This window comes from Chaetodon auriga, chromosome 12 (assembly GCF_051107435.1).
Source record: "Chaetodon auriga isolate fChaAug3 chromosome 12, fChaAug3.hap1, whole genome shotgun sequence".
Taxonomy (NCBI): Eukaryota; Metazoa; Chordata; class Actinopteri; order Chaetodontiformes; family Chaetodontidae; genus Chaetodon; species Chaetodon auriga.
Window position 1 is genome coordinate 16,243,649 of NC_135085.1, and position 121,896 is coordinate 16,365,544.

General features: G+C 41.8%; 7 protein-coding genes across 8 annotated transcripts; 3 read left to right on the forward strand and 4 right to left on the reverse strand.

Annotated features, from left to right (window-relative positions):
* The first annotated feature begins 28,809 nt into the window (after window positions 1–28,809).
* efcab14 (EF-hand calcium binding domain 14) lies at window positions 28,810–36,043 on the forward strand. Its single transcript, XM_076744523.1, has 9 exons — window positions 28,810–29,549; window positions 30,378–30,526; window positions 30,680–30,825; window positions 31,420–31,518; window positions 31,629–31,736; window positions 33,111–33,263; window positions 33,607–33,712; window positions 33,800–33,931; window positions 34,498–36,043. Exons 1-9 carry the CDS (start codon window positions 29,374–29,376, stop codon window positions 34,674–34,676), a joined length of 1,248 nt encoding a protein of 415 aa, XP_076600638.1. The 5' UTR covers window positions 28,810–29,373; the 3' UTR covers window positions 34,677–36,043.
* Window positions 35,629–37,440, reverse strand: znf830 (zinc finger protein 830). Its single transcript, XM_076744524.1, has one exon. The coding sequence runs from the start codon at window positions 37,342–37,344 to the stop codon at window positions 36,310–36,312; it is 1,035 nt and encodes a 344-aa protein (XP_076600639.1). The 5' UTR covers window positions 37,345–37,440; the 3' UTR covers window positions 35,629–36,309.
* Window positions 37,441–37,468: 28 nt separating this feature from the next.
* Window positions 37,469–47,635, forward strand: LOC143328962 (ankyrin repeat domain-containing protein 13C-like). The gene is made up of 13 exons (XM_076744522.1): window positions 37,469–38,368; window positions 38,473–38,514; window positions 39,102–39,206; window positions 42,052–42,137; window positions 42,409–42,454; window positions 42,599–42,665; window positions 42,845–42,989; window positions 43,091–43,222; window positions 43,584–43,745; window positions 43,853–43,932; window positions 44,094–44,192; window positions 45,942–46,042; window positions 46,144–47,635. Exons 1-13 carry the CDS (start codon window positions 37,993–37,995, stop codon window positions 46,272–46,274), a joined length of 1,572 nt encoding a protein of 523 aa, XP_076600637.1. The 5' UTR covers window positions 37,469–37,992; the 3' UTR covers window positions 46,275–47,635.
* Window positions 47,636–48,173: 538 nt separating this feature from the next.
* On the reverse strand, window positions 48,174–55,171 carry LOC143329068 (serine/arginine-rich splicing factor 11-like). Of its 2 annotated transcripts, none has more exons than XM_076744744.1 (12): window positions 54,867–55,171; window positions 53,908–54,041; window positions 51,177–51,292; window positions 50,558–50,638; window positions 50,431–50,468; window positions 50,169–50,302; window positions 49,955–50,033; window positions 49,743–49,862; window positions 49,565–49,654; window positions 49,353–49,424; window positions 48,931–49,096; window positions 48,174–48,705 (listed from the first exon to the last, which is right to left on the reverse strand). In XM_076744744.1, exons 1-12 carry the CDS (start codon window positions 54,986–54,988, stop codon window positions 48,613–48,615), a joined length of 1,245 nt encoding a protein of 414 aa, XP_076600859.1. In that variant the 5' UTR covers window positions 54,989–55,171; the 3' UTR covers window positions 48,174–48,612. The 2 variants fall into 2 exon arrangements, with proteins under 2 accessions (XP_076600859.1, XP_076600858.1); XM_076744743.1 differs by having other exon boundaries at window positions 48,174–48,801.
* Window positions 55,172–56,954: 1,783 nt separating this feature from the next.
* Window positions 56,955–60,938, forward strand: rpe65a (retinoid isomerohydrolase RPE65 a). The gene is made up of 14 exons (XM_076745177.1): window positions 56,955–57,085; window positions 57,427–57,509; window positions 57,674–57,824; window positions 58,288–58,395; window positions 58,514–58,655; window positions 58,752–58,899; window positions 59,024–59,105; window positions 59,195–59,327; window positions 59,412–59,551; window positions 59,640–59,769; window positions 59,869–59,983; window positions 60,084–60,178; window positions 60,276–60,387; window positions 60,473–60,938. Exons 1-14 carry the CDS (start codon window positions 57,075–57,077, stop codon window positions 60,616–60,618), a joined length of 1,596 nt encoding a protein of 531 aa, XP_076601292.1. The 5' UTR covers window positions 56,955–57,074; the 3' UTR covers window positions 60,619–60,938.
* A 930-nt stretch (window positions 60,939–61,868) lies between these two features.
* LOC143329653 (RING finger protein 11-like) lies at window positions 61,869–66,250 on the reverse strand. The gene is made up of 3 exons (XM_076745652.1): window positions 65,606–66,250; window positions 65,000–65,169; window positions 61,869–64,219 (listed from the first exon to the last, which is right to left on the reverse strand). The coding sequence occupies exons 1-3, from the start codon at window positions 65,726–65,728 to the stop codon at window positions 64,048–64,050; spliced, it is 465 nt and encodes a 154-aa protein (XP_076601767.1). The 5' UTR covers window positions 65,729–66,250; the 3' UTR covers window positions 61,869–64,047.
* A 1,474-nt stretch (window positions 66,251–67,724) lies between these two features.
* Window positions 67,725–121,581, reverse strand: LOC143329631 (voltage-dependent R-type calcium channel subunit alpha-1E-like). Its single transcript, XM_076745618.1, has 47 exons — window positions 121,459–121,581; window positions 114,573–114,837; window positions 109,920–110,024; window positions 108,970–109,109; window positions 97,694–97,797; window positions 96,726–96,884; window positions 94,918–95,108; window positions 94,723–94,826; window positions 94,520–94,635; window positions 93,209–93,262; window positions 92,054–92,134; window positions 91,722–91,931; window positions 91,474–91,586; window positions 90,880–90,992; window positions 90,601–90,732; window positions 90,221–90,290; window positions 89,687–89,804; window positions 89,237–89,304; window positions 89,014–89,081; window positions 85,448–86,218; window positions 84,984–85,261; window positions 84,609–84,732; window positions 84,358–84,487; window positions 81,365–81,424; window positions 81,112–81,218; window positions 79,850–79,946; window positions 79,578–79,738; window positions 78,750–78,887; window positions 78,410–78,611; window positions 78,146–78,310; window positions 77,281–77,391; window positions 77,091–77,171; window positions 76,702–76,821; window positions 76,548–76,613; window positions 76,111–76,202; window positions 75,349–75,523; window positions 75,130–75,257; window positions 74,640–74,736; window positions 73,938–74,043; window positions 73,753–73,860; window positions 73,566–73,666; window positions 73,110–73,216; window positions 72,930–73,029; window positions 71,153–71,257; window positions 70,550–70,685; window positions 70,261–70,424; window positions 67,725–69,562 (listed from the first exon to the last, which is right to left on the reverse strand). The coding sequence occupies exons 1-47, from the start codon at window positions 121,560–121,562 to the stop codon at window positions 69,038–69,040; spliced, it is 6,870 nt and encodes a 2,289-aa protein (XP_076601733.1). The 5' UTR covers window positions 121,563–121,581; the 3' UTR covers window positions 67,725–69,037.
* Window positions 121,582–121,896: the final 315 nt, after the last annotated feature.

Sequence of the window (121,896 nt, forward strand, 5' to 3'; positions counted from 1 at the left end):
AGAACTATCGACCTTCTGATGGGCAGACGACCACTCTACCTCCTGAGCCACAGCTGCCATCCTCCAGAGTTTATTCAGTTTTTTCTTCTTTCTTCTAATATAAAGGTGTAAAAACCTGAAAAGATGTTTTCACATGACATACAGTACAAAAGACTGCAAATGGTGAACCTCCGGTAATCGATAATGGCTTTATTCACTCTTGTCTTGTCTTGCCTGAAACTCTGTGGAACTTATTGTACACTGAAAGTGAATAGGTGACTAAAATAGACACAAAAACAAAAAAGTGTCTTTGTTGCCTATTGAAACTTCAGCAACAATGCCTTTACTTACATGAAACCAAGGTCTGTCTGAATAGGGTAAAGTTAGAATTATCCAGTAGTTTATAGTAAATGATGTACATGCAAGTGAGGCTTGCAGTATCATGTATACACAGCATACATTGATTAGTTTCTGCATGGGATACACCCGCAACTCCCCCATCTCTGCTTCTAATGTTGCTCATTGGAAATATGCTAATGAGATCCGTCACGATCACTGATTCCCTTTGAACTTTTTATTTCGTCACGGGCTGACTGAAATCACAGAGGTAGAGAGCAGGAGGTTTTCTGCCGCAAGCCCACGGCCCCTCTTCCACCATCTGCCGGACCTCATTTCATTTGAATAATAAATGATAGTCGGGTTTTTTTTTTCTCTGCTACACAGAGACGCCTCGGCTCCTCATATGTTTTAACAGTTCAAGGGAGAACGGCCACTGACCATGACGGAGGATTGTTGTCTTTCGCTGCAAAGCCCTGCCCAGGGTCTACAGACCACACCATCCCGCGAAGGCAGCACACAGAATTTACACTGTGATTCAGAGCTGAAATGTATTCTTCTAAGCCTCACAGTGAACGGATTGGATTCTTCCTCTATTTTGAGTTACTGCTCATGAATTGAAAAGCCCAGGCATCCTGTTTTTCCTTAAGAACAAAAAGACACTGCAAAATATTTTCATGCTGGGTTAATTCCCTCAGATGAAAAAAGTTCAGTCCGTAAGAATAAGACCAGAAATAGATTTTATCAGCAGGATACGCTCATGTGCTTACATTCTTGCTGTTGATGGTCACCAGATAAGACGAGGGAACTTATTCAATCATTTGGACATGACAATTTATAGACTAGTCAGTCAGTGTAGAGAATATCAAAATGCCAGCGCCCATGGCTGTAGAGCTGATCGCGGAGGTTTTAACTCTTCTTGCACAGATGAGGTTCCTTACTGTCAATTTACATAGTTCCCAGCTGGAGATGTGCTGGAGCAAATCTAATTCAAACTTTTCAGACCTCAAAGACACACAGCAGCGCTCCAAATAGCAATAAAGCCACTGGCCTCTGCCCTCTGGTGTACTTCCCATCGCCACACTTTATAACCCCAGTTCTCAGTGTTGAGATTGGAACATGTGCTCACCAATGGATTCAAATAGAGTCAATAGGCGCCTCTTTCCCCTTCAGCAGTCAGCATGTGGATCTCAAATAGCAAAGCGGTGTGATTAGCATGCACATACTTGGTTAGAATTCAATCCATTATAATTTCCACTTCATATGAAACAGAATGAGAATATAAATGTTAACAGGATGCTAATCCCCCTTTTGACAAAAACAAAACAAATGATGTCTGAACCTTACAGTGTGCATTTTCTTTGAAGAGAATATTTTACGGGATTGTAAAAGCTGTGGTATTTATTAAGAACAAACGTCCTGGCTATTCTGTCGAAGAGAATATGGAGTGAGTACGTAAATCTGGTTCCCTGCTGTGTGCCTTCACTGGCTTTTAGAATTATTGTCCTCTGCAGCTTTCCAGAAGCTTGGAGACAGGGAATGCCCTTGACACACTACTGTAGGTATGAGAGAAAAAAGAAAAATCAGCTGAAACCCGAGGGATCAGCGGGGGCAGTGAAGCAGGTTGTTCCATTTCCCCTTCGTTTAAAAACTACTGCCAAGCTGTGCGTAGGCTTGGACCCGTGTGCCTGGCCAGGAACAATGAGAGCCAGCAAGAATTAATGAAACAATTATCGGCAAACCTAGCAATTAACCAGCTCTCCAAATTCTACTCTGCATGAGTTGCTGACAGTATATCAGTTTGAATAAAATATACATAGGTGCCATAATAGAAAAACACAGAGTCTAATAGCCTCGGAGGGTCTCTTGTGCTCCTGGGACACAGAGATGGTCTTCACTTTCCCTTTCCTGTTTCCCTCTCTGATCAAGACTATTAGAAGTGATAATAGCTAAGTACACATCGCAGCTGCTACCGTTCACCAGCATTTCAATTAGCTTGGTGTTTAAAATATTTCATTATCATAGCTAAAGTGTGATCACTGGTCTATACCGACCGAGTGCTCCTGACGATAACATGGTGCTAATTACTGGGATAGCATGAGCCCTACTGTGAAAACATTCTGCATTGTCACCTTTGATCAAGTACAGGCCATATATATGAGAGGTAATGGCACTAACGCGAAACAGCAGGGGTTGCAGCACGTTGCAGCATTTGGTAGTGTTTTGAATCATTCCTGATCCTGAAATGGATTTTTCAATTTAATGTGACATTGTGGTGCAGCACCTTTGGGTACCTATTAAGTGTAATTTCATGGTGAGTGCAGCTTTTTACATATACTGGTCAATGTGCCAACTGAGCTAACAGGCTAGAAATCTATTCTGCTCTACAAAGGGAAAACACAGTACTGACGTACTTCAAAACTGAACAAAGACCTGAATTTTTCTATTTTACAATATAAAATGACATATTAGACCATAGATATGTGTAATATAGCTTTAAATATTTGCAGTGAGTACAAAATAGAACTAAAAACAGAGGGCTATATTAAGGAAAAGCTAGCTGGTGAGATAGCCTTAAATAAACAAAATTTAAACTAAATTTACTCATGAATTTTCCCAATGTGACATCTTCTTCATTCAGTTAATCACTCCTTCTAAGCAAATGAGGCAGTAGCTAAATTATTATTAAGAAAAAGTGTCCGATAATCTTGCTAAAGCTAACACAACGAGCAGCAGTGGCTAATGGAATTCCTGTGATTTGGTGTGGTTAAGCGAACATTAAATCACATTCTTGAATGGATTAAATTGTAAATGAGTTTAGAATATTGACTTCATTGTAAATATCAGCAGTGGTTGTACAAGCTTTCACACAGATAAGCTACAGACTACATAATGTTTTGTAGATAGTGTTTTCCTCCTGCACTCTCAGCAGAATTCTTTGTAATTGATTATATGTAATAAAGTAAGTGATTATACCTTAATGAAAACATATTATATCCCATATTCTGCCAATAGATCTCCTTAAATATTACGCACTGGTCAATTAAAGCTGTTTTTCTCAACTTCTGTAAGGACTGTCTTCTGTAGGGCTTTTTTTGGTCTATAAAGACATAAAGTGCTTGGCATGTCACAGAAATAAAGCTGAAACTCAGATATATCCTGAGGGAAATCTGTGTCTCAGTATATATATAAACCTGAGGATTTTTACACAATACATTCTTCAGTGATAGAGATGCGAACTGGGAATAAGCATAAGTTAAGCGCATACTTTAGGAAAACAAATGCACATAAAATGTTTTATGCACAACTGGTACTCTGTCCTCTGGACAAAGCAGCTGCAGCAGTGGTTACATTGACCAATAAACAGACATAAGGACATTATGTTTCATGCCGAGCAGTCAAACAACTGTTCAGGTGATTGGGTTTTAACTATCCTCTTGAGGCAAACCTTTAGTTTTGCTTTTCAGCTTGTTTTACTATTTCCAAAACATCTGAAGTTGTCTGCTGCGCTGCCAGGTCCACGGTTTACGTGTATGTATGCAAATGGAATAGAGAGACTTGTGGTGCATTGGCGCACATTTGTCTGACAGTCCAGAATTATGGTAGGCAGACTGGATCAGGGCCGTGAGCGAGAGGAGAGAGAGAGGGAAAGAGAGAGAGAGAGAGAGAGAGAGAGAGAGAGAGAGAGAGAGAGAGAGAGAGAGAGGGCCCCCGGCAAGCTGCCCTGGCTTTGTTTACAACAAAAAGCCATTGTTTGATGTGGTCGCACAGCCGGCTCCAAAGCTCCCGCTCCCACAGGATGTGCTCTGGGTAAAATGCCAGACGGAGGCCACTGCTGGATGACTTCGACCTCGCCATACTGGGACTCTGAGCAAAGTCCTCCTCAGGCCTCTAGAGACTGAGAGACACAAATAAAACAATACGAGTTTGACGCATTTTGTTTTGTGTCTGTTCGGTGAGTTCAGGTGTGTTGGTTTTATCAGGTATCAGCTGTTACTGCTATTTTGTAGATCTTCCACCGTTTTCTTGATTCTCTTCTAATTCAAAGACTATTTATCAGTTTCACTGTATTCCTCAAATGGCAGGATTGGTGACATTTTAAGTAGTGGCAGTCATAAAGTTATTCATTCCCACACCGCATATCTTCTATTCACAGTCCTCACTCCCCAGAAACATAATGAATTTCTAATTTTCTTCACTCACTGTAAGACTTCTCTCTCAGTCACGCTCTGCCTGTCGCTTCTTTTCTCTGCCAAATCATCAGCACAATCAAGCCACACGCTACCAGTTTACAGACTACAGCAAACCCGGAGAGCCCTCATTGTGTTTATGATATACAACTATTCAATCGAGACAAATGTAGCCTGTGTAAAGGACGTGCCGTCAAAGGAGACTGCAAGCATACCCAAAGCTTTATTAATCTTTTATCACACACGGTGTCCTTAAAGGGGTGTCCGGCCGAGCGCCTGGCTGGAAGACATACGAATAAACGGCGAGAAAAGAGTTCCAGTTACAGAACAGTCGAATGTCAAAGAGTGGCAAACAAATAAGAAGCACAGATGAGGCTAAACATTCAGTCCGCACAGGTGAAGCAGGTCCAGCTAAAGCTCTGTAAATATGGCTCCCAGCTCTCCTTTGTTGATGTATATTTGAGTTGAAAATCCTTTAAGAAGCTCTTTAAATTTCTTGATATTTCTGTTTATTTTTTTATCGGAGAAGAGAAGAAAGGGCTTCGGTTGCAGGAACATGGAAGGAAAGGTGGAGAAGGAGAGTCTCCTGACACGCCAATCAGGATCTGTCGTGGTGCACAAGCCACAAAGGTAGACTGTAACAGTAGCCGGTATATGGTGATAATCTGTGCCTAAAGCAAAGACCGGGCAAGCAAAGAAGCATGTGGTGGTGAGCCAAGCTCAAATCCCCTCTGACCTTACCCTCTTTCCTGCAGTCAGGATAAGATGAAAGGAAGTGTTGATGCCTCTACTGCCCCCCAGAGGTACTGGCTTCACAGGCAGGAAGGGAAAGCATCTTCAAGGCTAATCTTCAAATACACCACTAATAGCTTGTGTGTTGCATAAACTCCTCCTTGGTTGATGGGGCCAGAGTTTAGATTTCGAGTTATTAAATGCAGACTTTGGCTTTTCCAACATTATGATTTACTGTTCTTGGACAAACCGGGGATCTAGACAAGAGGTTCGACATACTGTAAGTCCCAACCGTTTCATGCAGGATTCATTCCTTTAATTTTTCATGCCAGTGGAAGTACAGAGCAAGCACTAAACCACTGAAAAAGGGGCTACCTGTAAAGTCCTTGAGGAGTCCTAAGAAACAGTCCTAAGTGAACTGTTAGAAAATTAAATATGCTCTCTGTCCTTCCTCTTAAGGAGTGATGTTCCGCCAGAGTTGAAATGTTGCACAAGCGGTGATGGAGGAAATGAAAATCACGGACACACTGTGAGGCTGTCCTTTTTTTTTTTTTTTTAATTTTAACACAACGCACAAGTCTCTCAAGATAGTTTACAGCCAGCTGTTTCATCTTTCAGCAGTCATGGCTGGAATTAATAGAGCCTTAAACCCAGGCAGCTGTGAGTTTTCTATACTGTGGCTTGTGGCATCAGGCATAACCGTTGTTATTTAGATATGATGAAACATCGTTCTATAGCATGGTACGGCTGCATTGTTTCATCTCACTGCGAACAAGGCAGCAGGCAAACAGCGCAGTGTGCAATGCAAACCCAATCGAATCGAAAGGGATTTATACGGAGGCGCCTTTGATGGAAGCTGGTGATCTCGCATTGGCTTTGCATAGATATTAAAGTAATGTATTGTACAAATATGAAGCCATCCTGAAATCTGAATGACAATTTGTGTGGGCGTCGTTGAAAAAAATGAGATTAATAAAAAAAATGTAAGCAATGTATGAAGTCGGTGTGCAAACAAAAGGGTGTCTGTTTCACAACCAACTGTCACATGTAAATGATTGATTTGATTTCTGTTGGTTTCTATCATACACATTGTTTTCTTGCAGTGATATGCAGCAGCACTCTTAATACTTCTTCCTGCACCATGATGAGTCAGGGTAAACCTATACACTGAATATAAATAAGACTGTGCCTGCAGAGCTCTGTAGTCTCTATCTGCACCTCCTCTCTCAGCGGCAGCAGACTCTCCTCACTGCAGGACCAAAAATCTGGGAGTATGAACTGTCAGTGACCTGAGCAGTGAGCAGCTCCTGCTGAATCTGCCTGGTATATATGTGTGTGTGTGTGTGTGTGTGTGTGTGTGTGTGTGTGTGTGTGTGCAGAGGGCTTGTAAGCCTCACCAGGAGCCTGTTTTGCTCCATGCTGTCAGGACAGCTGCTTCTGAGCATGTCATGTCATGACAACACCTACCATCACAAGCTTTTCGCTCCCTGATCAATACACTATTGGATGCTGTGCAGATATGAGCGCCACCCTGCATGAGCAAACAACACCTTGTGGACCATCACCAGCCCACCGCATCTCTGATCATTAATCTTAGTCCCAAATTAAACATTTCAATCATTACCGCAAGAGATTCAGAAATACATATATGAATCTTTTTCATACTTTCTTTCTTTTTTGGGGTTTTCAGATCTGGAAGCAGCTAGCTGTCAAGGGCTACTCAGGCATGTATAAACATTCTCTTTTCCAGTTATTCCATATTTAAACAGTAAAGAGACTTATTCACCACCATATTTTGTGTAAATTGTCCACTTTTTCCAAATCTATTTCCTTTAACTTAGCAGGCAGAATACTTTTTTCCACTGTATAAATTTCTCGAACAATCTTAAAAGGTCCCCTCCAGCCATGTTTTAAGATGTATATAAAAGACTGTACTTCGACTAATAATGTGTTTCTGATATGGTTTTTTCCACACAAAAAAAGGTCTATTATCTAGTTAAAATCCTTGAAATGAAATCTACTACTTCTCCCTTATTAAAAATCTATAGTTATGCAAATGTGTGTCATTCCAAAAGTTCAATGCCTTCACAGGAGAAAAGTCCATCCCAGTGTTTGAGCATTGGAGGCTTCGAGCTTCACACTTGTAGAAGTTGAATATTGGACCAGGATTGGTTTCCAAACGGTTTGTGATGCCACAAATCATGGTTTTAACCCCCTCTTAAAACCTGGATTTTCAATGAGCACAGAGAAACTGATGAATTTGAAAACAGCCTTCGAGCATCAAACTGTACATACATCAATCTGCACAGTGAAGGTTAGACATTCAGCTGTAGGGACAAGAAGAAAGAATGGAGGGGGACTTTAAACAGCTGCTCCTTCCCTGGAAGGTCAGCTTTGCACAACAGAATTATGCTTCTCCAAGGATGCATGTAAACATCTTTGGAAATGCACGCAGGGGAGGGATGTTATGGGTGACTGTTGATGTGCACACTGCCCACATCCTAAATATGCGTCATGCAGACCTGCATGTAAAGCAAGTTGACTGACTGACCCAACTCCCGTCAGGAGGCGGGATCGAAACAGTACAAAAACGAATGTAATGATCATACATGCCAAGTAGAAGAGAGCCATGACCCCTCGTGTGTCCGCCTGCAGCTATAAGTCCTCTGCAGCATTACTCTGTTTACAAGCACAATCTTTTACTGGCTTTACCTTGATTGCAGGTTTAATTTCAAATGGAACAAAATGTTTTACCATATTAAGAAAATTGGCAAAAGAACATGTGAATGAATTTGCAATAATTAGATCCATCGACTACCGTTATGCAATTGTTAGGAGTTGGTTCGTCAAGATAAACAGCTGGTGGTGCCAATTTTCCAGCCAAGTGCCATGAAACCACTGCAGAGGAAGACAACAACATGGCTTCAAATGATGGAAATATGGAATTAATGTTTGCTTCGTGTATTAATTTGAGGAACATTACAGTCTCCTTATTGCTGCTCACAGATCTGATGTTTTCTTCTGCTGCTTATTTTCCATCTCTTCAGCGGAGCGGAGGTTTCAGTGGGTATTTAAGTCATCACGTGCATCACGATTTATTCGCTTCCATTGCACTTTGACACATTTTGCTTTTAATGATAGAGCAACATTCTGCAGCCAAGCGTTAAAACTTTTTCGGGATATTTCCTCTCAGATTTTTTTGTGCAAACTGAAAACCTGCATAAAAACAGATGGATGGAAATTATCTACGTACTGTATATATAAAGATTTCTTGAAGTTACCTGTGAATGTTAAATAGGCTGTATTTAGCGTTATGGTTGGTTGTTTCCTCTCCACTATATGCATTTTCTATGGTTTTTTTTTTTAGTTTCTTCAAAAGTTTCTAACAATGGCAATATGCCACTTTTGGGCATTCACTGAAACCAACACAACAACAATAATAATAGACAACAAGCCATAATACATTAATAAAAAATACCAAAGTAGATAAATTAGCATAAATATTTCGCATCTACATCTTTCTTTGAGTGCTTAATTAGAGCTTGTCTGTAAAAAAAGGTAGCCACAGGTGTCAGAGAACAACAATAGAAGGGCTTTTGTTCAGCCACTGACATTTCTGACACATTGTTGTGCTTGTCCGAACAGCTCATTTCTAGCCAATATGTGTATTATCCTGCATGGGAGTATGTGACAGCTCCAGTGCTTTTAAAACTGCGATTAGGATAATTACATAGGACCGCTTTTCAGCTGAAACAGACTTTGAAGGTAGCTCTGGAATTTCAATCAGGCTCATGCACAGGATCGTACGTCTCTGTAAAACCATTGAGTCAAAAACTTCGGGGGGAAAAAAAAATCACTTTCATATGAAATTTGTCTGAAGTTAAGTATCACTTTGCAGTCAGAATAAACCAATGTCAGGCTGCTGAGAAATACAACATAAAAAGAATTGATGATACACAAATCTCAATGGATCTGCACCCATATCAAAGCCAATGATTATACGGGCAAAGCCTTGTCTGATTGCAACAGCAGCCAGTGAAAAGATGAAAGAATAGTTTACCATGTGATGTCTATCTGCATGCCTTTGAAAAAAGCAATCTACCCCCTATAGGACGAACTATAGGGGGTAGATTGTTTTCACCTTTAAGTGGTGTCACAAATGTGAAAGAGTCAAACGGACGTTGTAGCAGCATCCAGGTGGCAACACATCTTGTGTTAAAGCAAAATTCGGTAACTATTTCACCTTAAAATAACAGCTTCAGAATCATTTGGAAGCTACACTGATTTGTAACGGGGAGGATGGTGCCTCTTTAATTCCCCCTCTGTGCCACAGACGCCTTTTTTGGCACCAGCTCACTTGAGTTGAGTGAGTACAAACCCCTGCAAGAAGTGTGTAACTACATCATACACCACCAACTATCACTGATTTTGGTGAAACTGGATCATATTTTATGGAGAAAACGTTTTCTAGGCTACTCTCTGATGTCCTCCAGCTGCTCTGCATCAATTTTCTGGTAGACGGATAGATTTGCTAACTCCACTGCTACTAACTCTAGCTGCCATTACCTAGTTAACGCAGCTGACTCTGCCCGGACCGGATTGGAACAACGGGGAGAACGCGTGAACTCCACCGCCCCACCCCGGCTGAGTATCGAACCCATAACCCTCTTGCTGGCGACTGTGCTAACCACTGAACCACAGTGCTGCCCAGGTAAGCAGAGCAATAGCTGGATGGACAACAAGCAGTAAATCAAACTTTGTTTCTGCCTGTTAAATTTCCATCATACTTTTAAACTTCTCTTCACTGGGCTGTTGACATTACTCAGGCTTCAGATGTTAAGGTTAAGTCTGGTGCACTGGCTGCTTTTCTTTGATCTTTTTAGTTCTTACTTTCATTGCGTGGTTTGGTGTTAATTGCGTCTGAATTGTATTGTGTTGTGTCTGACTGTCGCTTCTATTTTTCGCTGCTGTTTTTAACCGATATGTGACTGATACTCGATGGACAGATCAATCGATACTTTTGGTACATACTTTTGGTCTGGTGCTGTCTTTCACGGTTTGGGCATTAGCGTGTTACTTCTCCCAGTTTAGTGAAGGCGCATTACTATAACAACATTCCAGTTCCCCCGTGCACAAAGCCAGGTCCATAAAAAAAAGAGATTTTCTGATTTTGGCATGGAAGAACTTGACTGGCCTGCACAGAGCCTTGACCTCAACCCCATTCAGCACATTTGGGATGAACTGACTGCACCGACTGCGTGCCTGGCCTTATTGTCCGACATCAGTGCCCGACCTCACTAATGCTCCTGCTGCAGAATGAAAGCAAATCCCTGTAGCTCGGATCCAGAATCTTGTGGAAAGACTTCCCAGAAGAGTGGGGGCTGATACAGCAACAGATCAATGCCCATGGTTTTGGAACAATATGCTCAACCATTACAATGCACGTGGGTGTAATCTCTGGTCGTCCACATACTTTTGGCCAGGTATTGTAGACAGACAAATAGATTGATAGATAACATTCAAATTTAAGAAAAAACATAATTTTTGACCCATTATGACCGGCATTGTGCATCACAAAAAACAAAGCGGTGCTTCACAGTCTAACAAAAACACCAGATGTGGTGTCAAAAACAAGAGATGTGATCTCATCCAAACAAGCAGTTCTGCACTGTTCAAGAGAACAAAATGCGTGGTGAATTGTTTAGAGCAGCACATGGATTGAATTGAGAGACTTGTGCTGAACAATCCAATATAACACAACTCATTGTTGTACCGCTAACAGACAGACAGAATAATATCAGTAGAAGAGGTAGATGGTAGTAATAAATGTGCCAGTGGTGGTGTAGAGAGGTTCTCACAGCATACAAAGGGAAAGTTGTTAGTGTTCATTGGCCCAGCAGCTCTGCAGAGGCCTGAGGATAAGCCTTAAGCCAGAGCACAGCAGATAGCCAGGGGTGGGGTGAAAGCTCAGACAATACGGTTAGGCTCTGAGGCAAACATCCTGCTGCAATGGCAGACTACACCAGATAATGTGTCACACAGCAGTATGTTGGGTGTCACAAACAACAAGGCCCTTATTCACACTGTCAGGAGAAGCTTCATGGAAAGAATGAGAAACAACGTGGGGAAGTGTTTGTGATGGAAAGAGAAGGCGGAGGGAGGAATGAAAATCTCTTCAGTTGGATCTTAAGAGCAGGTTAGCAAAGGTGTGATGCCGCTCGCATAGAGAACAGATCTAGATTTCTCTCTGTCCTTCTCCTCTGTAGCAAATGAAAGGGCCTGGCCGGATAATATAATTGGTTCCAGGAATGGTGAATGATGCGGGGAGGGACTTAAACGTACCCCAAGAAACCTGACAGTACATGTCGGAGAAAGAAAAGAAAAAAGGAAAACAAAATAAATGCAAGTTGACAGGCAAAATGGGGGACAGTTAGGCTTAGCGTTATTACCATGACAAAGAGAAAAGAGCACAGTGTCTACTCCCTGCATGGAGGGTGAAGAGGTTGAAGGACAGAGCAGCAGGAGATGAGGAAGTGGCACACTGAGCTGGGTGTGTGTGTCTCTGCGTGCTTCTATCAGCCTGCGGGTGTGTGCGTGTGAATCTGTCGCTCTCCGTCTCCCTCTGTCATGTGTATGTCTGTAATCATACCTCTTGCAAGGCGTAGCACTTTGTCTAGTCTGATATTAATACTCTGCAACCAGAACATAACTAAGGAGGCTCGCGGAGCATTTTTTTTCCACTTCTAACGACAGAAATGATCAAGTGTGTTTGTTATATGCTCACACAAGGCCTAAAGTGATGTTACAGATTGAATCAGATGCAATAGAGACAACTATCAAAGACTGATGACTCCTAAGGGGCCCTTCAGGCATGCAGGAGACTGATTACTCCTCTGCAGGGCAAGAAGTGACATCATCCTTGCCTGGAAGCTGTTATGAAGAGGACTAGCGGAGTGCACGCTTCATATACCATCTTCACATGCCTCGCACACAACTCCACACATTAACATGGAGGCTGGTTCGTGTGTCTTTACGCTGTTGGCTGTGCCGCTTTACATTAGCTGACCACATCAAACAGCAGAGGACAGAGTTAAGCTCCCCTCGTGGTAATGCCCAGAGGTTTCTACAGAGATGCAACTTTTCAGTGTGTGAGCAATCCTCGCTGCCAGATCCAATGATACGGGCAGATGATGCCCTCTTTCACATTTTCTCTGTTCAATATTGAATAGAACTTAATTCATTAATAAACAGGGAAAAAAATGGATGGATGATTTTGGGCTCAATTTGGATTCAAATTAGATTTCCACAGAGCATAAAACATTACTGTTATGAACTACTGCGCACATTACTAACAAAATGAGCGAGACAATGCAACCTTTTGGTGTATTTTTCAGGATTTCGGGGCAGTGAAAGTTTCCAGAATTTAACTAAAATGTCAATGTGCAATCGCAAGTGGGAAAGTATGTCCTGTTAAATATCATTTCATACGTGGCTTTCAGTCTTGCAAGCCCATAAAACTGACAAAATGCATTAAAAGCTAATCAGACAAGACGAACAAAACACAATGGAAGAACACGACTTGAAAGTTCACACACATCATACTTCTATCTTCATAACATTATCTGCAAGTGTCTGTCGTGTTCATCAAGGACCTAAAACGCTTCAGCCACTGTAAGGGTGCAAGCAGTGATGTTACAGCAGTGTGCAATACAGCATATGGATGATAAATCCAACATGAGGAGTAGTTTTATGACAAAAGTTAGCTTCAGCTAGCCTGATAGCTGAAAAGGCTGCTAATCGCGTGCGTTTCACCACCAGTGTTTTCAGCTAAGCTAGCTAGCAACAGTAGGCTCTTTAATTGCTCCACTAATGTCACACAAACACATAAAGCCTGGACCAATCACTGCTCTGGATGCAGATGGACAAGCCCATCTCATTAGCATGATGCATTTAAGGAAATTAGGAATATGGTGAGGAAAATGGGAAACGCTGCATGGTATTTTCCACCGTGAACAGATAAATAAAGACAGACAAATAAAAGGACGATGAAGGAGCTGAGCTAGTGAAAAATACATAGTTTATTTTATTGCTTAAGGGGAAAAAAGAATTTTTCATCGACTGAATGTGAATCAGAGCTTTATATTTCTTTTTGCACCAACTTTAATTATTCAACTGACAGTGAGCCTATGATTTATTTCTGTACTCACTCATAGCTTTGCATTATGTCAGTTTTGGGGATGCACAGAAATCTCTGGGATTTATTTTTCAAATTAAATCCAAATTCACAACCATATGCATTACTTAATAACAAGAGACAGGGGTCACCTGCACAGAACGACTCCTCCTTGGGTTACCTGTCGTGTTGAGTAATGTGGTGCATCCTGGGTGGCTCGCTTGCCCCTATCTGTTTCAGCCTTGCAGACCCTCATCAAAATATTATGACGCTTTTAAAATCAAAATTGCATGCTTATCACATGGCTGTGACACCAACAGATGGGTAATTCATTTTTGTCTGTTTCCTGGACCCAACTACCTGATTAGGCATTATGTTTTCTTGTCTGACTCTATCGAGTGTGCAGCAGAATTAGAACCCACCAACATGTGTTATTTTCTCTCGCTGGCACAGCCTGCTGTTTGGATTTTCTGGCACAGGGAATTAGCAGAAGCAGCAGGTCCTTGCACACCATATTGCCCCAGACAGGCAGGTTATGTTTTCCTAACCTCTTGTTTTTAAGCACCATACAGTGTGACAAAATTCACTCTTCAGCTCTAGGAATCCACAGTAAGTGATCCGCAGAAAGCGAGTAAGAACAGTAGCAGCGCGCCTCCACTGCTTTACAACACTGGCCTGCTTTACTTTTTGAGACTGACCTATCAATATGAATTGCATTTCATACAATAAACTGGGCACCTAGGGCTGTTTCTGCACTGATTATGCAGCAGACAGCGAGTGTTACCAAACACCTATTATAGGAATTATGTTACTGTGAAAAAGACATGTGGTGACAACATGCAGCGATATGGATTTTTACATAAGGTCTGCACTCACGGCAGTTAAATAGACCACCACAGTTGTGTTAACAAGAGACCTGACACTAATATCAGTCAATTGGACAGCGTTGTTGTGCTACACTCATGTTCCAGCTCCTTGTGGCCGAAGTGTACTCCTTCACTTGCTAAATGATGTTAAGTGGCGTTGTGCGCATCGCCGTTGAGCATCCCAACACAGTTTACAGCGCTGACAGCTGTTTTTCCGAGTGCCCAAATGTTTATCCAAACACAGCGTGATGGGAGGGACAAACTAGAGGGTGTGAACTGACAAATGCGTTGTGTCATTATCAGCATGACATGGAACACAGCGGTGGCACGGTGCGGTGTGAATTATACAGCAGCAAGACATTTAACAACGTAAGCAGGGGAGGGATTATGGCGCAGAGTCCTAGGTCGCCTGAAACACGAGTGTCAAAAGATATTTCAATCACAATTATTGTGTTTTTCTTACCGCTGTTAAGAACTCCGAGTTATCATTAACTCTCTGGGTTGTGATTACGGCAATCATGAAAAAATGATTGACACGGTCCTTCATTTTTGAGGATTTTTTTTTTTTTCCCCAAGATTTTAGCTGATAAGACAATTCAACTCATTTGAAAACAGCACAAATACAATATATTTAATGTTTGACATCCCCAACAGTGATTTTTTGTAAATATCTGCTTATTCTGGATTTAATGCAGCGACGTGTTTCAAACACGTTGGGACAGGAGCAACTGAAGACTGGGAAACTTGTGGAATGTTCCAAAAACACCTGTTTGGAACATTCCACATGTAAACAGGTTCATTGGTAACAGGTGATTGTGTCATGTTTGGGTATGAAAAGGGCATCGTGGAAAGGCTCAGTCGTTCACAAGCGAGGATGGAGCGAGGTTCACCACTTTGTGAACACATGATTGGATAAAGGATGTTACTACATGGGCTCATGAACACTTTGTAAAACTGTTGTCAGCAAACACAGTTCATTTGCAAATGATTCAATTCTGTTTTTATTTACGTTTTACAAAGCGTCCCAACATTTTTGGAATTGGGATTGTGAGACATATTTTGGATTTAGCTATTTGTATTTAATATAATATCTAGATTTAAAATAGATGTTTAGATGTGGATGATGGGGCATTTATGGACGTTACTGAATTAAGAAAAAATACATTGAGAAAATTTTATCACTTCCAGACTTTAAGACCAAGAAAAGACAATTCAATCCAATTTGTCACAAATTAATATAAATAATATTTGTCCTGTCTGTATAACGTAACACGGGTCAACAGCAGCCGACCCCAGACTACAGCCTCCAAAATGACCACAAAGCTGAATCAACACATCTCAACAAAAACTGATCATTATAGCCTTTCAGAGTAGTTAGAGCCTTAACTACTGTAGGTATAGCTACTAAACGTAGTGTATGTATACAGACTTATGTACACAAGATGAAGAGCAGAATGTCAAAGGTTAGCGAACGTCTTGGAAACTGTAAATGATACTGAAGCTTTGGATCTTTTGTATTAAAAGCACGGTTATTATGTCTTATTGTTTTCATCTTTTTAATTTAATTTCTTCGAGTGCAGATATACAGTATGCCACTGCTGTAATTAAAAAAATAAAAGATTAATTTTTATTAAATTGAAGCACAACTGCTATTAATACCACTGTGTAACGCAGCGAAAGCTGCAGCAGGCGTCGACATTCAGAGGCTTTAGACTGAAAATGTCTGTCATAAGGGCTTGAAGCTTTCAACTGTTTTACCCGCGAGAGAACAAAAGGTTATCTTTTCTATTTTTGGAGGGTTTTATTTATAATTAAATTTAAAATTAACCATCTTCTCATCTTTTTTCTTTCTTCTCTCTCATCAAGCAAAGGTTAACCTTCATCTGTGGCTAAAAGGAGGTTACAGCAGAAATATGCTCCATCACCGAAGAGACAATTAGATTTATGACGTAGCTAGAAAATTACAAAACTTCGCCAAAAAGAAAGTCTGACATCCTTTCGGCTTCCCTGTCAGTTTGCATTAGGTGAGATCTGTACTCTGAGCCAAAGTCTGAGCACAAGCCGCGAAGCAGCTCATAACCCTGAGCGACAGGGAGCAGTCTCACTGTAACCTATATGAAGTATAAAATCTCAGATCTGGCTTGTGAAAGCTTTCCTAAATTTAGGTCTAGCGGCCATCGTTCACCCTGTAATCAATTAGGAACAGTCAAGCACATCCACCCCTCTGACCAACACCTGAATGGTAAAAGCTTCTCGGCGCAGTTTGCTTCCACTGCAATTTGATACAGGCAGAGAAAAAGATTTCATTTGCTTTGCCTTTTTTTTTTTTTTTTTTTTGCCACTTTGCACCCACATGACAACAGCGTAGAAACAGTCGCAGCATCGGCACCAGCAGCGCTCGTATTTCTGAAACACACAAATTAATGCTTAACACTGCACCCACTACTTACTGAGTAATAATTTTTACACTCCTGTTAAATTGAATCAGCATGACTGTACATTTCTGACCATGCAGAGGAATTAATGATTTTTTTTTTTTTTTTTATTTCCCTCTTGAGAGGAAAAAGCGCTTTCTCTACATGCCAGGTTTTTCTGTATTGTTGGCGATGAATGGGATTTCCATGGAGTCCAAGGTTTCTTGTATTTGATTGTTGGGCATTGTGCTAACTGTAGGAGTACAGGAGAGAAAAAAAAAAAAAAAAAAAAGCACAGATATGCATACATGTCAGGACCTTTTGCTCACGTAACAAAAGATAGAAGGTGTTTTCGCCTGTAAAGCATTACTTGAGAAACACGCTGCTGCTGCTGCTGCTGCTGCTGCTGCTGCGGCAGAGATTTCATAAGGAGCTGAACTCCCGTCATTTACATACAGTATTATCCTCTTCGTCAAAGACGGCTGACACTTGTACTTACATTCACATTCCGCTAAGAATTCTCATCCATTACTGCACTTAAATTATAAGTGCGGTCATATGTATGTTTTTCATGTAGAAAATATACTAAATAATACAAAATTAATCTCCTGAGAGCTGGCAATTGATATTCGTCCTCTATGGGAGTCGTGATGCTGGGGCCTTTATTTCAAACACGTGCATTCGGTCTATTTGAGTCTTAATGTACTGTGAAAAACACATCCTGGGCTTTCGGTGATGTAACACACACGGTGGGAGTGGCTAACAGAGCACATCTTCTGTCTTTTCAAAATGGCACTAATTGCAGCGAACGTGTTTTAAAGCAGTGAGGGAGATATGCTGTTTCTGTCCTCCATGAGGTTTTGTTTTTTTTTTTTATTTCTGAGAGTCTTAACTGTACTGTATTACGATTTTACAATGGTATGTTAAGCCTTAAAAAAAATAAACATTTTAACCCAGGTCGTTTGCTTCTTCTCATTTTCAGCCCATACGTCAGGAAACAGCACTGACTGAGACAGAGTAGATTTTGATCTGTGACCACGTCAGCCAATTTGAAGCCGCACAAAGAAGTGGACTGTCCGAGCCATCCTGCCTTTCTTTGATCTGGCTGCCACAAACAGTTGCAGTCAATGCAGGTCCGACCACCAGGCCTCCTGGAGACCTGCACAGGAGAGGCTGCACCACTTTGATTTCAAGCTGCTACTGGCTGAGGAAGTGTCGTCTCGGGCACAGCGTGCCGCAGATGATCATGTTGAAGGGGAGTCCAGTCGTGAGGCTGAGGCGAGCACTTGCAGGAATGAAGAATACACTCCCAAAAAGAAGAGGAGGTCTGTTGAGCCACAGCCCAACAAGGGGGTGAAAAGGCACGGAGCGTTTCATTTGCCAAAAATAGAGGCAGCAAGAGAAGGATGCCGGAGGAAGACGCTTGTGAAGTGCACAAAGGGCAACATGTTTCTTTGGGTCTCAAAGACCAAGAGCTGTTTGATGATGTACGATCAATGACATGTAAATGTGTTCGTGTCTCTAGTGCCATGTGTTTGGACTGATCTCCAGTTTCACAGTTAAAACCACAAAGCAGCGTTTTGAAACATTACGTTGCTCAAATGACCAATATGAAAATCTATTTTAAAATTTGTTTCCAAAATTCACCAAATGAATGAAATAGAAATGCAGGGAAAATGAGAATATATCAACGCCAAACTGATGCCGTGTAGCGTGCTTCTGTAGAAAAGACTGACCTGATGTGCTCACAAAGGGCTATGCTGTGAAACTAAAAGAACAGGATGTGATCAATTGAAAACAGCACAAAAACAGTAAAAGTAATGTGTGATTTTTGTAAATATCTGCTCATTCTGAATTTGATGCAGCAGCATGTTTCAAACTGGTTGGGACGGGAGCAACTAAAGACTGGGAAAGATGTGGAACGCTCCAAAAACACCTGTTTGGAACATTCCACTGGAAACAGGTTCATTGGTAGCAGGTGACAGGATCATGACTGGACTGTCGGTAAACACAGTTCATTTGCAAATGACTGAATTCTACGCGTACATACCAAAAAAAACAACAACAAAAAAATCAGATTAAAACCTTTTTTCTTCCGGCTCTCAGGAGGACATGCTGAGCATCTCCTGGCACAGACATTGAGGTTTGGGGTGAATACAGTTCAATAAATGCAACTTTCTTTGCTTTACTGCATGATCTCTTCATCACGCGCTCACTTCAGCTCCATACAGTTAAACACAGTTTTTAATTAGGTTTAATATGCCTTTCCAGTCCTAACCCAGTGCATTTAATAAGATTTTTTACACTAATTTTCTGTATAAAAATTGAATTATTAAATTGCTTATTTACTTCCAATCACACGTGTAGCACAAAAATAGCAAAAATGATTCATATTTAATGTGTTTTTTTCATATCCAAATTTGCAATCAGAACTACATTGTCAATTAAATACTTTAGGATCTGTGAATTCATGTACATCGGAGTATCCATAAAGCAATCTTCCCGGTGCATGACTTGTTTTGGTTGTGGAGCATTGGCAGAGGACTGGCAGACTTTTTGCAATTCCGGCAACAGGATATCAGACAAAGGCAGAAGTTGAGATGCCGCTTGGCAGGAGATTCTCCATTTCTGCTGGTATTATAGACAAATTAGACACGCCGCGGGCCCACTTTTCCCCCTATGGAAATGACCCACACAGTGTAATTTGGGAAACATGCAGTGGACGGCATAAATGCTTCACCTTCTCTCGTAATCCCTCCTGCTGAAGAATTTCAGGACACGCTGAGCAAACCGACTGCACTCACACACGGCGATGAGGTCTGTACTCAGAGCCACTGTGGCTCCGCTGTTCATTGTTTAATGGAGGTTTTCCTTTAATCCACTGACGAAGACGTTTTACCAGTTCGGTTGCAATGAGGCTGGCTCTGTAAACTTTACTTCATCTCAAGTGAATTCCGAGGATAGCGGTCTTGTTAAGAGACATATTACCTCTTACGTTAACTGCAATTTCACCAGCCTGTCATAATTCTGAAAAGGGTGCTTTATGACTCAAAGACACGCAGTGAATAGAAGGAACAGATAGAGTATCAGCACTAAGCAGCACTCATTATTGTGTGGGTCTTTATTTAGCAGGAGATAAATCCAGCAGGGTGGGTGCTCAGGCTAATAACTATTTCAAGTCCCAATAAAGCCCAAACATCTGATACGACTTAGGGAGCAGATAGAGGCTTGGCGAGGGAGCTCGCACAAAATGCTGGAACCCTTTCGTCCCAGCCATCCTGCTCCAAAATCCCCACAGACATGCGTAATCAACTTCCCCCCGTTTTATTTATTTATGTCTTATTAATGTTTGCGGATGGCACCAATGCCAGATCACTCACTCTGCAAGCAGTGATTTGCCGTCTGCGCATATGGCGAGAGAGCGACTTTCGCCGCTCTGCCAACGTCGTCATCAATCAAAGCTTTTATTACCTGGATTTGATAATAGGACAAATGTGGGAATAGTTTGCCTTTTTTTGGCACTTTTCCATCACATTTGGCCACTCTGTCTGGTCCTTTTTAAGCAAATAAACATGTGTTCCGCTCACTACACTAATTACATCAATTGCAAAATTTGGAGTGAGTTAACCTTGAACATTTCTTTGCTGGAATGTATTCCAAACACTAGATTGCGAGTAAATCCTTTGCACGTGGTGAACACCCGGGCCAGTGATTTACAACGGCACAAAGTCTTCTTTGATAATAACATTTCTTAGATCATTTTTCACACTCACAGGCTATTCATTATGGTTACTGAATTCACTTTGAAATATTTTCAGGATGCTTTCGGAGCACGTCTGCTGCCAAGGTGTATTGGCCACATTTACTTGCACTTAAGACGCAGTAACAGCAGAAGGTTTTTTTTTTTTTGTTTTTTTTTTCAGTCAGCTTCGGTGACATTGGGATTCAGAATGTGCAATTTACCATTAAAAGTGCGTGCTTCAGGAAAACACGAAATGATACGTTGTCCTTGCGAGCAATGTGCCGTTAGCATCTACAAACTGTTGACCTTCAGCTCTTGACATAATTTATTGAAAGATCACATCACATCTGCCACTAACACAACCTCCCCCGACCAATCACAAGGCTCCTTGCGTGTCTATGTATCCATTGTAAACAGGCCCTTACGTGAGCCACAGGTATTCTGCAACAGGGCACACTTGTCTTAGTGGGAGGCTGCACACGCATTATCAGCCCTAATCCTCTTATTTCCTCTCTCCTTTTAAAAATTTGTCTTTCCTCTCGACCTCATCAGAGGAGGTAGTATTTCCATGCGACGTGCCACCTGGCAGCTGCTGCAAGCTCTCACTTCATTTTGCGGGGGCTCCACGAACCTCAAGGTCCAGAGAAACACAAATAACACATGCTGCTGAAAATATAGAATATCTCTCTCCACGTGCTGCTCCTCTCTACTATAGGCTGAATCACAAAACAGATCTGGCTGACGGAGAATGCTTTGAAGGTGTTAGTCATACCCGAATGTGCTGGTTTTCTTCTCATGCGCCTCGTCAAGGTTTCTCCCTCGTGCGTCTGCTTCGTAGATGCTGGGAGAGGATCTTGTACAAAGAGAATTGCAGATCAACTTCAGCCTGACAGTAGATGAATGCAGCCAAGCACAAAGAGCCTAAACAGCGTTGCCTGCACCCCAACATAAGTAAGAAGCACACTTCATTTAGCAGCCAACGTGCTGAGGAGAAACTGTGCTTGTCCTTAACTATATTCAAATTCTCCCTTTGTTTTCTCCAGAAAACAATTATGCTGCTGTTTCATAACTGGGGCATAACTGCTTGTTACTCCCAATAATCAGGAGCACTTAGGAGAATATTATTAGATGCATTACACCATTCGTGGAAGTGAATGGCTTCCACAGACAGTGGATCACAGGCACATGGCTGTGGCTTGCAGTACAAAGCGAGCAGACGAGGCTTTGCAGAATTAAGCGACACAGAGGGTGCTGCTGTGGTTGTCCTTGCCAAGCACGATGGTTCCAGTATCTCATAAACTGACACCCCTCCTGTGCTTTTCATGCACTGGACAACCCGCAACCCTCCAGTCAGCAATAGTTCTGAGGGCAAGAAAGAAGAAGAAGGAAAAAAAAAAAAGAGCTCATTAATGGCCGAGGCTGAGGGAGGCGAGCAGGAATCGAGCAAGTGAAAGGAATGACCGCAAACAAGCAAATAACAGCACAGTGTGGCATTCAGATAGAGGAACCACGCGATGGTGGAGTCGAGCTTAAAATGTCTGGGATTCTTTTTTTTCTCCCTTCCCCAAACACAGCTGTGTCAGTTTCTGCGACTAAGATGACGATCAGAAGGCAAAGGAATCTATTTTTGCCACCTCATGTTTGTTTACACGGAAGGAAACGCGAACTGGCCTGCTTTCTCTCTCATCCAAACACGCTGAGAAATGTCTGTAACTGAAGCTTCAGTGTTATACGATCACCTTATTGGAAGTACTAAAATGCAATAAAAAGCATAAAATAATTAGGTGGACATCTGATATTTATATGTTTTCTTGAATAAGTCCAGGCTAAATACAGTAAATGAAAAGCAAATACTGTAATAAGGCTGGAATTATTCCATGACCGTGTGTATGGAGGTGATTAGACCATTAGCTCCATTAGCTCGGCGTAGCTGCAACACTCCCAGTTTCTCCAATCAGGTGCAAGCTGCATTAACACTGAGCAGATGTTCCAGTTGGTTCAAACCCCACATGTGTAAAGTCTTTGTAAACGCCACAATCAAGGTAATGTGAGCGGAGTAGTTTTAATTCTCACACATTTTGAGGGAGTGAGGAGAATTATTAAATTAGATTAGGATCATTTAGAGGGGAAAATCATGCCATTAGGTGAGAGTTAGATTACAGATTTTCACACATATTTCAGTTAGACGCTCACATGGAGACACAGGTCTGCTAAAAAACAGAAGTGATCTACATGTGCACAACAAATCTATTACTCATCCTCTGACATTTCCATTAAACAGCACAGCGGTGGGAGAGTTTATTCTACTGCAGTACTACTCAGAGGGATATATTGCACAATTATTTTAAACATTTAGCTACCAGTTCTTGCAGAATTAATTAACAGAAAATATAATTAGTAAATGAATTACAGTGTATTATGACAGATGAAGCTATCCAGCCTTATTTAAAGTAGTTAAAATTAACCTCGCCTTTACAGCAGCAACATTAAAGCGACGCTGACACATGAATGCATCGACAATTGTAGCACAATTACACGATATACTTTATTCTGAAAGGGGTCACGCTGCATAATGAGAAGTATTTTTTGATGCTAATACTTGTTTCCTCAAGTAACATTTTGAATGCGGGACATTTACTTGCAACAGAGTATTTCTACACACTGTTACTGCTACTTTTAGCGAAAGATCTGAGTACTTCCTCTAACACTTAAACTGTCACATTTACTGTCAATGTTAAACTCTCTTGAACAGCTGTACTCAGGAGGACTGCAGCCACACACACACACACACACACACACACACACACACACACACAGAGAAATCCAGTTTATGCAACTGCCAATACAAGTTAAAAATTACAGTGTGCGGGATAGGATGTCACATTTCACTCCCTGTCTTTGAGGAAAAAAATGACTCCCTCTGTATTTGCCTTGGAGATGTTTTCTTTTAAACCACTCACTCAGTGTGAAACAGACAGATGTAAGCCGCTAATAGCAGATTCTGTGGAAAATTCTCGAAAGAGGAGCAGAAAAATCAGAAGCGATGCAACCATCGCACGTCGAGCAATGTAATAAAACTGAAAGAAGCGCAAATTCTGAATGTCTACCTCTGATAACAGCAGCTACAGCAAACGCATATGGCTGCATTTCACAGCACAAAACCCATCAGCCCATGCCACAGACGAGCTGCAGTAAAGGGAGCCTGGTCTGCTGCAAGCTGGATGTACTTAATAGAATAGCCGCTGTGTGAGAGAAAACTAGGCCAGAGCAGTATTTCTGTTTACCACAATTTACCCCCGCCGTGCACTCGGAGGGGTTTCTTGGAAAAACAGGTACAAGATCCGCACAATCCAGTCCCACCTTATTAAAATTGTGGAAAATTAGCATTGTTCTTGTCTCCTCTCAGCATCAGTCTGCACATAGGCTGCCATCAATAAAATCAATTACCCTTCTGTCATGCTTTAATCACTCACATAAACAGTTTTTAATCAAATCGGCCAAACTTCAATGAATCCCCCCCCTCCCCCCCTTCAGATGCTCTACGCCCCCTCTCGCCCCCATTTTCTGATTTCCTTTACATGTCAACTGCTTCTCCACTTCTTCCTGTTTGCCTTTTCGTCTTTTTCTGATGTCTTTTTTTCTTCTTATTCTTCTGCCATCTCTTGACTATGCTGCAAATCAGTAAACTTGCTTGAAACCATTTCCAAAGATGGAAGAAAAAAAAAGTGATTATGTGGATTTGAATTGTCTCTTCTTTTTTCCCCCCCGTCTCCTCTGCAAATAAAAGAAAACCCGAAGAAGAAGATACCTAGTGCACTGAAGACATTACCAGGAAAATGAAGGGCCTATTTCACAGGAAAGGATTAAACTAATCCTGGTCTAATATAGTAAAAAAGAGAACTTTGGCTGTCTGTCTGTGAAACCAATCCTTAAATCTCATTGAATTTGAAATGTCTGATATTTCCGCGTTATACTCAACTGCATTATGGGAGACCTATCAGTACAACTGCTTTATTAACGGCGCTGAGCTTCCGCGTTGATTTACATAAACATGTTTACGATTTACAAGATTTACGATAAACAATTAACTGCGACAGCTCTTGAATTTGCTGCGCATACGGTTTGAACTTTCCACACAATTTCAATCAAGGAACGCCCTCCCTGTCTGATTTTTTCCCGTCTCTCACCCCTTTCATTTGCTTAATATATTAATCTATTCCCTTTTATCCATTTCAGATGATATCAGACCTTTGCTGTATCACTGCAGTGGCGGCCTCTGCAGTTAAGTGTCGCCACAGTCTGATTTCTGGCAGAAGACAGGGAATTAATCGCTAAATCACGATGTTCCTGTCCTCTACATGCTCTTCTTACTTTTAAGGCATTTAACTGACACTCCTACACAGAGGGAGTTACAATGAAAGCTGCAAATAGTCGTCAAACTGTCATCTCCCCTCTCCTCTTCGCTTTCGCACTGAAAATATTTCCAGGCTACTCACAATGGCGAATGTTACAATCGCATCCATTATTAATGATTACATGATCTCAAATGCATTTTGCAGCCTAAACGAAGCTGAATGTGTGTGTGCGTGGCCAACGCTGACAGCGCGTGAAACATGGATGCCCTTTACGGTCGCAGGTTACTGCAGTCGATGTTACAGCACAGAAATGATCAACATGAAAAAATGTTTGCATTGCAGGCATTAGACAGAGCCGAGCCTGTGATTCTATGCTCTCCTGTCCTTGACACAAGTGTTGCCTCCATGCTGCATGTCTGGGATTGTTTGATGTGTCAACATTGCCCCCTGCTGATTCCCATTTGTACACTATCAGAGGCTGACTGACACCAGACATGTGGGACGGGGTCACTCAAATGCTACAGATCACTCTTAGCTTTGACAAGCTTTTTTTTTTTTTTTTTTGGCTCACTCTGCTCTCATGTCACAGCTCTGGTGTCAGCGGCAGACGTATCATGTTCTGGATACGCTGCTGATGTATCGCTGCCCACACCAAAGCAGCTGGAGACATCACACAGAATAAAGTTTGAGCGGTCTAAATAATTCACTCATATTTGAAATAAATATTTATCACATAACAAACACATATTAATTGAAGCAGTGCATCCTTATTCTCACTGTGGTATTGAAGCCCCTGAAAACTTGGCTTCAAATCTTAAATATTTTTCTGTACTATTAAATATTCATGACTTAATAAGTAACACTTTAAGTTAAAGTTTGGGGGAAAAAGTGCACTTGAAAACCATCTGCTCCATCATCGCTGTGTGGGTGTGGTTTGCTCAGACTTGACTGAACAGTTGCCAGGCAACCCTCAAACTGTCATCACATTTTGAATACAACGTTGCTGAATCCTGATTGGTGCTCGGAAGTATGTGACATCACCTTTTTCTAACGGTGTCCAAAACAACATGTCGATTAAAAACTTGCTTCCATAAGCTGGTTCACAACAACAAATGCGCGTCAAGCTCAACTACGCTGGTCGCCATTTTTAACCCCGCCTACAAGGCTCTGATTGGTCAACTACTTCTCCTACTAACAGAGAGCTGAGGTGACACCAAAACCTCTGGGATCTGTGCCAGAAGTAAGAAAACCTCATTCAAAATCCCACGCCAGCTAAAAATCCCGCCATGGAGGAGAGTCACGTGAAGCTCGCTTCACATGCTTAAATAAAGATGTTGACTTATTCAATATAAGTAAAAAATGACTTCAGAACAGAGCGTTTAACAATACAGATGAAACTGAGTTACGATGATGCAAAGTAAATATTTAACCTAAAATCAACTTCTTCCACCGACTGCTGATGTAAACAACAGAAAGGCTGAATGAGAGTTAGCACTGAGCTATAGAAGCTAGTGAAGTGGAGGCTAACCCAGTCATAACGCCATGACTTCAGCCCTCTGTACAAAACAGGACACAACCAAACGGTTCTAAAAAAAAATTAGGGAAACAACTGGATGTTCGCGTAGGCCCCTATTCCTCATAGTAAGAAGATGATTAATAAATATCACAAACAAACAATCAAATCCGAACTAAAGTCATGCGTTATTCTTAATTATGCGTTTGCGTCAGACGGCTGCTGTCAGAGACAGAAGTGTAGAAGTTCAAGCATGTGTCACAGTTGTAAATACTATGTGGGTCCCATCTCATCTGCCTGCCAGCATGTATTTTATGATGAAATTTTCATGTCTGCTAGTTGAGTCATCCAACATAATGGTTGAAAGATTCTAAATAAACGGGGAGGAAAAAAAAACGCCTGGTGAGAGAAATTGGTATTCTAACAGCAGCCCTGCCTCCAACTGATGATAATCTGTATTCACACAGTCTGCCATGTCAGATGAAAGCCGTCAATTAGCAGTCAATTCTATTCAGTATTTCCTATCATGCCACCACTATTTACATTCTCTCTCAGCACCCAAGGCAGCTCCCTGCCCGACAGTTGCAAGAATCACTCCTGGTGAGAATATGAGAAACCCTGCTGTGAACAAAGTGTGAAAACAAGTGTTTTGTACTAATCAGAATTGTGGGCTTCTAATGCCTGATGCTCCCTACCTGGCTGTAGATGTGAGGAGCCATAAGTTGAAGTGTCATCCTTTTAGTTTTAACCCCAGATGAAAAACAGAGACAACAGCGATGAGATGAAACACCTCTGGTGCTTTGATTTGCAGCCTCGCGCTGGCGGGGGTCTGCGCAGGCCCTCAGCGTGATGCTTGTCCCCCCACCGGGTGTTCTTCGTGAAGACGAGCCACTGATTGAATTTTGCTCTGCTACCTACATGACACTGCTGGATTCACAGTAAATGCATTCAAAACAATACAGTAGCTGCCTCCCAGTTTAATGCACTTAAATAACAGGGCAGGCACATCAGTCCGACTAAGCTATAATGGCATTAGCTTTGTATTTGTGTGGGTGGCATCATGCTATTATTGTGAACTGACAAGCATTGCCTTGAGAAATTCTTTTCTGAGGATAATAAAGCATCAGCAGTAGGCCTCATCTCTTGCGACTCAATAACAAAACTCATACTGAGATACTGAGGAGCATCTCAGTTCCTTTGTGTGTTAGTAAATTGGTCCAGTGTGGAGATTTTCATTCAGGTCATTATTATTAGCATTGTACTGTGGTAGTATGGGGGTCCAGGCACATAAAGGAACATTTTTCTCAAAGCCAGAAGCAGACCAGTGGGAGTCCGTTTTCAGTGAAAAAGAGCTAAAGGCCAGTCTGCAGCGACCCTGCCTCCTCTCAGCCCATGCGTCTTGCTGGGTCAGCCCAATAGCGCCCCAGGTCAGCTGGATTTCTAGCGGACCCCTGCTGGAAGAGGCGAATTGAAACAAAAAATTAAATCCTCACTCTTTGAAATTATTATGTAAACAGCCAAACACAGTGACACGAAGATGACAAAGGCCTGAGGGATAGGATGTCACGCACATATAACAATATACAAGTTGCAAATGTGCAAATAAGAGCCATTTAGTCAAATAATTGGTTAGACAATTAATTTAAAAAACTCAATTCAACTGAATTTTAATTACTGATTCATCCTTAGGGCCATTTATCAATGGAAAAATGGCAAACATGTGCTCTCAAAGGCTAGGATTTGCTGCTTTTCTCTGGTTTAAAACACTGTAAACTGAACATCTAATAAACATTTTTCACTATCAACTGACAAATAATCCACAGATTGGTCGACAATAAAAAAAAACAAAAAACTGTTTCAGTCCTTGTGCAAATGGATTTAATGGGGCTGACAATGTAGTAGGAATCATTAAGGACATATTCACAATAATAAAAAGGTATGCTAAATCCCATATAAAAGAATCAAAATGATGTTCGGAAATCAAATCACAATAGAAAAAAGTGAAAATATTTAACAATACAGATGACCTGCTTTTCATTTGGATTATTTCACTGGACCTTGAAATTAGACTCATTATTTAAAAAAAAAAAAAACCTTGCTGAGGTTATTCTAATGAGCAGAATAAAGGCTTAGTGTAAAATACTAAACATACTCAGATGAGGAAACGAGGGGAAAGTAGGTCTCAGTTAAACAGACTTTGAAGGGGGGAAACACAATTAAAACTCGCAAATGGACAACTGTCATGGCAACTTTAGCCTCATATTTAGCTTTTTTTTCGCTTTGTTATCATTTCTGTACTGTTGCATGCCGGCAGCCTCTCGCGTTGTCTTTGGCTACTTAAATCTAACATGTTTTTCAGTTATATCGCCATGCTAATCCTACTTACTTAGTTTACATCGTTCATTTGCGCAGCGACGTCCACTGCCTGACGGTGGCGGGTGGTGTTGTGCTCGGTGTCGCTTCCTGACAGAACAGAGGAAGTTAGCTTCTCTTTGCACCAATCAGCTGCGAGGTTACTGGGACGCCCTGCCCAAACAATACAGACAGCAGGACGTATCGCTGGAAACACAGTGCCGAATATTTTGATTTTATAATAGATAGGTTTTATTCTTTTTTGAATCGAATACCTTTTTCGGTGCTTCTAAAACGTCGGGGTAGGTATTTTCAAACCTCGCTGAAACGATGTGATAGCACACTAACGATAGCCAGCTCTTGTTAGCTACCGTTAGCAAGCTGTCAGATGCTAGCCGATTTAGCTAATGTATGCTATGTGTACAGCCGACAGCTAAGAGAAAAAAGTTGTTTAAGAGAAGCTTTTTTCGGGGAGAGTAACGTAACGTCGATCAACTCTTGAACATTTTTGTGTGTTAGGTGCAAGTCAACAAGGCGACCGGCAGTGTCCGATGTGTTAATGTCCATTAGCAACCTTGCGTGGTTGAAATTCAAGCTAGCAAGAGGACATTTAATTAGCTTAGCCGCTACATAAACGACAACATCCACCAAACTGGACAAAACTTTGGATTTAGTCGGGTTTAAATCGGGCTCGGCGGGTTCGCTGACCCCCCAGAAGAAGATGAAGAAAAGGAAGGAGTTGAATGCCTTGATCGGGCTCGGGGACAGCAAGAGAAAGAAGACCAAAAAGGGGTCCGGTCACCGACTTCTCCGGACCGAGCCGCCGGACTCAGAGTCCGACTCGAGCTCGGACGACGACGAGTTCAACAACCTGAGCAGCGGAGCTAACTTTGGGAAGTAAGTGATCTGTTCAACTGCGTGGTGTTGTGGTGGAAGATATAACATGGGTGTATGTTTACTCAATCAGTAATATCTTGCTGCATAGAAATGTTATTAAATTTCCAAAGAAAATGTAAAGCAGTAGTACCCGATACCAAGTAAAAGTGAACTAGACAGATGCGAAGGTTGAAACATTTGGCCTCACTTCACATCACCTGTGTGATTTCAGTATTTTGTAATATGTGTGCTTTATAAAAATTCAGTTCGATGTTTGATTGTTTTTCCTGCATACATTGTTTTACTACCATTATAATGCTGTAGATTATTAAGTGGCCAGCACCTTGGAACAAGAGAACACACTATTTCATTCACGTGAGCTGAAAAATTATAATGAAAAAGCTGAAATCTTGAGTTTTTCAGCAACATGTGCTCTGAGACCAAAAGAGTCCCATTTACCTCTGCCATGAGTACATCACCACCAGTATTATAATCTGTGCAGGGATTCAAAGAAAGAAAAATAAAGTACTATAGCCACATCAATCTGCTTTCTCTACATCTGAGCTCATATGCAAACATGATACATCTTGCACACCAAGAAGCTTGTGCAGGCTTTTTTCAGAAGCCTGAGAGCAGCCAAATTAGAAATAATTGATACTACATCCAGCATGACTACGATGTGATGATATATTATGCAGCAGCCCATATTTTCAAGCACCAGTATTTATCAGTACTCCTCATAATTCTCAGGACACAGCATGCAGTCGTCTGAAAATATCTCCTTTATTAATTATGAAAGAGGCCGTGCAGTTATAATGTCCAACATTCTCATGTTTCTTGTCTCTACAGAAGAAGCTACACGCAGTGCTGCAATGTGTGCTACCCCTTGTTCCTGTTCATCATACTAGCCGCCTGCGTTATGGCTTGTGCTGGACTCATATGGATGCAGATTGCTCTGAAAGAAGATCTAGATGCGCTGAAAGAAAAGCTACACAGCAGTAAGGCTTACTGTCGCACACACCCACACACAGTTACCTTGTGACGGCCATTAAAAGCTCACTGCCTTTTGTAAATATAAACCAGTTGTATCCCAGTTACGCAGTCACGCATTCTTTTGTCCGACGCTGTTAACAAACTGTTTTTCTTAACAGTGGAATCCAGCCAGAAGGTGTCATCGAGTGAAATACCAAAACTCAGTGAGGAGCTGAAAAACAAAGAGAGAAAGCTTGATGACATTGAAAACGGGGACAAGGGGTTGAGCAAGCTCTGGTCAAACCTAACAGAAATGAACAGAAAGGTCAGTTCTGAAGCCACCTTAACATTCACACTGATGACAACAGATAACTGTACATGCACTGTTGATACCTTGCACCTGAGAATCTGTGTTAAATACATAATACCATATGATTTCAACAGTAGTAGTAAACATAGACTTCTTTTCTTGACATTGACTTCACATGCTAATGTAATGCTGTGCAAGCCAAGAACCAAAAGTAAAAGTGTAAACTGTACATTTTTCACATGCATCACAGTAACAGTGTGATGTAAATGCAGTAAATCCAGTCTCCCTGCCTTCCAGCAATACTAGCTGAGCAAGCGTACACTTTTCTCTGGGTTTTTTTTCCGTGGAGCAGTTTGAGCATGTAATTTGACTCTCTGTTTAAAATGGCAACATGAGAGCTAGAGCTGGTAATACATTGATTTACTGTGTGCGACAACTAAACATGGGTTTCAATTTCACATGTAGTATTTTCATATTAGAGAAAAGTTTCATACATACTTTGTGTTGCAGCTTTAATACATTGAATTAAAATAACAGTTGAAGTGGCTAAATAGATCAATTCTGTCTAAGAGATGCAACTAAACGTCTTGTGTCATTTCACCCCTGCAGATCAGTTTGCTGGACTCCGCAGTAAACCATTTAAAGGCCAACTTGAAATCAGCCGCTGATTTAATCAGTCTTCCCACGACAGTCGAAGAGCTTCAGAAGGTGACGGCAGAACAAAATGGAACAAAAAGAGACATTTATGACTTTCTAACTTTTGCTCGAGAGCGTACTATTTTCATATCTGACCTTTCAGAGTTTTTGCTCTTTTCCAGAGTGTTGCGACAATCGGCAGCACGCTAACAAGTGTTCAGCACGATGTGAAGACTATGCAGGCTGCTCTCGAAAATCAGAAGAAAGACGATGACTTGAAGAAGACAACGGTAAATTCAAGCCAGTGAAATGTCTAATAGTTTCTTATTTGACAGCTGGTATGACAACATGTTCAGATTATATACGACATTAAGGCTTGCAGACCTGAACCTGTCCTCCAGGGCTCCAAATATGCATCTCCGTGCTTACTTTGAAACCCATGTGCAGGCTTTCGCTTGCACAGATTTCATCTTCTTTTGTTTAGATCTTTCGTTTTTATATGCGTTTTTATCTGTTGGCTTCATTTTCATCTTTTATTTTGTCAGGTCTTACAGAGTAACTGTTGCATATTTAACATTTTATGTCAAGTTTGTGTACACTTGATCATCCATTTATATTTCAGAATAAATCAGCAGTTATGACTAGCAATGATAGATGTTCTTTGAACCGATGGAAGCCGTATGTTAGGCCGCCAAATGTCCATACAGTGTTTTTGGCAGCTAACAAACAGCACAGAAGAATCTGAAGCCGTGCTCCTTCGTGCTGTAAATATAATTGGGCCGCAAGCTCTCGTATTTCACTTGAGCAAAGGCAATGGTTTTTTCATGAGTCAAAGCTGGATTTCACTTATTTTGCGTGACAGCTTGTCTTTTTTTAATGTTCATCTCTGCACTCACTGCAAGTATTGCCTAAGGCCACTTTTCTCATCCGTTATCATATATGTGTATGAATTTGTGCAGAGTGGTGTTTACATAAAACTGGCTTACAGTGCATTGTGTTTAAGTGAATTAGCTGAATACCTTAGTGTCTAATGTACTCCTTCTCAGTTCCGAGCTGCAGTGGTGCTTTTGCACATTTGCCTCAAATCTACCTCCATACGGCCAAGATGATTCTGTTGATGAAATGTCCGTCGATCTGCTTAACTGTGGCAGGAATCCAAACCAGAAGCCGCTGTGAACTTTGCCACTGCCAGATTAATTTGTTTGTTTGTTTACCCGGCATGCCTGGATGTTTTCACAGTTCTTGTCAGGCTTACGTTGAAAGAGTCGCTGGGTTAAGAAGGTCCCGTCACTGCTTGGATACATGCGTCGATGGATACATAATACATAATACATGAAACAAGTAGCAATCTATTTTGGGAGCTTAGATGCTTTAGTTTGCTGAGTAAAAGTAGGTCAAAGACAACTGCAGAATATTTTCTTCACTTTTTTTCTTTTTCTTTTTTTTGTGGGGGATGGGAAAAGAGGCTCAGCAAATAATCACACTGTTTTACATATTTTTATGCAGTTAACCTGATCACACATACGATTCTCCATTCTTTTAATTCACGACTGATTTCCCCTCAGTGCTTTCGTGTTAGAAACCAGATGACTGTGAGTCTTCATCCAACAGTAAACTGCAGATTGCTTTACATGTATTTATTTATTTATTTATTTTTGTCATAGGACATAACAGACCTGAGAAAAGCTGTGAGTGAAGCGAACCAGACAGAGGAGCTGCACCACACGCAGGCTGATCAGCAGATCCACATCCTCCTCTCCACGGTTGCAGAACTTCATCAGAGGGTGTTGTTATTAGAGAATGGGTCAAAGCAAAGTGTGAGTAATATGAAGCTTCACACTTAATTTCTGTATTGTGAAGGTTGAGCCTTTGCAGCTTTGTCATCAGCCTACTTTGAGCTAACTGTTCTGACTATTATCATTACTTTGTTTCCTGTTTCAGCTGTGTATCCAGTACTTTCAGCTCTCTATTTTAACCATTTATCAATTAATTTTAGCTAACTATTTAATCTGTGTATCCATTACTTTTGCCTTTCTATGTTAAGCATTGTCCACTACTTTTACCTGTTTTTTCACTATTTATCTGTTATTTTTAGCTAACTTTTCCCAATCTTTCCACAATGTAATGCATTTTACATTTCATCTTCCATCTACTTTGCAGTCAAAAGACAACGATGCTGCAGCTCAACTGCCAGTCACCAGTGAAAGTCCAGCAGCCGAGGCGGTGAATGAAGCTACTACAACCAAAGCAACACTTGGAGATAAAGGTGCTTTGTAGGATAAAGTAGTTCACTGCAGTGGTTTTCTTTCCCTTGTGTCCCATTTTAATATTTTTTTTCTCCTTTTTAACACAGAGATTTCCACACCACTGACAGAGCCTGAGACGAGCAGACGTCCACGTTTCTTAACTCCAAATCGCTCAAAGAGAAACGCTGAGACAAGGTGCCCAAGGACTGTGTTCCTCCCTGGTGTCCGCTCTCTGAAAGGTGCACATTAATACTCCAAAGTTTAATATCTCAGCACTGGTTAAAGGAATGGTGTGATATTTTGAGAAATGCACGTATATGCTTTCTTGTGGAGATCCATATCCATCCCGCTTCCACGTCTGTGCAGTAAAAATAAGGCTGTGGTATATTAAATCTCCACTGGCTGCCTGGCAATGTCACAGTGATGACAAGACTTCAAGAAGATAGTGATTCAAGCCAAAAAGTACTTGGCACATAACACTGTTAATAAAAAAAATGAGATGTGTTCATTAGTAAGCTTTAGAGCCGCTGGAGGAGGATTGATTTTTTTTTTTCTTTTCTTTTCACTCTGCACAGAGCCAGGCTAGCTGTTTCCCCCATTTCCAGGCTTTATGCTAAGCCAGCAGCTCAGTTGTAGCTTCATATTTTAATAAACAGACACAGGAGTGGCATCATTTTCTCAGCAAGAAAGCAAATGCGTGTATTTCCCAAAATGTTGAACAACCTGTTGGATACTTTAACTTTTGCCGTGCTCTCATAGACAAACCCGTCTTTGCATGTTTCTGATTAAAACTATGTCTTCATAGACTTAGAAGACATCTTTCAGCGGGAGGGCATTGGATGTGATTCACTCGGACTGACCCACCTCTGCCTGAGTAAAGTATTTGGATCGTCAACTCCTAGCGCCCGTACCATGGAGTGTTTTGACAGTGACGGGGACCAGAGGTACTCACTGGTGGAGCTGAGAGCTGCTGTGGGTTTGTGAGCACATCATCACTGACAGCACTGAACAGTATTGGAATACCCAGCAGGGTCTGGGGGTTCGGGGATCCCCACCCTCTTCTGTAATTGCTGCACTTTTGTGACTGAATATTTATCATACTGATTGTGGAACAGTGGCGCTGGCATGCCCCCTACTCCCCCCTCCTTGGTCCATCAACAGAACCTCTTCCACAAAACATCATCTTAAATTTGAAAGTTAATCCATTTGAGTACCTGTTTGCAGAATATTCAGCTCTTACTTTATGAAATCCCACAGTTATATGAAGAAAACCCTGGAAATAAGTTGTGAAATATTCTGAGTCCAGTTTTCCACCTTCAGTTCTTGCTGATTTCCTGTACCCTCTTTTTCCCCCCAACCATCTTGATGTAAGTTTTCTGTGTATTTAGCTTTTCTGGAGGCTGTAATTGTCAGTCCATTGCAGATGCCCCCACCCATCAACACAAACACCTGGTACAACTCACCTGAACCTTATTTATAGAACCTGAGATAGAATTCAGTGAATGTTTACAAATGACTACTAGAAACAGATTTTTTGTGTCTTTTGGTTGATTTTTTTTTAGATTCCTAACTTAATTGAAACATATAATTGAGCACCGGAGTGAGGACTTCTAAGCTAAGTTTCAGATTTCTTTCTGTTCTGTGTTCTTTTCCTTCATTTATCTCCTGTTTGTTGCTACTTTTTTTGATTGAAATCGCGTGTTTAGTCCATCTGTACATTTATCTGTGTTTTTGCAGTTTTGAGTTCTACAAGTTTCGAAGGGCTATGAACACTTTGAATCATTCAGAGAGAACTTTGAAGTGGTCACTCATGAGGCATATGTAGCAATAACAAACAAAATGATATTAGATATTGCTTGTTTAAAGTTGCAGTAGTCAGAAGGCACACCTAGCTCACAATGCGTAACAGGTAGTATAAGAAGCACTGACATCACTCTCTACTTGATTCATTTTATTCCATTTTTATGGGCCTAATAAGGGTGTATTTACATAACAGATTTGTCATACTCAAACATTGTTGTATTCTGTAAAAATGGTTTAAATGTATTCTCAGATTATCTTGTGAGGGGGGTCGAGCTGGTAAGATTTAAGTCTTAATCTTAACATTGTACATTTTTTAAATAATTCTCTTGTGCTTTGCATGTTGCTTATAATGTAACATGAACCAATTATTTATAAACTTAACATAGTCAACTACTTGTTTTTGCAGGACAATGGTTAGTTGAGCTCAAACTGTAACAGCTTTGGCCATCATGAAATAGATTTTTGGATCCATGCTGCTACTGTACATTGGGGATTTTATGAATGTGTTTTTGTGTGAGCACCAATGAATAAACACACAATTAAAGGTTTGAGTTTTGGTCCATCTGGTGTTTTAAGTCATGAACTGAGAAACTTTAGTGGCACTAAACAGTGTTTGACAAGAATGTTGCGCATTACTGAATCCCATTTAATCCAGTCTGAAACGTACAAAATACATGAAGGTCCACAAACATATTTACAATTGTTGGATACTGACAGACAAAAATAATCCCTTTCCAAGACCAGTTTTATCAGCATTCTGGACAAAACTGAGGTCTGTCACACATGGCGTCTGTCTGACAGCCTCTGGAGAAACTTAAGCCAGAGCCCCTTTAGCCCTCCAGTCCCGGGACAAGAGCCCCAGCAGCTCCTCTTCATCCTCCTCTTCCTCGTTGCTGACATCTGTCTCCATACGTTCGTCCTTTCTGGGAAGAAGCTTGCTCTTCACCACATCCCGCTTGTCTCTCAGTACTTCCACCCTCTTGTAACACTCAATTTGCTCATCAATTTCGTCAATCTGACGCTCAAGGCGGCCCTCCTCGTCGTCCTCAGCAACGATGGCCTCTGATTTTGTGTTCACCTGTCGGATCTCCTTCTGAAACTCTTCCCACTCCTTGTCCATTTGATCTTTGGGTGCGTCGACGTTGCGCACTTTGGCATCCCTTACAGGATCGTCGAAGAAGCCCTCCGGCAGTGCCTCGGCTGTGTTATCTTTCTTTTCTGTACTTTTCTCCAGCACATCTGCTTTGAGGATGGATCCTGAATGGGAGATGGCGGGTGCGGATGGGATGGAGCTGTCAAAGAAATCACTTGGTAGTCCTGCAACTTCCGCCTTTTCAGGAGGGGGGTTTGTGGATCCTGCCTGACCTGCCTCTTCGGCATCAGCTTCATCATCGTCCTCATCATAAACTCCAGCCAAAAGACTCAGGCCAGCAGACTTTTGCGCAGAAATACCATCCTTCTCGCGGGCTTTCTCAAAGAAATCTCCTGGTAGCCCTGATGCAGACTGGCCTGCGTCCGACGAAGGTTTCGCCTTTTTCCCGTTGACGTCCTCGTTCTCCGGTGCTTTCCTTTTGACTGGCTCACTCTGTTGTGGTACTGGTTGACTCTTTCCGCCCTTCAGCTCCGCAGCTTTCTCTTTGTGCTGTTTTCCGAGAACATGAGTTGGCCATAGTAGTTCGGACTTCACCTGCACGCCACACAGGACGCAACTGAGATGCCCGAGACTGTTGTATTTTGCAAAAGGAGACTCGATGCGCTTCTTGTCTGTTGTCTGCCTTTGTTTTTCTCTCATCAAACGGCGGAGTTCCTCTTGATTTACAACTTTCTTCCCCTTCTTAGAGGTTGCCATTCTTGTAAACAACGCAGCTTGTTAGCTAGATGGCTACCCGCTTGCGATGAAGTAAAAGTGCGTCCCATGAATATGACGTAACTACACAAACTCGCGTTCAAACTGGGTTGTAGGAGAGTCTCGCGGGACTTACCGCTCGCACCCAGCTAGCAGAGATGTTAGCTCAGCTGGGTTCTTGTACCTTCCCGTTCGCTTGAATTTTGCCGCAAAGCAAACTGAATCGATACCATTTTAAAGCCTATATCCAAGAAGCGGTAGAAGAGACAACGATGTAGTCGTTTCATCTTTGTTCTCATTCACAGCTGTATGTTGATTTAGTGCGCGTGTGTTTGGTTATGTTGAGCATTATTTTTTGTTTTCATCGCCGCACCCACCATATTCATTTTTTATTGTGGGCTAGCTAGCTAACGTTTGCTGGGAGCTAACGCTAATGTTTGCTTTGGGGCTGGGAAGCAGGTGTAACGTTATTTGAATAGAGAGCAGCCAGCTACAGGAGAGCGTCGCCGCTGACTTAAATTGCTGAGAAGCTCATTTGAAAGCACATCTGCGGATATTATTCGTGCTGACGGTCTCTCAGATTTATGCCACATCTTCGGCAGCCTGTAAGTAAGTTAGTTAGCCTCGTAAGACACGGTAACGGTAGTCATCATGACAGGTGAAAAGATACGCACCATGCGAAAGGACCACAACAAACCAAACAAAAATGACGAGATAATGGACACGTACGATGAGACCTCAAACGGGACTATCCCTAACGGCACCACTAACCATTTCAAATCCAACAAGGCTTTTCAGAAATCAGTCAAAACCTCGGTACTGCAGCAGCAACAGCAGCTCAATGCTAACAACATTAACGGCAATTCTTCCTCTATTGGCACCGTTGTGAACGATAACAACAAGAACCCAATAATCCTGACAAGTGAGGACTTAGAGTTCCCTGTTCACGAGTGCGTCTTCAAGGGAGACGTGCGGCGGCTCTCCTCTCTTATCAGGACCCACAGCATCTCTCAGAAAGATGTACACGGTAAGCTATCTGCTACGACCTGATCTTTAAGTCATTTGTTAAGATGCATTATAAAACTGGTCATCATGTGGAATGATTGATCATGTAACATGGCTCTCTTTCAGGAAACACACCTCTGCACCTGGCTGTGATGCTGGGCCACAAAGGTAAAGCTGACAGAGTAATAACATGTATTGGACTCCTTTTTTGTTCATCTTAACAGCCTATTGTCACACACAGGATTAACCAAAATGAGCAAAAAGCTTCTCAGAAGGTAATCTACCGACCTCAGTTTGAGCCTAGAAAATGACACAAAATCTGGCCTTGCATCTGTCATAATGTGGATTTATTAAAGAGTACTTGACATCCTCTTTAAAGGCCCCTTTAAAAGCACTTCATTCTTCCTTTTTTGGAGTAGCCTCCATGCTCCTGCTGCACTCAGCATGTCTTTTTTGACCTCTGCAGTGTTGGGATAACATAGTAGTTAGGCTGTACTGCCTCTTCCAGCACAGAAATAGTAGTTGCTGGTACTATTGTTGATACTGACTTAATGAATGATCTTAAGTGTGTCATTACTTGAAGATCAATAGTCTGTTTAAATGTTGCCATCTTCAATATACCCTCTATTAATATTAAAATATGTACCTTTTGTAGTTGGCATGGCTGCTCAAATCAACGTTTGGTGACAACACACAGAATTGACGGTAATTTAGATGTCGTCACATTGTCTCTTATAACTTTGTTTTTCATCCAGAATGTGCCCTCCTGCTGCTGGCCCATAATGCTCCTGTAAAGATAAAGAATGCACAGGGATGGAGCCCTCTAGCAGAAGCCATCAGCTACGGCGACAGACAGATGAGTAAGTTACATCAGCACTGCTCTGAATAGCTGTCTGCTCCTCAAGCGTTCATGTGTGGATGTGTTTGTGGTCACGTCCGTGGCACACCTGCAATCATACACTCACTGTTACAACATTTAGGTTGAATGCCGCCTCTGTCTGACGGGTTTGTAAATTTCTAATGGCTTCATGCCGGTGTCAGCTTTAGTCACTGTTTGTCAGTTTGTCAGTCTGACATCTGGAATGGCTTCCCACATGAATGCTAATATTGTAGCACTATAGTGGTAAATGTCAGCTTGATGGTTGTAGTGTGTTCAGCAATTATCATATTTGGTTGAACTGCTGTGCTTTTTGCAATTGCCAACTGCATGATTAATATATTTTCCTTCTGAAAAAGGAAATTAGTAGTTTATTCTCTCTCATAGTGAATAAAATACAATACAAAATCACATTGTAAATTATGTTTCTGGAGTCCGCTTTGCAGAACCATTTCCTGGCAGTGTGTACAGTTTGAAGTGTTTTTGGAGAGTCTGCTGTCATGTGTTGCCCATAGTTGAAGTCTAGTCAAGTTGCAGAGAACAAGTCAAGATGGCAGAAGAAACAATTACCACATATTCGTTTTTCATTTTTAACTGATAAACCCTGAGCAGTATTACTTCCATGTTACAGTTAATAATGTGTACTTCAAAGACAAATTGTAATTTCATCATCTTTGTTTTTTTGAAAATTGTGAGGAAAAAGGCAGCAGGGGCTAAATACTGTTGGAGGTCACGGCATATGTGTGAGTGCTCGAGTCATTTAATTGTTTGAAGGCGGCAACTGCTATCTGGTCAGTCCAGCTAAAAAGCTAAAGGTGAGGATTTTCTCTGAGCGCTCGTCATCCAGATGGGCTGGAACACAGCCTGAACGATGGCTTAGTTTTAGGAAGCCCTGAGCTTACAGCGTGGTCACTCCCCTGCTTAACGATGCCCCTGCTTTTAGATCTGACATCCAGTGAAAATGAGTCAAATGACATGTGAAAGGCACCAGCTAATGCCTTTGGGATGAATTCACCGCTCTGTCCTTTTTTCATGGTGTGGTGTTAATTTTCTATACTTAACTCAGGATAAAAGGAAGATAAAGGCCAGGCTAAGCGTCTAGTAAAGGCACTGAATGCTTAATCATGTATCTCCGTTTTTGGGACAAAGCTGAGCTGACATATTTCTCTTATTGCTATTTGGTTGTATGTACAGATAACCTATCAGGGAACTATCAGTGTCTGCTTCTTATACAGCCTGTGATGGAGGTTGTGAGGCCCAGCAGTTTGAGAAATGACCCTCAACCTTCTTAGTATGCGTCCCGACTCTCCGTGCCTGCTGTGGCAGGCTGGCTTGGGACTGGGAACCGGAGTTTCGCTTAGAGAAGGTCACAGTAATCGTTTCCTCTCAGCGCATGCTCTGCTGCAACGTCCCAGTCTGTCTTGTGTCTGTGCATTTCAGTGTTGAACTGGCTGTGAAAGCAGATATCCCTCTGGGACAATAAAATCTAAATCTTAATCTATCATTCTAAAGGGTGAAGGGGAAGCAGGGAGGGGGAGGGGGCAGGGTACACATTCACACCATCAGCAAGGGCATGCAAAGAAAGGCACAGCTTTATTTAGATTTAGATCCTAGGCTAAATAACATGCAGCATACAGCTGGCTAACACTTAGTGAGAGAGACACATGGAGGATAATTTGTGCTTAATATCAAATGTGCAGGTTACAGCTTTTCAAGAAACACTGCAGTCTCGTCATCAGTCATCATCTTTCACTTTTCCACATGTGCACATTGCGTATTGCGTCAGCAGCTCGCCTACTGGTTGTCTGCGTGTGCAGTGACGAGCTGCAGTAAGTGCCTCATCAGCACTTCTCTTCTCAGTCACGTCCAGTCTCAGCCCCCCCCCCCCCCCCCCCCCCCCCCCCTTCCCCAGCCAGGATAACTGAGGTTCGTTGATTTGTGGTGGTCCATCCTGTACTGTTAAGTGGTTGCTCAGTTTGTTTGAGAGAGAGAGCCGCACTTCACAAAACAGTAAGTTCAGCTGATGCATGTGAAAATGTACGTAGTATGAAAAGGGATACAGGCATCAGTTGTAGCAGAGTAGTTATGTTTCCTGTGATGTGTCGCAGTAGCACCATAGAAATCTGACTGTGCACTTTCCAACAGCTGCAGCATTTCATCTATTAGTCAATCAGCAATTATTCGATTCATCAAAAATGTCAAATATTCTCTGGTTCCAGCTTCTCTGTGAGATTTTACTGCTTTTCTTGGTTTTAAATCATTGTGAACTTAATATTAAAGAGTTTTTTTGGATCGTTCTCGTCAGGCAAAGCAAGATGTTTGATGATGTCACCTAGGACTTCGGAAAAATTTGATGGACGTTTCAATATTTTCTGACATTTTGTAGAAAAAGCAATTAAGCAATTAATCGCGACACTTATCAGCAGATTAACTGATAATGAAAACAAGCCCCACACTTAACTGCATCTCTCACAAACACTGTTTAGATGGGTGGTTTGGAGCTGGAAGGTCTCTGGGTCGGTGCTGTGGGATGGCAGGAGAGCACCTGGCTGGGAGCTTATGATTAACACTCATCTCTCCATCAGTGACATGCCCAGCCTGACGGACTGAGCCTTTCCTAGGCTGACACCTCAAAGAGGGCTTAAAAAATGCTAAAGATGTTATTTTAGATTCTTTGTGACATGAAATACAAGTTGTGCACCTTTTTTAGAGTGGCTATATTGAAAGGGAGTGTAAGAAATATGACTCAAAACTTTGGCTGTACCAGGCATTGTCCAGATGGACCTTTGTGTATCTTGTAACCAAGTTGTTTTCTTGTTTATCCTCAGTCACAGCAATACTGCGGAAGTTAAAGCAGCAATCCCGAGAGAGTGTGGAGGATAAGAGGCCAAAATTACTGAAAGCTCTCAGGGAGGTGAGAATCGCACTGGCTTCACTTCCGCAGATCCACACCAAACTCAAGTCTGCAGCTGCCATCATCCTGCATCACTGAACTTTGACTGCATTGTATTTTCAAAATCTCTGCAGGCTTTCATTTGCATAAATGGCGACTGCCTGTCCTTGAGGATGCATATTAATTGCTGAAATGCATAATGTGACATCTTCACTGTGCTGTACTTTGCTTCTGACCCATGAAGTCACAGTTGTATTAGTGTTTGCTGAATGCTTTTGTGTCTTCTCTGCAGCTTGGAGACTTTTATCTGGAGCTGCATTGGGACTTTCAGAGCTGGGGTGAGTTTTCATATTTCACACCAAGAAAAAAAAGAAAAAAAAAGTTGTTTATATGCCTTATTCTCTGTCAGTGCAAATCTAGAGTGTGAAATGCTTGTTCACCAGCCACATTTCAGTTTATTCACACTCTCCTTTGTATTTTAGTGCCTTTGTTGTCCCGGATGCTTCCATCTGATGCTTGTAAAATCTACAAGCAGGGAATTAATATCAGGTGAAATGTCAAATACTATTATTAAGTATAGTAGATTAAAGCTGCACCTGTGAGAGACTCCAATTCACTGTGTGTTTAAAAGCAGCAAATGGCCGATATCCAGGTCGAGGACTTGTTTTAGATCTTAAAAGTAGGACGTAACAGTCATCACACGCTCCCTCTCCTCTCTCTTGATTTAGACTTGACACCACTCTCATAGACTTCACTGACATGAAGTGTCAGCGCGGAGATCTCAGCTTCATTTTCAACGGCGATGCTGAGCCCTCCCAGTCCTTTGTGGTTCTGGACAATGAAGCAAAAGTGTACCAAAGAATACACCACGAGGTGAGCCAGTGGGGGAGCGAGCGGCGTGACCAGTCACACATTGTGGCATCAGCCGTTTGGTACGAGTAGCACCGCCTAACCATCACTGTCTTTCCCCCAAGGAGTCAGAGATGGAGACGGAGGAAGAGGTGGATATTCTGATGAGCAGTGACGTCTACTCTGCAACTCTGTCCACCAAGTCCATCACTTTCTCTCGTAGTCAGATTGGCTGGCTGTTCAGGGAGGATAAGACGGTAAGCTTTATGGTAAAACTGCTGAAGCTGAAAGACTGTCATAAAGGCATCTCATTGTTTATTACAGATTGTTTTACAGCCACACTTTCAGTATGTTAACCTCTGCAAATCTATGTCTCCCTAACTAATAATGGGAATGAGGCCTGCTGGTTTAGGTCAGTGGTTTTACCCTCTGACCCCTTAAAATGGGTCATTGTCTACTTGCAAAGTCCTGTCACATGTTGCAGATGACAGAGAGAATTTCAATGCTTTGCCTCCTGAAGACTTGTCTCACCTTCAGGCTGCGCCACATTTTAAGCAATCAGCAGTCGTGCCGGAAATCTCAAGGTGAAACGGCAACATCTGCTTGTTTTCTGTGCAGGAGAGGGTTGGAAACTTCCTGGCTGACTTCTATTCCGTGAACGGTCTGGTGCTGGAGTCACGGAAACGGCGAGAACACCTGAGTGAGGAGGATATCTTGAGGAACAAAGCCATCATGGAGAGCTTGAGTAAAGGAGGCAGCATCAGCGAGCAAAACTTTGAGGTGAGGGAGACAGAATGCAGCGTTCTGGCTTTGTCTGCCGGTGGTAAATGGTAACAGCTCCCTGAGGACTGTGAATATGCCACTGACTGATATTTTCTCGTGCCCAGCCTGCGAGAAGACAGTCCCTCACAGCTCCAGCACCCAACACCATTTCCTGGGAAGAGTACATCACTGCAGAGCACGGAAAGTAAGAAGCTCACATCTTCTTACCTTTCATCCGTCTGTGTCGGAATTAGAAATAAAAGCAAGAGGATCCCAGTTTGAAATGCATGTGAGCCATCATGGATTATTAAAAAAAAAATAATAATAAGCAACATCTTGTGTGTTTGTGTGTCTTCCCACCTTCAGGCCACCTCATCTTGGGCGAGAGCTTGTTTGTAAGGAAAGCAAGAAGAACTTCAAAGCCACTGTAGCCATGAGCCAGGATTTCCCTCTAGGCATCGAGTCGTAAGTGCATCCCTTCCTCCTTAGATCTATTTACAAAGCTTTCTGCGCAGATTGATCCTGAATGAATACACGTGGATTCACTTGGGCTTTTAGAAAAAGGGGAGCGTTGAGATGAAATGATTCAGATCAGATATTTGGGCCAGGGAGGCACAAGAGTTCCTTTGATTTTGTGGGTGAGCCACTGATGCTTCGGCTGTTTGAAGGAAAAGAAAACACTTATTTCTCTCTCATTTCCTATGCACGCTTGCTTTTCTTCATGCAGCTGCAGGCTTGCGGTGCTTGTTTTCGGTTAAACGTGTCCTTCAGGTAACATTTTCAAATACAGTACAGTACGGATGTGTACCACGCAGGATATTTTACAGATGGAAAACAAACCTGTGCTGTCTGATGGTAACACTGTGTCAAAATATGAAGAGATGATAAATCAGAAGACTTGAAGTTTACTTTAAGTCTTAGTGGCCATTCTCGAGAAGAAAGAAGAAAGAGGAAGATAGCTGAAAACAAATTGCAGGTTTTGATTTTATGCAGCCAAGAGCAGTCATGTGATCATGTAATGGAGAGGCATGTTAGCTAAGTAGACGAGGAGGTAGGATTGTTTTTGCCCGTAATGGGTTACAGGCAGTGCTGTAAAATATTACTGGGACTTAATGTAGTAAATTGCTTTATCTCCTCCACTGAATGAGCCTTAATGGAGCCAGCAATAAAACCCCGCCCTTTACAATAGCTAATGATTTTTTAATTTGATTTTGTTTTCCCCCTTTGCATTCTGCGCTTTGTAATGTTAAAATTATGTACTTGCTACTCCGAAAATGTTCACTTTAACGTCTCTAATCACCAAAAAGAGAGCGGTTATTATGGAGAAATTCTATTTTGTAGAAGATCGCATTGTCTCAGAGTCATTGGACCGATGTTTTTTAGTCTCAGACCCAGTATAGTTTTCATCCTAACCATCTTACACAACTGGGATGTAGACTGAGTGTAATTTACTTTGGTATGATGGAAAACCAGTGTTAGTCTGGACCCCGAGGAAAGCTTCTGTCAGAGCTGCTGTGTGTCAGGATACAAATGATTCATTCATTCCTGTGGTTTCCAACCCGAGGGTGGGGACCCAGCAAGGGGTCAGAAGATAAGTCTGAGAGATTAGTAACATTTCTGCTCCACATTTTTCCAGCAACGCTCGTCTGTCGCTCCACCACTGACACCCTCCAGAGCTGTTTGATGCATGGTCCCCACAGGATGTATCCCAGTGACCTGGTGATCCCTGAGTTTTCATGTAGCGCCACCATCAGCTCATTTTAATGTGTCAAATACTTCGGTTTATGACGTTGAAGCGTTGGTAGCATTCCCATCAGCCTCGGCTGCACTTTGTGGTTAGTGATATTAGCAAACGTCGGCTTGCTATCACACTAAGTTAAGAGGGTAAACATAATGCCTCTGTGACATCAGCATGTTAGCATTTTCATTGTGAGCATGTTAGCGCACTGACGTTGGGATGTAGCTCAAAGCCCCACTGTGTCTCAACACGGACCCACAGGGCTGCAGGCGTGGCTGTGGACTTGCTCTTGTTCACTGACTTCTCTCTAATCATTTCTTTTTTTATCATAAAACCCTAAAATCTATTGAAGAAGGCAGCATAATCTCCCTTTTGTTCCCGTTCAGATTCTCAGAGGTTGTCTGTACCTAACGGGGAAAGCTGGCAAAGTGAAGACTGTGAACGAAAGCTGCTGACTAATTGTCCTCTGCCTGCAGGTTACTAAACGTGTTAGAGGTCATAGCCCCGTTCAAGCACTTCAACAAACTGCGAGAGTTTGTTCAGATGAAACTTCCGCCCGGCTTTCCAGTCAAACTCGGTATGTGTGTCGACCTACCGCTGCGTTCCTGTGAGTGGGTGAGCTCGAGGGGAGCGATCACAAAAATAACATGTTTTCCTCTGTTGTTTGCTCCCTCGCAGACATCCCCGTCTTCCCCACCATCACAGCAACTGTCACATTTCAGGAATTCCGCTACGACGAGTTTGAAGAGTCTATTTTCTTCATCCCCGATGAATACAAAGAAGATCCCAGTCGCTTCCCTGACCTCTGACCTGTAAGCGCAGGCGACACCGACGGGAAACGACGGGCGAGCTGATACGTTTGGGAGGTGGGAAAGTGAAATGAGGAATCCTGTGTTGTTTTATTCGCTCATATTATCTGTTCAAAAAGGGGGGAACTGGTCTTATGGATCAGTTACCGTTCATTTTCCTGATGGATCCAAAGCAAATCAATGCAAACAGATGTTACATCTCATTTATAGATGCTTATCGGGAGTCTTTTTTTGTGTGTGTGTGTGTGTGTGTGTGTGTGTGTGTGTGTGAAATGAGTGAGAGCTTTCATTGTACTCGCTGTTCACCTCCTGAGCGGGTGAATCCGCTGCTCTGTGCTGCTCTCCTCTCCTGTGAAAGCTGTCAGAAGACACAGTCTGGACTCTTCACCATCACTATTTTAATATCTGCCCCCCCCCCTCCCCCCGAGGACTGACGACCGAATTCTCATTCCCAAAACTGCACTGACACCGGCATCTGTAAATATTTCACGTCTCATCTGCAATTCATAGCGAAAAGAATCACAAATTATAGCTATATCCTCAAACTGAGCTTAATATCCATTTATAAATGATGTACTATATATAAATATATGTACTCAAAGGAGTAACACTGTGTAGCAATACATTTCCAGTACTTAAGAATGTTTTTAACCAGCTGGGAGACGGTTTAGCATAAAAACATCTTCTTAACAGTTCGATATCCAAGCCTTTTCCCCTGTGCAGGACGCAGTCTCCTGCGTTTTCAGGTTCGCTCCATGTTACCTCTCGGCTGTCTCCATGTTTGTCGTGATCGTATGGATTCTGTGCTCCGTGTGAGTGAGTAATCGTACTGTACCAAGGGTTGTCGTGTGTACGTTTGTGTGTGGGAGAACCCAGATGGGATATCAGGTAAACTGTTCTTAGTTTAATACTGCACTGATATTAAGTATATTTAAGGCATGCTATGGCTGTGTTGGCCTACTGGATCACACGCATCTTTGAGATATACTCTCTGAACGTTCGTTTCATTACCTGCAGACTTATTGGTATTTAGATTAAGCAAAAATTGTAACACTAACACTTTGAAACACCTTTTAGTGCTTCTAAAATCTCTCCTTTATGGTAGTCTGCGCTTCTTTTTCCTCATTTTATTTTTTCTGTTTTATTTTTTTTTTTCAATCCAAGGAGAGTAAACTAAGCTGTGAAGTTGACAAAGTGTCCAGATGGGAAATATTCTGATCCACTGAGTTGTCTCTGGCTTCAGCTAACATGTACTGCAACCATACCTACTTCACATCCCTTTAAATAAAGCACCAGCATCATGTCTCAACTGACTTTGTGCAAGTATAATAAAAAGAGTGTTGTATATGAGGCTTCCAGATAAGAGTGGGTGATATTCATTTGTTCAGCCGTCATGTTTTGCTGTTCTGGGTATCTCCTTCATATTTTTGTTGCTTTTACTATCAGATTATTTGCTAGTTTAGCCAAAAGTAAACATTTGTGCCTGCTTTAAGGGCTGCAGCTAATATTACTTTCAATTAATCTGCCAATGTCTTATTTTCTCCGACTAACAGTCCAAAGACATTTTGTTGCTGTCATTGAGGATGCTATCCAGATCACCCCTCCCTCCAAATGCCTGAGGTCAGGGTTGGCTGATACCAATTTGTCATACTATACATACTTTGCTGTCCGTCCCCTCAGCATCTTGGCCTGCATCAGGCCAGCGTGGGCAGTGTTGCAAAGCAATGAGGAGGACTGCTTTACTGCAGTATTGGATTTTTGTTATTCTTAAATTAGTCTGATTCAGCTGTCAGACATTCAATTCACTGGATTATCCAAAAACACATTCCTTTCTGGTTATTTTGTTCATAGTTTCTCAATAGATTTTTCAGAAACGTGAATATATCACTATAACAAGTGTTGATTCTCCAAATAGGCTTTATTATAAAAGAAATCCTTGATAAAACACTTTGAAATAACAAGAAGCCAACGCATGAACTGTTTCCAGAAGGTGGGGAAGAGGCCTGAGCAACACACAAGACTAAACGAAAACAAGGAGAAGAGACAAAACCTGACAACACAAGCTCTAGAAAGCGAAGCCTACTTCAACTTTGAACTGATTATATCTGCAGAGGCAAAAAGGCTACGGCTACTTTAAAGCAATGTGACAGCGTCTTTGGGCAAAAATAACTCTGCATTTTACATTTGCAAAAAAAAGAGCCACCGACTCTTCTGTGCGGAAAATCAATACATTTCACACTCATTTCACATTGTAGATTTACCCCAGAGGGGGAAAAAAGTCGTAACATGTTCACAACCAAAACGGACGGATAATGTGAGACAAAGCGGGACGGGCCGCCTAATCGCTGACGTCCATGTCCTCTTCGTGGTGATCGTCAGCCCCGTTAACCTTGGCCTTCACGGGCCTCGCTGTGCCGTTGCCCTCGACGGACTGAGGAGACAAAGCAGAGTCGTCAGAATCCTTCCTGTCTTCCCGCTCCTTCTCGCTGTCGTAGCCTTGTTCTTCTTCATCATAATCCCTGGTGATCTGTGAAAGGAAACCAACGGACGTGACGCTTTGAAGCATAAGCACCCCCTTCGTCTGGTTTACATCAGCATTGCAAAGCTCACTGTGTGTGTAACAATGAAGACTGAGCGTCAAATACACTACACCAACCTTGACATCTCCCTTCTCTCCGTCTGATTTCCTCTCCCGCTCCCGCTCTCGTTCTTTGTCTTTGCTTTTCTTCTTCTTGCTGGGGGAGCGTTCGCGTTCCTCTCGATTGTGTTCCTTATCACTCTTGCGGTCCCTTTCCTTATCCCTTTTCTTGTCCTTCTTGTGTCTGTGGAGAGAGGACAAGAAAGGTCAGGTGTGTCATACAACGCCCTGGATGTAATCACATAAAGGATATTTAGTCAGCTTATGAAACTGCTGAATGGATTTAATAGTAGTTTTTAAGCAATGCTAAAAACACATTTACTGCAACAAAATCCTGCTGGTCTACTTTGCTTTCACACCACTAAAAGCAGACCAAGTGTTTCCTCTTCAGGCAGTCTTGGTCCTGTTAAACCACACCAGAGTTCAGCTTTAACACCAACCTTCGAGGAGATGGAGACCTGGAGTTTCTCCTTTTAGGAGACCGGCTGCCACTTCGACTTCTCCTGTGTCTCCTGTGAAGCACGAGAGGACAAAAAGCTGAGAACGCCATACAGCGACTTCATCCGAGAAAACCAGGTGGCTGCAGAATAAAAGTTTCTGTACATTTACAGTTGCTTTCTGCCGAGGGGGGGGAAACCTTTGCTGTACTCACCGGCTCTGGCTGTGTGACCTCCTGGCTGTGCTGTAGCTCTTCGGTGGCGTTTTCGATCGTCTTCTCCCCGAATCATCTTTCTTTCTGTCTCTGTAGATAAATTTGATGTTAAGATTTCAGTCAGGCTCCATCAGAGTTTTATCTGAATGTCATAAAGCAGTCTGAACACTTAACCCACCTGGATCTGCTTCGAGATCGCCTGCTTCGGTCTCTAGAGTAGGCGCGCTTCCTGCGTGGGCTTTTGGAGCGCCTCCGATTTCTGGAGCTTGACCGTCGCCGGGATCTGCTCCTGGTTCGCCTGCAACCACACATTTAAACCATTTCACTTTACTCTCAGAATGCAAAATCTTCTCCGCATCAGCTCCTCAGATAATGTGCAGCAGTCATCACCTGTGTCTCGAACGTGATCGGGACCTCCTCCTTCTGGACCTGCTCCGGGACCGAGTGTGCTTCTTATTGCTCTCCTTATCTGCAGGACAGAAACAACAGAAACTGCTCAGTATTGTCAAGGTACAGTACAACAAGGACCTTTTCACAAAGGCAAAAACCAGGAAAGGAGGATTTATGACTGCTGAACACCGCAATGCAGCTTTTGTGCACTCACTTCCAGGTTCAATAGCAGCAGAGATGAGCGACTGGGCCTCTCTGACTCTCTTCATGGCCTCTTCGATTTCTTTGTTTGATGCGTCAGCCTTCAGGCTTGCATTCAGGTTTAAGCCTGCAGCCAAAGGATTCAGTCTAAACAAAGGAATATTCATTAGTTTACTCATTGTTACTACAAACATGTCTATTTCTTTACCCCATAATTTAAAACTGATTCCGGCAAAATGTTCAGAAGACAAAGGAGCGTCTCTGTGCTGACTTACTTTGGATCAGTCATGAACTTTAACAGCTGATCCGCAGCCTGTGGAAAAGTGGGAAGAAGGTTTGTGTGATTTGTCAAATAAACTGCATATATTTTTTTCATCCACGTCATAAAAGAAAGCCTCTGACCTGGGGATTCATATTGGGTCCTGGGAATCCAAACGCAGCCATTGCATCCATGTTCGGAGCACCAAAAGGGTTCCCTCCCATCTGGAGTAAAAACAAAACACACACGAGCGTGTAAAGGCGCTTTGTTACGCTCCTCTATTGTTCAGATCTTGACATCTTACAAGTCTTCATGTTCTCATAGTGGTGTTAATATCATCATTTCCACATTTTGACAGATGATCTTTGTTTCAGCTCTGAATCACCATCACACAAAAGACATCACCCACAATTAACGACTGACAATATCAAAACGTGAACACTGGAAAACGATCCCTCTCTTCTGACTGGCTGTGTCGCGTTCTGGCTGTGTCGCGCATTCTCAACTGAACAATTTACCCCCATTTTTCACCCACTTCTTGAAATATTTTTTCTCATATGTAAAAAGAATAAGAAAGATCGGACAAAAGAAATTGGCCTTGAATTGAAACTGTGATGTGACTCGACATGATTTTCTCCTAAAATGCATGGCACACCACTACAACGAACTGAAGCGGTAGTAATTTTGTGACTTCATGCACTACATGCTATTCTTTCCCCACAGTCAGAGAATTTGTGCCAGACAGTGAATGTGAAGTCTTACAGGTGGATTGGGGATGGGGTTGGGCGTTGGAAGAAGTCCTCCTCCTGGCAGAATTCCTGCTACAGCGTTTGCTGGCGCCAACAGTGACAAAGCTTTCGCCTCATCTGGAATAGATCCTACAGGAAAACAAAAACAGGCATTAGGAGAGAACTTCACACACAAATCAACCACAGAGAACACATGTTGGACAAAGAAGAAAAAAAAAGTCTTCACACTGCATTTCTCCAAATTAGATTCAACAAACTGGTTACCTTACAGATCAGAGAAGAGTTCCCTTAATTCAACATAATCATTGCAGTGATATAACTATTGCTGGAATATATCACACTACTCCAATGAACACTGCCAAGAATATATCACCTGAACGTGTTTTTTAAGTCATGAACCAAACGTTAGCAAGCACAGCTGCTTCTCCAGTTGGGTGTGCCCTCAATTTTCATTTAGACGTTTACTGAAACAAGCGACTCACGTTGGCGGCTTCGCTACTAAAAGCACACAGAGAAAAATCGAGATACACACAACAGAGAGAATTTTAGGGATTTGGCAAGAACACTATACAAGCTATCAGTGTTTACTTACCAAAAACACAAATGTAAGATATACTAAATGACAATAGCAGAATTCAGGGTGGGTAGCGTGCCTGCTTTAAATCATTATTCTACAAGCCTGATTCCAAAAAAATTGGGATGCTGTGTGAAGCATAAAACATAATGTGATCATTCGCTGATCCGTTTTGACATATACTCTGTTGAAAACACTACAAAGACAAAAAATTCAATTTAGCTTCACGGTTTTGGTAAATATAAGCTTATTCTGAATTTGATGGCAGACTGGGAGAGTTGTGGAATTCTCCAAAAACACCTGTTTGGATCATTCCACAACAGATTTATTGGTAACAGGTAATAGTATCATGATTGGGTGTGAAAGGGGCATCCTGGAAAGGCTCAGTCGTTCATGAGCAAGGATGGAGTGAGGTTCACCACTTTGTGAACATGTGACATTACTACATGGGCTCAGGGACACTTTGTAAAACTGTTAAAACACAGTTCATTTGCAAATGATTGCATTGTGTTTTTATTTACGTTTTACACAGCATCCAAACCTTTTTGAAATCGGGGTTGTAGCATCCTTACCTGCCGCTGCATCAATTAACCAAACCAGGGCTGAGGTTTGATTAATCTGCGCTACCAAAGTCCAACTCAAAATCATTTTATCATCTTTGTGATATGCCACTGATTGCATTTAAAAATGGCCCAAATTAACAAATAAACACCTCATTATCATCTCACAGTAAATCCACCCCCAAAACAACTCTTTCACAAAAAGACATGACCTTAATACGGACACACAACAATGACAACATTTAAAAAAAAAGAGCACACTGAAGAGAGAAATTGCTGCAGGAGACAAAACTGTTGGATGGTATTTTCTGCAGGGCCTGGTATACAGGACTGGCTGAGCCAGGAAAAAGAACTGTAAAACACAACAACAAAAGAAGACCACTGTTAAAGAGAATATATTTCACCAACATTGCGTCATGCCGGGTGGACAACTTATGATGAGACGATGTATGACTATTATAGAAGATAACCAGTCATCGGCTTTGTCTTTCTTAAGTCCCAAAACTAACTGATCACATTTGGTTAAGTTAGTATGTGTGTGCAGGCTCAGTTTTGGCAGATTATTCGCATCCAGTATGTATGGAAAGCCTGTGCCAGTGCCTGTGTCCATCATAAAGAATGAGTTACCCGGTGCAACACTGTGGCTCAGTTATGTCCTTTAAATAGTTTTAGGACAACAATGCCCTTTCAGTCTTTTTATGGGATTTCTTGACATAAAAAAAGAGGAATACCGCCAGCCTTATCCGTTAAGGAACAATACTTAAGCCATGACATGAATGGCTAAGCAGCGTTCAAAAGTGTTGCAAAACAAGCACTGTTTCAGGGTATGTCCCCGATATGTGACCTTTACACTAAACCACCTAGAAACGATAAAAGGAAAGAGAAAGAGAAGGCAGAGAAAGAACAGAGGACACAAAAAGAGTGGGGTGGGACTTGAATGCTTGCTGGCCTTTGCAAATGTCTATAATCCCCTGTTGGCAGGCAGAGGACCACTTTCAGCCATCAACGAGGGGGCTGCTTTTGCCTTCTTCACTACAAAAATCACACGCACACACACACACATACACACACACAAATAACAGAGAGAAGTTTAACAGAGGATAGTCCAATATGGGGGAGAAAATGGTTAAGAGTTTAAACAACTTCACTTCAGTATTTTGAGGTGTCTGTGGCGCCCGCAGCTTGGGAGTGTTCAACTGCTAGTCTGTAAAGCAGATTTTGGTATACTGCACTTTCTAAATACAGAGCATGTTATTGTTTTTGGCAAAGATATAAAGCTTGGTATTTATTTTCCACAGAAATAAAAGGCAGTTTATGAAGAGAATATCATTGTTTTAGCAAACCAGATATGGGATGTGCTACGACAGTATACCAAAATTCTGACAGGTCTGCTTTAAACACTTCGTATAGACAATGGGAGGGAATGGCAGTACCAGTATCATTCAATTTATCTCAAAAAGCTCATATAAACAGATTGAGGTGAGATGACTTGTGCAATTCACATATTGGACACATGAAATCTTTCTACTGTTTTACATTTCCACTATTCAAGATTCATGCCATTCAGTCAACATGGACCACTCATACAAGGGAATAACAAAGAGACAAACCTTCAGCAAACGGGACCACGATCAATGCTCTGTCCACAAACACGGTGTTGGTCAGATGCTGAGACACCCCAACGGACTCCGGCTCCTGGAACTTCACAAAGCACACCCGCGACGTCACCGGCATCGGAGAGTCACTGTTGAGGAAGATGAAAAATATTACATTACATCCGAAATTGCAACATAATGTGGTCCAACCATACCCCCATGCTTTGAAATGCTGTGAACTTCAGACACTAGACAGGGTTGGAGTCCCATAACTACAACCTCCCTGCTCTGTAAATCAAAATTATCAAAGACTAAGTTGCAGTTATGATAGTCGATTAACACAGTTACAGTGTTACAGTACACAGTTAAACAGATTGTTCAGCAATGAAAATGATCATATTTAATGCCCCAAATAATGACAGTGAGAAAATAAAATCACATCATCATCAAACCTGTGACACTGAAAAACACAAATCAAACGTTTGTCAAACTCAGACAACGTTATAAAATTGTAGAAAATAACTGATTTTTACTGGTCTCATAGTGCTGACATTCCCATCTTTTATCCTTTTTCAGTACTTTCATACTTAACATAAGGCTGGGAAGAAGAAAGTGTGCGATCTTACTACTGCAAAAACCAAAATACTACAGCAATTAGTTTAAGAAATGATTCATTACTTGCACAATTTGATGTTTCAATTGGGCCTCCATTATAAGCTGCAATTTCAAGAAACATTTGTGTACGTGTATAAGACATGATCAACAACTCAAATGACGCTGGATGTGCACGTAGCATCAGTGAGTGTTAGCCAACATCGGTGTATTAAATTACTGTTAGCTAGCATTACAATTCAGGTTAGCATGCTAGGCCTTCGTCATTTCTACAAAGGTAGCCTGTTTGGGAAACCAGATAGCTAATCTGTGACAGCATTAGCATCAAAGTTAACTCGTAAATCACCAGCTAGTCAACTCACTCTGGTGGAAATAACTTCAGTTCTTCAATGGTTCCCAAAAACCCGAACAGTGTTCTCATCTGCTCCGATGTTGTGCTTGGCGACACATTGGTCACCTGGACCACCTTCGTGGTGTAGTTCATTTTCTCGACTAAAACAGTTTAAGCAACGACACTACTGTCAACAGCTAAACTTAAATTACAGAAACTGCTATCAGCTGGTTTTAGCCGGTTGTTTTTAGGCAATTAGTTGGCTAAGTGTAAGCAAGCAACTAACGTTACATCAACTGACTGTAGCTCTCCGCCGCCATATTGTAATTCCCGAACGAAGTGCGCATGCGTACAGTGGAGCGCTTGCTGCTGAAATAACAATAGATTGTTGAAAACATTACAGGTTATTAGGTTGATTCATTTATTTTCGCCTCCTCTAGTCGATCCATGTACTGTTAGTCTTGCACAGCGGCGAGCGCGACACCTATTTAATGTTATGTAGACATTGAACTACAATCAATAACCAACAGAGGTCTCCCTTCCCTTCCCTTTTATAGATGATATAAACAAGGATGATGAGAAAGTAAAACATCTGTATCTTTGCCATTCAAGTAAAGTAATGATAAGTTAGATGGGGTTCCTCTCCCTGGACCTGAGTTTAAATAAGCTTGATCTGTTTGAAGGTTAACATGTAAAATCTAGAGAATGGGTTTCTTTCTCAGCTTTCTGCATAAACATTAATGACCGTGAAAATAGTAGTTTAACAAAACATCCTCAACTGAATGTCCACTCGGAGATTGATTTTTAGCTTTCAGTCAGGTTATTTTCAATCTTTCGGGGTAGCAAACAATACAGCTAGATCCTAAACCTGTGAAAAGGAAATCAGTCATTGCATTTTAATTCATGCCAGAACTTGCCAGCCAGAATATTTTAGATTCACTTCATAGCTGCTCACTGTGTGCTTTATGGAGCTTTCAACCAAATCACACAGTTTTCATCAGCTGATGGTGTTTGTTGTCATGGAGATGGATCTGCATGCACGGATGGATCTTCCACATAAGTGATCAAAAACTTCTGAGTATCATCTGTCCACTGACGAGGACCGTGTGATGTGGTTGAAATGGTTGTTTCATTGTAGAAATCCTCCCTGACACACACACACACACGGCCTGTTCTCACTGGGCCGTATTCAACCGCTGACCCTTTCCTTCTCAACATCATATAAATGTTGTGTGTTGCTAATTAAAGTCAGCCCACATGTGTTGGCTAGAGCAGCCACGTCACAACCCTGCCACTGACAAAACTGCTTCTGGTGAAACTCTCTGCCCTAATGGTGTTTTTTCCCAGGAGAAACAATGCAGCGCTTGTCTTCAGGCTACGTCGAGCATAATCCCTACACCTGGATTATAGTGGCACCGAGACAAGCAAGTTAAGGCATTTTGTGTTCAGACCAAAGAACCACTGGCCCCATTTCATCCAATCAGCATTGTGTGTAATCATCATATTGTACAAGATCGCCTAATAATAGCAGTGAAGGTTCACTGTTGTTGTTGTTGTTGTTTCACAATGAATCCATTCTATTATTGTGTTATTTAATCTTAAAATTGTCCTGGAATACTAATAGGTTTGCTTTTTGACAAACTTAATCAACCAAGTCTTTTAATAAATTCACATTCAATTTTAATTTCCACAGTGAGAGCTCTATTTTATGTTAATTCTAATCTGTTTTTTATCCAGTACAGTTGATTATATGCACATTTATATATCTTTAAAATAGTGTTTTTCTTACCTACCTCAGGTCAGTTTAGCGCAAAGTATGTGTTTTATGATGTGTGAATTGCTCCATGTTGTTTTCTAGCTCTTCACATTGCATCCATACTGCACTTTGTGTGACTCAGCATATCTTAAAACATCTGAACAATTGATGCAGCTGAAATCACATGCACTGTTGCAACACATTTGCCAATTCTGTGCAATAAATATTCTCTGCAATAAATCCGGTTTCAGAGGGGTGGCCATTGAGTCACCCAGCAGAGGATATTGGCACAATGGGATTCTTGTTCACGCTGCGACATGATTGGCCAGGACAAAGGTTCACAGCGCAGATTGCAGTGACCTTGAGGGGGACTAGACGAATAAATACCCCAAATCCACTAGGAGACCAGAGACTTCCAGCTCAGAAGTGACCAGAGGTTTTCTTAAGAGTTTGCTTTGTGTGGTGCAACAACAGGGAGGAAACATGGCCAGCCGGTGAGTTTCTGATGAATTTCATCTATTCCAAATGTAGTTTTCACCTTATATTGATGAACAAAAAGCAATGAATGAAAAAGCGTGTGCAAAATTCTATAATGTTGTACGGACAGTTTCTTTAACTTCTGTGACTCCTGTGACTCACTTGCTCAGAGTGTCTGCAGCTGATTATGCTCACAAGGGATTTAAAAGCTGATGCTGAACTCCCGCATGACCAGCCAGAAATTTAGCTTTTAGTGACTTAAACTAACAGACTCACACATTTAACTTGCTGAAAAATTTGATTAAGTTTGATTGACTTGGCGGCAATGTTGGTGGATGTCTTTGCTGTTCAATCACAGATTTGAACACCCAGCTGGTGGCTACAAGAAGATTTTTGAGACATGTGAGGAGCTGGCTGAGCCTCTCCCTGCGACTGTCACAGGTTTGTTTGCATATTTCAGACAGAAATAGGCTGCAGGCAAGTAATTCTTTCATATACTGTTTGCAGAGAACACAGAACCAGCATCCAAAGTAGACTCTGAAAGCATTTTTACAAACCAATACAGTATAAAGCTGATCTGTGCTTGTTCTGTTGGTGTTTTACAGGTAGGATTCCTTCATTTCTGAAGGGGAGTCTTCTTCGTCTGGGACCGGGGCTTTTTGAGGTTGGAGATGAACCCTTCTATCACCTCTTTGATGGCCAGGCCCTCATGCACAAATTCGACTTTAAGAATGGCCAAGTCACCTACTACCGAAAGTAAGGCCTTAAGGACAATATGAGTGATTATTTACATTGAAGCCATGTAACAACATCAACCTGCAGAGACTTGAAACTGGAGCATTTGTGTGCATCAAGTAGTTATTGTTGCAAAGTAAATAGTGTGCAGACTTCTATAATCAAGCTGCTCATGCAACAACATGAAATGATATCATAATTAGCAGCATTTAAAAAGGATGTGCAACATAATAGATTACCTAAAGTTATCTTTAAGCAAGCTGATTTCCTCATGATCATGCTGGGCGAGGCGTTTAGGTTTGATTCATAGAGACAAAAAAAAAAAACTTGAATAACACCTTTATTTAATGAGCAGCCTTTCGGGGATAGAAGGAAGACTTTCAATATATTTAACAATCAATTTCAATGAAACATTTTTTGCATGTCAGATATGAATGCATAATGTTTGGGTCTGAAATTCTTTTCCACTCTGTCCTCCGTGTAGGTTTGTCAGAACAGATGCTTATGTGAGAGCCATCACAGAGAAGCGTGTGGTGATCACTGAGTTCGGCACCTTTGCGTATCCTGATCCCTGCAAAAACATTTTCTCCAGGTGGGTTGCAAACTGGATTTTGTCCCGCTCTCCCTGGCTATCATCTGGACGACAAATGTGAAAATTAAAGTGCTCTTTATATGCACATTATATTCTACAGCATCTCTTCTTTTTGCAGGTTTTTCTCTTACTTCAAGGGCGTTGAGGTCACAGACAACTGCCTGGTGAACGTTTACCCGATCGGCGAGGATTTTTATGCTGTAACAGAAACCAACTACATCACTAAAGTAAACACGGAGACCTTGGAGACACTGAAGAAGGTACATCAACACAAATAGATCACATGATCACACAACATCAGAACGGTGCATCTCTTCATGTTAAAGCACAGCAAAATGTCTTTATGATCTATCCAGGTTGACATGTGCAACTATATCAACATTAATGGAGTGACAGCCCACCCTCACATTGAGAGAGATGGGACCGTGTATAACATTGGAAACTGCATGGGAAAAGGAGCAACACTGGCCTACAACATTGTCAGGATCCCACCCACACAGAAAGGTTCGGATCAGCGCTGGCATCACTGCACACACATTTCTATTTTGTGAGAAGTAGTGAAATTTCTTGCAGTATGAAACAGCTTAACACCTGTTTCAAACTTCACAACCTTTGCCTTTTTCCTTAGACAAGTCTGATCCCATTGAGAAGTCCAAGGTGGTGGTGCAGTTCCCCAGCGCTGAGAGGTTCAAGCCCTCCTATGTGCACAGGTGTGTGTAGACTCACAGGGTTTTTGTCAGTGATCCGTCTGACACGTTGTCATGGAAAGTATTGACTTTCTCTCCTGAACAATTTCTAGCTTCGGCATGTCAGAGAACTACTTTGTCTTCGTGGAGACCCCGGTGAAAATCAACCTGCTGAAGTTCCTGAGCGCCTGGAGCATCCGAGGCTCCAACTACATGGACTGTTTCGAGTCCAATGAGAGCCAAGGAGTAAGAACTCAAGTGTAGATCGGTGATTTTTGATGTTATCATCAGCTCTGCCCCTGAAATCTCATGATATCTGCTGTTTTATAGACCTTGTTTCACATTGCCAAGAAAGACCCAGGAGAGTACATTGATCTCAAGTTCAAAGGGGCCCCCATTGGCATGTTTCATCACATCAACACCTACGAGGACCAAGGCTTCATTGTTGTTGACCTCTGCGGATGGAAAGGGTAACAAGAAGCTAAATGCTGAACTTTCACTTGAACATTCTCTTATATCTTCTGTTTGATGCAGGAATATCATTGTTCATTATCACAGGTTTGAGTTTGTTTACAACTATCTCTGGTTGGCCAACCTGAGAGCAAACTGGGAGGAGGTGAAGAAGGCCGCCATGATGGCTCCACAGCCGGAGGTCCGCAGATATGTTATTCCCCTGGATGTCCACAAGGTGAGGCACCTGTTTTACCCACTGGGAGGACACAAATTGGCACCAACAGATGTACAGTCTCATATTATTTTCTCTCATCTCACTGTGGACTCGATGTAGGAGGAGCAGGGGAAGAACCTTGTCAGCCTGCCGTACACCACAGCCACAGCGGTGATGCACGCTGACGGGACGATCTGGCTGGAGCCGGAGGTGCTGTTCTCCGGGCCTCGCCAAGGTGCAAACACATTTAATTTACTCCCTCACGTTGGACACATTGATCTTGAATATATACACTGGAAGCATCTTCATTGTGTAACCATTTTATGTTTTTGTAGCTTTTGAGTTCCCTCAGATCAACTACGAGAGGTACGCAGGAAAGAACTACACGTACGCCTACGGCCTGGGTCTCAACCATTTCATACCTGACAGGGTAAGTTAACAAAATACAGTCAACTGTTAGTGAAACAGAGAGTGTGAAACAAACAAAAAAAAAAAACATTAACTGGTTTTGTTTTTTACTTGTTCAGATCTGCAAGTTGAACGTGAAGACCAAGGAGACCTGGGTATGGCAGGAACCAGACTCCTACCCCTCAGAGCCCCTGTTCGTTCAGACCCCTGATGGGGTAGATGAGGATGACGGTATGTCAACAGCAATATAAACACAACACGTTCACACCAACTATGAGAGGAACTGCTTCATGATAACGTGCTGCTGTGCCCTCAGGAGTGCTGCTGACCATCGTGGTGGCTCCCGGCTCCCAGAGACCAGGATACCTCCTCATCCTCAACGCCAAGGATCTGTCTGAGATCGCCAGGGCGGAAGTGGAGTGCAGCATTCCCGTCACCTTTCATGGGATGTACAAACCCTAATCATGCTCGTCTCAGGGTGTCAACAGTAGTCGGCCATTACAGGGTTGTAAACTGCCATTCAGTATTAAAACCAGGATAAACAAATGCATCGTGTCAAGAAAAATAAAGCTTTGTCAGCCAAATTGTTTGTGCGTTCTCATTCCCAGCTGACGTGGATCAATAGACAAATTACAATAACACACTGTGAATTTATGTGCTTTTTTGAGTCTGGTTGCTTCATCCCAACTCTAAACTGTCATCATAGGTTTAATTAGAAAGAACTTGGATATGTTCACATGCTGAGAATATTTAATGGTGGGAAAAATAAATTTGTTGAAATCGAGCATATGGTTGTTTTGTATTCTGTTATGTGGTACATTCATTGCCTATTTATTAGGTAGCATGGCGGCCAAATGAGCAAAGGCTCTGTGGTGTTTCCTGAGCAGGCATTTCTCTATATCACAGATCACTTGACGCTACAAATAATCCTTCAGCCTAAATTCTTGAGATATTTGTGGAGATTTTAAATATGTTGAAACACAAAAACCTCATTATGTTTGAACAAAGTGACCTTTCCGTGTCCGTCCTCATTGTGTTGTTCAGTGATTTCTGAATGTGATCTGAAGGGTAGAAGCATGCAGGTCTTGCAGCACTGCAAAGCTGATTAACTGTGTCACTGCTTAATCTGAAGGAACAAAGAACATGTTGCAATCAATTATTCTAAGTGCATAAAGATGGATGTGTGGACCTTGTGTACGATGTCATGATTCCAGAAGAACATCACTGTACATAAGATTCATGTACATAAACAAGGCATCCGTTGGGTTTGAACTGATCTTGTTTGGACGGGTTCAGATGAGGATTTAACTCCTGTTTTTGTCATTACGGTTGCACTGTGATGTTTGTGCGGCACATATAAAACACCTAACAGTCAATTTGATTCACGTGTTTCCTCCCCAGCTGATGCAAGCGGAGGAAACAACGCATCAAACATTACTGATATGGATTGGACTCGCTCACTGCATCAGTCAAATGGAGAACCCTGATTATTCAGTCACGTTTTCCGCTCCACTGCCAGATTTTAGGATCGCATTAATGAAAGGCTCAAAGGAATATTTTGCAATCGTGTATTTTGTAATCTCTCATTTTGGCCCCAAATCCAGCCCACTTCATCAGACTGATGCCAACAGATTTTTTAAAAAGGAGTGATTGCCTGTTGTTAATTAAACAATAAAAATTTTAGTTTTTTTTTCTGTTTATTTTTTTTTTTTACATGATGGCTCTTCAGCCGTCCAAAAAGAAAGAAATAAAACAAGATTACAGGAAATATTACTTTTCAGAATAAACTTAAGATGAAAAACACAGCAAAGGAAAAGCTTGATGGAAAACTCGATATCTCAGTTGTAACTATCACACCCTAAAAGAAGTCTCTCACACTCTGAAAGTCATTTGGGACAGAGGTTTGCTCAGTCAGGCGTAAACCAGTGTACAGTTATATACTTACTCTCCTAAATACACAGTGGATTTCACACTAATGTGACAAATAATGAAAAGGTAGAAGATAAAACAGAAAAAAACACAGCCTCACTATCACCAAACAAACCAATGACTGTAACTACTGCTACTGTGAATGGAAATAAAGACAATTAAACAATTATAAGAAAGCCAAAAAATAAAAGGTGACTTTGTAACAGTGTGGATTTCTGAAACAGTTTCACGTTCACCACTTTTCTTTGTACCACGAGATGAGAAGACTGAAACTGCTCTCACGTCTGTACACTAAGCACTACTCGAGACAAGGGAGGAAATTAGCTTACTTAGAGCGAGGGGAAACCACTAGCATGGCTCAGAAGGTCAAAAAATGGCAACCAGCACCTTTGAAGCTCAGTAACTTGTGGTTTTACAGGGAGTTAATTGCTGTTCAACATCAGATTGTACCAGCATGCAACTCCCATTTATGTACAGGTGAAACAAATTAGATGCAACATGTTAACTAACTGAACCGCAGAGGTGCTAGCAGGCCACTTCTTTTTACCTTGGACAGAGCCATGCTAGCTGTTTTAAGCTGAGCTAAGCTAATGGCCTCCTGGCTCCAGCTCCTGACTCAACACACAGACTCAGAATGACATCAATCTTCTCACCTAACTCTTGACAAGAAAGCGGTAATCGCATTTCCCTAAATGTCAAACGTCTCCTTCAAACCGGAGCAAGCCTCTGTCCCTTCACTTACACACAAAACACACAAGAATCAAAAATCAAGCAGAGCAAAGCAGAGGCTCACACTACTGAATCACAGATTTCATGAAATACATCTTCAGGCTTACTTCAACTGGATAAGTGACTACTGACAGCTTTGAAAATATCTTTATCAGCTATATAACGTTTGCATCTCAGGAGAAAAAAGGAATGAAGTATTGATAGTGCAAGGTTATAAGGTACATATATTAATATATTGTTTAGATACTGTCCTATAAGTAAAGTGCAAATCTCTGGATCAGATGAAAAGTGTGTGCAAGCATTTGTCATTTTTGACCGACTGATCCACCTGCCCATGCACAAATGAGCCCTTTACATTGGCTGCCACCTGCTTTACACGCCGTCTAAGTGAAACATTCACGTTACACAACATATCTTCTCTTCAACTCAAAGCATTTTCTTTAAAGTCCGGCCATTTAGAGTGGCCAAATATTATCTAGGATTGATCTCCTTTAGGTGTACATTGTGTACTTATAAACTTTGGGTGATTTCTGTTAACTGTGTGCATAATGTTTCTGTAATCCTGCCTAACTGGAGAGCAATTTCTGTAAACTGAAGTTCTCGATTCCCATATCTCCAAAATGTAGGGCCATTTTAATGTGAGAGCGTGTTTAGGAGATATGTTGAGGAAGTCTCTGCTTACTGTTGCCACAGGAAACTACATTTTCTAGAAACACCTCGTTGCATTTTGGTCAATAATCTGTCAAGCTAATTATCCATTTTATGGACTAAGTGGGAATGAAGGTGAACTGGGGACAGCTGGGGAGAAAGACCACTGAGGCCGGCTCGAGTGGAAATGTAGAGTCATCTAACAGCCCAAACTGCTCTCACACGCACACACACACACACATCACCTGTGCTGTCAGCAGCAACACTGGACACAGTTGCAGCATGACAAACACACACAAACACAATCACGAGGGGGCGTCTGGAAACCGTTTTTAACTGAGTTGTGTAACTGATGTTTAAGACCAGCTTATTTAGACCTGGGGACATGGAAGGCCAACAGTAGGTGAGTTAATTTAGGTTTTTTTCTAAGTGCAAGAAAACAGAGAAGACACGTTTTAGCTTGCCTCACTCTATAAGAGGGCAGTTGTTAGATTTGTGTGTGTGTGTGTGTGTGTGTGTGTGTGTGTATGTGTATGTGTGTTTGGGGCTGTGTTGATCTAGGCTTGGGGAATGAAGGGTGAAAGATCAGTTGGTCTCGTAGGTAGAGAGCAGGGCAGCATCCACAGGCTCCATGCAGGAGGGGCAGGTGAAGGATCTCATCAGCCAGTCGTCTATACAGTCCATGTGGTAGATGTGCATACACGGCAGGAACCGGATGGGGTCCCCGTATACAAAGTCCAGCATACAGATCACGCATCTGAAAACACATGAAATAAAGAGCTCACATACACACCAGCTGATTTCGTGACACAAAACTAAAACTCGTGATTAATCGAAAAAATAACTGACAGGTGTGTTGAAAATGGAAATAATTGTTAGTTGCAGCACTGCAGTTAGGTGATTTTTTTAAAATCAGTTTTGCCAAATGAATGAAATCATCACAGCCTCCCATGTGTATACTCAATATAATTAATTTTAATGATACTGGAGCTGCAGCCAACAATTATTTCAATTATCAATGAATGAATCTTTTAATCTAGTGTATAAAATGTCTGAAAATATTACAAAAGTTACCACCAGCAATTCCCTGGGCCTGAGTTAACATTTAATTCAAAATAATATCAAACAGAAAATGGGAGCAAATCCTCACATTTAGAAGATAAAACCGGGCAATGTTTGGCATTTCTGCTTGATAACTGACTCTCAAGTCAAGTAAATTGTACTTACATAGCCTAAAACACTACAAATATGTACAAAACTGTCAATTCAGACAATTAATAGATTACCAAAATTCAGTTTGATTAATTGGCTTTTCTTCAGCACAAGTAAAATGAAACAAACCGTTAACTGGTGTCCGATGGCGCATATCATGCATCCTCCTTATGGGTTAAATCTTACTCACATTTAAAAGTATCACAACATGAATAGTGAGGTCAAGAGTACAACAAATACTCCGTCTTGGTAAACACTGCTCAGCTCTGATGGCTTGCAACCCTCCTCTATGTAAACATCACACGCAGAAATGCAAAATGCTCACTCTCTGATCTTCTTCTCTGAGCCGTCTTGGCCTCCATCATAAACACCCTTAGGGAGGTGCTGGATGAGGCCAATGCGCTGAGCTATGCGGATCTGTTCCTCCTCTGTCAGCTGGGTGGCCAGACGGGCCTGACTAGGCGTGGGATGGTACATGGGCATGTGAGCCTGCTCCTGGTAACAGAAAAGAGACTCCAACGTGAAACAAAAACAGCTTCCTGCTTTATCAGCTCACTTTGTCTGTACAGAGTGGTTTGGCTGGTCGGGCTCTGTGAGGGGATAAACTGACAAATAAAGCAGTGTGGACATCCTGACAGGCTCGTGGGATGAGTCTAAAACCTGTTTGTTTACTCAGTTATACTACTGACTACAATGGATCCAAGGCAGATTTATAGAAAGGCAACAGACATGGAAATGAATTGCCATGAATTACGAGTTATTACGTGAATTATTATCTAATACTAACAGGCATATTTTCATGAGCTCTACCTGCCGTATATTAACATTTAGGCTTTTAACTTCGATCACTCTTACACTCACTTGTCCTACGTGTGTCAGAAACACGCTATCTGAATCAGTAACGTGGAAGTTGTGTGCTAGCAGTCCTCACCTGGTACGGTGGAGGTGGCTCCAGGTCTGGATCTGTCCCGTCCCCGAAACTCGCCCTATCTGACTGGGAGTCATGAAGCAGAGAGATGTCGTCTGATGTCGGAGACTTGAGACAGTTGCCCATATCTCCGTGTCTCCAGTCCTGTCCTGCCCGACGTTAAAATCAGATCTTTGTTGCTCAAGTTGCTCTCGGTGGCTAATGTTAATTTTGTCTGATATCTCATAAACTATTAATTTGCAGCCCAACGACCCAGAACCAAAGATAGCATGAACATGATTATCAAACTTCTACATAAACGTCAAGTCTAATGTCCACATTAGTTTCTCTTCATGTTTACACGGACCTCCACCTGAAAAACAAAACAAAGAACTCCCTTTGCTAACGACAGCTAGCAGCCGAGCTAGCTACTTTTTCGCTAGCCAGCTGGGCGACTTCCTTGATAAGTATCGCTCATTCCTTTGAAAGAATCACAATTTCAAGAAAATAGTTACTTCAGCAGCAACTGTGGCTGAGACACTGAGCCGCCTGAGTGTTGGACTGTAGCGACATTTCCGCCTTTTAACTTCGCGAGTAACATTTAACAGTTTGCTCCCTTGCTAGCTTTTTTTCTTCAACCGGAGGACATGTTATCGGTCCGTTGGATATGACGTACGGGTGTAGCTCTGCATGTTGATTGGATGGTTTCTTTTACGTACCCCATGCGAGAGCCAAAGTCCCACCCCTTTCAATGATAGAAATGCAATATAAATAATTTAAAATAATAATAAAAAACAATGATAACTTATTCATATTTGATTGATTTGTTGATATATTAATTAATTTATAATATTATAACTGACAAACATTTATAATTGATAAATTATTCATTCCAATAAACAAACATTCATTCAAAATTATCAGCAAATGTTTATAAAAATGTGCCAGATGTTATCCAAACCAAATTTGAGCAAAACTTGGTTATTACCATACAAATTCTGTATATTCAAGACAGAAGACAGAAATCCTGCATAGCATATATCACAAATTTCCATTTCATACTTCTGTTTGTAATAATGAGGCAGAATCTCTTAACGTTTCTTTAGTTGTACTGATGACACACAGATTTTTAATATCACTATTAAAGACGCAAATCCCAATGCATGGCCTTTTGTGGTACAATAAAAAGTGCTTAGGGAACGGCACTGGGTGCTGTTTTTAAAAAAATCATAGTATTAATATATCAGAATATGTTGTTTATTATATCACATATTATATACTGTATCATAAATATAACTTGTTCCTTTTCCTTTCCTTCATGCTGCTGTAATCAGTGAATTAGACTCCCCTCAGAATCAGTTATATCTTATATGTGACCTTATATAATGTACATCCTACGTTTTTCTTTCACACTTTATTGATATTGACAGCTGTTGTAATGTTTGTTAAAATTAACCTCACTCATGTTTTCGTTAGTTGTAATGTCATTGCAAATGTTTTGTCAGATTTTTTTTTTTTTTTCATTTTTAACAATATTAGTGAAAATATAATCTGTCCATTCAAGAGGTTAAAGTGTCCTCACTGCGCAAGATTGATCACTCTAAACGTTATGATCTTGAAATGGTTTATTCACATTTTTTTCATTTTTAGTTAAGAATACACAGGTATGTTCACTGTTTCCCTTTTGTGCTAAACTCTTTAAACTGACATGAAGAGACTAGAGGTCTAATCAGGCACAGTAAGTGAAAACACCTGTGTGTGTTTGTGAATCATCGTTGTGAAGCACCTTCAATGAGAACGTGTCTACACAATTACATTTTATAATTGTATGGTTTTAAATGATTTCTTCCTTGCTTTTTAATTTTCAGATAACCTGTAGAAGTGTCTTTTATCTCTTTCGTTGGACACTTTTCTTAAAATAAATATGATGTGGACCCTTTCTAAGAAGGTCTGTTCCACTACTTTCTGTATCCACCAGTATGATCATATTACTGAATGAATAATACATACAGAAAGCTTTTGTTAATTCTGGTAATTTCTAATATATATATATATATTTATATTTATATCTACAAGTAAATCCATTATGAGACACTTGTTTTGACGTTTGTACAAAGATATTTAAAAAAGACATAACAGTGGCAACTTGGGGACACCTTTATTTGTATATACAGCTATTGTACACATAAAAACCCACAAAGTATTTGCATTCCAGGAACTTATGATACAAATCTCCATGTTTTTGGTTAAGTGAGTTTCACAGAATTGGCCTTCTTCAGGCAAATAAAACAAAAACACAAACCTTAAACCTTTACCTTTAAAGCTCATCAGCTGAGACTGTTTTTTTTTTCTCTAAATGTTACAAACAGCATAATTTCTCTGTACATTATTAGTAAGTAATAGAGTAATGTTAATTTGTGAAGCAAATGTGTCATGGTGTGTCTACAGTGTTTCTACAGTCATCGTCTGCAATGGTTCGTACAATATTCACGAGGAAGAAAAAGGTGGAAATAGATGAAAGATTGTTTTGTTTTCATATCAGTTCATAGTAAAATCACATGCCCAACAATTCTCACAATCAAATGTTGGATATAATTGTTGGAAAATTCTCATTTAAAAGGTGTAGACTTGAAAATAAAAATGAACATAACAGACTGTTTTGAAGGATAATTAAGAAATTTGAAAGATTTGAGGTGTGTAGGGGGCATGATTTAACAATAACGAGGAGTGAAATGACAAATAAGCATCTTTTCTATGTTATCCTATTACTGTAGTCATATCTGACAACTTATTATGTTCAATACCAAAAAGAAAAATGACGGGGAGAATCAGGCAGTTTTTTTCCCCTGCACATTCATTCATACTGTAAAAAAAATCCAGCATTATTGAGTGTTACTTATCAGTATCCACATTGTCTGGTAAAGTATCAGATCGCCTCTTCATGATGGCTTCCTGTATTGATCTGGTCTAATAGATGGCAATGGTGTGATGGTCACAACGTATTTACAAAACAATTACTTTATAAGAAAATGTAGTTACATATTCACACACCCCACAGATAAATACTGTTAAGAGCAACACTGAATCATTTAGAAACATCTTCAGAAATGAAAATATCTATTGACACAAATGACATAATTTGACCCATTCATTTATTTTCTGCATCCCGCAACTATTTGAGAAGTGTTATTACTCTCTATCATCAAGTACAAGTCAGGAAATAGACCTTATTTATTGTCAGTGTTCTGTGTGAATTGACAACTACAGTTTCAGGAAGTACTGTTCTTTCTGTTTTGTTTGTTTTGGGTTCACATTTTACCAAACATCCAGAGGGCTCATGGCCTCCAAGCACTGATGCAAAAAGAGTCACATTAACCTTGACTCTGCACAGTCGCACAGAGTCCTCTAACATCTCTCTGGGATTCCCCTTCCTCCATCATGCTGTGCCTCCTGTCCCTAGCACCTGTCGTCCTCCTCTGTGTCGCTGAGAGGATCGCAGCCCGCAGCAGAGGTTGTCTGCGCCAGGCGCTTCCGAAAATGTCCGTTGGGGACCTGCCAGCCAGTCCGCAAGCGCGGGCGGGCCGAGCTGATGGTGTTTGAGCGTCCCAGGCTGCAGGCCACGGCCGCCTCGAAGGTCAACGTTTCCATGGGACCGGAGGGGTCTGGGCTGTGGTCGCCCTCTTGGGAGGCCAGGAACGGCTCGGAGGGGTAGCGTCGAGGTGGGGATGGGTGTCTGCCTGCCTCGCTCCCCCTTTCTCCTGCGCTCCCCTCTTGGGTCTCCCAGGTGGGCTTGCCCCGCCTCACGGTCTCTGGGCTGCCTTGTTCATCCTCGTCTTCGCCGACAGAGGGGTGCGTGCGACACACGAGCGGGGAGTAGGAGATGTGAGGGCGAGAGCGGGTCGGGGTCTGGGATGAAGGTCGACGGCCACTGGGGGTGCTGGACTCTGAGGTGGAGGGCACCGGACTGTCCGAGCTGTTGCCCTGTAGACGTGTATAAAGAAAGAAATGGAACAATCAACGGTGTCATGGATCGTCTTTTGTAGGACAAATGGAAAACTGAAACATGTCATAATCTAACGTGTAAAATCAGAAGAGTGCTCCTTTAATTTGCTAAGCTAGTACTTTTAGGATCAAATTGAAGTATAAAGTCGAACTAGAACAAGTACTCTTAACAAGTGCTGTGCTGCAAAACATTATTCTTGACATACATCAGACTGAGCACCTTTTTCTCCAATTTATCCACACATCAATTCCTTATTCTTTTCTTTTTACATTTCTTAGTTTGTTGTGAGCTGCACATTTCAGTATTATTGTATATAATGATAATATGTTGCTTTTGTTGTCTTTTAATTCTGTTGTCCACATAAATGCTTCCCAGCAAATTGTAATGTAAAGCTATCAAGGAGCTACAAGGGCCTTTTGTTCATTGTGATGTATAATGCATAATGAATGTGAGATATATTGATATCAGAAAAGAACTCTTATTCATGTCTTATAATAAAACAATGCAAAGAGTCTAACTGACATGCAAAAAAAAATCTAGTTATAGGGGAAATTTGCGGATTCACTTTGACAGACTTTACAGTTTTTCTTGATCAAAGCCTTGTTAATTTGTGACCCTGCTTTGTTGCCGTGCAAGTCCTTGAATCAGTTAACTGGACAGAGTTTTTCCATCCTACCTGTTTATCTTGGGGGTGAGCTCTCTCTGCACTAGAGGATCGCGAGGGCTGCAAGCTTCTTTCCTCTGAGTTACAGCGAGATGTGTCTGGAGAGAGGAGGTGACAGCGCTCCTTAGACCGGCCACGCTCCCTGTCGCCCTGCTGCCAGTGTTCAGACCGAGAAACTAGAGAGAACACATCCAGGAGAGGAGGCAAAGTAAAATGTGATTCATATTTGCAAATGTTAACAAAAATATCAACCTTTCATGCACACAAACTGATATGATAATAAGAGGTGAGCAAGACCAACCAGCAGCCTTGTAGCTTTTGTGACGAGGTCGATAAACTCGCTCGGGACTTTTTTCCTCCTGCCAAAGACCGTTCACCCGCTGATCCGCAACGGTGGAGGCTGAACGCTTCATGGAGCCACTCGCAACCTCCGCCTGCTTTTCATGTGAAAACATGCACAAACAGAACAGACAGACGTGCAAGCGCAAGGCACACACACAGAGAAGATTAAACGTACAGTCATTACAGTCAGATTATTTCATTCAGAAACAAGCGGACCATTGCAGAGAGTTTAAAAAAAAAGTCATGCTTTAGTCAGTGCAAAAACAAACAAACAAAAAAAACGGCATCCTCATAGACTTGTTAGGTTTAGTTTCCTCTATTCTGGAGATAAAAGAGAGCAAGGTAAGAAGGCAAGACCTCAGCATTCAAACATCCCATTTTAACAATTCTTTGAGCCTTAATCAGACTCCCAGAAGAACAAAATCAAGCCAAAACTCTACTGCTTTAAACTTCTCCGCATCTCGTGCATGTAAGGAACAAGGCACTTTGGCATTACAGCCCATGCAGCCACTGACGTCCTCAAGGTCCAGCACAGAGGCCGTGTCGTGGAAGATGAGTGTACCTGTGACTCTACAGCCAGACGGGGCATGGAAGAGGCCCGCACACACAGGCCCCTCCCTAGCGGAAGCTCCAGTGGGGCTTCAATCCCCCTACTGCACTCGCCCACCTAAGTGAGTACAGAAACAAGAGAGGAGGGCAAGGAGAGACAGAGCACCAATCAGGCTCGTCCCCGCCAGGACTGCCTCTATATAGATATATACAGAGGTCCAGTTCAGGTGAGAGGAGGGCAGACAAGCCATTTCATCACTGAGGGTCATCTATCATAGCCATCACCATCGCCATCCAATCAGAAGCCATTCCAGCCAAAAACGGACAGAAGAACAACTAGCAACAGGAAAACTGACTTCAAGGAGGAGATAGAAACAGTGTGAGGTTGAATAAGAGGAGCAAAGTGTGAAGAAGAAGAGCGAGAGTAGACGAGAAACACAACAGTTCACAGGGAAAGATGGAATCCATATTTCAGCTTGGAGGTACATTCAATCATGCACGTTCAGGGCTCAGCAAACAGAGCCACACATCTGTCTGGGGCCCGAACACATTCCTCTGCAAGAACAAACACTAACATGTGGGTACTTCGGAATAATTTCAGATCATTCCCCTGGCAGGCGACGTACACCAGTAAAACCAGACAGTATAGACACAGCTAGACATCAACAGTTTGACAATCTGTCTTTGCTATTCCAACCATCTGCAGGACTAAAAGACAGGAGCACAGAGAGCAGCGGTGCCGTGCTCTGCAAGGCACTGAGAAAAATCACAGCAACGTCATCCGTTAAAGCATGTTCACGCCGTTTTTCTGTGGGGTTACACACTTCAATACGAGCTTGGAAAGTGGGAATCTGTGCTCTAAAGACAGTGGTTCCAAACCTAGGGGATCACATGGTAACTCTAAAGGGCAACACACATCAGCGGCACGTTGTTTTCACCAGCAGGCTCGACACACCCGCTGGCCACGGCTCTGTGTTGGATGATTTTCTTAAAATATTTTGGAGAAAAGGGAGGATGTTTGGTGTGTTTTATCAGAGGGTAGGATTTTAGTGATAATGTCTCTGCGTGTGTGACATTGGCTAACTAACGCCGGGTGCAAGCTGCACTTCATATCTGAAGTGGACTCATTCACCACTGAGCCCTCATCCACAGCAGCCTACTATTATCCTGCATCGGGGCTGGATACTTAACCATGATGGATCGGCTGAGATCATGTTTTTGTTGCACTGAATGTGTTTTTATACTGATGGTCTGTCTACCACAGCATTATGTAGTGTGTGTTTATGTGTGTGTGTGTCACTGAGAAAGAGACGGAGGGATATTTTTGACACTGAAACGTGGCTTCAGGCTGTCGTCTGTCGTCACAGTTTGATTTTCTAATTGCAGAGGCTGGTCCTCGACTCAGCTGGTACTTAAAAAAACAGTAATCAGTAACAATGACTTGTAAAATCTGAGTAACCAGCTCATCCCTTCTCTATACTATGGCAGCTTCTTCCATCTGTGTGATGCACCGAGAGGCTGTCAACTGACGTGAGGCCGCAGATGTGTGTTGGACTTTAGGGGTTGTGAAATGAACGTGAGATATTTTCTGAATTTGACCCCTGGAAATGATTCAAAAAACAATCTGAGAAGGAAAAAAATGCTGTTTCATTTAACTGGTCACAACACGAGCACAACCTGTGACGATTCAACAGCGCTTCATCACAAGTTATAAAAGGTTATGAACCACTGCTGTCAGGCATGGCTGTGGTATTGATGGCCGCATGCTCGTGTTGGTCCTGTTTTCTCACCGGATTCTGCTGTTCAGTAGCTTCAGCGTCGGAGCTGATGGGCTGCAGGAATAGCTCCTGGGGTGAGATGGGGCTCAAAGCCACAAAGCCTCCTCTGGTCCTGTGTTGGGACAGAAAGAAGTCAACAAACGTGAACAGAGAGCACAAATACAACAAATCTGCACATGTGCACAGACTCACAGGGCCGAGCCAGCGCTGTGGGCCATCATCGGCAGCGTCTGGGTGTTGGACAGAATGTCTTCGGGGAGCGTGGAGGCGTCCAGACGCTTGAACATTAAGTTACTCTTCTGAGATGAGAGAAATAAAAACATAAGAAGCCAAACACAGGTCGAGGGCTTCCTTTCAGTTTCATTTTCATGTCGTTCAGGCCACATTTAAGAAGTGACTTCGGTGCACTTCCACTTCCACTTCCTGCATGTGCATCATTCTATATCATGCCTATTATCTCTACCGATTTTAGAGGTTATTCTTCTTGTTTCTTCATGTAATTAATCAAACTATGCCTTAAAAGTGAAACATAACACTGTCAGATGAAGTTATACCAGATCCTGTCATGTGAGGATGGACATGGCTTTCCTGGACAGAAAGAAATCATGTGTCATTTATCATACATCTCTCTCAGCATGCAGAGCTGACCTGAGCTTCAAGTTGTTGCCGGAGCTTCTTGGCTTTGTTCTGCTTGAAATAGTCCATGATCATCATGGAGGCGTAGATCTTCCCCACTGTCATGTCTGTATCTGTGAGGGCAGACGCGCTACATTAGCTGTGACTGCTTGTCTCTCAGTATTACATTCAGTATTTCCTCCATAGTTAAGAGTCAGACCTTTGTTGATAGGTACCAGTAGGTCCAAGGTCTTCTGGGGCAGATAGGGCCAAATGATACTGATTTCTTTTTGCAGTTCACTGTCCAGACCGATGCGGTCCTCACCACCTGTGACAAACATCCACATTCAGCCACTTTGACAAACAGGATGTGCGTATCACAATCATCACAGGCTTATCAGTGACCTCTTGCTATTTTGATGTCCAGAGCTGTGCGGATGAGTGACATCAGGGTGGAGGTGAAGTGGACGGTCATGTCTTCATCCACAGGCATGTTCATCAACACCAACCTCTGAGAGACAACAAGGAGAAGACAGGAGGAGATTCATTCATCAAAATGAGTCACTGAAATGGTCTGTCAGTACTTTCACATTTAAGCTCGTACTACATCAAAAAAACATAAACATCACTCATTAAGTTCATCTGGTCCAATTATTGGGTCTCTGTGCATTTTCTTAAATGGAATAATTGATGAACAACATTTGATTGAAATGATTCTCCAGAGATTTCCACAGTTTGACTCCACACACTCACACGCACATCTGCTTTAATGTAGTTCAAGCAAACTGAGCTTTAAAATGAAATTCCCTTCTGCGATCAACATCAGCTGATCTTCACTCAAACGACTTCTGCACATTTTCTAGCATTAATTTGCTTTTGGCTTCAAACAGACCTGACAAAGTTTTGAATTCAACTAAATGGTTCAGTTTTATTAGCCATGACTTGATAAAAAGCCTGCTGGTTGCCTTGAAGCCACCATCTATCATTTGCATTGTTCTTTTCTGTAGTAAATATAATAGATTTCTATTATAGACACAGGATTTGACCTGACTTTTCGACTCATCTAAACCTTGTGTGTTTAGAAAAAAGTGAGAAAGTTTTCAGTACCTTATAGGCGATCTTAGCAGGACATTTTTTGCCCAGGCCCAGAGGTGGAGACATGTGTGTTAACATCTCATACATGGCCGTGTAGTGAATACGACCACTTCAGAGGCAAAAAAAAAAAAGGGGTGATAAATGAAAGGAGAGAAACAGAAGCAGAAGGAGGAGAGGTTAATGAAGTAAAACTCAGATCTGATGCAGATGAACACAAACAGCGAGCTCTCCTTTCAAGGTCTTCTACTTCTTATGCGAGATTTGAAATTTTTTTCTTCTTCTTGCAAGAAAAAGTTGCCTTTTGCTCGTGAACTCTAGATGATCTTTTGGATTTGAATTTCATCAACTTGTGCTGAACCAGACAGCTCACTGCAGTGTAGTAACATTTCACACTCTTTGACGGCCCCCTGCTGGATAAAGCGGGACATGAATGTTGATCAGGTCTGCTTGAAACTGCAAAAAAAAAAAAAAAAAAAAAAATGGAGCAGCAATAAGATCTCACCATGCCAGACGATCATACTCCCCCCAGATGCGAACAAACTCGTCCAGGTGATGGGGACCCAGGATGGAAGAGTCTCTTGTCAGGTACTCAAAGTTATCCATGATCACAGCCACAAACAGATTTAGCATCTAAAAGGGACATGAGAAGAAAACTGATGTGCAAGACAGCAGAAAAACAGACAAATACATGAAGAGAATGTAACTTTGTTTGAGTCCTGACCAGGAAGGAGCTGAAGAAGATGAATGAGACAAAGTAGCAGTAAGCAAAGTCCGTCCCACAGCCCCCCTCGTGGTCCGGGGACATGGTGAGGGGGGCGATGGACGGGTCTGGTTCACACTCCTGACCCGACAGACACGAAAGCATAATCTCCTGCCAGGACTCCCCTGTCGCACTCCTGATGGTTTAAACACACACAAACAGCCAGCTGATGTCAAACTAAGATCCATTTGGCAAGAAGTCCAGAGCTGAAAGAGGGCTACAGGTGACTAAGGTTTTTAACCAATAGATATCACTATGTTGATTACTTTCCTTAAGAAAAGGACCTGCACTCTGTGTAGATTTAAAGAGCAAAAACACAATGATTCTTATCTTTAGGTGATGATACACTAATGAAAACATACTCACCAATATTCTATTAATTTCTGCCATATTCTGCCAATAGAGCCACCTTAATCTTACACCCTGAACTTTTAAGACAATTTTCTTTGGTGTTAAAAATTTTATGAAATTGATTGTTTGAAAATGCAAATGATGCATTATTTATCAAATATGTACTCATTTGCATGTATGTTCAGACTGGAACTCTGAACAAAAAAAAAAAACACCCAAGTGTTTTTCTTTTAAGTTTTCTTTCCAATAAAAAACCCCAAATTTCAAAATTGACCAGTACCTGAAAAATTACTTTTCCACCTGCAGTGTTCCCCCTTAATTCAAATGAAATTGAAGGCATCAAGCTTGGAGGATATTTCTTGATAAGCTCACCTGAAGAGCAGCATCAGCGCACTGAAGAAGTTCTTAAAATTGTTGTGTTGATTGATGTGACTCTCGTCGTTCAGCTTGATGTTTCCGAACACCTGCAGAAAACAGGTAGCTTCAGTAAAATAATGACCTTTTGTTCACTTCAGTGGATCCCCACTTGCTTCTGCCATAGCAGTTGTGATCTTCATGAGGTGCACACGTTCAAAAAATGTCAAACATCAGAAACAGATGTGTTCTTTAGCCCATGTAGTAATGTCCTTTATACAGTCATGTGTTCACAAAGTGGTGAACCTCGCTCCATCCTTGCTTGTGAACGACTGAGCCTTTCCAGGATGCCCCTGTCATACCCAATCATGATACTATCACCTGTGTACATGTATGCTTTAAAAGTTGTTAAAGAGATCTGTTACGTCATTTGTCATAAACGATTGAAACGATACCTGCATTCCAATTATGGCGTAAATGAAGAAAAGCATAGCAATCAGAAGACAGACGTAAGGAAGAGCCTGTTGGAGAGGAGACAGCAAAGACAAATGATTAAAACCTGTCAAAGGAATCAAAATGATGAGAAAGATGATTTTCAAAATGTCCAACCTTAAAAGACTGCACAAAGGTCCACAGCAGAATGCGGATGGTGTAACCCTGTCTGAGCAGCTTGATCAACCTGGCCGCTCGGAAAAGCTTCAGGAAACTCATGTTGATGGTGTTCACCGACTGGGACAAACACACAAATGGTTGGCGAGAGGGTGACACAAGAGGGAGGGAGGGAGGGTGAGAGTGTCAGACAGACGGGAGAGACAGGATGTAAAACACAGATGGCGAAAATCATCACAACATGACTTAAGTTGTGTCTAGAGGCAAGGATCGTAACACACGAGGAAACTTGGAAAGAGAGAATGCTGAGTTTGAAGCTGCCTATTTGTGTCTTTCTTGTTGAGGGTCGCAACATTGTGAAAACGGATGGTGTCTTGGCAGTAACTTACCTGTAAATCCACAATTATCTCCGTGATGCTGCCAAGAACGGTGATGAAGTCAAAAATATTCCAAGTATCTCGAAAGTAGTTCTGCGGCAAAAGAAAACGTTGTAAGTCATTTGACTGAACATAGACGAACGCTTCTTGGTAGAGGTGACACGAACTGACTGATTTCTATCTCCTTGTGTTTGATACTCACCACAAAACCAAATGCCATGATCTTGAGTATACACTCCAGAGAGAAGAGGACGGTGAAGGCTGTGTTGAGGTGTTTCAGGACTGTGTCGTAGGCTGTTGGGGCTGAATAGTACTGAAGGAAAAGAGAACAGGTCATTTAAAACAACACCACTGTTACTGATCACTTTGAGTTTATTGATTATGTTTAGGTAGACTGCTTCTACACACACATATTAGAAGCAGGTGTCAGTGAATAGACTTGAAACTTGCTTGTGATTGATAATCACACTGAACATTTCATGACTTTTATTCATATTTCTGTCAACATCTAATTGTGGCCATACAGTGCAGCAATTTAAGGAGTAACAAACTCTCACGATGGTGCGTTAAGGTGCTCGTTGGACATTCCAATGGTTGTGATTTGTGAGAAAAAGCATGATATTTGGTATGAAGTCCAGTGTCAATCAAACCTCTGACAAACAATACACAAACAAGATTATTGTGAAATGAGTTGTGGGAATTTTGTGGATTCTCTGATCACAGATTTTTTTTAAGTGCCGGCTCTCGGGAAGGAAAGCTACAGCTCATCGCAACTTAAATTTGTGTAGCTTTCACCATAATTTGCATCGAGTATGATAAAATTATGTTAGCAAAAAAAACCTAAAGTTCACCCAAAATGTTGCTCATAGTTCCTCACTGAGCAGGAAAAACAATGAGTGTGAAAACTACAGTACACACAGCACAAAAAAGTTGAACCAAGGTAGACTAAAGGTTTATTGTCGTGGATTACTTATTCAATTACTCAAGCACTCGAATATGCAACCATGACAAACACAAGGCCCTTAAGTATCTACTGTTCCACCACTGTTGCATAAATCCTGGTCTACCTTCATCATGAGGACCACCGTGTTGAGAGCAATCATGACGAGCACCGTGTACTCAAAAGAGGGCGATGCCACAAAGTGCCACAGTCTGTACTGGAAGGTCTGCCTGTTCTGGGGCATGTAGCGGGTCATCGGCTTGGCGCTGATGGCGAAGTCGATGCAAGCTCTCTGATGGAGAGAAATTCGACAAAACAGACACACAGAGCTGAAGAGCTTTAAACACACGAACATGTGTGCGAACGTTATCCACATTTCAGCGCCCCGCACCTCGTTCTTCTCCAGACTGCACTCCTGAATCATCTTGTCGCCCTGCTCCTGGAAGGTGATGATGATGAGAGCCACAAAGATGTTGACGAAGAAGAACGGGAAGACCACAAAGTAGACCACGTAGAAAACGGACATCTCCATCCGGTTCCCTCGACTCGGCCCCATGTTCTCCTCCGTAACATCGGTAGAGTGCTGCAGGACCCTAGCAGGACAAACAGAGGGGAAAATGCAGAGGTCACTTATCTTTTTCAACCAATTAAGGACAAAATTACTTACATTTTTATCCCTGAAACTACATTTTTTTTTTTTTGAAGAGGGAAAACCGTGAAAAAGGACTTACTGAGGCCATCCCTCTCCAGTCGAGACGGTGAAGAGTGTGAGGAGGGCCCAGCAGACGTTGTCGTAGTGAAACTCGTGTCTCCTCCACTCTCTCCTCTTCACCTCCTTTTTGTCTCTGCTGTAGTCAATGTAGTAGCCTCTGTAGGGAACAGAGCAGCCCAGAGGTCATTGACTCACTTAATTCACTGACTGAACCAGCAGTTTTAATGAAGAGGAAGATATTACCCTAACCCATTTACTATTAACTGGTGAATCATCTGCAGCCAATTACAGGCCATCTGCTGCTACTGTATATGAAGACTGAGGAGCTGCTGCTTACACTCAGTCTCTGTGTCATGAGCGAGGATTTTTCCAAGGCTCACTTACTTACATCAGAAAGGTCAGAAACGCTGAGGTTACATTTGTTAAATCTACTTATTTGTTAGTTATACTGAGTTGAATTTCTAGACACAAAAGAGAAACGTCATTTTGTTTCCTTTTCTCCTGTGTTTTAGTTCAATTCACAAGCTAGCCAGCAGTACGTAGAGTGATTAAAATTTTACGAGCTGCAACATTAAAGTGACAAACACATTAATGCGTCATTAATTATAATCCAGTAATATAATAGAAATGATTCTGACATAGACCATTCTGCATAATGAGTACTTTAATTTTAGATCTTTAAGTATATTTTTAATGCAAACACTTTTTTTCTTTCACTCAAGAGAATTTTGGATGCAGGACTTTTACTTGCAACAGGATATTTCTACACTGTGGTTCTGCTACTTTTACTGAAGTAAAAGATTTGAGTACCTCCTCCACCACCGGTTTAGATATACTATCCACTTACTGGCATTCCTTCTCTGAATTCATGGAGCTGTCAGTGCAGTAGAAGAACTTCCCCTTGAAGAGCTGCACCGCAATGACAGCGAAGATGAACATGAAGAGCTGGTACACAATGAGGATGTTGAAGACGTTCTTCAGAGATGTGACCACACAGTCAAAAACAGCCTGCAGAGACGACAGAGGGGGCGGCAAAGTAAGCACGATCTGTCACGGATCTGTGAAATAACACCAAAAAACCAAAACACTGGAGACTGTTTGCAGATGTTTAAATCGTACCTTGAGTTTAGGAAGCCTCTTGATGGTTTTAAGAGGTCGCAGAACTCTCAAAACTCTGAGGGACTTTATTGTCTTGATGTCTCGGCCTTTGTTGTTTCTGTTGACATTGAAATACAGTACTTAGGCACGTAGCTGTGCGCTCAAACTAACGCAAAAGGACATGTGACAAAGACACATTTAAAACAGTAAAAAAGGAATAACACAGTAAAAGCAACACAAAGTCAACACAAGGGCATAACAAAAAAACACACAGAAACACAGAACGTCACCTTGACTGTGTTTGTACGGAGCCCAGCAGGTGTCACGAGCAAAAATGTTGATCATTTGTGCAATTTTCACCCTTGAATTGTGTATTTGTAAGCACAAAATGGTAATAAATTTATAATTGGTGTCCTCAAATCATGAACTTAAACCGTAACATTACTTAACTCCATCACATTAGGCTGTAATAGCATTCAGTTTTTATTGGTTAAATATTATAGAAGTTGTTTTTGAGGCAACGCTGCCCTAAACTGACCAAATTTTACATTGAATTATAGCATTCAGAAATGTTACCCCGATACCTGTCGGACTCCGACTTGGTGGACTATGGTGAGATTTCAAAGACACAATGAAAAAACATAAACACATGGAATGCAAAAAGGAAAACACACACACATGAAAATAAAAGAAATATATGAGAAGCATATGGGAGACGTTTACATTTAGTGTGACAGAAATTTTTACCCCATCACATTCCTGGTAGCCCCAACAGTGACAAAATCCACAGGAACAACAGAGAAAAATTGAGGCATAAAGAGAGATACACCGTGAGCAAAGCTCCGAGGATCACAGCTATAGTCACAACAGAGAAATCAACATACAGTACAGTCCTCTACAGTACAACAATAGGCACAAAAGGTTTGCTAAGTTAATCTGTCACACTCATGCTGCGAACGACAACAGAAAGGAATACTGTAGAGGTTTTTTAGCATCAGTCAGGACACACTCCAATCAGGGGTGTAACCCTGAATTATGCAAAAATCCGTGTTTTCCTCTTGTTGTCGGACCACGTTGACAGTGAAATCTGAGTTACACACTGCACAGGACCATGCATGCCTCCATACAGGCAGTTTTTGTGCTGCCCCTTTGTCAATGAAGCAATTTTGCAAAAAGCGACTTTGAGGGAAGGTCTTTTATAACAATACTGTATGCTCAGAAAACGATTTGCTGCAGTGAGTCAGTCATTAGTCATCGACAAGCAGCAATATATAGTGACTCACGTTAGAGCAAAGGCAATGAGAGCTCCCACCACCACGATGAAGTCCAGGATGTTCCACATGTCTCGGAAATAAGAGCCATCGTGCAGAATGAGACCCTGGTCTATCATCTGGAGGACAAACACACGCCCACACGGACACGTAAAATACACACGGGGACCAAAACACCTCTGAGTGCGTCTCGAGCAAGTTGAATTCTTTCAAAGTGTGATGCGATGCTGTCGAGGTGGAGAAAATGTATGTTTCGGTCACGTACCTTGATGATCATTTCAAAGGTGAACACCCCAGTGAAGACATAATCAAAATAACGGAGGACCTGGATAATTTACAAAACATAAAAAATACAAATACAAAATTATTTATGAAAAAAGACGGAGGGTGCATACTGTGCGTCTTCAATCCTTATTACAGTCCAACGGCAGACTAAAAAAATCATCCATATTAAGTATGCATTGTGCCTGGTTTTAGTAGAGCTGATTAACAATTAGTCGATTACTTGAAAAGCAAGAAAATTAGTTTCCAACCATTTTGATCAATTGATCAATTAATTCACTTTCCATGCAAAATTGTCAAACATTTGCTGCTTCCACCTTCTTAAATGGAAGGATTTGCTGCTTTACTTTGTCACTTATGATACTAAATGAAGAATCTTTGGGTTTTATAGACTAAACGATTCATTGTGAAAGCAATCAGCAGATTAGTTGATAATGAGAGTAAGTGTTAGTTGCATCCCTTGGTCTGAGTATATTTTCTTTTGTCATTTCCCAGCGTAAACACAGAACAGACTCAGACCTTGCCATGAAAATTAGTATGTAGTATGGATCTGGGACAGTGAGTGCATAAAATTCCTTGGTCCAAAAACACCTTGGTCCCATCCCCGTCAGAGGAAATGAATCTGCAATCCTCTGGCTGGCCTGCTTCTCAAACCTTACTGTAAGATCGTGACTGCCTTTAAATAAACCTTTGTAGGATGAATCAGTGTGTTTCCTAGCAGTGTCATTTTATTGAAATATTCAAGGATGCCACAAGAAACAGATTCCTCTGTCTAGCTGCGGATCCCTTGAATCACTTGGTGCTGTAACAAGTCCTTGGTGTCCAGAAATACCTTAAAGGAGTACTCCAGTTATTTAGCATCACATGTCACCAAGCTGCAGGACAAGGTATGTGCTTTGAAACCAGACATGTCAGTGTTTTGCCGCCCTCTATGGTAAAATTTACAGCCTGTTTCCACGTCTGACCACTCCCAGGATTACTGTTGAGTGTGGTCAGAAAGGTGCACCTGTAACCACACCCAACAGTGATGTCACCTTTAGTCCACAGTCTCCATCAGTGTAGCAGGGTGAGTCGTTAAGCCACTGGATGTCAGCAGAGACAAGATTTTCAGGGAGTGTTAAGCTACTCTTTAAGTTCCTCTGTTGTCCTTCAACAGCAGCACAGTGACCAAAAGATATTTTTGGATTTGGATCATTACTTCAAACAGGGACTGATGTTCAATCAGAGTCTGTGATGATGGTGGAAAAAAGCTATCCCAAAGACAGTAAATGACTGATAACTATTCAAAAAAGACCTGAACCGTACCAAAATAAAAATGTTGGTTCTTTCCTTCATTATCATCATCTACCGTTGTTGCTTAAAAGTATTGGCATCCAAAGTACGTGTACCGCCAAACTACACAACTGAAGCACCTCGGTACAATTATGTAATGTAAACTTGTTATGTTTTCACATGAAACTGCAGTTCACTGTTTAATGCTTCATGTTCACAAACTCAGAGTCCTGCTGCATGTTGAGCTCCGTTAGCTGTTAGAGCTTTTAGCTTTATTAGCTCCGTTAGCTTTAAGCTATTAGCTCCATCAGTTGTTAGCTCTGTTGGTCATATTAGCTGCGTTAGCCAAACACAGCACAGGACTCTGCTGCCCACTGGCCGCTAACGGCAAACTAGCTCTTTTCTTGCTGTCAACGTGGATTTGTTCATAATGTACCATTATCTGGGAAATGCGGTGCATTCGCCATTGACAGTGAATTGACGGTGTTTTTTAATCCGTCATATTTATGTAGGTCTGCGCTGAGTAGCCAGCCAGTGATGCTAACTATAGCAATAGCATGAGAGGACGCGCTCGGGTTAGTCTCGAGGCCTGGTACATACATAGTGTAAAACATTTCAAATGTGACTTCGTGGATCTCCACTCTGTCTGTCTCTCACTCTAAAGCCAAACACAGTGTTGATTTTAGTAGTTTGTGCTTATTTGGCCACTCTTGACACTTTCCATGATACTGAGTCTTGGAAAGCTGTGAAAAACAAACTGCACAGCTATTTCCCAGGCAAAGCTGCTGATTCTCACCTTGTATGTGCGTGAGACCAAATGTGTCATGACACATTGTTGCTGACAGTGTTATGTCAACTTGAGATCAAACAGTAAACCTGAAAGCTAAAATTTCACCAGGAGAATTTTACAATGGGCAAGTTCATGTTTGTCATTGTTTGAGTCTTTTGGAAATAATTGCTTCCTTGAGGATAAATGTCTGTAAAAGATCTAAACTGGCAGGCATACGAACTCATTGTTGTAACTTTAACACTGGCCTGTGGTCAGTATTAAAACCATCAGACTGCTCTGGTGTCAATGACTGATAGTAAACCTGTGGCTCACTTAGATAAATTCAAGTCTGCTGAACAAATTAGATGACATTTCAGACATCCGCTTCTTCTTTAAGGCGTCAGTCAGACATTCACACCCACTTCATGCAGCGATTAGCCCGCTGTGTGCAGAATGTCAGCAGTATTTGTGAGGATGTTGTCCTTGTCTCTCTCTCATCCTCTGTGTGTTTGTGTCTTTTCTTCTGACTGTATAAATGGTGTGCTTGAGCTTTGCCTCTTGTGTGTTTAGTCTGTGCAGTCTGTCCTCTTTCCAGGTATCATTGGTGGAGAGGGGGTCATGTGGATCAGGTCTGTTTGGCGACACATGAAATTGCTCAATGTCCTCTCGCATCCACAGTCTTCATATATGTTTACAATGTATGTCTACAACCATTTTGTTATCCTGATTGTCCACACTATACTTCCATGTTAAAGTCTTTTTGGAGGAAGGTTAGGCTATATACTGTACTATATAGCTTCCTGTGGCCTTCAGTCTAACAGTTCTTTAACTCACCTACAATGCACTCCAGTATGATCTTTTTGCAGCTGGTAAAGGGTTTCTGCTTACTGTGACATCATATAGACACTTCTAAGAGAGATGTATTTCGATCTGACCTTGTTTCTTTCAGAATTGGTGCACACTGGGTCCTCAGCAGCCAGCGCAATGCTGCTCGCCACGATCACGAGGAGGATGGTCATCTCAAAGTAGCGCAGAGTGACCACGTAGTGACAGATCCTCCTGATGCTGCGGACAAAGGAAGAGGGAGATGTTGATTGTGATGGTTGATGAAAGAGCACAGACAAATAGCCCAAAAAGCAAATACTGCACTGATAATCAGTGATTTAGTGGATTTATAGACTCTTACGGGTTGGAGGCCTTGAAGATGAACATGCTGTCTGGAGCAACACGTTTGGGGGGAGGTGGAGCTTCCTCCTCCGTGTCCTCGTCTCTTTCGTCAGAGTTGTATGCCTCCAACTCTTTATTGTTCACTAAAACCCAGACACAAGTGCAAGAGAAGAGAATAAAATGTTTAAGCTGTATATGAGCAGCTACAGCTAAGAAAGAACAATGTCGGTCACTGGCACAATGGATTCATCAGAAAAAGACTGGAAGAGTGGCACTCTTATCAAATGTCAGAAACACCCACACAAGGTGATCCAGAGTGATACTGACGCTAAATGCCACTCTATGATGCACAGTAAAAGAGTGTGACTGCAGTGAGAAGTGGTCACAGTGGTACCTGTCATAGGTGTGAGCTCCAGCAGCGGCTGTGCAGACATTTCAATCGACACGCTTCCCTCCAGGTTGGACTTGTTACGTTTGAGGGAGACGGGGCGGCTGTCAGACTCCATGGCCCTCACAGTGAACTCTGTGGCCTCTAAGGCCGGCTCCACTGGGATGTTTTGACACAGGGACTCATATTGGTCTGCGTGGCCGCCACCACCCTGCTCGGACCAGGTACAGTCCAGCAGCTGTTTACACTGAGGAGGATCGGGAATGTCGCCACCAGACATGGTTCTGAAATGGGGGTGAAAACATGGAAACTGAGCAAAATATCAAGTATATTCAACTCTTTTCTCATTGTATAATTATCTGATAAATAACGATTTCTTCTGAAAAGTTACTAGATATTTGAGAGAGGATCCTCTCCATTTTTTTAGCAGCATGGCTTTATAGATGGAAATATCATTCAGTCAGCTTTACCTTCTGCAGTCTTCTCCAACTTCTGCGTATGGGTTGATGATGCATGTTCCACAGTCATCTTGGGCTGACTCTCCTTCTCCCTCTGCTTTCTCTTTCTCCTCTCTTTCCTCCTTCTCCTCCCTCTCGTCCAGTATCTTCCTCTCCTGGCTGAGCGACCGTCTGACTTGCGGCACCTCGTGTGGTGACTGGGCACAGTCCAGACTCTTGGCTTCAGGGCGAGCTTCCCGGTGACGGTGCCGTCTGTGCCGTGCCCCTTCCTCCGGCCCCTGGCTGGGTCTGAATTTACGTGCCATCCTGTGCCTGCCCCCGCCTGTGGTCCGGTGGTTAGCTCCTCCTGTTTTCTCCTCGCTCAGGTTGACCAGAGGTTCAGCCTCCGGAGGTTCAGGGATTGGGATGGAGATGGACATGGGGGGCTCCGGGAGGGGCATCCCCACAGACATGGGAGACTCAGGCAGGTGAGCCGGGCTGGCCTCCGGGGAGAGGGTGGTGGCGTGGTGGGTGGTGGTGGGAGTTTCGATGGTGTCCTCCGTAGGGCTGCCAAACAGCTCTTCTCTGCTTGCCATCTGGCGACGTTTGCGTAGCTGGTTGGCTCTCTGCTCCCACACTGACATGTTAACCTTTCTTCTCCTCTCTCGGCGGTTGGAGAAGGCGCTGGAGCCATTGAGGGGCTGCTCATCTGCGGCCCCTGTTGCACCCTCGGCCTCCTCTGGGAAGTTTGGCCGGCCTCGGTGGATGGCTCGTTTCCTGTATAGGTAGGGTCGTCTCCTCCCACTAAGGACCACAATATATTTCATATCAATACAGGGCAGCAACAGGCTCAGATGTAAGGAATTGGTGACAAGAAACATCAAGACTATTGTCAATTTAGCAAACCAGTTATATAAAACAATATTTAAAAAAATAAATAAATAAAAGTTGCAAGAAAAGGACAGACCTTTTCTGTGAATTTACAATGTCAGTTGATTAGTAACACAAAAAGTTACCCATGATAAAAATGTGCAAATACATCCAAAAACTAAAAAAAAAAAAAAAAAATGAAACTACCTGAGAGGACAGATCAAAAGAAAAAGAGAAAAACAAAAACCACAAGAACAAAAAAGAGGTAAAGTGCAGGATTTAAGTACAAACATAGTGTAACATCTAGAAAATAATCTCAATAACTGAGTAGGAAAACTCAGGGGAGAAATTCTGTGAGACAGAGATGCATACAATTATACTTACTGGTATTCAGATTCTTTTGTTGTCCATGTTATCAATGAGTGATTATTCGAAAACAAGACATTAGTGTTTTACAACATACACAGAACATTTGTTGTGACACAGAACAAAATATGTGAAGGGGACAAAAACTGAAGACGAAGATTATCCAGTTTAGATTTATAAGGGACTGAAATCAGTATTCAAAGATTATTCAAGGAAGTTCTCAATTTCACAGCCTTTATATTAAATATCGCTTTTATTTTTAGGTTCAAGGTTCAAATTGATTCCAAAGCTGACAGATGGTCACATTTTGGTCAGTGTCACATAACAGGCATAAAAACAAGACAACGTGATGGAACTAGCAGAACACTGTAATACACATCAAAATCAGCATCTCGATAGCTGCAACACATAAAAGACTAACATTCAAATATGTAACAGACAAATGATACATTCAGCGTCAGTGTTACCGGCCATTGATCAGAGGTAGGCAGGTGATAATTTGCCTTTTCTCTCTCTTTGTGGAGTTTAATAGCAGCTATTTTATTTGCTTTTGTCCTTTTTCACTTAATATTCAGGTACACACATTCCTCATTAACTAGTAGTTTATTAGCATGCATATTAGCTCTTTATTAGTCATTATTAAGCACTTTTTAATGGATTATTCTGGGGGTTAGGGTTTTTAAGTGGTAGGGTTTTAGAGCACCATAACTTGACCAAGGATTTTGCATGTTTAAATACCAATCATGTACACATTTGTGTTATTGTCTGCGGTGATAGAAATGTTTGATTTCCTGCCTTCAAGTAGGCGCTGAGTCATTTACATATCTAACAAAAAAAATCTACTGGCAGAGACTTAACACTTAAAAGAATAAGTAATTCTTCACAGTGAACATTTGGTTGTTCATTCTAGTTATTTTGTTTGTGCAGCTGAGAGCAGAATTTGTTTTAAAACACTTTCTTGTTGGTGTTATCTGTTATTTTTTTTGGACTCCAAGATCTGATGCAGAAAAGCGAAACCGAAATATTTCACATTATCTTCTCCACAATAGCTAGAAACTGTCTTCCAGGTTAAATGTTTGCAACAACTTAGCATATAAAGGCTTGTTTTAAGCAACGTTGCACTCAAGTTCATTATGACACAGCGTTGACCAGAAAAACATGAACCAGCCAAAAAATCACTGAGATGAATTGCTTATGTCAAGTAAGATTGATTCTCATATTGTCCTTTCATGAACTACAAATAAAGGTCCACCTTGTAAGCAGGAAAACACATTCATTGATCTATAATCACATGGTGTGTTTTGGAAAATCTAGCTAGTCATGGAAATACCCAGAGATTGCACTTAATGGTGGAAAACATGCAAAATGAGAACAGTCCTAATCAAGCCAGGCCAGCGCTCTGAATGAGACATTTAATGTGTCCCAGCAGGACACTCAAGCACTCTTTAGCAACAGTTGTTTTAGGAAACGGTCATTCTGGGTCAGTAACGCCTCTGATGCGTCATGTACTGTAGTAGTTTTTTCCTTACTACAATAACTCCATTGTCACAGTGGCGACACTGATCACACAGAGTCATCCTAAGTGGGGAATCTTGGTCAGATCAATCTGACACACTCCAAAGTGTGCCTCCTCCCAGTAGAGTGACACAATGAGACTTCCCACTGTTCCCAACAATATTTGAAAAATAGTTTCTATCCTCCTCCTCTTCCTCCTGACTTACTGGATCATTAGACCTGTGGGAAAGCCACCAGGTCAGCGAAAGGAGCAGGGAATGAGTGATGAATTACTCTGCTTAACAAAAGAAGCTGCCCATTACCATCCAAGATAATTACAGGAGGAGTCTCAGAAACGCTGCAAAATCACTGTGTAAGGGGTCATGCTTCTAAGTCAGGCACATTCAGTAAACATTGTGTCATCAATGCCTTAAACATGCCTTTCTAACCTTGCATTCACCATGCAACTGAAGGATCTGCTTCTCAGAGAGTCCACAATCAATGACGCTATGGAAAAATTATCTTATTGGCTAAAGCCTATTGATTTTTATACATCATCTTTCCTTTAACAGAAGTAACATTATGATCAAATTCAGGGCCACCAGCACTTCTCCCATAGCATCCATACTTTATCCAAAGTGAGTCTTAATTTGATTCCACAACTGCCACACATCTGCTACAAAAAGACAAAACGATTTGAAGAATCGTGACAAATTTTCAACCCAATCTGATTTGTCCATTTGCTCAAGAGGATTTGTGATCTGAGAAACAGTCGTACACCAGCAGCTAAGAGCGACTGAAGAGCTGTGAATGCTCTGGGTATCTCATCCTTGAACAGTAATTTTGATAGCTGCTGAACAATAACTTACTCAGATATGAGGCCGTCTCTGCCTCTGGCATATCTCTGATTGAAGAACTCCTCTTCCTCCTCTTCATCCTGATAAAGACAAAATGAATATACACATCTAATGAATTGTAACCCCACAAGTGCATGAATCTATTGAATATACCTGTAACATACATGTCTGAGGGTGTGCACTGTATAAATAAATCTATTTATCTTTTATTCTATAAAATAGAAACAGTGCAAACCTTTGTCAGTTCCTGTGCGTTGGCCAGATTATCCACAGCGATGGCCAAGAAGACGTTCAGCAGTGTGTCTGTCATGAAGACAGTTAAGAGCAAACACACCAAACTGTGGGAACCAGTCAGAGTTTGTGCTCCCCTCTTTCCGATTCATAGATGCATACTGAAAAGGCTGAAACAGATACTGAATAACCTCAGTTCAAGCTCCATTTGCTTTCTTTTTTGGGGAACTTCATCACAGAATTTTGAGTACTTTTACTTTATCTGACAGTACATTTAGCTGATAGTGACACAATACTTTCACTAGAGTAAAAACGCAGGATTTAGTATGTAGTATTCATTACTTTTATTCAAGTAAAGGATCTGATTACTTCTTCTACAAATGAGTGTGTACAGATTTAGATGCTCCTGTATATTAAAGCTGTCTGACCACTTTTTAAGCATCAATAAGGATACAATTTCCAAACAGGGTGAGCACTATGAAGTAGATCGATGACCACATGCCATACTGTACTCCACCCTGCGAGCGAATCCCATTATACATCACCTCGTTCCAGTCCTCCCCAGTCAAAATCTGTGGGCAAATGCACAGAATATTTTGCATAAATAATTAGATTGCTCATGTTTGATTCAAGAGAAATTTTGGCCTAAAAATGAATCAAACAGGAGATGTATGCCCCGTTTGCAAAACCAGTACAAGATATGGTGCTAAACATGGCAGCAACATCAGCAATTACTATGTGCGCAGATCAAAACACTCTTTCACAGTGCGGCTGGTTTTGTAGCAGATCTGATGTGGATTTGTTCACGTTTCACTTGTCTGATATTCATGTGCGCATATGTGTGCATGGATGTGTGGGATGATAGCGGAGGCAGGGGGTGGAGAGCGAGTGAGCAGAGTTGTTTAATCTGCGCCTGGGGTGAGAAATATCCCAGGGTGCAATGTGTCATGGAGAGCAGGCAGAACGAGGGGATCTGTGGGAGCCAAACCTGAAACACTGTCATGATGGCAGCTGGAAATGTGTCAAAGTTGGTGGGAGTGTAATCTTCAAAGATGAACCTAGAGGGAAGGCAGATAGAAAGCAGGGTCAGATACGACCAAAGAAGAATAGGCGGAGGAAGAAGAAGAGGAGGAGGAGGATGCAGAGCTATTTTCATCCGGACATGTCATTTCCTCTCCTCTTCATCATAGACGCCATTGAAAGAATCCGCTGTTCAGTTTGCAGGGCGTCGCTACCTTTTCAAAACTGCGGCATGATTACATATATAGGTCAAAATGGTCTATGAAAATCACAACCACCAATCAAGAACGGAGAGGAAAGCTGTTCTCGATGACTGAGAGGATGTCAGCTCTGACAGGCTGTACTCACCTCCCTCCAAAAAGCTGCATCCCCAGCAGAGCAAACACCACAATGAAGAGAAAGAGAAGAAAAAGCAGGCTGATAATGGACTTCATGGAGCTCATGAGGGACACAACCAGGTTCCTGAGAGAGGCCCAGTATCTGACAGAGAGAAATCACAGACTGTTTGTCTTTGGCCACAGAGCTCTGTGAAAATATACACGTCAATATCCTACAGGCCCAAAATGGCTGAAATGTATTACTTTTCATGTAAATGTGACTTGTTGTTGGACATGCTGTCCCACTTACTTGGTGATCTTGAAAATTCTCAGAAGTCTCAGCGCCCTCAGCACACTGATCCCAAATGACATGCCAGGCCTGAAGAAGCCCCAAACCACCTCAAAGATGCTGCCAACAATGACCTACAAAACACGTCAAACCCATACAACAAAAAATCAGGTCCTGCAGGCTCCATGTAGCATCAACAAAACCTTTTTTTTTGTTTGTTTTTCACCTGGGCTAAATGAAAGTAGATGTAGTTATTTTGGAGTGTGCGTAATACCCTCTCAAATCTATGCTGCACTGTTATTGATCCAAACCGTTTGTCGGAGCTGATGCCGTGGCCCTCTCTAAACTGCTCGTTTGATGGCTAACAGCTAACAGCTAAAGCTCAACGATTCAAGGTTCAATCTGAAGGTTTTATTTGTAAGATCTGGCTTCTTTTTTAAATCTATTTTTGGTTGATATTATAGGGTATTTATATATATGGTGGCTATGGTGTTAATTTGGATAACCCAAATTCCTCATTTTGTAGCAGAAATTCCACTTTCTCCTGCAATATAAGACCATTTTTCTTCTTATCAAGTGTAATATGAAGTCAGAATGAGAGACAAAGGATCTCACCCCACAGTCGAAGCAGTTGAAAGATGAATGGAAGTACAGCCGGAAACCCAGACCATACATTTTCAAAAACATCTCAGCCAAAAACAGCCCCAGGAAAACAAACTCTGCATAGTCTACAGATGAGAAAACAAAAAAAGCAATCAGGAGAAGGAGGCATCTGTCTGCCACAAACAAAGCAATCATCAGACATGGCATGAATTATTTTTTAAGCAGTGAACCACAGGAAAATGAAAAAAGAAAAAACCCACAGAGGAAGATGGTCAGCCAGTTGGGCTGGTTGTGGTGGACGATGGCCACGCAGATGGTGTTGAGAGCCACAAGACTGAGCACCATCAAGTAGAAAGTGTCTGTCTTCACCATGCGGCGGATGGAGATGCGTAACATGCGCTCTTTACGCCGCAGGTAGGCAGCGGGGCCACGCCGGCCGCTGCGGAAGTTCATCCTCGATCGTGACATGCCTGAGAGAGACAGACGGAGAGTTGCAGGAGAGAACTCAAACATACGAAGGCTGGAGGGTCACATGTACAGCAGGTCAAACATACAGTGTGTAAGTAGCTTTAGAGAAGAGTTCGTCACTCACTGGCTGTAGACGTGTCTGTAAACTTTTCGTCCCCTGGCGCTCCTCTCCGTGCACCGGTCTTCTTACTCGCCCTCTTTAGCACTAAAAATGTTCCACATAAACTTCATTCCCATTTTGATTCACAATTTAACATCCTACTAATATGGCCACCAACCAAAAGAGCAAAGAGAAGCTGCGTTTGTGGTCAGTTCAACCCCTGAGTCAGTACGTGGCTGCTGTTATCTACAGCGATGGTTTTTCACCATTCAGTTGCGTAAATGTTTGTTATGGCTTTACTCAGAGATCTCCAGAGAGAGCACTGGCACTGCTGGGGAACAGAGGTGAGATGAAAAGTTTATTGGTATGAAGAAAGAAGACTGTTCTCAGTTCTGTCACAGGATGAATCAGGGATGGATTATAAAACGTATTTTACCGCTGATGCCTGAATTAATAATCAATGTTCGCACCTGCTTCTCCCTCATCAATTTCATCAGTCATTAATTCAGTTTATAACTTTCATTTCGGTTTACTGTCTGTTTTATAATATCCAGTGGTGCACAGCCATGACGGGTTGGGACTCTTGTTTAATTCCTATTTGTTCACATGCAATGTTGGATTTCATGCAGTTAAATTGAAAATATAAGGAGGGGCACTGCAGGTCTGATGATGGTTGATGATCTCCTCATCCACTTAAAATAGACTCATTCGCAATATTTCCTTCCTTTATTAAGATGATTTCATTTTCTTTGCGCGCAAGAGTTGATAATTGAGCGATAATAATATTGCCGGCTCTCAATGAGGCCGAACACAAGGTGCAGTCAGACTGCGGTTGTGATTTTTAAGTAAAAGTGACTCATGAGACCGACATGTTAAATTGCCAACATGTTCACGTCACGAAGTGCATGTCGGAAAGGGGCTTTAGCTTCACACCGCTGAGACTTCACTGGTAAAACAAGCATCAGTGTTGTTGCTATGGTTACTGGCTGCAGGTGGCACAATGCCTTACAGTACAGAGGAGGTTAAACTGTTGACCGGAGCAAGTTTGACATGCTTCCATGTGCAGTTAAAGTCGGTTAATAAAGTGTGGCCAGAGGGGTTTTGTGGCCATTATATAACGTGTAATAAACATAGATCCATTCAGTGTAAGTGTGATTCGTCTAAAGTGTGTGAACTCACCATCTAACGGCGATCTCCCTGAATTTTTATTCTCCTCTGCGAGCATTACCTCCTCTGTAACACAATAAAACCGGAGGTTATACACAGACATATTTGTTTTCATTATAGCACAATTTAAACCATCAGACATGGATATATACAGTGCAGGCTTGTATTCTTTAGGATGTCTGCAAACATTTACAGGAACTGAGGCCAAATTGATCTAAACGTGTGCTTTGAGAGGCCAGCGTGACCTTCTTTAGAGGAAGAGCTCTTATTCCCTCTTACATTCTCTCAGTATCTCTCTCTCTCCCCTTTCTCTCTCTCTTCCCACACTCACCCACATCCATGCACGCATAAATATGCACCACAGCTCTCTCTCACACACACTCACACACACACATGCATATAAACACACACACACAGAAATGCACACAAATTTAAGTTAGTGAGTCAGTATCACCTTTTTCTCACCCTCTACTTGCGTGGGAGACTAGCAATGTAGATTGCCATTACAGCACTGTGCATGTGTGTGTGTGTGTGCGTGTGTGTGTGTGTGTGTGTGTGTGTGTGTGTGTGTGTGTGTGTGTCTGTGCAGCTCAACGGAGCTACTCTACTGTAGGTCTAAAAACTCTGTAGCAGAGAGGAAAAGAGACTGATGTAGCTGCTGAATTATTGTGTTCATGCAGTATCTGTACATCTGAATTCTGTCTCACAAAGTAATAATGAAATTAAATTTATCCTTAAATTAAAGGAACGGTTTGGCATTTCGGGAAATACACCTTCTTGCCTTTTGAGTGTCATGAGATGATTGATACAACTCTCATGGCTGAGAGCACAGGAGCCAGTTAGCTTAGCTTAGCATAAAGACTGGAAACAGGCGGAAACAGCTGTTTAATTTGTACAAAAAGCCGAAGTGTAACAACAAGTTGTGGCTTCACAGGATTTTTGTGCAAGAGAATGAAAAAAACATACTTCTCAGAGTTATCATTGCATTGTACTTCCTTTACATTCTTATCAAAGATATATTTTTAGATCATTTCTGAACCATCTAAACATTTTGGAAACATCCTCTGCTTGTCAGACAGCTTTATTCAGATTTTGCCTGTTGTGAACAAACCCTTCAATGATGATAGCTGAAAAACATCTGGACTGATAGCACCAATTTCGAGGTGGTTCGGGTGATTGAGTGATCAGTGCAACTCTCACAGGTTCACTCAGCAGCAATCATGTGCATCCATCAACAGCTGCCTGCTCACTCGCTGTAAGCCTCTTGATCGCTGTATACTAAGTGTGTGTCTGCAGATGTGAAGCTGCTCTGCTGCCCAGTACCTGCCCTGTCTATCCAGGCTCGGTAGCCGTTCAGTTCTCGCTCCACCTGCTGCTGGCGGCGTAGCTTCATGAAGGCCCGCCTGTTCTCCACCCTCTCTCTCTCCTTGGCAAATTCTCTGAAGAGGGAAGCATTATAAACTGCTTTCACGTTGCATAGTCCACACGGAAACACCAATGTTAAACACATAGGAGGACACGCTCACCCCGACAGGACACCCAACACCAGGTTGAGCACAAAGAACGAGCCAATAATGATGAGAGGAATGAAGTATATCCAGTTCCATGTGGGACCCAAGGCATCGTTGGTCTGAAAATCATGAAATTCATTCATTCGTTATTACGCATTTACTACAACTGCGTGATTGTTTCGTGGTTCAGAACTGAACACTTGAGCTCACGTTATAGAGAACAGCCGTCCATCCCTCCATGGTGATACACTGGAAGACTGTGAGTACAGCAAACAGGATGTTGTCGAACTGTGTGATGCCGTCATTGGGCCCGATCCAGGTGTCATTGCAGTCGTACCTCTCTGGACACTTCCTCACTCCGCAGGCGAACGCCAGCTCTGACGAGTCAACAGTCTCATTTTCTACAAAAAAAAAAAGAACATAATGACTGTTAAAGTCTTTTGTTGGCAGATATATAAATATAACATCCCCACTAATAAACATTGATATAACTAGAAACCGACTTTCTGTGGCTACTATTGATGAGTTAGATATTATATTCTACTTGACCACTTTAATTCTGTGAACTCCATTCACAGAATCAGACCACAAGCTGTCATGGTGCATATGGTATACATTAACGACTCACACCAAAGTCATGTCCTGGTTTTTCCAACCATCTGCTATGTGACACTTGTTTAAAACCACAGCTTACCCTTTTCACACTTTGGTTTAGGATAAACAAACAAGATACAAACAAGAACGTGTTGATTAAAGAGCTTCAGAGGTGCTGATATGCCAATTTCGTGACATTCGGACAGAGCAAGGTAAGCTGTTCCCCCTGTTTCCAGCGTTTATGCTAAGATAAGCGAAATGGTAACTGGCTATAACGTCGTATTGAACAGACAGACATTAAGGGAATATGCACATTTCCCAAAATGTTGAACTGTTGCTGTAAGGAAACACTTTGCTTGTGCTTGTTGCTATTCAACTAAATAAGCGCTTAATTGCATATTATGCATTCTGTATAATGCAAATGCATTTTAAGGGCCCCTTCCACTCAAACATGGGTTTTGCTTCACTGTGTAGAAGGATGTATGTGCAGAGTTTGACACTAGCAGGCTGACGTGTGCTTAGCTTAAATCAGTTAAAAACACGTATGTTTGAGCATGATTTTTTGACATCACAGCCAGTCATTGGTCAAGCGCGCAACTTACAACAGCGTGATGTGGAAACTACGAGTTAAATGAACAATATTTGCATATTTTACAATGAAGGAGTATGAAGCAGGAGTGGATGTAAATGGATGTTACAGATGTAACTGTTTGTGAAAAAGACAAATCAGACATCATTTTTTATTCAAAGGAGAGTACTGTTATATCTTTGCAAAAATCTTCTCCTGCTGCTGAGAACTCAGGCAGTTTTTTTTTTTAATTTCAATCCATTTTTGAGATGGGAAATGACAGTAAATGCTGTGGTGTGGCTTGTTGAGTAATTAAGCAATAGCTAAATCAGCCAGCAACAACTCTAATAATACCTCTGAGCTCACTGCTACTGTAATCTACGAAAGCCTCAGGTTCTCAAATAAATGTGTTCACACCCCCTGTTCGAGAACAATGAGTAAACCACATAGGTGGTATACCTGCTGGTAAAGCCATCTTAAATAAGACAAAAACAAAGCATGACTCTAATCTTCTAAAAGCACTGATAAAAGCAGCCACACCTCAGGACAGGAGGTGCCCACAGATGGTGAGATGGTCAAGCCAAAATGAATCCTTATACACTCAAACTGTTGGATATCATAGTCAAAACTTTGGTAAAGGGTGAAAACTTTGGTAAAAAACTTGCACTAAGTTCGGGCCAAATGCAAAGCTGTTTCTCTTGTGTCTTACTTACTTTCATGCTGTTCAAACAAGAAACGAACATAAAACCAAAATGCATGTGGTGCGTGGACTGCCCTCTTCGCTTTGCAACAGAATGAGGCTGTTAGCAGTGTGTGTGTGTGTGTGTGTGTGTGTGTGTGTGTGTGTGGACCGTACCGAGGATATCGACAGATGGCAGGCAGGTGTGATGAAGCTTCCCGCTGTAGAACTCCAGACCGATGATGGCAAACATGAGGATGGCGAAGAACAAGAGAAGGCCGATCTGGAGCAGCGGGATCATGGCCTTCATGATGGACTTCAGCACAATCTGCAGGCCTTAAAGAATTTACAAAGAAAAAGACATCTCAATAAAGAATAACAGCACAGAGTTGTTCCTGTTCACATTAATGTAAATGAAAGTCCAACTCCAGCCAAGTATTTGTAAGTATTATCTTGTTGTCTGTTGGTGTACCGAAATGTTTTTGGTCAATCAATAATCAATGTCAATAAGCGGTAATTAGGAGGTTACAGAAGGAGATCTCTTGGTTAATGACCTAGTAGTTGTATAATATGGTCATGCAGGAATAAGGCATTAATAAGTGGCTTATATGATGAATAAAGAGACAATATGCTGCTAAAATTCATGCTAATAACCAACTAGTTAATTCCACCAAAACTACATTTCTGAGATTAAAGAGAACATCTTCAGTAAACTCTGACTATGTTTAGCTTTGAACACTTCACAGCCTCAAAATGAAAAAAACCGAACACAACCTTGTTACTATAAATGTGATAATTAGCTGTCAAGAACGGCAAAAACTGCGATATGCGCGCTTTTCAACATGTCTCAGCATGTTTTGTCTAAGCTGTTCTTCACAGGTTCGTATTAAACAAAGGTGCCAATGACTTGCAGCTTCTGGATGTGGCAAATACATAGGTGGGTTTAAGCTGTTTAATGGGAAGAATGACTCCGGTATCAGTGCTACATTCATAGGATTCATAGCTTCACACACACACATTCTCCAGTGACTAGATCCGTGAACTGAAAAGTCCGACAAATTACTTGCAAATCACTCGTTATTTGCAGTATTATGGCAGTTTATTCGACCTTACGGTGAAGGATTAGAGGTCAGTAACAGACTCACTGGGGATCCCGGAGACGAGTTTGAGAGGTCTCAGCACTCGCACAGCCCTCAGGGTCCGAAGGTCGACTGGGATGTTCATGTGGGCACCAGCAGTGGCCAAGATCCTGATGGAAAACACACACACATTATGCTGGATACTTGATTCAGAGGTTATGCAGACGCATTGTTATCTTTCTTTCATTATTTTGTTAAGCTAAATTACAAGGTATTAGTTGTGTTGGCCTGAAAAGGAAAATGACATCTGGGTAAAAATAGAGAAAATGCAACAGGGACATATTAAAAAAAACATCCATTAGCAGCTAAATCTGGTACAAAGTCTTTCTTTCCCTTCCCAAGATTAACGTTTTTGGCTGTGGCGTCGGACAAATTTAATGACAAAAATAGGTAAAGGGCAACAAATGGATGTACCTCAAGGACAGTATTGGCGATGAGTCATTTTCAAGGAAAAAGGCAAAAAATAGACTGATTTGATGTCATGCAGTGGTACAGTATATCCATTTAGTGTAGCAGACTTGTATGGTGAGAGACAAAGAATGCACAGCCACATACACCTGGCAGGCATCTCTACTCACATCTGCCCACGCACACATTGATGTCCCTCCACCTACACACAAACACTGAAAAACAGCATCAGGAGCGACCGACAGGCAATCTCTAACCAACGTGCACCAGAAATCACATCTGAATGTTTCTTGTAGCAATGGTAAAAGCAGATTTTGTGGTTTTTTTTATAATTAGGGAAAAGATAATGTCTTATCAAACAACACAAAAGTGCAGCAATAACCCTGCCAAAAAACTGAACATGTTCGTGTAGTGACATTTTAGAAATCATGTCAGCATCAACCAAGCCAATTTGACAACCCGTAATCATTAATGCTTTCGCTGAGAGACGAGATGAGAGGGTCAATATCTACTGCTCATTTGCTAAGCAATATTCAAACTGAGCAGTGAAAATTATCCTAGAAATCATAATTATTTTCAAGATTTGTCCATTTCTCTGTCACACAGAGCGATGCAAACATACAAACTCATAAAATCTTTGGCCAGTGGTAGGAAATGTGGGGGAGGGTAAATGAGTGTGTGTGTGTGTGTGTGTGTGTGTGTGTGTGTGTGTGTGTGTGTGTGTGTGTGTGAGGAAGGGGTAGAAAGCACATGGCAGAAACTCAAGTGTAAGCCCACGCAGAATCTCTCCTGAAAGCAGTGGGAGGGAGAGAGGCCGAATGAGCGAGTGAATGAGCGAGGACACGTTCACACGACTGCAGATAAACCTGAAAGTGCTGTTCGAAGCAGTGAAAGCTCACTGTCCATTACCACCAGTGTTCGTGCTGCAGCATGTGCAGGACGACTGATGCTGTGGTTACAGGTAATCTAAAAAAAATGGACCACATCAAAGGATTGTCATGCGTACTCTTACTTTGCACGCTAAAATGTGAGCTAGCATCTTCAAATTTGCACGAGTAATGCTGCAGAGTGATTTCCCATTACAAGTAAACGGATATTGATGCCTAAAATCAGAACAACTCAATACGAAACACCCCAAATATGCTTATAATGGCAGATGATGTAAGTTTTGGAGTTGAGAGTGCAGTACAGTAAATCCCTGTGTTGTCCTGCACTGCACCAAATTGGTTTAGAGTAGGCAGAAGGCCAATAGTTATGGCATGTTTGAGTGAGCAGTGAAGTAGGATCATTACATAAGTAGAAGGAATGCAGCAGTATCACCTGAGCAGGTAGAGTTGTGGCAAGCTTCTGTAACGTTAACTGATCAGTCGTTCATCACAAAAACCGTATGTAGAACCAGTCCTGTGTCAGACTTGACAAATATGACATCACAAAACATTATAACCATGTTTGTGTTGTTGTTATTTATCATATTGTACTATTGCATGTATCATATGTAATACATTATTACACTATCATTATTCTATTACTATTATTATCATTATTATACGTTGTGTTGTATTGCATTGTTGTATTATATTGTACTACTAAATTACATTATTTATTATTGATTGAAATTGTATATTGCTGTTTATATTAATGTTATTATATTACATATTATTATTATTAGTAGTAGCAGTACTAGTATCAAATTTGACACAGTAACATGATTATATTATATTATCAAATTATTTATTTATCACTTGCAACTCCTCCTGATTCATTCTACCCCACGATACAATACAATTCTGCAGTTGTTTGCTGTCGTCCTGCACTGTTATTCTGCACTATCGTATGTACTGTATGTCATGTAAGTTGCACAGCCACTGTATATGCTTTTTGTTATATTGTATACCTAAGTGTTAGTAAAAGGACAATTAAGTTTAATTGAATTGAATAACAGGCTGAGCACACTCCTCGAGTTTACACCTCATATATGGTTCTAACTGCCTTGAAAACATTTATGCAAATTTCTATTAATCAGAATAAGGTTGAAACTGCAGCCGACTGTAACCTAATTGAAATATTGTACCTATGCCAGTCTGATTTTATTCCTATGTTTAAATCGGGCACGTGTGGACAAGTGTTATAACGACAAATAACCAGGCGACAGTCAAAAATCAAATCAGCTTTATGTAAATTTAGCGACACAACAAATAATTAACATAAATGAAGTCTTTCTAATTGTCTTTCTCTTATTTTGTGGTTTTCTGTTACTTCAGTGTGGTAATTAGCAGTAACTGGGTTTCAGTGTGCATTTCAATGTAGTGAGTGAGCGAGTGAGTGACTGAGTGAGTGAGTGAGACAAAGAGATGACACAGCGAGAGACACTGAGACAGAGCAGAGGAGTGGGAGTCTGTGGAAATAGCCTTCAAACCAAACACGCTGAACAAAGGCAGGCTGCAGCACAGTTCCTTCAAGGCTGCACTTTGAGCACAACAATTCAGTGGAGGCTTCCTCAAAATTAAAGCAAATATTCTGTCTGCTTGCGGTGGCTCATGAATCATCTCTACACACACACAGTGGCCATTTTCTTTTGTTTAGTTTAGAAATTGATTTCATGCAGAGACAAAATTGACTGACACAATCAGTAATCATGCAATCAACATTTTTGTAGTCTTTCTGTGTCCACTGTGATATATACAGTTTATTGGAGATGCTGCACGGACAAATTTGCATCTAACCTCTTTGGGAACACAAAGTATTGCTTGATAAACTCGAAAAATGGGTGGGACAAGGGGGAGCAGTTCTGAAGTGGATTAAATGAATGCACATGGAGTTCAACAGGGTTTAATTCTAGGCCCTATTTTATTTTATCTACATGCTTCCACTAGTTCCACAATGATCCCATAATAATTATGTAGATGATTCAAGCTTAAGTACAGCCTCATAGAATAACCTGCATGGCTGTAAATTGTTAAATTTGTATATATGTTCATATCATATTATATTTTGTTATTTTAAAATTAGCTTTTAGCTTGCATGCATTGTTCTATATAAGTAAATTTCATCTGCCTTGCGTCCTGCATAAAAAACCCAGTTTTGGACGAGTGAAAATTCACTCTGCATAAAGAAACACAAACACCCATATGATCACTTTAACAGGGCTTTCAGCACAGTAAAGAGACACTGAAGGACAGAGGACAGCTGCACACACACATCTACAGATTCAACTGTAACAATCTGGCAGCAAGTTAACGTGCATAGTGAGAGGTTAATCTCTTCCTCGTTGGCTCTTTAAGTGAAGCACTGTTGCACAGTATTGTACCAAACTGGCTCTGGAGAGGCTGGATTCATTACATGCACAGAATGCGGCCTCTCCCACACACCTCCACCTACACTAAGAACACTACCAAAAACTACAGTAATCAGCAGGATCACGTTGCTCACCATTTCAGCACAGCTCTGCATATGGTAATGTGCAGTTGACTCAACATCAACACAGTGCATCAACAAATTAATGGCTTTGAATTAAACCCGGAAAAAACGTAAACCACGCGTGTAATGGCGACATTAATATTGCTCTGTTGAATTGGGATTACATAAAAAAAAGACATTTATTCACTATTAGTCATAGAATAAATGGCTGGGTGTATGTTTTCCCAAAGAAAAACCACCTGGGACTGTAAGCTATTGTTCGTTCAGTTCCATTATGAGAACAAAAAAAAGGGCTGAGACCACTGCAGCCGTCCTTTAAAATCCCTGGAATAATGCAAACGATGTGGACAAGGTCTGAAAGTTTCACTCTTAATTTCTGAATCAGTTTTTTGAGTCACTGACATGGCTGGAAGCACTTTTGTTTTGCAGTTTTGAGGTAACAGATGTGCAGTGGAACAGGCGTTTACGGGTGGGTTTAAATGCAACGCCAAACATGTGCTACATACAGAGAGAACAGACTAATTGACCAACATGTACGGAGGGACACAAGGCTGAATTACCAATCTGCCCTGGAGGCTAAGACCTCAGACCTCCAGGATTGGGTTGCACCAATTGTTTCTAAATCCATTCCTAAGTTTGCATGGAAAAATCCTTCTTTGGTTCAAAGTAACTAGTTACGAACTAGTTATTTGCTAAATGGAGTTGCACTCCTAAAACTTCAGCAATGTCTCAGCAAGTAGCACCTTTCTGTGTAATTCCACAAAAACATCTGTAGCACCATTCCATCGAAGGCAATCAATTCTCATATATAAGATGTAACGTAACTTCTAAAATTTATAGGTAGTTGCAATGACTTTATTCTATGAAGGCATACAACAGAAAATGTGTTTCTGTAGTATTAATGCAGGTGAATGAGTGGGCAAATATCTCTTTATGCTAACCTCACAGTCCTTTAGCCTGTCATGTTTGGCAAAATGTTTTGTAAATTGAGGTATATTCCATTATTTTTCTGAAATACAATTTAAAAATCTTCCACATTAATTATTTATCAGTATTTTGTGTCAACTATGTCCCACTACCTCTTTTGCCCTTCACTCTAAATGAGGTCATAAATTTGTAAGCTGATGTTAGCTTTGTCAGTTAATTCAGTTGGCTATACGACAGTTATTGGTGGTAAATATTACAACTAATCTCACAGTTTGTGTGGTGCAACAAATTTAAATGTAGTGCTCAAGTAAATACTTCTCTTACAGCTACACTAAGTTTGAACTTATGAACAGTTGGAGCAACGAGCTCCAGGGTCCCAAAATGATATTTAAATGTTATTTGGTTCGAGTGTGGGTGCAAATGTGTGGGCACTGTGTCAAAATCTAGTTTAAAGACTGTGAATGTTGTGTTTATATTTTGCTCACATTGTACGTGTTCCTAAATAAACGTCTTGTTAATTAAATGGAAACAAATGAACACAACGCACAGAAAAAGGAGGGCCAGGCAGAAGTAACCCAGCAATGGTTGTTTTTTTGGGTCTTTAGGCAAATAACAAGATTTCCATGTACTGCTGTGTGTTTTGTACAAGATGGGAACTTGATAGGAGCTGATATGGTGCATATACAACGCACAGGAGAGAGCTGAGGATGTGGTGACAGCAAATGTTTGCCCTGGGACCCTCTAGTAGGTCAGTCTGGCCATTTACGCACACGCGCATGAAACGATACAGATGCAAACTGCTTTGGCGTGCAATGACAGACACAAGAGTATAAGTCTTTTCTCACTCCTGTGTGTCTGTCTTTGTGCCAGATGGCTAATGAATCACTCCCAACTCCCACCCAGTTGTATTATTCATGCTGTCTAAAAAGCAACAATTTTAGCAAAGAGTCACACTCTGTAAGAGGGACAGCAGACTGGGGCAACAAAGGAAAGCTGATATCCTTCATACAACATGATGAGATGCTGAGAGTCACATACACACGGGGCTCAGTGTGCAGGCACAGCAGGGGATCAATATCATTTAGGTCTGATGAGGGAGTTGTCAGGACTAATTTAACAACATGAGGGCAACAGGTTCACTGGCAACAATCCGTACCTTCAGCCTTTTAAATGGAGTAACAAGCACACGCACGTCATTTGGGAGACATTTTATTGCTAATCAAAGCATCATGTCCACCTGTGCCAATCTGTTTGCCGCAGGATATAATTGACCATTTTTGGAATCCCAGTGAATTAAATTGGTTTGTGGGGAAGTTGTTCTAGCTGTGGTCCTTTTTGCTACACACTCTTCACTCAGATTAGGGATTTTAATTGAGCTCAGTGTCCCAGCAGATTCGCTTCTAGCAATTCATTAATATGAAATGGAATGAATGCCGCCAGCGCTGGCCCAGTGGCCTCGATTTTATTCCCAACCGGCCTCTATGACACATGTGTGTTTTCTTTTAAGTCTGACTTACTTGTACTGTGCCACCAGAGTGAGAGAGAGTCACAGTGTGTGTGTGTGTTTGTGTGTGTGTTTGAGACGGAGAGAGAGAGAGTGGAGAGCAGCATATGTGCTACCAGAAAATGTGTCAGATAGGTGGCAGGAAACCAGGTCGTCAGTTACCGACCAGCTGTGGCTGGATGATCTGTGTGCTGCACAAAGTACATTCACCACTTTGTGCATTTTGCATCCTATGTGACATGATTTCAGCCGCGCCGGAAGAACTTAATTCAACAGTTGAGTCAATAGAAACCACTGAAATTTCCCATTTTTTAAGCATCCTCACTGCTGGGTGTGGCTGGAAGTGAAACAGGCTTGAAACTTAAAACCAGAGTGGGCATTGAACCACCGCTTTTCAGCCAATGTTACTCTGTAAACCTGCTGTAACTGATTTAGGCCACTTGGCTCCCACTTAGGAGCAGCGGAAACAAGTTGTGAAAACATCACTGACTCACTTTCAGTACTGTTCAGTTGATATGGGGAACCTGTTAGCAAACAGTTGTTTATTTACACATCCAGCAGTTTCTGGTGTGCGTGTTTCTGCCTGTCTGATGAATTTAAGTCTCATATTTACTGTCTTTTAGCTCTGCTTTTGGTCTCTACCAACTCCTGAGGGAAATATCTGTCTCTTTAGAGGCTAAGTGCTTCACTGTGTTCATTAGCTCGACATTAACTGTGTCTGTCTGCTGTTTGGTGCTGAGCAGGTAGGGCACAATGAGCTTTTACAGTTTTTACACCAAAAACAGATGTCTGTGACAGCCAAAACAATGCTATGAGAACGGTGAGAGTTAACCAACACAATAAATTGGCTAAACAATGAGGTGAAACTTGCTATATCAAAACCATAGACTATACAACAAGCAGAGGACGGCGCCACCATGACATCACCCACTCTGAAGCCTTGAGTCCACTCATTCATGTGTCTATCTGCTGACAACCATTTCGATTATTAATTCATTTTATAGACCAAGTGATTAATTCAGAAACTTATAGTTAATTGAGAAAAAACTGTTTAATTGCGCCCACACCACAGTTTGCTCCCACCTCCCTGAACTCCATCAAACTGTTACACAACTTCAGCCACTGGCCTTCGAGTGACATCCTACGCCAAATCTCTATTTTTAGGAACACTCAACACTTTTTGTAGGCTTTATGGGTTCACTGGTAACAGACAACAATTTCCTTCTTTGGAAAATTGGTTAGTTACAACACACTGTAATGGTTTCAAAGCCGAACGTATTAAAACCATTTCTAACCATTGCTAAGACCAGTGTTATTATTCGGCAGATTATTATGAGGCAAACTGCCACAATTTTATAACCAGTTGTTTGAAAATCATCTCTCCGACATGCCGCTCCAGCTATATGTGGTAAAACTGTTTTAAATCCACAACTAGTCAAAGGCTTGTGAAAAATGAGCTGTTACTTTGTACCAAACAGTGCTTTCTTTTGGCTAACGAGCCATTTATTGAGAGACTGAAAGCAAAATGTGCAAAATCCGACGGATGCCTAATGAGAGAACATTTTTAAACCATCCCACTGAAGCAACCACTGCTGCTCGGTAACAACTGTTCAGAGCGGATTATTAAAAGCGACTGAACAGTTTAATCTTGTGAATTCTGTGGAAATCTGTCAGAAACACAGCTGTTCGGGCCCGCACTAACTGGTCTGTAAACGTGATGCTGATGTGCCTTTTATGTAAGAGGCAGAGAGAGAGAGAAAACAGCGAGATGGAAAGACAGACAGAGAAATAAGAGATACTGAGAAAAATAAAGATGTGGGTGTCAGGTTGAAATGAGATGTCAACACGCCAACAGCAATCTTCCCTGAATGCTGAATACTGTACACTTAGCCATAAGCAGTACACCACTGGTAACAAAGCTTAACTCCTGCACAATTAATTCACTAAACCCCAGTCTTAAGGGGAACAAATGAACGCTCTCATTATCTTTGTTGTTGGGTCCCTCTCTCCATCTTTCTTCCTCCCCCTTTGTTTCCGCTGTCCTTTCTTCTCTCTTTCTCTCTACCATCCATCCATTCTTTCAATGCCTTTGCATAACATCTCCAGCGCTGCATTCACATTTAATTCACAGAGGTCCTGGGGGCGAACCGGAGCAGGTTTTAGACACAACTGCCAATCCACTTATCCACCCACCTATTGCTGACTGCAGAGCCTGACTGTGCCACGAAAACACACATTTCCTGCATTTATGTGGTGTGTTTTCCTGTGGATGTTTGTGGGGTTTAAATGTATATGCTTATAGAGGAAAATAACATCAACATATCAACAATAAAGGCCTGCCTATAGGGTCAGCCCTTGCTTACTGTGTGGCAGACACGAGGCACAGCACGTAGGCATTAGGAGCCTTTAAAATGCAGTACGAGCATGCATGGCAACAATATTGATAAACGTTGACATAAGCAGCGTCACATGCATGAATGCACCAACATAACTTGACAATCAGTGTTTTGAAATTAATCTTTTGCTTCACCAGCCACAGCCTGGTAAAGTAAAAATGAATTCTGTCAGAATTAATTGCAGAATCAGTTGCTGAGCATTAATTTAAAACTTTCTTTCACTCTCTCTCATACAATCAGTGAAGTTTGAAATTCATCATGGAGTTCAACCAAATTCCAAATTGAAAGAGAGCATTTGGAGGCGTATCTCCAAACGCACATATGCACATACAAACCCATTCTGTTAGAGTTACATATGGCCGACCTTCAACAAGAACGTTATATTTCTGATGTGGGCACTGTGAGATAGTTCTGATAAAGCTGGAAATATTCTGTATTTTTCTTCTCAACAAATCCCATTAAAAGGCCAAAATCAACAATGAATAGATTCTAACATACCATCTGTGTAGCCACATCCTGATATACTGTAGTTTATTCCTCTGTGCCACAGACAATCTATCAATGACCCACACTGTTACACTGGGTGACATGTTCCTTGGTTACGATGAACACGGTCACTGCAGTTTATTTTGAGCAGCCTGCTGCCGCAAATACTCAGTAGAGCACCAAATGTATGAATCCATGGCTGAATATAGTGCAACACTTACTCCTGTTTGACTAGCACAAAAACTGCAGTGACCAGCTGTTTTGTGAAATTACTGAGCCTTTTTTCAAGTTGAACTGTAAACATTTGTGATCTGTTTAGGAACGAATGCAGAAATTGAAATATGTTTCTGGTAAGAAATAAACAGAGTAACACTTAACACAGTCTTATCCTTAAAGTTAAGGGTGAGAGCTTAGAAATGATTACGATTAAGTACAAAGTTAGACATTTGGGTTTACATTTTGAGCTTTTGGGTCAATATATATTCATTTTGTCCCATTAGGCTCCAAAGACAAACTGATAATAGATGTGCTATCTTGTTGGCGTGTTAGCGGCCATAGCTAATAAACTATAGCTCAAAGACTGGAGCCCAAAAAAATTATTTTGATGACATAAAGTTACTCTTGAAATCAGATATTCATGGCAACCTAACAAATAATGGATACTCCTTGTGCATAGTGGAAGACACAGTCACAGCACCAGAGAAACACTCACTCACCAGTCAGTCACCTGTCTTTACACAAAAAGTCAGGCTCCATTTCTGCACTACGTTAGCTTCCACTAGCTCAATATATCAGGCTTTGCCAGCGTATCTGGGTCTATGACTAGTGTGAGACATTGTTTACTTTGGGCAAGTAATAATTGTTTTATCATCAGTACTACTGAGGAATATAGATACAAATACCAGGTTTCATGTTTCAGTTTGTCAGAGCGACAGCTAAAATACACCTTGGATGAGAAAGTGCATTGTTGAAGCTAATTGAACAGAAGCTAGCGTGGAAATGTAACGGGATTGACTGTTTGCCCAACAGTACATTCCTTCAAAGATGGCCCAAAGGCTTTTTCAAGCTGAACACTGTCACCAACTGGTTAATAAATGTCATTTGCTGTGGTTGTGCGTTTAATAGCAACTGTAAAGAAGCTAATGGTGCAATAGCTGATAGTTGCAATAGCAATAAGTGGTTGGCAGAGCTAATTTAAGCTAATTATTGTTAAACGGACATTGTTCTGTTGTGAAAGTATATGTACTATTATGTATGATTTTGCTCCAGCTCGCACAACTGCGTAAAAGCATGCTGACATGTAGATAGGCAGTGATGCGGATAAGGACTCATTTGGACAAATTTGGCCTCACTGGAAGTCGAGCAAGCAGAACATACACAATTTGCAACAACTGCAATGGTAACAGCAAAACAACACTGTAATCCTCATTTAACTGAAGTCTAACAGATCAGCTTGACAGCGCACATTTTCACATGCTATAATCGGAAAAGTACAGGTGTAATTACTAATGTTAAAGATGGCTGCATTCCATTTAGGTGAGCCAGCTCTCGGGTCCTGTATTGTGCATACTGGCCCACTTACATGGATGTTTGATGGAAGTGAGCCACCGTTAATCCTATTCGTCACACCTGTGCTTTTTCCAGCTATGGCTGCTTTCAAGAATATCTATTACAGACGGAGATAAGAAAACAGGAGGAAAGCTTTGCAAGAAGTTTTGACACTATGCTACCATTTATTCAGACGTTATAGTCCTGATTAGCCATTTTGTGATTCTATATTGGCTTATTCTGTGCACATGACATCTACTGCATGTCTGGCCGCCGTGGAGAGGGACATGTTAGGTCATAGAGGGTGTCATGCTGTGCAGATCCAGCCAAATTTGTGATTCGCGATATCGGGCTCGATAACTAAAATGGACTTGACTGCTGCCAATCCAAAGTCTAAAAGTCTGCTCTTATTTGCTTGGCTCGCAGTCAAAAAGTTGGTTGGTTACAGAGAACTCATATTTGTTCCTCCTCCAAAACCACATTTCACCAGTATGCTTGGCAAGTAATAACTTAGCAATCTGTCCGTTTAAACCAAACAGTTCTCACTTTTTTAGAAAAATATCAGGTTGTCATGGAGACCAACTGATGTCACTCACCCACTGAGCACGACGATGAAGTCCATGACGTTCCAGCCGTTCCTCAGGTACGAGCCTTTATGGAAAACGAACCCGAGCGCCACGAGTTTGATCCCCGCCTCGAAGCAGAAGATCCCAATAAAGTATGGCTCTGTTTTCTCCTGTGGAAATAATGTACAAGAAACAGGTCAGCAGAGTCTGAGCTGAGCTGACAAACAAACTAAGAAACAGTACATACACAGGCTTCACTCATCAAAGCCCACAATTACACACATCACATTTACAAACAGTTCAGGAAGTGTGTGCAGTAGTGGGGGGTGAAAACACAATGCCATGATGTCATGATAGCTCATATATGGACATTTAGAGGTAAGCAGTGGTGGAAGAGGTACCCCTTTACTTCAGTAAGAGTAGCATGGACACAAGTAAATGTCCCATATTCAAAATCTTATGCAGATAAAAGCACAGCAGCAGCAAAATGTACATAAAATGTCAAAAGTACTCATAATGAAAATGGCCCCATTCAGAGTGTTATATTTATCACAGAGAGAGAGAGAGAGAGAGAGAGAGAGAGAGAGAGAGAGAGAGAGAGAGAGAGAGAGAGATCAGACTGATGATATGTTTTACACAGAAAATCTTAATCTGAACAGTGGCAGCTAGTAATTATATAAATTGATAAACGGGGGCCAGAAATAAGTACATTATCCCCTTAAAGTTAAATTGTACAAAACCCCTCAATACCCCTCTACATATGACATGCTTTCAAAACTTGTAAAACAGTGTCAGGTATCTTATTTTTAAAGCATTTATGTGCACAACTATCCACCAGCTTCTTAAGATCCAGGGCTCTGAGCAGATCGCTGAGGGGATAAACTCGCAGTCTGGTTTCTTTTGTGTCCCCGCATCTCACAATAACCTCACAACACAACGCCGTCTATCTTCAAGGATGTGAAAACAGATTTTGTCCTCACCAGTCTCTTTGCCATGGGGGTCTTGTCCTCTCCGGGGAGGTGCTGCTCCAAGGCCAGGACAACACAGTTGGCAGTGATGGTCGCCAGGATCATGTACTCGAATGGTGTAAAGGCCGCAAAGTTAGGGAAAGTACTTTTATCACAACACGAGGACAAAACTAACACAGAAGAACAAACGAACGACGCTCAGCGGACGTGAAAAAACATCCGAAGCTAGAGAAAACACCAATAACACGGCATCATCACACAAACAGGTGCTATTTTACAATACTGAAAAAAGCACCCACCACATTCTGAGCCGAACAAATGTTCGACACACAAACAGCAGAGACCATTAGTCTTATTCTTCATCCATACAGGCAGCACTTGTGTTAAATTCCACACATATATCAAAGTACACGTGAGCGGGGTTCAGTGGAAAGGCAGAAAAGCATGGATGGATGATTGAATGGCAGATGAATTATGTCATGGTTCATATTCGCTGGTACTGGAAGCAATCTGTTAGAGAGATTGCAGTATCCATGGCAACCTGCTTTTAAAAGTGCTTTTCATGAAGAGAGAGAGAGAGAGAGAGAGAGAGAGAGTCACCTTGGCCTGACTGGTTTAACTACAGCAAACAGTTGTCATAACTCCTTTCACTGCATTCAGTTGACACCACAATAGTCTCTGTCAGTTTAAGTGTTTTTGTACATTAAACCCTTCAAAGTGTCATCTCTCAAGGTTTTAGCTCGAACTCTTCCAACCGATTCACTTGACTGTGAGGTTTCATAAACCAGAGAGGTCAATTCTTGATATTACAACAGGAGCAGCGAAACATTCACTGAGTTTACGCAGAAAAAGAACAGATACTCGACTTTTGGGACTGAACAGAAAATCAATCACAAACAAGTTTGATAATCACTTAATTCTTCTTCTCTATTGGTCGGACAAGAAAAATAGGAATTTGAAGATTTCGCCTTTTTGCATTTTGCACTGTTTTCTAACATTTTATAGACTTATCATAAAAAAGAATCAAGAGTTGAAGCTTTAAAAAATTCACAATCTACTGAGAACTAGCAGAAAGAATACAAGAGCCTGTGTGGAAATAAAGAAAATGTTGAACTTGAAACTTTCTCCCATGGATTTGGTGTTCCATCATGAAATGATCAGTGTGCAAATACATGATGAACAAATGTAACGAAAGCTGCAATCTTGCAATCGAACGTTTGAGAGCTGAAATGATCAAGTCAATGAATTGATGATTCGCCAACTATTAGTCATTTTTAAGCAGCGGATCCAGTTTCTCAGCTGCGATGATTTATGTGATAATAAACTGAACATCTCTGGGGTTGAACAAAACAGACAATTTCATGACGTCACCTTTGGGCTTTTGGCAAAATGTGATGAGGATTTTTACACTATTTCCTGACATTTTACAGACCAAATGATGAATGAGACATAATGGGCAGATGAATCAACAGCGAATTAAAGCTCGACTCTTGACACATTCCGCGTGTTGCCGGACTGATTTGTGCAGTTGCCACTTTGGAAATGAGAGCAATTACCTTGCACATTTGTATTTTCTTGATGTGACTCCAATTTCAGAACACAAGCCAAAGCTTTAAAGTCCCCGTTGCTCCTCGGAGCTCTTGCATCATTTCTATAATTTCTCAGGAGTACTGTCTACCTTCTGAAACATCTGTACGTGTGTGTACATGCACAGGCCCCTGCAGGGACAGTGTGTGAACCAGCACGCACTGCGTCTGACTATATGTGCCCCGACACTTGCATGTGCTTGTGACTTTGAGTCCCTTGGAGTTCCCATGAGGCAGCTGCTTCTTGTTATTAATTTTCCTGCCTTGAGAGAAATGGGGTCACTGACTCACAGAGGAGTGCTGCGATGGGAGCCTCTGGGACCCACACTGACTCACATTGACAAGTCCACATTGTTGCCATTGAAAGCAGTTGAAAATAGCTAAAGTGGGAAATACTTAGCAAATCTCGCCCACTCTGTCACTACCTGTTACCTGTTACCATGCACACCAGAGATCATGCATGTTTTACACCATTTAGGGCAAATTACATGACCATTTTACATATCATGCTGTTGTTTTTTAGATATTTTAACATATTTTTCTGACCTTCCAAGCAGCCATTGACTTACATTCGTTTTAGCACAGTATGAAAATCAATCGAATTGTTCTTGAAACGTGGAGTATGGTGACAAGATGTGTTTATCTGGGCTCTTTGTTTTTCACTTACTGATTGATTAACAATGGATGCATTCACAGCACATCCTTTGGTTTAATGTGACGTAAAACTGAGCAACAACTGAGTCACAGTAGGGCTGCAATTGAGGATTATTTTCATTATTGATTAATCTGCCAATTACTTACTCAACTGTCTAGTCTGTAAAATGGCTTCAAACACAACTTCCTTAAGCTTGAGATTCAAAATGTTTGTTTTGTCTAACAGTTCAAGACACCACAGAGGTTCAGTTTCTAATCATCATAGACAAAGAAGAGCAGCAAATCATCACAACTGAGAAACTGGAATTATGGGATTTTTGACGATTAACTGATTCTCAAAAACTATTGGATTCGTTTTCAGTCTATTGGCTGAAGGATTCTCTTCACATCTGCATCTGAAGGAAGCAGCTCAATAAAAATATATTGGAAACTGACTTTTAAAACTCCCCTGAGTGCAGTCTACACTTTATTTTTAATTACCGTACATTAAGACTGTAACTTTGACAGCAATTAATGGAGTTTGATGGATTATATAACTAAATAAAGCTTCAGGAGGCCTTCATGTTCTATGCAAATGAATGGAAACTAACTCTAATTAATACATTTTCTGTCTGGAAGGCAGAAAAACTAGATAAAAAATCTGAACTTGTACAGCTTACATTTACAAATGGTCAACAGTGATGTTAAGTATACACAACTGATGATTATTTTATCATAATCATTGTTCATGACTATTTTTTCTGTTGACAACTTTCTAGATTAATTTATCTTATTACTTTAGCATTTCACCTCTACAGTATCAGAAAATAGCATAAAATATCCAACCAGACTTCAAGGTGACATCTTCACATATCTTGTTTTATCTGACCAACAGTCCAAAACGCAAAGATATTCAGTTCACAGTTATATAAGACAAAGGAAAGCAGCAAATATTCACATTGGAGAAGGTGCAAACAGAGAATTTTGTTGTTTTTCTTTCCTTATAAACTATGAAATAGTTGCAAATGAATTTCTGTCCATCAGCTCATCGATTAATCAACTAATTGTTGCACATTTAGCACATACAATTTAATTTAACTTTGAAACACTGGTCCTTTAACTTGACTCTATGGTGCACAGACATTAGCCTAGCTTAGGTACCAGAAGTCCCAGAAACTACTTAACTTGTGAGAAATGTCATGCAGTAACACTCCCAATTTTCTGTGCGGGAACATACATTCAAAGAAAAGTGCGCCTGCTATGAATTCATATGAATCTGTTTTTCACTTGCGAGCTCAGAACTTGGACACTATTTGCAAAAATCTGGGTCTCACCCAGTCAATACTCTGACATGTGCTGCTTTTACAGCCCACGATCCACCACAGTACTACTGGCCAGCTCTCTCCCACATACCTCTGCCTCTGTGATACCGACAGTCACATTACCGTGCTGCCAGTGGCCAGCTAGTCTTGACCACTAGCCCCACTCCCACACAGAGCCTGTGGTTAGGTAACAGTGGGAGACTGGCACGCTGCACTGCAGGGGGGTGTAAGACAGGAGGAGCAGTGGGTAGATATGGCAACTGAGTGATGCTGTTGAACTGATTATGCTACTAAAATGTGTACACAAGTTATCACTTCAAACACGGTTGTGGTCAATAAAAATGAACAGATTTAAGTGAACAAGAAAAGCAGCACTAATGGATCCTTATGATTGGCCTGTAGTTTGTGAATGTGAAGGTGCACACATATTGCCCACTCTGTGTTCACATTACATGCATTTGCAAGAAGATAACTTCCCTGCTAATCTTTGTTAGATGTGTAGAAGTTGAGGAGAAAACTGTTGGCTACAGCAGGAAGCAGAGAAACGCTGCCTGGTGGATTTGAACTGACACCTACTCATGGCCAGGTTCATATTCCAATGAGCACTAAGGCAGCAGAGATGTGCCTACATGCCACCCCCACAGTGAGCAGAGCTGCTTCTAATGATCACCACATGCTAACTTTCTGTCTTGTGCCAGCACAGGAGCTCACGGAGCCCACAGATGAATAAAATCAAGATGAGTTACTTAGCAGAAGTATGAGGAGGCTGGCGAGGGAATGAATTAAAGAGATCATTTTCAATCTGGTGATTTCACTTACTGATGGGAATCATGGAGCAGCTTATGCAGATAAGCAATAAACAAAGAGGGTGTTAGGCAGCTCCCTGTTCCTGAGGGGGCATGAAAATCATGAGCAGCCATGCAAAAACACACTGACAAGGCTTTCAAAACTGCACTTTGGGCACTTTTTACACCTGATGCAACATTCAGGAGTGAGTTGTTCACGTGTGTCCTGCAGCTGTCCGTGGTGCTGACCTGACAGCCGCCCACCATGCACTTTCTCTGTGACAAACTGGAAGACAAGCAAACACAACTTTAGCTCTATTCTTTTTTTAAGAAAGGATATGGCCATTCAATGATTCGCCTGGCGTATTTCCTAATGATGTTGTCCTCTGCGAAAATGAAGAGCGACCTGTTGACGGTGAGGCAGTTCTGCCGGTGGGGGACGGGGTTGTACAGAGCCATAGTCCGGGCCCGCTGCGCCTTGGCTTGTTTCATGGACGCCGTCAGTCCCGCCGCCGCCGCGTCCTGTCCGTCCCCGCCGCGCTCCAAGTCCCCATCCCCGGAGTCCACCGCGCTGGGAGCGGACTCGTCTCCAAACCGAGCCATTCTACAAAGAGATGAGGAGACCGCCCAGCTTAGAGTGTTTCACTACAGGTCGACTTCTAGAAAAGAAAAATGTGAAGTGGAGCTAATCGAGGAAAAAAAGGGATTCCACCTTCAATCCACTGACAGCTTTTCGAGCACCAAGAATTCCCCAGAAGTTGCAGATTCCTATCGCTCCATATCCACGAGAAAAATGAAGGATTCTATCATTCAGCTGGCTTGTATTTTAGGACAAAATCATCCATTTACTTAATGACGATTCAGGTGCAAAAAACTCAGCATCTCTCTTATCCCATCTGGTTAACAGCGCGTTCCAATCAGCTCTGAGCAACTTTGTGCGCGTCTCTAAACTCAGGCAGCGGTGACGAAAAAAAAAAAAGATCCACTGAGTTTACACTTCGCAGTTTTCTATCAACATCCAAGCTCGTGATCGACAGCTGCGTGATCAAAAACTCTTTGCTCATTAGCTGGAGAGATCCGAGGGAAGTCGTCGCAAACTTTGCGCATCTTCTCGACCCTGTAAACTTAACAAAAGGAAGATCTCGTGTGAAAGGAAGCCCGTTTAACGCGTCTAAACCAGGTTCCTGGTAGAACTGCGCGCGGAGTTGGTCTGTAATCAGTGGAAAGAGAGCCGCTGGGATCGCTAGATCAGACGTATCCTACAAATCTTATCACCTGCTGGAAAATGATCACGCAGCCAGGAGCGCATAAGCACCGGCAGCCCCCTCCCACAGTCAGATTTCATGATGGCGATTTCAAAATCCATCTGAATGAAAGCTGGTGGAGAGGAGGGACATATATTTCGTTACCATAGCAATTAGAGTTTGCTGAGGATGAACAAAAACATTTTCCTTAAAAAAAAAAAAAAAAAAAAAAAGGAAGCCTATATGCAGCAGGATGTGTGGGTATGTGGCTCAAAAACAATTATGTAAAGATGTTAGTGGGTGCAGTGGCAAAAGGAAGGGGTGTGTGAAAAAAACGCGTTTAACACTAATACTAGTAGGAGTGACAATGCACAGAAAAAAAGGCAACAAGTGTGTGGAGAGGGCAAGAAAGAGAAGAAATGACCCAAAGCTGATTTATAGAACGCGAGTCTGACTCATTTCCCCCCATTTAAATGCTCTCACCATTTGATAGTCAGACAGCATTGCCATATTTTCATTAATGGAGGCAGACTCGTACTATTAAAACATTTAAAAAGTAGGCCATTGTGCTAATATTGGAGTAAAAGTCAGGAGTAAAAATAGAGCATGAAATAGATCTTAGGGCTGCTCCCTTTTTGAGGGAGAAGAGGAGAAAGCAGGGTCTTTTTCACGCTCAGTGCCACAAGTGAGACCTCATTAGGCAACTGGGCTCTCTCACTCCATCTGCTGCTCTCCTCCCTTCCCCACTGTTTCCTGAAGATGACCACTTCAGCCCCCACAGATATGACATTATTCAATCATGGCACGCTTCAAGCCCAAAGCTGCTGTTTTGGCCACATCAAATGACTGCGGTTAAAAAAATCCACCGCAGCATCGGTCCACTTGAAATCCTGACATAAAATATCACTCTGCTGCCGCTGACTGACAGACTCAACTGTGCAGCAGCACAATGCAGGTTTCACAGTGTGCAGACGGGCAGGGCTCAGACGGGGGATTGTGAAAGCAAGCCAAGAGAGAGTGACAAATTTATGCTTGGCAAACAAGTCGAGATCTGGGGGAGAAGGGAAAAAAAAAAATCGATTTAACAGCATCTATGAATAAGTCCCTAACGGAGCTCCAAAAACTCTTTCCTCCTCTTCCTAATCTGCATGAGGCAGTCGGGCATGTCACTCCATGCAAAGCAGGAGAGCAACAAAAAGCTATGTTGACCCATCGAGTGCAGAATGACTGAATGTGATATGTACCGTTTGCTGATCATGAACACAAGTATCTGCGCTGTATCTCACGTTCATCTCCACTTTCTACTCAAGACTGTCTTACATAAGCGCTCATTACCAAAAAAACACCATCTACTTGTGTGCTGTCCAACAAAAATATTTGTCCATCTCTGCAAACAGCACACATCTCTCTCCATCTCTGCGTCTCTAGCGCTCTCGTGGCTGTTGTTTCCATAGCGACATAGCTCTCTTGAATTCCTGCTTTTCATTTCTGCCAACAAAAGCCATGTTGCACAATAGAGCAACCTCTTCCTACAGAAATCTGTCTCTCCCAACACACACACACACACACACACGCGCACACACACGCATCAAGGTCATTGGACGTCTCCATGAGCAGACAGACTGCTGCGCAGCGGCCTCACTACACCCAGGATCCACGTTACTGTACAGATGACCAGATGTAGTCTGCATTAAGAGTGTTTGGCTTTTGTTCTGCTTTCCCTCGCAGCCTACTCAAAGCCTTCTAAAAATAGCTGTGTGAACTGTTCGCGGAAAAAGCTGAAAAGCTCATATCAGTTTGCTTGAGCCTATAAGCAAACTTTGAATAAATAAGAGGAACTTGGAAGAAAGGGTTTGCTGATGAAGGGGGCGATTTGTTGATTTTTAACAGGCGGGACGGTCCAGTGGTTGGGGCTAACCCTGTTCTTACAGAGCTGTCTTGGTCTGATGGTGTATTTTCAGCAGCACAGACGCTCCTGAATGAGAAATATATTATAAGAAAACTGCAGGCATCAGTGTGACTCTATAATCCTCTGGGTCTTCCACAACAACATGTTGCTACTTGTCACTTTGATCTTGAAGGTGACACTGCACTATAGAGGCTGTCATATGGCGTAGAACTGGGTATTTACAGTATACAGTTTAGAGAATATTACAGATGAAAACAAATCTGTCTGCAGCTTCAGCACCACAGACAGCACCGTGGATTCCTCAGCACACAGCGCAGTGAGGCTGCTGATATTTCAGAGCCGCGGTCAAGACCATAGATTTAAACTGAGCCAAACCTCAGTCAGACATATTCAACTAAACAACCCCTCTGCCCTGCACTCCCTCTGCTACCAGGGGAGGGAGAGGAGGGGTCGCGGGTTAACAAGGGAGATGCATTTTGGTCATTTTGCTAACAAGGGGCACGGCATCCTTCCTCATCCCCCTCAAATCGCCTGCGTGGTGCATTAATACAGGACTGGAAAATTATTTTCCTGCACAAACGATGCCATGTGAGAGCCACAGTAGATGTGTGTGATGTGCATTTTTATGCCCATCATCAAGCAAGAAAAAAAAACTTCTTGAGAACCTGAACACTATCGTATAGGGGAAGTCATAAGAAGCGAGGCAGCAGGTGACATGCACCGTGAGTTAAAACGTTAATGGGCGTACTTTGTGCCAGAACTCTGAAGAGCATTTATATAATTGCAGACAGGCTTTCATCCAACATTGACTGGAGTGGTTTTAGCATTTTATTTTTCTCTCTGTTCCCTAGCAACAGACATCCTCTAGTCCTGAGTTATGTCAGTTTTATTCGACCAATAACTGCCACATATATCATCTCAGATTGGTGTGACAGTGCATCGGTTTTCTTGAAACATGTCTGCGTTACGGTCGTGGTTTCAGGTCTCACAATGTTGCAGATTAATAGCAAAAAAAAAGCTCAAAATGTTGCAAAATCATCAGTGAGCCTCAAAAAGTTTCAGCTGTAAAAAAAAGGTTTTATCACTCTTAAAAGTTCCATTATGCAGAAATTCAATACCACGCACTTGATTTTGATCTTTTCTCAAGTTTCATCCTATAATTTTATAAAATATCATTGATGTTTCAGTTGTGCAGGAGGTCAAAAATGTCCAAACTGCTGCTTGGCTCTCTCGACATCACAGGCCGCTTCCCTGCTGCTCTTCTACTTTGAATCCCTAGCATCCCCTAATGGACAAATAACCACAATACATGCACCGTGGTGCTCTGAAATCAATGTTCAGCTGATATTCTTCAGTCTCTCATTTAATATTTTGTACTTTTAACAGCTCATGCAGTCAACACTCACAGGCTGAAAATAAGAAAATATGAAGACAAAACTGACGTGAGTCCTGTGTTTGTCTGTCGGTACATGAAAGGAAAAGCTGGAAAGCCAGAGACAGAATGACAATACACCAGTGAAGTGGATGTGGAGTGGGTGGTGGAGGTGCAGTAAAGAGAAAGCAGAGGATGGAGGAAGGAGGAGGAGGATGAGGAGGGAGGGAGCTTGTTGGTGGGTTGGGGGTTACGCTGATGGAGTGCCACTCCACAGTCAAGTGTTGGGAAGCAGACAATCAGAGAAATGTGGCTCCAGAGTTCAGAAGTTCACAAGCAAGCACCCTCAGCCTCGCCATTAATAACGCTATCCAGTATCTGATTACAGCAAGCTGCAGCCAATAATGTGACACAGGCATGAAAAAAAAAAAAAAAAAAATCAACTGATGAAAGCAGTGCAAACTGATTTGGTGATTCATTGGCGGAACTATAACAATGCAGGAAACAAAGGCATCTGCATATGTATTGCTACTATGGAGCACTCTTTGAAATAAGCACTTTGTAGCTAAGCAACAAAACAGCAATAATAAGTGTTGATACAGGAACGCTTAATCATTTGAACTGCTGAACCTCCGTGTTTTCATTATCGAGGAGTTTTTCTGCCAGTAGCGGCACTATGGGACAGCGTTATTAAGAGCTGGTTGGTATCATGTGCACAAGGACAGATCTGCCTGTGGTTTCACATTATTCCACAGATGGACAGTGTCGAAACAGAGCCATGCACCAACAGCTAGAAAGAGAAAGTAATCAACAACGCAGGTTTCAAAGTCGTCCAAAATTCAGTGCTGCCACTGTTTCATGAGGAATGGGTTCAACACGTTTACGCGGCCCCAAGGAGACACACAACGTGTTTTATTGAGAAACAGCTCCTCAGGTTATTCCTTATATATGCTGCACAAGTTTTGAACACTAGGGGCATAAAAGACTCTCTGTAAGTCTGACTCACTGTAGTTATTATTGGTTTAACCTGTCAGCAGGCAAACTGCACCTTGAGTTTAGTGGAGGTCCTGAGAAAAAATATCTGGGGGTGTTTAGTTTGTTAGATGCTCAAACTTCTTCACTAGCTTGTAAACTACTTCATATTTGAGCCATTTCATGATGAGTAGTAGCTCAGGTTTTTGCTTGTTATGTAACAGGAGCCTGGTCTCATTCCCAGAGCATCAAACATGTAGTTCTGGTGCCCAAACCTTACTGAACTGCAGTGTTTCACAAGCTGCTCTGCGTGTCTAGTATTGCTGTGAATGGGTTTACATTGGAGTTAGTTGAAAGCTTGGTGCATATCTCGCATTCATAAGCACCCGGTGTCTCTGTATAAGACACCGAGGGCCGTGACAAAGAGTCAGTATTTGACGTTCTGGGATTGAGAACAGGTTGTTAATTGTTTGCATTACATTACATTCAAGGCAGGATCCCTGTGGCAGTTTATGGACTGGAAAACCAAAAACCTGAAAGCAGCACAGCTGATCCTGTTACACCATATGAAATAAATAATGTTAATATTCAAAATGGTTTAATTTCAAAGTTGCACCAATAAATTAAAGTGTTTATTTATTTCTTTGTTAGCAATCAGTTGCTTATTTAGACTTTCAGCAGACATGGAGCACCATCAGTATTCATTTGCTGTTGTTCTCTGGCCACTCAAAGCATGTAAGTCCAACATTTACTCTCTCTTGAGCTCTGTTTTTGGTTGCCACCTACTCACCAGGGAACAATTTGGCTGTTTAGCTCCTAAATGCTCCACTGCGTTCACCAGCTAGTTGATAACTTTGTCTGACTGCTGTTTGGTGCTGGGCAGGTGGCGCACAGTGAGTTTAGCTAATCTTTTTCGGTGAAAGACAGCTGCCTGCTGTGGGTGTAGGGCCAATGAGGGCTATGAGAGTGAGTCAAAACAGTAAAGTTGTGCGCTTTAAAACTGAATGAACTTAAAGATGCTAAAATGCTCCGTAGAGCAGAGTGGAACTGTCGAGCTGGGTGGTAATTCTCTGAGGGTTGAACTCTACAAACAACATCTTTCACCTTACACATACACATTTGAACCGTTGCTCGTTTTAAAAATATGGACTAGAGCAGCTTTAAGTTAATCTGTGAGGTCTTATGCTGCTTGTTGAAGCTACAGTATGTCACACCTCCACGGGTCATTCTCCCAACCGACAGTATGAACCGTCAGAGCAGGAAAAAAACAGGTGTAATTAATAACATTAAAGAAGGCTAGACGGAATGGAGCCATCATTAATGTTATTAATTACACCCACAAGTCGAAGTGTCTGCCATGAAAAGGTTTATTGACTGAAATACTGACATCACAGCTCCCATTTTTTATTGTATGACAGAGTCTCTACTTCACATGGAAAATTCTGCATCCTTCTGCATCATTTTCTTCACATTTCCATCAAAGTCAGCACGACGTGTTTTATGTCTTTGACCGTCTTGATCATTTAAAATAAAGGTCTGCGGCTTCACAGTATGTATTTGTAATGACGGACCCACCAAAGAGGTTCAACAGGTTGAGCTGTTAATACTGCTCGCAGAGTGCGTGTGTTCTTTTACACTGGCACTTTCATCCTCCTCCATGGAGATTTATCATCTTTACACATATAATTTAAGAGGAATCGTTTGCCTCTTCATCTCTTTTATACTTACTCCCACTCCTTCCTGCGGGCCTGCGGCGTGCTCTGGATTTTGTGAGCCTGGTGAGCCATGATGATGTCCTTCTGCTCCACGAGTCCCCCGCGCCGCCGCAGCATGCCGTGGGGGCTCAGAGACCCTGAACCCTGATCCGACGAGCCCTCTTCGTCACCACAAGGCACATCAAAGCTGGCTGCTCGAGGGGGCAGCCCCAGGTACTCCGGGACGGCATGAGGGACCTGCAGGGAGCTGGAGCGGGCTCCTTGGGCCAGGCCGTGACGGGCGGCGGGTCTGGGCATCCTCCAGGCCTCAGGCTCGGGGAGGGAGAGGGAGGACTGGACGTGCATCTTTCCACCTGGACCACAGCTGGATGGAGAGTGGCGGTCGGATGTGAGGGAGTGGGAGAGGGACTGGTCTGAACTGGTGAGCATCTCTGCAGAGGACGGTAGTTGG

What these genes read in the sequence shown, in the direction of transcription:
- znf830 (XM_076744524.1), bottom strand. Translation starts at nt 37,344, where the DNA reads ATGGCAACCTCTAAGAAGGGGAAGAAAGTTGTAAATCAAGAGGAACTC.
- LOC143329068 (XM_076744743.1), bottom strand. Translation starts at nt 54,988, where the DNA reads ATGAACTACACCACGAAGGTGGTCCAGGTGACCAATGTGTCGCCAAGC. An exon ending in CTGAAGTTATTTCCACCAGA is followed by an intron (nt 54,042 to 54,866) that starts GTGAGTTGACTA and finishes CTTCCTCAACAG; the next exon opens with TGACTCTCCGATGCCGGTGA. An exon ending in GAGAGAAGGGAGATGTCAAG is followed by an intron (nt 48,802 to 48,930) that starts GTTGGTGTAGTG and finishes TTCCTTTCACAG; the next exon opens with ATCACCAGGGATTATGATGA.
- LOC143329631 (XM_076745618.1), bottom strand. Translation starts at nt 121,562, where the DNA reads ATGCTGCGGCGGCGCGGGGGACTCGTGGAGCAGAAGGACATCATCATG. An exon ending in CCATCATGACAGTGTTTCAG is followed by an intron (nt 89,805 to 90,220) that starts GTTTGGCTCCCA and finishes ATTTGCCCACAG; the next exon opens with ATTTTGACTGGGGAGGACTG. An exon ending in ATCTTCAAGGCCTCCAACCC is followed by an intron (nt 84,488 to 84,608) that starts GTAAGAGTCTAT and finishes CTTTGTCCGCAG; the next exon opens with CATCAGGAGGATCTGTCACT.
- efcab14 (XM_076744523.1), top strand. Translation starts at nt 29,374, where the DNA reads ATGAAGAAAAGGAAGGAGTTGAATGCCTTGATCGGGCTCGGGGACAGC. An exon ending in TAACAGAAATGAACAGAAAG is followed by an intron (nt 30,826 to 31,419) that starts GTCAGTTCTGAA and finishes TCACCCCTGCAG; the next exon opens with ATCAGTTTGCTGGACTCCGC. An exon ending in AGAATGGGTCAAAGCAAAGT is followed by an intron (nt 33,264 to 33,606) that starts GTGAGTAATATG and finishes TCTACTTTGCAG; the next exon opens with TCAAAAGACAACGATGCTGC.
- LOC143329653 (XM_076745652.1), bottom strand. Translation starts at nt 65,728, where the DNA reads ATGGGCAACTGTCTCAAGTCTCCGACATCAGACGACATCTCTCTGCTT. An exon ending in AGCCACCTCCACCGTACCAG is followed by an intron (nt 65,170 to 65,605) that starts GTGAGGACTGCT and finishes TTCTGTTACCAG; the next exon opens with GAGCAGGCTCACATGCCCAT. An exon ending in TCAGAGAAGAAGATCAGAGA is followed by an intron (nt 64,220 to 64,999) that starts GTGAGCATTTTG and finishes ATGTGTTTTCAG; the next exon opens with ATGCGTGATCTGTATGCTGG.
- rpe65a (XM_076745177.1), top strand. An exon ending in CAAGTCACCTACTACCGAAA is followed by an intron (nt 57,825 to 58,287) that starts GTAAGGCCTTAA and finishes TCCTCCGTGTAG; the next exon opens with GTTTGTCAGAACAGATGCTT. An exon ending in GATCCCACCCACACAGAAAG is followed by an intron (nt 58,900 to 59,023) that starts GTTCGGATCAGC and finishes CTTTTTCCTTAG; the next exon opens with ACAAGTCTGATCCCATTGAG.
- LOC143328962 (XM_076744522.1), top strand. Translation starts at nt 37,993, where the DNA reads ATGACAGGTGAAAAGATACGCACCATGCGAAAGGACCACAACAAACCA. An exon ending in TGTGATGCTGGGCCACAAAG is followed by an intron (nt 38,515 to 39,101) that starts GTAAAGCTGACA and finishes TTTTTCATCCAG; the next exon opens with AATGTGCCCTCCTGCTGCTG. An exon ending in CTACGGCGACAGACAGATGA is followed by an intron (nt 39,207 to 42,051) that starts GTAAGTTACATC and finishes GTTTATCCTCAG; the next exon opens with TCACAGCAATACTGCGGAAG.